This window comes from Dasypus novemcinctus, chromosome 7 (genome assembly GCF_030445035.2).
Source record: "Dasypus novemcinctus isolate mDasNov1 chromosome 7, mDasNov1.1.hap2, whole genome shotgun sequence".
NCBI classification, from domain to species: domain Eukaryota; kingdom Metazoa; phylum Chordata; class Mammalia; order Cingulata; family Dasypodidae; genus Dasypus; species Dasypus novemcinctus.
Window position 1 is genome coordinate 36,625,764 of NC_080679.1, and position 122,442 is coordinate 36,748,205.

Below are 122,442 nucleotides of genomic sequence, written 5' to 3' on the forward strand. Positions count from 1 at the left end.
GAGTGGACACCAATCCTGGCACCTCGCTACCCTGGGCCCAGGGCTTTCCCTTCTCTAGGCCATGCTGCCCCCTCTCTGACTTGCAGCATCCTCTCCTAATTGACTTTCCTGTGGGGAGCAATAGAACTCTTTCTACCCATTTCCTGTGGAATGCTCCTATTTTCTTTCCCCCTTTCATCTTATCCACATCTTACACATTCCTGAAAGACTCAGCGGATGTAGCAGGAAAAATGATCCAAAATAATCATATTGGCTTAATCTTGAATTCATTTATATCAGTGACATCCTTTTCCCTCTCTGCTTGTTATTGTTGAGCCAAATTAAATGAACCTTGAAGTCTATATGCTACAATTTTCAAAAAAATTCAGACATATTTTCCAGCCATCTTTAGAGTGGGGCTTTTAAGATCCATGCACAACTTCAAAAGAATAAAGGGTAATGTAATGAACATTCATGAGCCCATCGTCCAGAGGCAACAAATGCTAACACTTGTCTCATATGTGTTTTAGGTCTTTATTTTTTTTTAAGAAATAAAATATTACAGATATAGTTGATCTGCCATTTATCCATTTTATACCTCTCCCTGGCACTCCATTCAATAGTGATGATTTTATCAACTCCTTTTTGTGTTCTGACCTGAACCCCATTGTTTGGCTCATTGTCAAGGGGGTGAGGTATTGTAGAATATGGCCTCCATATGCCATGACTGACTGTTTTTTCAAGGACTTCCTGACAATAGGAGGTTATAGAAAAGTTCTATAGAAAGCTCCATTCTGAGGCAATGGATCAGAATGGACCCACTGGGAGTCGCTACATGGAATACACACAGAAGAATGCAATCAAGTTCAAATCATAGGCCATCCATGTTGGATGGTTCTGCCCTAATCTCACCAATTATTCCATGAGCTATTGCTGTCTTGCCCGCTAGTTTGTTGCATCAATAAGTAAATGAGAAGTGTTGGAACAACTTGAAAGGAATAATAGGTATCAGAAAATGTAGGGTACAGTGTATTAGCTTCCAGGCAGCTTTCTGACCTGGAACTTGCTAGATAAGAGGGCCTGAACTTTGTGTACTCTCGGATCCCTTCCAGAGCCTAAGACTCCATGACTGGTATTTGGAGTGATAACATCCTAACTGGAATTCTCTCTGATTTGCCGCTGTGGCTTCTAGGCTCAGAGAGGCTGGGTCTTCCTCAAGGATCTCAGGTGCAGTAAACTGCAGATACCTGTTCAGCTGAATAAGTCTTTAATCATGGAAAGAAGGCTCCTAAAGAAGGAAATGAAAAAGCTCCTGTAAGTATGCTTGAGAATAACTTTCATCTCTTACACTCACATTTGGTGGGTTTCATGTCACAGATAGTCTGGACATTGGCAATGGGGGGAAAATCTAAGGAAGAATTTAATCCTGCATTATAGGAGAAAGCCAGATGGTCTGGCTGCTTCTCCAGCCCGGGAGGCCTTGCATGTGTAAACCAGGATGCTGAATCTCTTGGATGTTTTTGCCAGCCTGTGCTTATCTGAAGCATCTCCCTTCTAGAGCCCACAGCCCACTAGGCCTGTGCTGGGCAGGATGCTCTAGATTTTTGGAAAATGTGCCTGAGGATTCAGCCTTTAGATTGTTCTCTTATTGTCTCTTATTGTCAGTCTTACTAACTAAACAATTCATCCCCTTTTTCTTGCCATTAGAACTTTGTTTTTTAAAACAAATACAGAAAGCATCAAGTTTGCCCATGGAAAAATTTTTTTCCCTCTTAACTTTTCTTTGGCTTGGTTCTTAATTCTTAGTCTGAAAATCATAGACCATATAAAAAAGGGGGAAAAAAAAACAATAAGAAAGGCTATCTTTCATTTCATGTATACAATATGCATAAGAACAATACAGGTTTCTTTAAAGAACTCATCACAGTCCCCATCAAATGTCCTTTCTCTGCCTGCCATGATAATTATCTTTTAATAAGTCCTATTAAAAGAAATAAAACAACATAGAGTTATTATGGCTAAGAGATTTAAAATGGAATTGGAGGTCATTCTGAAGGTTACTCTTATGCAGCTTTTTGGCAAATATGACAAACTGCCAAAGGATACAAAGCCCAAGCCACAGCGTTCCTTAAGTCCTTAAGGACATCTGGACAAACTGAGATAAAGAACTCTGTTAACTATCTACAGACAATTAGAGTATTGGGGTACTCTAATATCCATCAACCCACAAACACCTGTGCCATCTTTTTCTTTAAAAACCCTTGCCTGGAAATGCTAAGAAGGGACACAAATTTGGTGGCCACCGGAATCTGTGCTCCCAGGATTGCAATTCTAAGACCCTAAATAATTGCCTTTATTACCTGGCAGTTTAATTTGTTATTTTTAGGTTAGCAGTCCTTAAGAATTTCTGGAAAAATTCACATTTACTTGCATATGTTTGAAAACTAATATATAAAGGACACATCATAATCAGGAATGTCAACTCCTCTACATGTTTCATCCAAAGATTGGGATGTCAAAGCTGATATAAACTTATTTTTAATCTGAAGAATACATTTAGGCTACTTTAAAGAATCTTGGAACTTTAAAATAAAAATTCTGGAATTAAGAAAAAATCAATCTAGAAAAAGCTTAATGACAGAAGAAAAGCTAAAAAAAACTCACTCCTCTTCCCACCCCACCCTCACCCCCACAACCCAAGATGTCCTGGTATGGTTAATAGCCTTAAGCAAAATTGTGAGATTTGTTGAGACCAGCTGGAGATGTGAGTCCTTTTCTCCAGGAGCCAGTCCCTCTCCCCACTTTCCCAAGGTGGCTCCCATTTCCATTCTCCTCTTTGGGCCATTTCTACCCTCTCCTTAGTAAAAGTCACTGTTCAGAAAGGATCTGATAAGGACACAGTAGAGTGGAACTACTAACGTTCTTATCCATAATTCCTCCTAAGGGCACTGGCGTTCTAATGGGAGAAAAACCTTAGGGCTAAAACACATCTCTACTTATGGAATATTATGTGTACAGAATTTATCAACTTTGGACATACTACTTGAGTTTAACTTGGACACAAGGGACTCTTTAAAAAAGTGGGTCTTGATATTTTTGGTTTCCTAAAGCCTTATTTGCATGTGGGAATTTGTCATATTCCCTGCTTTCCTATAAATTTTGTTCCAACTATGTGAATTAAATTTTTAGATAAATGTGATTTAGATTATTTAGGCATTTTCAACCTGCAGTGTTACAGAATTATTATTCAAATCAAAATTAAGTATTAACTCAGATACCAGAGCAATTAGGGACTTCTGTCTTTAGGTAGAGGAGGGAGGGACGGGGACTGAAAGCTCTTTCTGCAGACTGAGCCCTATGTCATTCCCAATGGTTCAATGCTGCTCTCTTGCTTTTAAGGGTAGATTATATTGGCATCAGACTTCGGGAAAATGAATTTGACCCAAAAGGAAGAAGGCAACTCACCTTTCTAGATGATATGGTAAAGAAAGGCATGTTGATGCTAATCACATTTGTGTTATATGTGTATTAAGGGGTTAGAATGAGAAACTAATTACTCTATCTAATAAACAGGGTTGCTCTTGATCTCCCAAAAATGTCCTTTTCCTCATCTTCTCCTCCTCCTAGGATTGTCCATATGATCCTCTGAGTCTACTAAACAGAAAACAAAAAGAAAATGAGAAAGTAAAAGCCATGAGAGCTGTTTGCTATTAGAAAGAGAAAGGTTGAAAAGCAAAATAAGCACAAACTTTGATATTAATTCATGCTGTTAAATATTTTGGGAAAAAATCAGCTATCAAATATAATAACTTTTTACTATTTGCATTCGTGGGGAAAACCAAAGAACGACTAATTCTAAAATCCTTTCTGTTACTATTCATTTTGAAACTCAGATTCATGTTATAGAAGTTTACTTCACATAAATTAAGAAAAAATCATGTAAAGATCTGACTCAGAAGAAATTAGTAGACCTTAGTTTTTTTATGATGTCCCACTTATTTATCCTTGTGCTAATAAGGGAGAAAGGATCTGTCTTTCTCTCCCTCCCTCTTTCTCTCTCTCTTTTTCTCTCCTTTTCTCTCTGTCTAAAGTAAAGTAAGACTCAAGACTCACTTATTTACCAGACTATCCTGGAACTGAATAAACAGTTAAACAATGATTTTCTAAAGTACATCTGTGTGCCTATGTGTGTGTGTATTACATATATATCAGAATATTAAATAGAGTAGTGCTTCTCCAACTTTAATGAAGTCTGGTTTAGGTTGGAGAGGTCTGGGATGGGGCCTGGGAATTTGCATTTCTAATGAGCAAACTAGAGCTGCCAGTGCTGCTGGTCCATGCATTACTCTTTGGCTTAGGTTTCAAAAATTTATTACAGTCCTTTTTTTTTCATTTTCTTTTATTGGTTCACTTTTCAGTTTGGTTCATTCTATGGAAGAAATAGACTGTTTTTAGAGAATATTAGAGTTAGAACCTTAGAACACATATTTTTAAAAAATAACTTCCCTTTTTGGGGTGGGAAGGGGTAGTGAGAGGAGGAATATTTTGACTGATAAATGGTGAACATGTTTACCAAACAAGAGCCCTTAACACAACCTGGAAAAAGTGGTCACTCTGATGGGAATGAACATTCAAATTGGCCTGCTTTTTACTGTCGTTGAGAGTCTTAGCAAGTCACTTAAATAGGTCTACTGCCAGTCTTTGATGATACAGGTCCTCCACCTGGGCTGTCCTTTCCCACCTGTAGGAGCTCTCCTCATCCTTCAAGGTTCAGCTCCAATACTGTCTTCTCTCTGAAGCCTCCCTGGATTCTCCTGAATTTCCCAGATAAACTAATGGCCCATTCCTTAAGATCCCACGACCTTCCCCTGTATCCCGGGAAGAGTATTTCTTACATTCTACTCAGACGCTATTCTCCATGGCTCTCTTCTCCCATCCCTCCACTTTTTCTATTTTAAAAATTAAGGAAACAGCATCGATCACCCACCCAATGATATATGAATTGTTGGCAATATCCTGAGTCCCATTTTGGAATTCTTTCCACTAATATCTCCTTTCTTTTCCTGACCATGCAAATCAAATAATGGCTCTATTGGGAGATAAATTTAATTCCTGAGGATCTCAAACTGTTTCTGGTTGAGCATCAGTTATTGGATATCACCAATGAGCCTTACCATTTGGGGCATGACGGCATTGTAGAATAGAGGTAACAGTGTCACTGTCATGGGGTGCAGGGAGTCCCTTGGCCAATGTCTAAGCACCTTCCTTTGCTATCTGTGCTCCCTGCCCTCAGGCACACTATGACTTGGCCATCACTGTTGCTTTGCAATGGCTGGATCACTCAGAAGACTTAACTTGGCTGGAGGGGCAAGCACTGTAAGTTGAAATAGTTTATCATTTTTTGTGTGTGTCTTTTTAAAAAAATAGGTTACTAGGATTAGTAGTAGAGTTAAGACTCTCCTATCTAGCTTCTTCCACTGTGAGCCTCTATGATTTGAAAACACTGCAGAGTGAGTGTCCTTGTTTTTCCAACTATTAATAGAAACCTAAAGGAACCACACAGTTGCCAACATGGGGAAAGTCTTATGCATGTTTATGTATGTTATATCTCTACTAATTGATTTCTGTCAACTTAAAAAAATTTTTTTTAAGGAAGTACTAGGGATTGAACCTGGGACCTCATACATGCGAAGCAGGCTCTCAACCATTGAGTTATACCTGTTCTGCTCTGTCAACTTTTAATATTTAACTTTCTTGCCTAGAATGTCCTGCCTTAGAAATACGATTGTGCTTTATTGCATACATGCCATGATTTTTCAAATGGTCAGCTCAGTAAGTAATAGCTGCAATCTTTTCCTAAGGACTATCAAGCATAATGCCTTAACTATTTAAGCAGATATGTGCCTGAGCTGAGTTGGTTGAATCATAGAATAATTGCCGTTCCTGAACTATGGCATTTTTCCCCATGTGTGGTGTACAAGTAGACTTATTCAATTGGTAGTATTATGGAATAAATGAATCCAGGATCAAATAACTTATTCCAAAGGCCAGTTATTTTTTTCTCTTCCATGGCCTTGGGCCATACACCTCGTACTGGATGTCTATGTCAGTTAGGGATTAGTTGTAATGATCAGAAAGTCCAATTTAAATGAATTAAGCAAAACAAGCAAATAAAACAAACTGGGGGGAGTGTATTGCCTCCTTACTAGAAAAGTCGTAGGCAGGTCTGCGTTCAGCATGGCCTCATTAAAAACTCAGATGGTGTCATCAGGATCTACCTCTTGACTATTTCCTCTGGTTTGGTATTGATCTCAGCTTCAACTCACTTCATCATAAGGTTTGATCCAGGGGAGAATGGATTAAAATTCCCAGAATTGAGCATCAACGACTCTGTCCTGACTTGGCTGGGAGGAGGGGGTGGGGGATGTTTAGTCTAAAGTGTATTATCCATCCTTGGAACCTAGGGATGCTTCTGGCTTCTCAAGAAGCAAATAGACTTACAGTGCAGTAAGGCTGCCCTCCTTGCCCCAAACAAATTGCCACAAGAAGAGGAAAGGACACTGGTTGGCAAAACTGTAAATATCCTCCACAATGGTCAGTCTGCCAATGTTTGGTAGCTGCAGAAACATGGATAGATTAGGACAAATTTATCAATCCTATTGAGAGATTTAAAATTCAAAGTATGTATTTTACTGGTGGTGGGTCAGACACACCAACTTTGGAAATAAGAGGCTGGCATATAGTCATTGGAGATTACTTAAAGATTATTGTCACAGCCTCATCAGAAGTCAGAGAAAAGAACAAAAATAAATTCTCTACTCTTATTTATTCATATACCCCCTTAGGAAAATGCCATTTGGTGGCAGATCCAAATATCCAAACCGTAAAGAACGAGAAGCAATGATTTTATCATCTTATGCTGGAATCTTAATGGTAAGGAAAAGAACATTATTTGTATATACAGATATTTTATGTCTACTGTACACATTTTGATATTAATGCTTATTTATGCATTATCAACCAATGTTTCTGAATGCTTAGGATTTTCTAATATTAAATGTTTCATTTATAAAAATATAATAAAAGAACTTGACTCTATATTGTATTGTGAAAACATTAATATAGGAGATAAAAAGCAGAATGAAAGACATAAAAATAATTGGTATCTGGATACACTGATTTATCCAATTATTCATAACTTATTTATTTACTGTCCACACTATGTAGGCACTATAATAAGTTTATTGAAGGTAAAATAGCTTTGGTGTTTTTTTTTATATGCATTCTTCAATTTATTGAAACTGAAATAAATAGAATTTTAAAGTGACATTGCAAGTACTAGTTTTTACCTTTTTAATTTAAGCAATAAATTGTTAATAGTTTGTGACTTCCTAGCGTAGTGGGTAGTGTTACTAGAAAGGGCCTGAATTTTAGGGACACTTTAGTCCAGATTCAGTGTTGGTTCACAAGCCACACAATGTTTGATCCAGGGGAGAATGGAATTTTCCAGTAAATATTCTTCCACATGTTGTGGACTTTTCCTTTGGATTTTAGCATCTCCATATAACAACTTCAGTATACTATTGATAGAATTAGCTATTGTGGCTACAACCGAAGGAATAACTTTCAAATGCTGATTTAAAAGCTAAGCTATGTTTTTTAATAAAGTAAAACCATGATATACTTATACATTGTTGTTGTCGTTGTTTAACAGAACAGTATCCCAATTGAAGAGGTCTTTAAAATTTATGGAGCTGATTCTTCTGCCAATTCTGGTACTACCAAGGTAGGGTGATCTGAACTGTTAACTGAGGGGATTTTTACATATTTTAAAATTTTTTAAATAGATTTATAATGTAATTTCATGCATCCATTAGGAAATCAGAGAGTTTTATATCAAAATGTATAAAACAGATGTAGCCAGACCTTACTTGGAGATCTGTCATAAAAGGAGGACCATAATAGTAAATTAACGTATGTTAAGAACATCTGGTTAGGGGCAGCAAATAAAGCACAAGTCTTGGAGTCTAGAGTCTACTCTGTTTTTTACTTAGCATAATTACTCACTTATACTTTTTTGCAGTGTAGATCTGGTAAGTCCACCCTTTCCTCTTGTATTATATCCCATATCACCTAGAACTAGGACAAGGTTTAACAAGGTTTGTTCTCATGATCAATTATTAGTTTACTGCTGCCCATTTCTCTTTCCCATGAGAGTACTTCGAAATCACTAACAGTAGAAAAAACATTGATCTGGTTGCCCAGAGATCTGGGCTTGAGTTCTGACTCTACCACAGTGGAGCTCCAGACAGGTGATTTCCCTCTCTGGGCCTCCATATACTTATCTAAAAAAAAACTTCAGTGAGTGTTGTGAATGACCTTTAAGGTCAGTTCAGCAATTACTGTTTCTGAATGTATGGGCATTTAGCAAACATTTAAATATAGGCCCTTTTGGGGGGTGGGTGTGCAGGCAGAGGGAGGGAGGCAGAGAGGAAGGGAGGAAAGAGGAGACCCTCATACCCAGGCTTCTTGCTTTAGTGGCTTTTGGTGCCCCCATCAGAATTTGGAAAGCGGGACAGAGCAGGCAAGGGCTGTGGCCACAGGACAGCCTGTCTTGTTTCTCCTGTTAACCGCAGCCCATCCAAGCTGTGGGGTCAGGTAAAGTCAAGAGCCCAGCAGGTCCAATGTAGAAGCCTAGTATTTACTAAGAGGTTTTGTCACTCTGAAACTACTGTCTTGTCACCTTAATCTATCTGGGACCTGGCTGAAGTCCTGAGATTCAAGTCCCTTTGATCACTGAGGAAATCAACTTCTCTCTGCCTATTCTCGTGTTGATTCACTCCATTCTTTCTTTCATTCATTTGTTCTTTTAGGATAGTTGTAGGTGCAGGAAATACAATAGTGAAAAGTCGGGTGAGATTACTTTTCTCATGAATCTTGTATGCTGTATTGGAGCTGGCACCTGCTTTGATTGAGATACAAGCCACCCCAGGCCTGATGTTCCTTGGAGATGAACAGCTGATCATTGCTTTTATTTTTATTTTTTTTGAAAGATTTATTTATTTCTCTCCCCTTCCCCCCTCCTCGTCCTAGTTGTCTGTTCTCTGTGTCCATTCGCTGCGTGTTCTTGTTTTTGTCCGCTTCTGTTGTTATCAGCGGCACGGGAATCTGTGTTTCTTTTTGTTGCGTCATCTTGACGCATCATCTTGCTCCGTCAACTCTCCATGTGTGCAGCGCAATTCCTGGGCAGGCTGCACTTTCTTTCATGCTGGACAGCTCTCCTTATGGGGTGCACTCCTTGCGCGTGGGGCTCCCCTATGCCGGGGACACCCCTATGTGGCAGGGCACTCCTTGTGCGCATCAGCACTGCGCATGGGTCAGCTCCACACAGGTCAAGGAGGCTCGGGGTTTGAACTGCAGACCTCCCATGTGGTAGGCGGACACCCTAACCACTGGGCCAAGTCCGCTTCCCTGATCATTGCTTTTAAAGAAAGTTCATCTCTGTGGACTTCGTGGATAGCCAAGCAAGCCATGCCTCTTCATTCCTCCTCATTTTTCCTGCAGCTTTCCTCCAGGCCACCCTCTTCTCTCTCCCCAAGCCCCTGACACACCCCAGAGCCCCAAGCCCTTCTTGTCAGTCACTGTCTTTTCTCCCCCTCATTCTCTGTTATCTGGGGGAGGTTTTGAGCTGGTATCAAGCACATCAGACTAGTTGGTTTCAACTCATGTGGCCGGAGTAAAAGTACAGGAAATCATTTCCTTGTGGAGTTGGCACTGTGAACCCCTCCAGTCTTGTTTGGGCTATTAATCCAGGAGATTTGCAAACATGGGTGTCTCAGTCATCCGGGGCCTACATATTATTTAGAGGTGTGCTGGCCAATTTCTACCTCTCTCTGCAATTATTCATTTATTCATTAAAAACCTTCTTTGTTTAACACCTCCTCTGTTCAGTTAACACAGTCCCTCTCCCTCAATCTGCGACCAGTAATAAACTAATAAAAATGCCTAGATCTGTACATAGACTTCCTGCAAATGTTCTTCTTTAATTGCTGCACATACCTGAATGACCTTTGATTCCTTTGGATAAAATGTCTCCCGAGGAACAGCTAAAATCCTTCCCAAGGAAAGGCTTAAAACCCCATTGAATACTAATCAGATTAGGAGGAATTTCCCGCAACTGGGATTGTCCACGTAAAACAATGTGGGTTCTGAGCGTAGGTAGGCCTCAATGGCTTTCTCCGACACTATTTGCTGCCACCTAGTGACAGAAAGGCATCAGGGCACAGTATTGTTTGACAGTTCAGTTTCTACCTCACCCTTCTGTTACTGGTAGGTAGCCTTTCCTTCTTTTTTTTTAAGTTAACTGAGGACCTTGGACCCAAAGGGGAAAAAATATCAAGTAAGTGTCTCACACAAGTGAAGGGTTATTTACAACTAACTTCTGACAAATATAAAATGTCCTACTCAATTTTAAATGGAAGAAAAAGGAGCATAAATCTTCCTTCAAGTAAAGCAAGCAATAAAAATATCCTTCAGTTCCATTTGATGGAGAAAGTAAGAAAAAGGACAGGGAGACAGAAAGAATAAAAATGAGTGTTACCAGCGGATGGGGTGGGGATAGGGTCTGGGATGTTAAGGCTTAAAAGGCATAGGTTCCTATTTGGAACGACGGAAATGTTCCAAATGGATGGTAATGGATGGTGGAGATGGTAGCACAATATTGTGAACATAATTAACAGCACTGAAATACATATTTGCATATGTTGAAAAGGGGGAAATGTTAAGTTGTATATGTGGCACCAGAATAAAATTTTTTTAAAAATCCATGGAATTATACTACACAAATCATGAACCCTAAGTTAAACCATGGACTATGGTTAACAGTACAATTATAAAAATGTACCTCATCGATTGTAACAAATGTTCCATACCAATGCAAGGAGTTCATAATAGAGTGGTGTATGGGAATACTATATTCTATGCATGGTTGCTCTGTAAACCCACAACTTCTCTAATAAAGAAAAAAAAAAGAGAGGAAAAAGACAAGTGAAGGAAAAGAGAGAACACTAGAGCCTCTATTTCCTTCTCTGCCCTGGAGACCATATCCCAATGTCTGACCTGCCATCATGGCTTACTAAGTGACCGCCAAAGTTTAGAGCATGCACTACAGAGGCAAAGTTTAGAGCATGTGCTATAGAGGCATCATGTCCCAGCTTGCTCCCTCGCTAGCTGAGTGGCCTTGGATAAGTTATTTAACTTCTTAGTCCCGGTATCTTTATTGTAAATAGGCATAATAAAACTAAGCGGCAGCATTGGTTTGTTCTGAGGATTAAATGAGGCCAGGCACTTGAATGTGCTCAATGTGGGCACAGGAAGTGCCTCCAGTATTAGTCAATGTTTTTATTTCCATATCCACCACCACTCAGGCTGTTCCGGCTCTTTCCTTCCTATCAACAATCGACAATTCAATAGCGGTCTGGCAGTTCAGCAACAGGTCTATCCTCCACCCTCTTGCACCTCCACAGCTCTGGCCCACCAGGACTTACTCCAATAATCTGCTGCATGTCTTCTCTTCTTGGAGGATCCCTCAAACCCAATTGTGCAGAGATGAACAAGTATTTTAACAAATAATTTTAAACAAAAGTTCAATATTAACAGATTTTAATGACGTGTGACTTATGTCCAAATAATATTATGTGTTTAAAGAATAAAGACCAGGCAAACAAATAAATCCATCAAGTATATAGAATGGAAGACTATCAACAGTTTTGAAGCTTTTTGGGACCTCTCCAGGCCCATACCTCCCTTCCACCCCAGTTTACCACTATCTTAAATTATATGTTGATCAGTCTCTTTTATTTCTTTACGGTTTTACCAGTACTCATCTCTGATCAATATATTGTTTAGTTTTGAGTGTTTGGTATAATAGCAAATGTGTTATCTATGGCTTTCTTTTTTCACTCAACATTATGTTCCTGAAATTCAGCCACGCTATCACACGTAGAAATTCAGCCATGACATACTGGACCTCGAGAGTGAGAAAGGGCTGGCTTCCTTGCTGTGTCTGGAAAGCACAAGCTTATTCCAAGAAGGCTTGGCTTTTCTTGCAGTGCTCATTTTCTTTGCCCGCAGCACTTCTCCCAACTCTTCCTGTTGCTGGCGTCTGCTCATCCTGTAAAGTAGTGGCTGCCAGTAATTCCCTGGCACATCTCGTCTCCTTATTGGATTCCTTTATTACAGTGTGCAATTACCCTGGTTGTCTAATGGTTCGTTTTCATTCCTCGCTCCCATCACTAGAATATCTGCCCCAGTCGGGCGGGTATCTTGTCTCTCTTATCAACTCCAGCTCCTGAAGCAAGGTCTACCCCATGGTAAATGTCCAACAAACATGTGTGGAAGGAACAAATGCAGGGCAGTCTTAGCCTTGAAGGAGTTTCCTGTGTAGTGCAAGGGACAGACAGGTTATAACAAATTATAATACACTAGGATAGTATGCTTTGAGGCCACAGATAAGTGAGTAAATAACTCTGGTTTGGGGTAGGGAGGGCACCAGCATTGGAGATGGGGGCGTGGGGCACATGGAGACAAGTTTTTCAGAAAAGGTGATATCTGAGCTGCATCTGGAAGGCCTGCAGGTAGAAAAGGAAGAAATGGCTATTCCAGGAAAAGGGGAAGTATGTGAAGAGTGTCAGTGTGTGAAAGGGCAGTTCTAGGCAAAGGGAGAACTATGAGCCCCAGAGAGTGTGCGCAAGGCCATACCACACAAAATGTGAGCACTTGTACTGACGTCTGAGGACTGTAGGCTGATCTAACAGGCCAAGTACTATAGCTAGCAGGTGTTAACAATGTAAAGTGGGTGCAGCTTTTAAAAGGAGGACTGTTTTCCTTTCAGGTTTCCCAAGTTCCAGCTTTCCGCCTGTCCTTGCATCCTTTTGCCATGTTAACAGCACCCAAAGCAGCAGAATATGCCCGCAAACAAAGTAAGCCTGTTTACTTCCACCTGCTTAAAGGAATGTAAGATTAGGAGGTGGGCTCACAAGACAAGGATAAAAGTTTTATGGTAATAAGATGTCTCTGTCTAGCTGCATTAAAAAGAACCAGGGGCTTTTTTGACTTGACTTCCGCCACCCCTCCCCATTTACCGAAATCAGAGAAATCTTATTTCTCAGACACTTTGGTTATGGAAGCAAAGCACTCCAGAAGGGAAGGATTTAAAATTGTGGCTGGACACATTTTTAAAAAGTTTTATGTACAGATATGGTCACTACATGTGTCTTTAGGTTTCCAGTTAAGAAGGGGAGCAACGAATAAAAATACCACCAGCAGCTCTGCAGGGGAAGCAAATGCCAAGGAATGGAAATCATCAAAAAGTCTGCCTCTGGACACACATAGAGCAAAGTAGGTCTGAAAACACAAATTGGGCCAAATCGATCCCAGGCATTTTGGAAGTACTTATACTGTGGTTAAAAGTCTAGCCTTCAGAGTCAGATGCTCTGGATTTAAGTCTAGAGCACTTGCCAGCTGTGTGACTTCAGGCAAGCTATTTAATCCCTCTGTGCCATCATTTCCTCCTCCACAAAAAGGAAAGTATCAGGGCACTTACTTCTTAAGGGTGTTGGGATGATTAACTTGAAATTATGCATATTAAAAGGTTATAATAGTGCCTAGTTCTAAGTAAATATTAACCATTATTATCTTCTTAGCATTTGAGAAATACTTCACGAGTCAATTGACTGTTATTGTGTTCATTCAATTAAGTGTAGTGAGGAGAAGATTTATGTTAATATCTATGTCCCAAATGTTCTTATTCTTGGTTCCTCTCGCACTAATGAGAATGTTACCTTTGTCTGATTGGCTACCCCTGCTCCTTCCCTGTCGATGTGATTCCTGGGATTTTTATGTTGCAGAATTCAGTGACTGGTCAGAGATGGGTGGGGCTGGAGAGAAAGAAAGGGGAAAAGGATACTTGGGCTCTCTATTATAATAATAATGTGCAAAGTGAAAATGAAATTTAAAAAGAAGTTAGAGAGACCAAGTCGGTCAACAAAATAGAAAGCTGAAAGGGAGAGAATCAAAAAAGTAGTACAGGCCGGGTGTCTGGGTTATTTTAGGGGATTTGAGTGAAAGGCTTTGGGTCAGCTGGGGGATTGTAAGAGAAGAAGCAGTGAAGGCAATGTTGAAGACTAATGAAGAGCACTAGGAATTGGGCTTGTTTCAAGAAGTATAAGTAAAAGTTGAAATTTTTTAAAATACATTTTTATGTGAATTTTTAAAATCTCTGAATAGATCAGAGCACATGGGGTTCAGGATTTATTCAGATTTCAGAGGCCAAGTATTGACTGATGAGAAACATAACCTCATCATAGCAAATGCTTTTGGAACTGCCAAAATTCAATTACAAAAAAAAGAGATTTATTTATTTAATTTTTTCTCTCCCCTCCCTCCCCCCCCACCCCTGTTGTCTGTTCTCTGTGTCTATTTGCTGCATTTTCTTTGTCCGCTTCTGTTGTTGTCAGCGGCACGGGAATCTGTGTTTCTTTTTGTTGCGTCATCTTGCTGTGTCAGCTCTCCGTGTGTGCAGCACCATTCCTGGGCAGGCTGCACTTTGTTTCGCGCTGGGCGGCTCTCCTTCAGGGCGCACTCCTTGTACGGGGGGCTCCCCTACACGGGGGACACCCCTGCGTGGCAGGGCACTCCTTGCGCGCATCAGCACTGCTCATGGGCCAGCTCCACACGGGTCAAGGAGGCCCAGGGTTTGAACCGTGGACCTCCCATGTGGTAGACAGATGCCCTAACCACTGGGCCAAGTCCGACGCCCCAAAATTCAATTTTAATAAATATTATTCTAATAATAGAACAGTCACACTATATTCACCATGTTGTTTTCTTTTAAAGATATTTGCTAGGTATTTTCTAGAAGCCTTTGTTTCTGAAGAACTTCTTGAAGTAAGATGAGATTATGTTTTTAAATATAAGTTTGAGGACAGCAGACTTTGAAAAGCTAAACAACAAACAATCAAAACAACAGTAACAACAACTCCAGAACACACACACACACACATATACACTACACACACACACACACAGAGGTAATCTGGACCATAAACTTAGAAAAAATAAATCAGAGATTCCGAGGACTCCCCCCCCCCCAGGCACTTCTATGGCTCTATGTGCTGAAAACCTTGCTCTACAGCTCACTCGCTGGTATGTTATTTTGAAAAATACTTTCATTCCAAGTAAGTTTTCTGTTCCCACAACCGTTTAAGATTATTGTCTTCTTGATGGGGGCAGATCTTTTATTTCTTTATTATTTCTCACATCTATAAAAAGTGATTTGCAGGCCGCGGTTATTCAGTAACTATTGTTCACTAGTGAATTTTCAGTAAGTGAAGAGTCCTTAGGTGGCTGCTTTCAAACCTCTGGCTCTATTAAGATTGACCAATGTCAAGGAACCAGCCATTTCTATAGGCCCATTGATGCTCGGAAGCCCAGGAATGTCCGAAGAACAAATGCCCCCTTTGCTGTAGGGCAGAGTCCTGAGATGAGGCCCTTCCATAAAGGCCCTTTCTTGTTAATCAAATAGCAGAAAGCACATTTGTGTTTTTCCTTGCACACTTTGTTATTTGTATACTTTAGGCATCTTTCCCAACTCTTGGGTAATGTGTTTTTTTAATTAGACTTTTAAAATTCTAATAGTAATACATGTTCATAGTAAAAATTTCAATAATATAGAAGGTATAAAGTGAAAAGAGAAAGAATCCTCTTTTCTCTACTCCTCTTTTTCCATGCCTCAGAAGTAACCATTGTTACTATTTCCTGTGATATCTTTCAAATATTTGCTAGACTTATCTAAGTATCCACACACCCATATCTCAATTATTTGTTAGAATTCCTTTTCTAGTAACAAAACAAATATTTTCTTAAATGTGTGACAAATGTGCCTTCATGATTTGTTGTTTGAAGTTTTTCACTTTAGGTGTTAAGACTTCTTAGTCTTTTCCTTTTTGGATTTTTGATGTTGTCTCATGTCTTAAGTTTTTTAAGTTGAGAAACAATTTTTTTAAACCTCACGGGAAAATATGCTCTTTTCAGAATTTTCTAATTATTTCTAGCCACTGAATTTCTTCATAAAATAAGCAAAAGGGGGGAATTTGAGGGGGAAAAATCCAGGTAGTCCGGAAAACAGTTTTGAAGAGTTCCCCTTTATTGTGTTTGTTACAGTAGCTTACTTATTAGTCAGAATGGGTATGACAACATCATTTCCTAGAAAAGTGTCAGCATTGGACTCAGGACTAGGAAAGGAAGATGGATGGATGGATCCATAGCAAAGAGCTAGAAGACCAGCATACCACAGTGACTAACGTGTGGCCTCTGGGGCCAGACAGCCTGGATTTGGACTCAGATGAGTTACTTCATCTCTCTATGCTTCAGTTTCTCATCTATAAAAAGAGGATTATAATAGTACCTACTTCATAGGGTTGTTAGGAGGACTAAATGAGTTAATAAACACTTAAAACGGTGCCAGGACTACAGCAAGCACTAATACAAATGCTCCCATTATTGCCAATCCTGAGGAACTCACAATATCACAGAAGAGAACAAGACATGGAGAGAGGGCAAGTTAAGTTTAATTTTAAAGCAATATGTCAGAAATTCAAAAGAATATGCTACAAACAATACACAACTGCTAAGGGGCAAAGACACAATTCACTTTGGGTGGGGTTAGTCATAAGAAGTAAAATTTTTATTTAACTTTTTATTTAGAAATAATTTCAAGCTTAGGAAAAGTTGCAAGAATAGTACAAAGAACCTTCATAAATTCTTTATCTAGATTCACCAATTGTTAACATTTTGATTCATTATTTATCACTCCCCCTGCCCTGTACATACAATTTTTCCTGAGCCATCTGGAGTTGTATACATTGTTTTGTGTATTACATAAGAACAAAGTCATTCTCTTAAATAGCTACAGTACAGTTATCAACTTCAGAAACTCTAACAGTGATACTTTTATCTAATCTATTGCCCATATGCCAATCCTGTCAAGTGACCCAATAATGTTCATTTTTAGCATTTATTTTCCTTCTGTACAGGATCTATTGTGAAATCATGTACTGTATTTAGTTGAGACGTGTAACTCAATTTCCAAATTTATTAAAATAGTTCCATGGAAAGTCTCTTAAACCTACATTTATTTTAATCCATGTTTGTCGGTAAGTTAATATCTCATATTTATCTTTAACTCCCTATAGAAAGAAAGCTAATGTCTGTGTCCTGTGTTAAATTGATGTGCTTGATACCAAAATCATCTTTTCTTTTCTGCAGGTCACATAGAAACTTGGAATTGTACCATGGGACTTCATAATAAAGTCTCTGGGAGGAGAGAAGAAGCATCATCTTAAAATTGCAATTCTTGCCAGCACATATTCCTTTACGTTAGCTTTTGAGGCAAACCACATAAAGTGTTATGTTAGATGTTGAGACTTCTTCTCTTAGAGACATACCACATCACTACATTTTGGTAATAAATCTGTTTATCTTATGTTCTTTCTACGTTCTAAGACTGTTGTGGAATAGAGAGAGTACATAGTATTTTTATGTCAGAACAGCCTGGTTTTGTAGCATATTTTAAAAGGTTTAGCACTGAATATTACAGATTGGTGGAGCAAGAGGCAGTTTTCCCAATTTCAGTGCAAAAATAAAAGTTATTTAATGCATTTACTAATGTTTTCATGTAGAAATATTTAAAAATCATTTCAATAAAGCATTAAAAGAAAAGTGGATGCAGGCTTTCTTTCAGTAGTATATCATGACCACTAGGAAAAGAAAATGTTTTCATCTTGTAGTTCCTTTACAAAATGTTGATTAGGCACATGGCTAACCTTGTAAATATGTGCAGCAATAAACTGGTCAAATGAATGTGAGTATGGATTATAACCTTATTAATATTTTGGTGTGTCATCTCCTTTCTGCAGGACGGTATGGTGCAAAAAGATGTGTGGTTTGTTGGCTCATGCTGAAAACGGTGGTGTATTCCCACGTGTGGTTGTGGCTGTGGAGATCAATGCAGCTTTCTCCAAACTGTACTGAGAGTTACCAGTCAACAGGCAGCAATAGGATGGAGACAGAGGACAGTACTAGAGACCCCTGATCCCTGAAAACCCGGCCAGCTGTCTAGCTTCATAGGACTCTGCCCAGATTATTTAGGTCTGCTAATTAGGAGGGAGCAATTTTTTCTTTGTGGCTATTGCTGTCTATCCCCTTAGCAGCTGCACATTTGTTTTACACGCTGCCTGAGGATCTTCACAAATGGCATTGTGATAGTATTGATAACTGTGGCTGGATATCCTTTTAGAGCCCCTCCCTGGGTTGAAGCAGGAAGGTGTTTGATCCCACCTTTCTACAACTCCAGGGTCGTCCACCCTCTACCACTGCATTATCTGTGGAATGCTTCTAAATCGATAGGTCGGCAGCACTGGACAAGGTTCTTGGGGCAGTCATCTGGATCCTATGAAATGGACATTTCTAGGAGGGCAAACACAGACCAATTATGACACTAGTTTTAAAAACAAAAAGCAGTACTAGAAGACCGGGGAGGTGGGAAGGATCCTGTGTATTTTTCAGTTCGTTGAGTGCTGCACAGTGCTGCAGCTCAAGGAGAAGCATTTAATCTCAAAACAACCTATACCCATTTCCAAAATTTGCTGCACCTTACCAGTAATTCAAAGTTATACATTTAAAACTTACTTTTAGCTCACTTTGGCAGCACATGTACTAAAATTGGAACGATACAGAGAAGATTAGCATGGCTTCTGCGCAAGGGTGACACACAAATTAATGAAGCGCTCCATGTTTTTCAAAGCACAGCAAAACGACATAGAACAAAAGGTTGAAACATTATCTGGTGTGAATAAGAAGCTCACTGGCAAGAATGTTAACCTTGAATTTCCAGAGTTTCAGCTGTAAGCCAAAATGACTAAATAATCATTCTCAAAATAAATACATAAATATAAAAAGTACCTTTATTTTTTCCATCTCGTGAAAGCAAGCTACAATTATAATAAAAAGTTAATGAACTAGAAAGCAGCAAAAAGAAGAAATAACAATAAATATGGGCCTATAATTTTGCCATTGATTAATAATCACTCAACATTTTGGTATATACTCTTCAAAACCATTTTTTCCTAACTACACGTACAAAATATTTTTGAAAACCGTTATGTTGATGAAGTAATTGTGGAAATATAATTACCTTTCTCAATCAGAATTTTTTTGTTAGCCCCTTAGCATGTCAAGGCCTTCTGTAACTCATATAATTCTCATCAGTCCCCCCAGTTGGAACCGCCAACCTCCATCTCAGCAGTTTCGATAGGCAAGCATCACAAAATGCTGGCCATGTAATGTATTTCTAGAGAGCTGTATATGATGACGAGGTCATAATGGCTCCGCTGACTTTAGTACCTTTCATAGAGCTAGTGAGGACAACTAGAAAATGCCAGAGAGAATGGAAGTCCCCTGCCCCACGATCCCGCAATTGAAAAAAAAAAAAAGAGAGAGAGAGAGAGAACATAGAATCCCCCTGATGCACTACCGCCAGGCCCCTTTTGTGTTGTTCTTGCCAACACAGCAGCCATCCTGCTATATATACCGCTGCCTCTCTTGTCCCCATCACACCGGACACTGACCATCGCTGTCAAAAGCATGGGGAAGGTGAGCCGTCCAGGTGCCATACCATGTCTGCTGAGTAGCTCCTAAGTGTGGGGCTGTTTCTTCCCACTGACTGCCTGCCGTCACCTTGTTTTCTTGCAGATCACCTTCTACGAGGAGCGAGGCTTCCAGGGCCGCTGCTACGAGTGCAGCAGCGACAGCCCCAACCTGCAGCCCTACGTGAGCCGCTGCAACTCGGTGCGCGTGGACAGCGGCTGCTGGATGCTCTACGAGCGCGCCAACTACCAGGGCCACCAGGACTTCCTGCGCCGCGGCGAGTACCCCGACTACCAGCAGTGGATGGGCCTCAGCGACTCCATCCGCTCCTGCCGCACAATTCCTTACGTGAGTCTTGCTACAACACACCTGTCAAATCATCAGTGATCACTGTTCATAAATTCCTATTGGTAAAAGGCAATTTGGTGAGCAGATATCGTTCAAGCTGTTGAGCGCCTGTTTCCTGCATATAAAGTTCCGTGTTCAATCCCTGGCTCCAGTACCTAAAAAACTAAAAAGGGAACAATTTGGCAATTTGTTCCAACTCAGGACTAGTGTTCACAGTAAGGATAGCATTGCCAGACCCTCAAACATTACCTTAGGATTTATATGTTGTTTTAGGGCACCAGAAATCAAAACATAGCCTTTAAAATTAAATTTGCAAGCACCAAGAAGATCTCTAATTTCTTCTGTCTAGGTGACTTAAAAATTCACTCTATATGACATACTCATCTAGAACCTAAAGCAAAGTTTCGGCTTGTAAATGGCTTCTTATTTTCCAAAGTCACTGAAATAGTTCATTACAAGGGTCAGCCAGTTAGGATTTCCATGGGACCTAGTCCCTACCAAAGCGCCACTTAATGTTTAATAATGGGGAACATGTCCTTTTGCCTTCTGATGGTACCAGCTTAGGTAGTGTGGAAGGAGATTCAAGAATTGGTAGGACACAGTTATATATATTCATAATAGAAATGAGAGCTACATCCTTTCTGCAGACTCAATATTGTTGTGACAGATGGTTTCTTACAAAGGGAATCCTTTTATTCGTTGTATTTCAATGTTTGTTTCTTCTACAAGATCTCCAGTTCCTTGGTCAGGTCAGCTGTATTTTAACACTCTTCCTAATCTGTTAGCCCTAAAATGTAGAGGAGTGGGTACAGCAGGAAACACATAGTACAGGATGGTTCAAAACCCATGCTTCATGAAGATGCAGGCAGATTGCATCACTTTTGTTGACATCAGAGATGCACACAAATTATTTTTCTTCTTTTGTTCATTGTTACAAAGGACCAGCTCTCACAGGGTAAGGCTCTACGAGAGAGATGACTACCAAGGTCTTATATCTGAGCTCACTGAGGACTGCTCCTGCATCCATGACCACTTCCGCCTCAATGAGATTCACTCCCTCCACATGCTAGACGGCTACTGGATCCTCTACGAGATGCCCAACTACCATGGACGCCAGTACCTGCTGAGACCGGGGGACTACAGGCAGTACCACAACTGGGGGGCCACGGATGCCAAAGTTGGCTCTCTGAAACGGGTCATTGATTTGTACTAAGCTGTGGTTTTCTTGTTATGACCTACATAGATATGAAATAAATACACAAGTTATGTTCCTGGAACTTCCTCTTGCCTATCTTTTAAAAATAACTAAATTTTAATAAATAATCCCAGGCAACTCACCTGATCCCGAAAGGTATTTTGAATGTCTACTTACATCCTGTTGGCCAGGCAAGAGTATTTTGGGAGTAATTCACTCATGTCATGGGAAGGAGGGAGAAGCCTTGCCTATGATCTCCATGACCCACAGGCTGAAGGAGAGAGGAAAGGCAAACATAATGAAAAAAATCTATTAGGTCCCATATGTATTTGTCAGCCAAGGGTTGCTGATGCAAAATACCAGAAATCTGTTGGCTTTTATAAAAGGTATTTATTTGAAATAGGAGCTTAGCATTACCAGGCCATAAAGCATAAGTTACTTCCCTCACCAAAGTCTATTTCCATGTGTTGGAGCAAGATGACAGGCAACATCTGCCAAGAGTTCAGACTTCCTGGGTTGCTCTCTTCCTGGGGCTCTGTTTCTCTCCCGGCTCAGCTGCTATTTTCTCCACAAGGTCATCTGTAGACCATGAGGCACTCTAGGCTTTGCCTCTCTCCACAAGGCAGCTGTAGACTATCAGGCAATTGGCTCTGTCTCTCTCTCTAGGGCTTGATTCTCTCTGGGCTCAGCTGTTCTGCTCCTCTGTGTGCTTACTTACCTGGCTTCAGCTCAAAACTCCAACTAATTCCTCTGCTCTGCCACAGAGTTTTATCTGTGAGTCCCCGCCTACCCAACAGCTTTCTGATGTAATCCAATCAAAGCCCTAATTGTAATTTAATCACATCCAGTTATAGACCAGTTTACAAACATAATCTGATACTTATTTTGGAATTCATAAACCATATCAAACTGCTATACCATAAAAAGGAAAAACATATATGACTAATTGTAGCAGGGATATCAAAGACAAGGGAGTGCTGGAGGGATTTGGGTCTCTGAAGTCTCAGATAAGATTAGTCAAGAAAAGCTGCAGAAAGTGTTAAGCTGAATTTCAAAAGTGGAGAACTGTCTTTAAAGCCTGCTTGAAAAGAGATTAAGTCCTCTGGAAGGAAAAATGTTAAACTGAGAGCTCAAGGGCCTGAGTTGTTATCCAGTCTCTGCTACTTACAAGTAGAGTGACCAGCTCATCCCAGTTTGCCAGTTTGTGACCTTCTTAATTTTAGCACTGAAAGTCCTGTCTCCTGGAAAACCCCTCAGTCCTAGCAAACCAGGACAGTTGGTCACCTTACTTGTTAGCTTATCTCTTTGAGGAAATCATTTCTCATCCTCATCCTCTTCACTTCTAAATTACCTTATTAAAGACTACAAGTGATAAATTCCTACCTTACCCAGGATTAATTAAGGTGAAAAGATGGGAAAAGATTGTTAATATAGGTTGTTAACATAAATTACCACAAAAGTATAAATATAAGAAAGTACTGTAACCTCAGTGTCTCCTCAAATTTAACAGCATAATAGGGTCATCATAATTTTGGACACCAATATAAACTTTTATCCAGACTCCATATTGAAAACTCTTATGCAGAATGAAGTATTAATATTTGCAATCTGGCATACTTCTGTGCTCCCTTTCTATATAGCAGGGCTGCTAACCTGGGATTTTAATCCTTTTAAAAATCTATATAAGCCCTGCACATTCTTTTATGTAAAGAGTCTGTTAAAAGACCATATGGAATAAATCACAAATGTGAAGATACACATATAATTTAAAATATTGTGACTTTTTGATACCAAGTATGCAAAAGATTTGGGGATTTGGCCACTGGTTTAGCTAAGTCCACAGTGTGTTTGTCCTCTCATAAGGTGACTATGAAGTATGAGCACTATTTTAACAAAAAAGGAACAATCAGGTAACATGTCTCATGGAAAATAATTTTAACTTGAAGTTTTTTTTTATTTGGGTGATGTGAAAAGTTTGGAAAACAAAATTTTGACAAAGCTCAATACTCCACAAGTTTCCTTCTCTATAAAATGAGGGATATGGATTAGATGAGCTCCATGTTTCCTTCTAGTTCTGACACTTTAAGACACTATCAAGTTTAGAGGCAGATAGGCTTTGAGGTTCATGGACTTGTTTTCTGGCACGACTTTGGGCATGTTATTAATCCTCCCTAAACCTTAGTTTTCCCATGTTCTCATGAGGAATCAATAAGATACTTCCTGCAAAGAAGCTAGCATATAGAGGAGGCTCAATGAATTGTAGTCATTACTCCATGAATTTTATCTAGTTGTGCTGCATACATGGATGTGGTAAGGAAAAGGGGCCAGAATAAATTGGCTGTTGTCTAGAAAATTCCTCAAATCAAGCTAATGTGAATATCCTCAAGGTTCTTTTTTTTTTAAGATTTATTATTTACTTATTTATTCCTCCCCACACCTTGCAGCTTGCTTGCTGTCTGCTCTCTCTGTCCATTCTCTGCACATTCTTCTGTGTCTGCTTGTCTCCCTTTGTTGCATCATCTTGCTGCACCAGCTCTCCGTGGGCACAGGCCATCAGCTCTCCGCTGGCGCGGGTGAGCTTACCTTCACAAGGAGGCCCTGGATGCAAACGCAGGGCCTCCCATATAGTAGACGGGAGCCCAGTCAATTGAGCCACAGCCGCTTCCCTTCTCAAGGTCCTTTTGACAGTCACCTATTACTGCTGTCCTGGAAGTCTATACACATATAGACATGCTAGCCCTCACGGAAATGTTTTTTAAAGTGTGACATTGGGACTTGGCCCAGTGGTTAGGGCATCCATCTACCACATGGGAGGTCCGTGGTTCAAACCCCGGACCTCCTTGACCCGTGTGGAGCTGGCCCATGCGCAGTGCTGATGCGCGCAAGGAGTGCCCTGCCACGCAGGGGTGTCCCCCGCATAGGGGAGCCCCACGCGCAAGGAGTGCGCTCCACAAGGAGAGCCGCCCAGCGTGAAAGAAAGTGCAGCCTGCCCAGGAACGGCACCGCCCACACTTCCCGTGCCGCTGACGACAACAGAAGCGGACAAAGAAACAAGACGCAGCAAATAGACACCAAGAACAGACAACTGGGGGAGAAGGGTAATTAAATAAATAAATCTTTAAAAAAAAAAAAAGTGTGACATTGGACCTACTATGAGAAGTGTATAATTTAGGGAAGATACAAGATATGTACATTTGAAAAGATAACATCTAAAGCAAGTCATTAGTTTGTGGCAAGGCAGTTGGCTTAGGCCGTGGAACTAGATCGACTTGAGTTCATTTCCCAGTTCCTCCACTTTCTGACTTTATGGACCTTTCTGAATGTGTTTCTTCAGAGTGATCAGTACTGCCCTTAGACTTGGTCAAGCAAGGCCCCTGGCTTGGGCTGGGAGCTTTAGAGGGCCTTACTCTGGCTTACTCCAACTGCAGTCTTAGCCACAGGACAGAAGTCTATGGGGCCATGGGGACAACCCACACCTATCCCTCCAGATCCCACTCCTTATCACTAGGGCCACAGAATTCCTGCCATTTTGACCCAAACTTGCTTCCAAACACCCTGAAAATTTAGAAGGCAAAATGGGAAGAAGCTCTTCCTAATTAGCCCTCTGGGCTACCAAGATTTAAAACAAGTGTACCCACAGTTCTCAGTGGAATTGTGTTTACTCCTACTATTTCCCTACCTAACTATAAAAAGGCGTCAATAAAATAGTGACAGTGAGGATGGTTTTTCTGATTTGTTCTTGATTTATTGACTCCTTTTCCACAGTGCTTCAAAGACCTCCAAAGCATTTTAATAGAAAGCGTACACAGGTCTAATGTGATAAGAATAGAGGCAAGCATACAAAAACTTTCTTTGATGATATAGAAAAGGGGAAAGGGAGAAATCCTGCCAAATATATCTAAATTATTTATAAACGTTGGTATGTGCACACATGTGCACACACATGGAGCCTCTGTTAAGCTGCTGATGATCCTGGCTTCGGCACCTACAGTTCACCCACCACAGTGAGGTGGGTTTAGAACAGGAACTTGTCAATGAACTTACAGTAACATGTCCTTGAGAGAAGTTCCCTTATTGCTGTCATGTTCCATTGCAGATTACCTGTTGTAAGTGCATCAGCGACCAGTCCAATCTGCAGCCTACTTTAGCCATGGCAACTAAATGTATGCAGGAGGACAGCAAGAACCAGATGCTCAGCACTGGGGCAGGGGTCTTGACTATCAGCCGTGGATGGACTTTGATGATGCTATCCACTCTGACTGCACAATCTGCACATATCTTATTCCTCCTCTTTGCCTTTTGCTCAAGATCACACACAAACAGTAGTCATTATTTGATTGTGTAATCAAAATAACCAAACAAGTTCTATGTTAAATTAGATCAAGTGTTCCAAATATGAAATAATCCATTGGTCACATTTCATCTACAGACCATAAGCAAAAGTATAGAAACTATGACATCAAAGCCCAGAAACACAAACATACTTATTTGTGATAAATTTGTTTGCCTTTGCTGTACCATGGAATTCCATTAATATTGTCATCTTTATCATTTAATAAATACATACGATAAATTTTTACCATTGGTGTTACTTTAAATTTACCATGCATTTTCAAATCCTTTATCTCATTTGATTTTCATTATCATCCCTATTTTACAAATGGGGAAACTGAGGCTTGGTGAAGTCGAGTGACTTTCCAAAGATTACACAAGCAGTAATAGAAACTGGATATGTATAGCCATGTTCCTCTGAGTGTGTTTGCCACAAATAGTGCCTATTCAACAATTTTGTGGTGGCTTCTAGTACTACAAAGAAAAATCTTTAGAGGAAGAGTATGAAAGCAAGGCCACAGGCAGACAGATTAGGTGCTCAAGGGTGGCATCATTTGCAAGTGCTTGCTCCTTTATCAAGCAAGGGTGAAAGGACCCCTCATCCCTCCCTGATCCACTCCAGGCCTTGAGAAGGCTTGAGTGTAGGCCTCTGACTCAAGGTCCAGACTTTCCCATGATTTTGGAATCAAAAGGTGAGGCCAATTCTCTCACCAACCTCATGAACCAAACATATTTTATTTATAGGAATTTTATTTGCTTCCCACTGTGTCTTAATGTAATTGTCAGCTTTCTTCAGGGCTTCCCCTTGTTGTGCAAGGGGTTGGGACAAAATCTACAATGTGACATTGCATAGGTTAAGGAAAAGGCCAAGGTCAGCAAGTAGACCAGACCATACCTCATTGCATGGAGAATTGTGCCAGGGCCTGGATGTCTGCTGGCTATTATGTGAGTTCTGTTCCAATAGAGAAACCCCTACATACTATGGTTTCCCTTCTTATAGAGCAGCATGCATCAGTGGGAGGATACACGAGCTGCTCATATTGGAGGTATCAGCTATATACAAGAATTATCTGGGACTATCAGCAGTTCTGTACCTAGAAACTTTGGGACAGTTGGGATCCTTGGGGCTCATAGCATATTAGGACCCCTGCTGGGAAAGGAAGCCACCAGTGTTATGGGACCTGGAGAGAAAACAGCTATCTTATAGTATAAACAAACTGTGGTGAAATCTACAGCGATTACAGGCAATCCTGCTCTTTGAGTTACCATATGCATCAATGAGCCAGGTCAAAGGCAGGCTCTCTGATTTGTGTGATCTAAATGCTGGGCAAATTTTATCTTTAGTTAGAACTTTCTCAGTTAGAAAAGACCCTATAAAGCCACAAAAACTAGAGCAAGCATGACTAATTTCTTCTTCCTTCTTTTCTAGTTTCCATTAGATTCAGCCAGTTCCTATAGGAAAAGACTGTACCAGAAAGATCATGAGAGAGGCCTCATGTTGGCGATCGCTGGAGATGGATTCCACAACCAGAACAACCTCCCCTCAAGAACGTGCCCCATTCTGACCTGTAAAAGGCTTGGGATCTTCTATGAGATGCCCATCTGTAGGGGAGGCCATATCTCTCAGGGACCCCAAGAGAACAGACATTCCACCGTGGGGGGCGGGGGCGGTGTCAAATGCCAAAGTGGGCTCTGTAGTAAGAATCACAGAATGACGCTGGAATATGGTTAACCCTTAAATTTCTGCTATTTAGAAACAATAACATACTGACCTTATGTCCCTAACACAATCTAATTTATCTTTTATTTATATGATTAGTGGTCAGAACCAGAGATTGGGTGAAGTTTTGTATAACTTAAAGGATGTTTTTCTAGGGTCCTAAAAATATTTAAACATCATACCATGATAAAATATGCATAATTTTAATTCAGATTAATGCTCACAAGGTGATATTTCATCATTACTGGAGGTGAAATGGTATGGGATTCGGGTGGAAGGAAATGTAATTGCAGATGGAAGATCTCAGGAGTTTCAAGTTTGGAGGAAGTAGTAATTATAAGGACTGAATAATTGGAAGGCTGTTACTGGAGGCAATCAATGCATTTGAGAAAGTCAAATAAAGGGTAAAGGTGATTAATCATGAATACAAAGTAAACTATGAAAGCCAAACAGCTTTCTAGGCAGCATATAAAGAGCCTCTCGTCTCCTACAGCTGGAGGACAGAAAAAACCTGAGACTCACACCCAAAACTTCAACATATGGTAGCAGAGCTCCAAAGATTAAAAAATCAGCCCCAGTAAGTCTGTTACAGCACAGTCAGGCCTCTAATTGAGAAAGAGAGAGACTTTGAGACTCTGGATTGATACTTTCTAGAATCTTGAAATAGAACCACCACCACCACCCCCAAAAAAAACCACCAAAACCCCACAAACAAACAAATAAAACAAAACAAAAAAACAACAACAAAAGCCTGATGTCTGTCAAAGACAGCATTAGAACTAGAGCTAAGAAATGCCAGGTTATATGTGGGACCATGAGCTAAACAGAATATCAATTCTAAAGCCCTAAACACTTACAATAAGGGTTATGATGGATATGGGTTGATTGATAAGAGAGAGATGTAAAAATTATAGTAAATCTGAGTATCAGGCACATTTTTAGCCATGATTAAAATTGTGCCTCAGCTTCTTCATCTGTAAAACGAGGATAATTGTTCTTCCTACAACATCAGGTTGTTGTGAGGTTTCAGTGATTAAAGTAGGTAAAGAACGCAGAACAGTGCCTGGCACACACAGGACTGCCATTGGAGGTGGTGTAACCACAGTTTCAGTGGCAAATCTGTCCTGAAGCTTCTTTCCAACTCTTCTGCTGACGGCACATTTAGTGGCCATGATAATAGAAAACGTCTTTCACTTATTTAGTTCCCCCATTGTGCCTTAAATCCCATTTGTTAGAGACTCCTTTGGATTTTAAAATTATTCACATCTTAATGCCACTTAGTTTCCTCATCACCCTTGAGCAAGAATTTTAACCATGAAGAGGAAAAAGATATGTTAGGACTTTTGAAGGCAGGCAGGGATACCAAGGAGCAGGTAAGACTTTGGATGGCCATGAGCAGCTGGCAGCAGGAAGGATTTGGGTGTGCGGGGAGAGGTGGGAAAGTGAGGAGGGCCGCAAGGAGGCCTGCTTTCTTTCTGGTCAAAGACAAGTTCTGAAGGCCTACTGTATACTGACCCTCAGCTCCAGGGCTCAGAGACAGAAAAGAACAGAAGAGAAGCCCCAGCCTCCAGAAGCCTACAAGTTTCCGGTCAAGAAACCTTATCATTCAGCATAAGCCTCCAAATAACAAGACCATGGCCTGGGAATCTGGACTTTGTACTAAGCTTTATGCTTTTCAAAGCACTTTCACATTCTACTTCAACTCGATTACCTCTTCCTTCAGAATCAACATTATCTACATTCTGGTTTTTAAAAGTTGTATGTTGTTTTATTTTAAAGGACCAGTTCCTAAGCAGAAAACATGACTTAGTGTTACTACCTTTGAGGAGTCATTTAAACAGAATAGGCCATAAAATAAAGACATGGGAAGAGAATTCACTCATCTTTTTGCTCAACTAATAAAAACTTCATTTCAGCGGCAACAACAGCTTTATTGAGTTAGAACCCGAACCTACCAGAAAGAATGAGAGTCAACCACTTTCAGTTCGCCCCACTGACCAAAGTGGAGGTGGGGAGCTTGCAAATCCCCTTACTCACCAAAACGGGCCCCTTTTGTGTGATTTCCTGCGGAGTTAGCAGTTAGGGCTGGTATATATATATACGCGACACTCTCCTGTCCCACATAGAACGGAGAGAACACCTCCTGCTAACTCCCTCCAAAATGGGAAAGGTAAGTCCTAGGTAGCTGGTGCTCAACCTGTGCCCTGATGCAGCCCCTGGACGGAGCAATGCGCTCCAGCCTCTCACGTTTTCCATTTTGTAGATCACCTTCTACGAGGAGCGAGGCTTCCAGGGCCGCTGCTACGAGTGCAGCAGCGACTGCCCCAACCTGCAGCCCTACGTGAGCCGCTGCAACTCGGTGCGGGTGGACAGCGGCTGCTGGATGCTCTACGAGCGCGCCAACTACCAGGGCCACCAGTACTTCCTGCGCCGCGGCGAGTACCCCGACTACCAGCAGTGGATGGGCCTCAGCGACTCCATCCGCTCCTGCCGCCTCATCCCCCACGTGAGTGTGGCCTTGTCTTCGGGCCTCCTTGGGAATTAAAGCCATTTAAATATATCATTCGTAGACCACATAGTTCCAACTAAATAACAGAAAGATGCATTCCCAGGAGGATACCTCAGATGTGAAGCCGTTTTCCATTCTGTCCTGTAACCGTTAGTCCCATGTTCCCAGATTTTATGTCTTAAAGCTAACGCAAAAATTAAAAGACTAAAAGATTAACTAAGAAAATTCCGGACGTGGCAAACCTAAGTTACCATCTGCTGAAGTTGTAATTTCTTAAAAGTGGTCATACCAGGCCATTTCAACCCAGAAAGCAATATATCAAGATTTATAATTAGGGACTGCTAATATTTTTTGAATGTAACATTAAAAAAAAAAAAAAAGAAAGAGAGAAAAAGAAAAAAAGAAAAAAAAAGATTTCTAAATATAATCTGGGACTGTTTGATTTCTTAAAAAATGCTTTTGCTTGTTTTGTCTTATTTTCATGTTTGATTATTCTTCCTGGAGCATATAGTTTCTATGTATATGTATATGTATAGTTTCTAGTTCCAGTGTAGAGGTCAGAAGCAATTGGCTGGCTTAGAGGGCAGGAGAGGTCATAATCCAAAGCTGAAGTTTGAGATTCAGTATTTTCTGGGCAGTGATTGCAGAGTTCTTACAGGAGTGGAGTGTGGGAGGCATGAGACAGGTGTCATCAAAACAGAGCTTAATGAAGCTGATTCTTGCAGCTGAAGGAAAATCAATAAATTGAGGGCAGGAGACCAGAAAGGAAGCTCAAGAGTTGTATAGGTTGGAATCTGAAACTGAGGTTATGAAACCAAAAATAAAGAAAGCATATATTAATTTTACAAGGGCTTAATGCCCTGTCTCGTAGTGTACATGAAAATCTGGACATTAGTCTTATAGAAAACAGCTAAATGGTGATTCCTTTTAACAGAAGTAATGAATCCAATGGTACTTAGCTTTCTAATGATTGTCGCTTTTCTTCATTCAGAAGGAATTTCTCTAGTAAATCCTAAATTGACGCAATAAGTTTTATTTCAACCAAATATTAATAATTCACAGGGACCAGAAACTGGTGGATAAAATTTGATGGGCTGCTAGTCCTTGTTCTTAGCTATGCTGCTTAGATATGAGCTATTGGGGACAGAAATGTTTCTTAACTCTGCGACATGGCTGTTCTGGAAGCAAAACTGAACTCAGAGAACTTGTGGGTAGGAGTGGGTAGGGAGGTGCAGGGACTGGAACTTTACTTCTCTTTTTTTTCCAGTAACGTTTTCTTTTTATTAAACATTATTTAAATGTCCTTAATTTATTTAAATTAATTTATTACATTGATTTAAATTAATCCATTTAAATTTGGTGAAAATTAATCTTTAATTTCCGTTCTTTTTCTGTCAGCATTCTGGCCCCTATAGAATGAGGATCTATGAGAAAGACGACTTCAGAGGTCAAATATCGGAGACCACAGATGACTGCACCTCTCTTCAGGACCGCTTCCACCTCAATGAAATCCATTCCCTCAACGTCTTGGAGGGTTACTGGGTCCTCTACGAGATGCCCAGCTACAGGGGAAAGCAGTACCTGCTGAGGCCGGGCGAGTACAGGAGATACTTCGACTGGGGGGCCATGAACGCCAAAGTTGGTTCTTTTAGACGAGTCACGGATTTTTACTGAAGTAATTACATTCCCTATTTTTTTTTCCTGTAGAGTCCAATAAACTATCATCTTGAGTTTCTGGCAATAAGAGAGTCCTGCCTTTCTTTCACCTCAGTAAGCATAAATAGGCAATATGGCATTTGATCAAACATAATGACAGCATTTTTAACTTGAGAAGCAACTTATGAGGGGAATGAAGTTGAGGGTATTATTTCTAGCACTCTTTTAATGTCTAAGGCATGTAGGTGCAAAGAAAAGTTTGACTCAGTTGCACTAAAGCCATTTTTTGGTTAGTCCTATAAAGACATATTCAAAGCTACAATGATGAATTAGTACTTATTGAAACACCTCATATTTTTCCACCAGGTTATCACCACCATCTTCTCTATATAGTCCAAGTTTTAGTTCATGAGGAACATTGTTTGAGGCATCTATACTCTATCCTTAACTCCACAAACAAAACGACACTCTATTACTTGATGCATTCCTTATCCTTTTCCCCTTACTCCATTTCCAACACCATTTCTCCAGGAGATTTACAGTCCCAATATAATTTACTCTCTTTGCTATATGAGCTTTGAAGAAGAATTTCAGGATATTCACCAAAACTTTATGCACATTGTAGAAATTCAGCCTCATATAAGTTTAATAGGCAGTAAAGTATTATGACTATGCATAGAAAAAAATGCTAAATGAAAATATACTAAATGGAAAATAAAGAATTGAAGTCTTCCAGAGATATTCATTAGATTGTGTGTTTATTTTTAAAAAGGAATAAAGTAGCTAATAAAAATTGCATTATAATAAATTAAAGAAATTAAAAATAATACTGAGAAAACCGGCTTAGAGGTTAAAGAAGAGTTGTAGAAAGGCAAAGAATCCAGGAGTGAAGTCTGAACCCAAATTGTGTGCTGCAAAGCATTATGTTGGCTCTAGATAGATCCAGATTTGGCTGTATGCTATGTAGCAGTCAGTGCAAGAGGGAGACCACATCAGTTCCATGATTCACAGAGTCTACAAAAAAAATCATTTATTCAGGACAAGCCTAAGTATTCCTGATACTGAGGAATAGTACCATTAAGAGAAAATTTTCTTGTGCATTCTCATAAAAAGGATATTGAAGGAAGTGGATGTGGCTCAAGTGATTGGGCTCCTACCTACCACATGGGAGGGCTGTGGTTCAGTTCCCAATGCCTCCTAAAGAAGACAGTGAGCTGGCGCAATGGGCAGGCATGGCAAATTGATGTGACAAGATCATGCAACAAGAGACACAAAAGGAAAAACATAACAAGAGACACAACAAAGCAGGGAGTTGAAGTGGCTTAAGTGATTAGGTGCCTTCCTCCCACATTGGAGTTCCTAGATTCAGTTCCTGATGCCTAGTAAAGAAACAAGGAGGTTGAACAGACACAGCAAGTGCCAACAATGAGGGAGTGTAGAAGAGATAAATAAATAAAATAAATCTTAAAAAAATTTTTTTTAAAAAAAGGATATTACATAGACAACACCACCAATAACATCCTATAGTAATTAAATGGGATTCTTGGGGTTATTTCCTATTAACTTTCTCAGAGAAAGCTGGTTTCAAGTCAAAATTCATTTGATGTATCCCATTCTTTAAGATTCAAATGAAATTACTCAAATCTCATCTCACATAGGGTGGGACCCTTGTGTACCTGCTATAGATATATATATATATATATATATATGTGTGTGTGTGTGTATGTACATGTATATGTATATATATACCCAATGTCTCCTGTAATTCTGGAGAGGGGTTAAGTGGTATATGTGGTGCTGAATTGTACACTGCCTAGAAGGCATAAAATAACACAATTCAGTCATGGAAATTTTCCTGAAACTCCTGAACTGGAAATTGGAGTCTCCAATCGCTTTGATTAAGTCTTTGTTCTTGAAAATCAATTGCTTCCATCTCTGAGGTACAGACAAAGAGAATGGTATCCTCCCACTAATTCCAACAGAAAGAGAAAGTCAACAGGGTGGAACAGCTTGGGGGAAAGATTATGTCCAAATCAATCCTTACATCCATCGCTTACTCTTACCCTTCGTCCTCTCTCTAAAGTGAATACTGGGACTTCATAGAGGCAAAAGAGTCTGAGATGAAATCAGCCTCCAGAACTGGACTGGGAGGAAGGATGCTTCCACATCAAGATGAACCAACCACGCCAGACACCGCTGGTGTCAGCTACATGCCACACTACTCTACACATCCTACATACACCAGTAGTTCCTCTACACCCTGGTTTGTAAAACTAAGTCCACATTTAAAATCTTTTTCTTCCTTTCCCCTCCTCTGCTCTCTTTTAATCTAAAATGTTAAAAAAAAATTTTTTTTAAAAGGCCCACCAAGCAAAGGAACTGAAGTCGCAGTTATTGCATTAAAGAATGTCAAGAGCTGCTGTGTTGTTATGCCCTCAGAGAGTTCTCACTGTGGGTTCCCTCTCCAATTTCCCTGCCCTGCTATCAAGGATTAGGTCCTGATGTTAGTATTTGCTGTATTCACTCTGCTCCAGAACTTGGGAGTTCAAATCTTTTTCTCTGTAGATTCTTCAAAGCAAGAGTGACAACCACAACCACCTGTTGCTTAAACAAGAAGAGGTTTGCTTTTAACTCATGTCCTTCTACACATTGAAAATTGCAAATGCTAAACTTAGGTGTGAGTGTGTATACTTGAGTATGATGGGCATTTGAAATAGGCTTTGTGGACTGTTACAATGATGAGTTTCAGACTAGGTGATAACATCCATTCATTCATTCATTCATTCATTCATTCATTCATCATTCACCAGGCATTTTTTGAGTAACTTTTATGTACCAGTCCATTTTGCCAGTTAGTGTGATCACAAAATTGAAGATGGAATAGTTCCTGCCCTCATGGGGTGCCCCATCTATTTCCAGAGACTGACAAAACAAAGTAAATCTAAACAAAATAATTCTAGACAAAAATGTCTAGCCAAATTCTATGTAAACAAAATAATTAGATAAATGATAATTACCATTACAGTGGTAAGAACAAGATTTTGGGGAACCAAGGGACTAGTAATAAACTCAACCTGGAGGATTACGAAGGGTTCAAGAAAATCCTTACGAAAGGATTAGTACTTGAGCTGAGCCCTGAGGAAAGGATAAAATTTCACTGGGTGAAAAAACGTAGAGCTGATGTCTCAGTGAGAAGGATCCACATATCCAAAAACAAGAGAAGTGTGAAAATATCAACGTAATTTGGGAAACTACAAATTTCCCAGCAAATGTGATAGGACAGAAATCCTGGGAACTACTGGAAGATGTCAGGTCTGCTGTGTCATGCTAAGGAATCAGTACTTGATCCTGGAAGCAAATGAGTCAGCAAGGTGTTTCCAACAAGTGAGCAGCACAATTTAATGTGTTTTCATTCCAATCCCTCTGGCATCCCGGTGCCACACAGTTTAGAGAAAGGCAAGACTGGGCAGAGTCAGGAAGCTATGGAAAGTCTAGTGAGATACAATGAGACCCAAGTAAAGCAGTACCATGAGTGGTATGGAGAGTGACAGGAGACAGGAGACCTATCTGCAAAGACATATTAGGACTATACCATTCGGAGACTAAAGTTCGGTAATTGCATTTTCTGATCCCTTTATCTCTTTTCCTGTCTTACCAGCACTGTTATTTACGCGCTGGTATTTCTGCATCAATTCTTTCATTATGTGCATATGAAACTTTACAGAACAAAGAGAGCACTATAAACAGTGTTTCTGCCCTCACATTGAAGGAGAACATTAGTACATAGCTAATAAAGTGTTAGCCAGAGGAGTGATGTAACTCAGTGGTTTGAGTGCCTGCTTCCACGTATGAGGTCTTGGTGCCCCGCCACCCAGCAAAAAAAAAGTTACCTAGAGACAGCAGAAATGATGTTTTCCTTATCAAAAAGTGAAAGAATAAACCAAAGTAGTGTTTTTCAAAGTATGACCCAAGAACTATCTGCTGCTGGTTTAAAAACACAGATTGCTGAAGTCTTCTCCACATGGAATGCTGCAGAATCCTGCACAGGTGTTAGGCATTGTTATTTGCAAGTTTAACAAGCATTCTCCCAGGTAATTCTTATGTACCTACAGTTTGAGAACAACTGGACTAGAGGATTTCTAAAGTCCCTTCCAACTCTAGCATTTTGTGACCACAAAATAGTTTGATAGAGGAGAATTTTTTCAAGCAGTTTTGAGAGGATTGTTCTACATAGGCTAAAGTTATCCTTAATAATGCCACACTGTTACTAATAATGAACATTTACTGAGTGCTCATTTGTGCCAAGTATGTGCCAAGGACTTTATATACATAATTTCATTTATTCATGCCAAAGACCACCATCAAGAACACAGGTCAGGTCTGTCACTTGTTGTAATGAAGGAGAACACACACCACAGAAAAGCATGGAGTATCTCTGTAAGAGGGTGTTAGAAAGAACCTGTTATAGGATTTGGGCTTTGGTTGGGCAATTTAGTTGGGAAGGGGCTAAAAAAGTAGGGTTCTCTCTAGATTGGATGTTGTCAAAAAGTGGGATAATTTCATGACTGGGTGGGAGACTGGAATGAGGATAAATTATAATTAATTTTAAAAAGCAGCGCTAATTATTTTGAGAGATAGGGAATTTGGTATTTTGTGGGAGCGCCTTGTCTTTGTCTTTACACAAATTTATGAAGTGGCTCTTTTTTTTAAAGATTTATTTATCTCCCACCCGCTCCAGTTGTCTGTTCTCTGTGTCTATTTGCTGCGTGTTCTTTTGTCCACTTCTGTTGTTGTCAGTGGCACGGGAATCTGTGTTTCTTTTTGTTGCATCATCTTGCTTTGTCAGCTCTCCATGTGTGCGGCACCATTACTGGGCAGGCTAAACTTTCTTTCGCACTGGTGGCTCTCCCTACGGGCGCACTCATTGAGCGTGGGGCTCCCCTACATGGGGGACACCCCTGCGTGGCATGGAACTCCTTGACCGCATCAGCACTGCACGTGGGCCTGCTCCACAAGGGTCAAGGAGGCCTGGAGTTTGAACCACAGACCTCCCATGCGGTAGACGGACGCCCTAACCACTGGGCCAAGTCCACTTCCCTCCCTTGGTTCTTATGCAAGTTAATTAGCAGGTGATGATTCCATGCTTAAATGAAGTACATCCATCAAAGGGGATGTGAATAGCTATCTCTTGAGGCATCAGGTCAGGGCAGTCAAAATTAGCAAAGATCAGAATCTAGATTTGCATCCTGCACTGGCCTGGAAAATTGTGTAATGAAAGAAATTTTAAGATCGAGTAGCCTGTGTGGTCAAGGAAAATTAGTGCCTGTGACATTCTATGTCATCAGCAGCATCTCTGAAGCTGTGGGGGCACTTTTATAAAGACATGTGTTTTTCCCAGAAAATGCACAGAGCATGACTGAATCATATGTGTACAGACATGAATTTCAGGTCAAAAGTTCAGTCTGATGCGCTGGTAAATTCGGAAAACGCTAAGAATTCAAGTGAAAGCAACTCCAGGGACCCACCAGAACAGCACATTTCAAGAGAGCATTAGAATATACCAGAGAATGAGGGCAAAAGCTAGAGTTATTTCCACTGAATGCAGCATTTAAAGGGATCTGTAAAACCCCTTACTCACCATGGCAGGCCCCTTTTGTGTTGTTCTTGCCAACGCAGCAGCCGTCCTGCTATATTTATCCGTTGCCGCCACTGGCCGCATCACGCAGAACTCGCATCATCCTGTCAGCCAGGCATGGGAAAGGTGAGCAGAACACAAAGAAAAAGAAAAACCTGCCTCCATACAAGGTCTGTTGGGAGCAAATGATAGTAAGGAATTATTCTTTCTTTGCAGATCACCTTCTACGAGGAGCGGGGCTTCCAGGGCCGCAGCTACGAGTGCAGCAGCGACTGCCCCAACCTGCAGCCCTACGTGAGCCGCTGCAACTCGGTGCGTGTGGACAGCGGCTGCTGGATGCTCTACGAGCGCGCCAACTACCAGGGCCACCAGTACTTCCTGCGCCGCGGCGAGTACCCCGACTACCAGCAGTGGATGGGCCTCAGCGACTCCATCCGCTCCTGCTGTCTCATTCCGCAGGTGAGTTGGGCTTGATTTCAGCTATGGGGCCTGAGTGTCCCACCGTGTTTATGGTGGGGCTTAGAGCGAGGAGAAGTTTTCCTTTAAAAATCACCCAAGGCTCCTACCGAAGCACAGGTAGATAAATGCACAAAAACAGCAGAAAAGGTAAGAAAAAATTCACTTAGGGGAAGAGCCCTTTTTTATTTTTAATTTGTGCTACCCTTAATTAGATCAGTTAAACTTTGCCCATAATAAATGTAATATCCTAGTGGGATATAAAATAAAACTCGCAAATGGGGAATTGGTTAGGCATAAAAGGCAGTATCTCTAACTAGCTGATTTTTATCTGTAGTAAAAGAATTTATAATGAATGAATTAGGTTCCACTGTGCACTCATAAGAATTGACAACTATTGCTAATATAGGCTCTTCAAAGGTAGTGTCTAACTTTGGAAAAGATAATTTTTCTTAATTTGGAAAATCAGTTGGATTCTAATTCCACTGTTCAAACCAATTTTTCACTGAAGTATGAATTTTGAAATCCTACTTTAGGGGCAAATTCAATACTGATATATACATTTGTTATGTTTATTTTTAGGGAGATAATTACTCATAGTAAATACTAATCAAAATAAATTATTCAACTCTTTCTCAAACTATTGAGCAACTCAGGGAATTAGGGATCAAGATATTTGAGTTCTTGATGGATTCTAATTTGGAGTTCCAACGTCTTAAAAACCCCATCTTCTAGATAAGAAATAGGAAAATGAGTGTACAAGTATTTGTTAAAACCTACTAAAAGACAAATCCACACCAGCATTTACAGCAATCCCAGAATCTCCATTTTCACACTGAGAATCCCTTACCCCAACCAACCAAATTCGTCTGTTGTTTGGTTGCACAAATTCCGAAAGAGGCTCATTTTCTCTTCCCCCCTTTCTCTTTGTGGGCGGAGCAGGCAGCTTCCCACAGGTTGCGGCTGTACGAGAGAGACAACCACAAAGGCCTCATGATGGAGCTGAGCGAGGACTGCCCCAGCATCCAGGACCGCTTCCACCTCAGCGAGATCCACTCCTTCCACGTGCTGGAGGGCTGCTGGGTCCTCTACGAGATGCCCAGCTACTGCGGGCGCCAGTACCTGCTGAGGCCCCGTGAGTACAGGCGGTACCACGACTGGGGCGCCATGGATGCTAAGGCAGGCTCTTTGAGGAGAGTGGTGGATTTATACTAAAATAATTTAACACTACCATTTTCTCATTTTGGAACCTAATAAAGTATTTCGTCTGTATTGTTGGCAATTGCTGGCTTCTGTTTTCCTTTCCTTGTATGCAAATAAATTCACCTGTTAATTCTCTCCCTGAAAGGTTGAGGAGTGAATGAAGGGGCTGGGGACTCTGTTCAAAAAAAAAAAGAGCTTCCAGACAGAATGATTGAGTTTTGAATAAGGTTCAAGTGGGGGATGGAAGGAGCATACAGCCGATCCAGAGAGAAGAAGCAAAACAAATCTAGAGAGATGTGAGAGGGTGAGTGGTGAGAAGGGTGGCATTTAGCTGAGGGCTTTGAGGAACAACATTCCAGAGCTTCCTTTTGACCCAAGAGGTCTTTGGAAGCCGCAGGGCAGAGTCACAAATGAGTGGTCGAGGGGAAGCCCAAGCTGGCATATGTTCAAAGGATTGTAGCTTTGTTTACTTTCAAGCACAGTATTCTATCACTTAAGGCCACGGCTGCCATTGGCCCTTGGGACACCTCTGTACGAAGTTAGACTCTGCTCCTTCTTCTGACAGAGCTGCTGACAGGGTGCACTGCTTGGCCAGTACAACCTCTGGCCCGAAGGCTTCATGAGGTATAGAACTGCACAGCTGTAAACAGTGCCTAGTCGGTGCAAATAAATTAATGAGATGCACATTAATATTTAAACAGGCTTGTATAACATAATATACCACAAACATTAAAAGTCCTTTAACTGAAAAAAGAGGGCTCAAGTTTAAAGGCACAAGGAAGAAAACTATAATTTCTAGAGTCCTTTGACTGAACTAAAATCTGCTTGCCCAGAAGCAAAGCCCTGCAAATCAAATTTTTAAAAAGAAAAGCAATAGAAAAGCCTTTCATCAGTAGAGAATTAATTTATTTTTCACTTGCATATTCTCCTCTAAAGTGAAAGATACCCATGGTCTTACTACTTAACAAATTCTGTAAAGAAAGAACTGGAAGGGATCCTTCTGAGCCCACTCTTCAGAGGTAATCCCTGTGTACAGCTTGGTGGGCACCTTTTTGAAATTTTTTCTTCATTCTTGCAGAGATCTTGTGTAAGGCAAACTTTCATTTTTTGCTTTACAAAAATGGAATCATGTTATATGTATTAGTCTGCACCTTGCTTTTTAAATGTAAAATCATATGGGCATTTTTCTAGGTCAGTACCTTATTCTGTTTAATGGCTGCAATGCGTTCCATGGTGTTTGGAGGTCCTCTGGTTTAGTTCACCATTTTTCCATTGGTGGTTGGGTTTTTCCAATGGTGCTTTTACCAACAATGCTGCAAACAGTTTAATTGTCCATACATCTTTACCTAGACATGCCCTAATTTCTAGTGGATAGAGTCCTAGAAGTGAGACTGTCAACTTACAGTGTGAGCTTATTTTCTATTTTAGTAGATCCTGCCCAATTAATAGTCACTAGAGATACTAACTTTTTCAAGTTAGGACTTTGATTTTAATTGAGCACTTACCATGGGCCTGCCATAGGTAGCATTAGGGTATAAAAAAAGAGATTTAAAATGGAGTCGGGAGGTCATTCTGGAGATCACTCTTAAGTAAATAACAGCCAGATATCACAAACTGCCAAAGTATGCAAACCCTAAGCAGCAATGCTCCTCAAAACCCTAAGGAGATGTTCTGGGAAGATGTCTAAGATCTCAGAGCTTTATGATGTCACTTGGAAGAAATGCAAGATAAAATGAGAAAATGGATAGACAAAAACTCCCAAAATAGTGAGCAAATTGTGGAAGTTGGAGAGCAGTTAATTAATGAATATGCCTCTAAGCTTGGCTCCTATAAGAACAAGTGGTGAATCCTACCTTAGACTATGGTTGGGGTGACGTGGCATTGTTTGTCTGCAGGAATTGAAAAGGCAGTTCCCTGGCAGTCACAGAGTCAAGCAACTAACTGGAATGCGATTAGAACCCATGGAAAGATATGATAATGCCTAACAGCTTTATGACAGAATTTTACAAGAAGATCCAATTAATACTGTGGCAAGAGAGCTAAGAGCGCCATTTGAAAAAGTCCAGGGGAAAAATGTGGAGACCATTCGGGAGCTGAACGAGTATCTGGAATAATTGTTGGAGACCAATAAGCCTGGCATGAACTTGTAGAACTTTATATCAAGGAACATGACTATGCAAAGCAGCCTTTTGTCTAGAGGAGCTTATGGCCACTAATCCACACAATCACGTATACTGCCAGCAGTATGCTGAAGTTAAATTTACCCAGGCGTGGACTTGAAAACCTTGAACTTTCAAGAAAGTATTGAAGGCACAGGCATTGAAAACTGAACAACAGAAATATGAGAGCTTTGTCTGGGCTTCACATATCCACAAGTCATATTGCTTCTAACCCAAAAGCAAGTGCAAAATCAAAAAAGTACAACATGAAATATGCTTGTTGGGGAGCTAGTCATATAAACAGAGTTTATCAGTTTGCAGGTCAAAGTAAGGACATTAAATACTCTCTTAAAGCGGTTGAAGATATGTTGGAAACATTGCAGATCACCCAGTCTGAAGGATAAAAACTTGTTTTCATATTAGGTTTCACGGCTGCACAATTGAACTTATTGGCCTGTGTCTTTTTTTACTGCATGCCTAGTGCTGTTTATATACTCATTTTCTATTAATAAAGCAGTTGTAAAGAATATGTTTATATATACCTAAAAATGCCTTTTACTGCTAAGCAGGAAGATGGAGAAAATCAATGGAAGAGAGATTTTAAAAACTTATTGATTGTACATCAGTTTCTTCATATTACATATATATAGTAACAGTTTTTAAACCATAATCCGATGTAGAAATAACCTTGCTAAATAAAACATGATGATTTACTAAATTTGGGGAAAAAACACTAAGGACAACCAGATACCATAAACAAACCACAATATAAAGAACTCAATAAACTATTAACCTGGAGGGCATTTGGAGTACCCCAAATATTGACCAACTACAAAAACTTATCTAATCTTCTTTTCCTTTAAAAATCCTTGCCTGAAAATGCCACGATAGGACATGATTTGGGTTGCTGCCTGAATCTTTGATCACCAAATTGCAATTCTAAGACCGAAATAAATGTCTTTGCTACCTTGCAGTTTAGTTTGCTATTTCTCGCTTGACAGAGGTAAAAACAAAACAAAACTAAATAAAAACAAACAAAAAGCACTGTCTCTACCACTAAGGAACTCTGCATAGAAATAATAATAAATAATAATATGTAACCACTTTTTAAAATCAAGTACCTACCAAAGACCAAATAAAATATATGCAGTCACTTTTATTTATCAAATACGTTTACAAGTACTTGTACTTGTACAAGTACAAATACTTTTGCAGGTATCCCTATATATATTTGTAGGGGAAATAGAGAAGGCAATTTTTAAAAAACATATTTCCCATATTTTTTTTTTAAAGATTTCTTATTTATTTATTTATTTCCCCTCCCCCGTACCCCGGTTGTCTGTTCTCTGCACCTATTTGCTGCATCTTCTTTGTCCGCTTCTGTTGTTGTCAGCGGCATAGGAATCTGTTTCTTTTGGTTGCATCATCTTGTTGTGTCAGCTCTCCGTGTGGGCGGCACCATTCTTAGGCAGGCTGCACTTTCTTTCGCATTGGGTGGCTGTCCTTACTGGTTGCATTCCTTGCACGTGGGTCTCCCCTATGCAGGGGACACCCCTGCATGGCAGGGCACTCCTTGTGCGCATCTGGGCCAACTCCACTGCTTCTCATATATATTTTGGTCCCTTAACATTTTGGGGGGAAATCTCTTTTACACACATGTTTAATACTTGTGTGAAACATGTGTGAAAGTATTAAACACACATGTTTAATACTTTCTTACATGTCTGACCTTTCTGCAACACCTTTTATTTTCTACTTTGGAACAATTACTCCAATGAATACAGAGGTTTCTATGAATAGAATGCTCTGCCCTTGCCTTGAGAAGGTGGTGTATCCCAGAAGCAGCCAGTTCTGCTTTTGGCTGTGCTATAGGAGGCTACAGAAGACCTGGTCTCTGGGTTCCTTATCATTTCCACCTCCAGCTGACCTTCTTTCCCTTCTCTCCCGTCCTTTGCTATACCTCCATTCCTACTTCTTTATCCCTTTATCTCTTTCTTAAACCCATGGATCTTAGAGTATAGGCCAACTTAACCCTCCTATGTCCCTCCCACTTCTGAAATGATTCTAGGAAAGAGTTTTGAAGCATTATAACAAACAGAACCATCAAAAAAATACTCACCACATTTATTTCACATTCTTTTAATCAAGTGGTTCCCAATATTTTGGATATCCTGGTCCAGTTTTATTTAAATGGGGGCTGTCAAAGGATTGCCAATTTTTTATCTTACAAAGGACATTTAAAATTAAAAATAAATGTTTTCATTTGCTGGGCTCCTCAAACAACAAATACCATGAAATGGTTCAGCTTAAATAACAGGAATTTATTCACTCATGGTTTTGAGACTGGGAAAATGTCTAAATCAAGGCATCATCGAGATAATGCTTTCTCCCTCAAAGACTGTGAAGTTCTGGGACTGGCTGCTGGTGATCCTTGGTTCCTCTGTCACATGGCAAAGCACATGGTAGCATCTTCTGGTCTGTTACTGCTTTTCCAGTTTCCACTTCAGCTTCTTGCTTCCCGATGACTTTCTTTCTCCATCTGAATTTCATTCTGTTTATAAAGGACTACAGTAATAGTTTTAAGACCTATCAAGATTAAGTTGGACTACACCTTACCTGAAGCAGCCTCATTAAAAGGTCCTACTTACAATGGGTTCACACCTGCAGGAATGGATCAAATTTAAGAACATGTTTTCCTGGGGTACATATACCTTCAAACCACCACACATCATTTTATAAAAGAAAAGTGTTTACAAAAGGACATTTTAGAAGAATTGTGGGAACATGGCATCAGATTAGCAGATATGGCTCAGCTCTCTTACAAAAACAAAGGAGAAAGAGCCTAAAGCTGCCAGAGGGACCTGCTTTGGGGGCCATTAGACCAGGACAGTGTTTCACAATTCCTGGGAGGGTGAGGGACAGAGAGAGGAAGAAGCAGAAACAACAAACTGAGTTACTAAACTTCCCAGCCTCTAGGAAGGACTCCTCTCTCCCACCCCAAGATACTCAGTGGTGGGTTTCCGTTTCACATTAAAGCTGACTGAGATGGTAGCAGACGTCTTCCTCCCTGCCAGCTGTTACAAGGGAGAAGGGAGGGGGGAGTTTAGGGGCTTTTCTTCAGTGACTCTGGTCAGTGGAGCCCACTTTGAATCTCAGCTCTGGCCAGACTACAACAAAGGAATACCTAGAGAGAGAGAGACCTCTGTGGAAATGTGTGCCAACAAGCACCATCTGCTGGCCGGTCTGGACAGAAACTGCTTTTAGAGCTATCAGTACCCACCCCTGGGAGAAAGTCTGCACCCCATTTGTGAGTCCCTGGCAAGGTTTTTGGTAACTTCAGATGGGAAATTTTAAAGACTTAGGATATTTGATTTGTTCGTTAGCTGGGCCACCTCTTCCTATTTCCTAGTACGGCTTGTAATTTTTTGCTGATGTCTAAAAATCTGATATGTTGGTGAATTTACTCTAATGGGCAATTTCTCTCTTTTGCCTATTGTTATTATTATTTTTTTCATAGCTCTTTGATATAGGCAAGAGAGAGAACAAATCAAATATCATGAAGAAATTCAGAATTTAAGACAATTAATCCATGATAATCACAGAACTCTCCTAAATCACTTTAAAGAATTTTTTTAAAAAATGACTAAAGAGATTAAGGCTATTAAAAAGACCCTAGGTAAATATAAAGAACAATTTGAAAATCTGCAAAGAAAGGTAACAGATCTTGTGGGAATGAAAGACACAATGAATGAGATTAAAAATACAGGCTATTAAGAGCAGATTTGAACTGCTTGAAGACAGATTTAGTGATTTTGAAGACAGAACTTCTGTATGGAAAAGACAGGAGAACAGAAAGAGAAGAAAATGGAGAAAATGAAACAGGGTGTCAGGGAATTGAATGACAACACAAAATGCAGAAACATATACATTATCAGCATTCTGGAAGGAAAAGAAAATGGAAAAAGGGCAGAAAGAATATTTGAGAAAATAATGACTGAAAACTTCCCTACTTTTATGAAAGACATAGATATCAAAGTCCGAGAAGGACAGCACACCCCAATCAGAATAAACACGAATAGACCTACCCTGAGACATCTACTACTCAGAATGACAAACATCAGAGATACAGAGAAGATTTTGAAAGCAGCAGGAGAAAAGCAAAACATCACACACAAGGGAAAGTCAATAAGATTAAGTGCTGACCTCTCATCAGAAACCATGCAGGAGAGAAGAAAATGGTATGGTGTATTGAAGGTACTGAAAGAGAAAAACTGCCAGCCAAGAATTCTGTATCTGGCAAAGTTGTCCTTCAAAAACAAAGTGGAGTTCAAAGTCTTCACAGATAATCAAAAACTGAAAGAATATGTTATCAAAAGATGAGAATTACAAGGAATACTAAAGGGAGTGCTGCAGCCTGAAAGGAAAAAACAAGGGTGAGACACTTGGAGAAGAGTATAGAAATGAAGAATATAAGAAAGGGTAAAAAAATTGACTATAGTATGATACAATAACTGAAAGCCAAAGGTCAAGATGGATGAATTAAATAATGCCTTTACAGTTATAACACTGAATGTTAATGGCTTGAACTCCCTAATCAAAAGATATAGAATGATAGAATGGATTAAAAAATATGACTCATCTATATGTTGTCTATAAGAGACTCACCTCAGATGTAAAGGCACAATTAGGTTAAAAGTGTAAGGTTAAAAAAGATATTCCATGTAAAGAGTAACCAAGAAGGAGCTAGAGTAGCAATACTAATATGGACAAAATAGATTTTAAATACAAAACTGTTTAAGGGATGATGAAGGTCATTATATGTTAATAAAAGAAGTATTCAACAAGAAGAAATAACTATACTTAATATTTATGCACCTAACCTCAGTGCCTCAAGATACATGAGACACACACTGGCAAAGTTGAAGGGAGAAATAGATGTCTCTACAATAATAGTTGGAGACTTCAATACAACACTCTCAGTATTGGATAGAACAGCTGGACAGAGGATAAATAAAGAAATAGAGAGCTTATATAATATGTTAAATGAACTAGACCTAAAAGACATCTACAGAGCACTGCACTCCAAAACAGCAGGATATACATTGTTTTTGAGTGTTCATTGATCCTTCTCCAAGATAGACCATATGTTGGGTCACAAGACAAGTCTCAGTAAATTTTAAAATATTGAAATTATGCAAAACACCTCCTCTGATCATAACAGATTGAAGCTGGAAATCAATAATGGACAGAAAAAGGGAAAATTCATAAATACTTGGAGATTAAATAACACACTCTTAAACAACCAGTTGGTCAAAGGAAAAACTGCAAGAGAATTCAGCAAATACCTTGAGATGAATGAAAATGAGAACACAACATATCAAAACCTATGAGACACTGCAAAGGTGCAAAGAGGGAAATTTATAGCCCTCAATGCTTATGTTAAAAAAGAAGAAAGAGCTAAAATAGATTATCTAAATGCACACCTGGAAGAACTAGAAAAAAGAACACCAAACTAATCCCAAACCAAGCTGAAAGAAAGAAATGGTAAAGATCAGAGCAGAAATCAATGAAATTGAGAACAAAAAAACAACAAAGAGAATCAACAAAACCAAAAGTTGCTTCTTTGAGAAGATAAACAAAATCAACAAACCCTTAACTAGACTGACAAAGGACAAAACAGAGAAGAAACAAATAGATAGTATCAGAAATGAGAGAGAGGATATTACCACTGACCCCATAGAAATAAGGGAGATCATAAGAGGACACCATGAACAACTTACGTGAAGAACCAGACAATGTAGAAGAGATGGACAAATTCCTGGAAACACATGAACCACCTACACTGACTTTAGAAGAAACACAAGATCTCAACAAACCAGTCACATGTGAAGAGATTAAAACAGTCATGAAAAATCTCCCAAACCACTCTCTAAATCAAACTCAGCATATAAATGTATTACCTTCCCCCCAGTGTGGGACATGACTCCTGGGGTAAGCCTCCCTGGTGCTGAGGGATTACTACCAAACATCTGCTGGTGATGCAACTAGAAAAAGACCTTGAATAAAAGGGGGAAATGATAAAGACAAATGAGTTAACATGGCTAAGAGACTTAAAATAAGTTAAGAAGTCATCAGAAGGGTCATGCTTATGCATGTCTCAGCAGGATCTCAGAGATGGCCAAGAGAGATACAACCCCAGGTAGTGGCACTCCTGAGAGCTATGGAGACACTGAGGTCCTACAGTCATGGCAGATGGTTCTGGAGTTTGGTGCCTTGCCAGTGGGCCCTACTTTGGAATTGGTGCTCCTGAGTGTGATGGAGTTGGACTCAGGTGTGACTTCTCTACACATACCTCTTCTGTCCCTTTTATTGAACCTGTGGTTGGTGTATGTGCAGGAGACTTGAATCTCTGGGCTGTCCATGTGCCAGCTGGGCCCTGAGCCTTAGCAGTGTTGCAGCACCTACTCTCCAGTTCATTGGACTTACCCAGGTCAGCTGATAGGGAGGTGAGGATGGACAACCACCACACAAAGGAACCAAGAGAGTCCATAGCTGTGGGAAGGAGAGTCCCATCCACCAGCCATGTGGGATTGAAGCCTCCTCTCAATTGAGAGGTGGAGTGGGCATCACCATCCCAGGCCCTCGGGATGGAGGAATAAAATATGGTTTAAGTGGATTTACTGGTATTCTACTATAGAATTATTGTGACTCTAGCAATGGAAGGAATTTTATCATTGATGTTGAGACAGTGGCCATGGGAGTTACTGAAGGCAGAGAGAGGGAAAAGGAGGTGTGATATGGGAGCATTTTCGGGACTTGGAGTTGTCCTGAATGATATTGCAGGGACAGATGCAGGACATTACAGACTAGGAGAGAGTGTAAACTATAACCCATGCTGTGTAGCAGTGCTCCAAAATATATTCATTAAATGCAATGAATATACCACACTAATGAAAGAAGTTGTTGATGTGGGAAAAGTGGAGGGTATGCGGAGTGGGGCATATGGGAGTTTCTTATATTTTTTAATGTAACATTTTGTGTGATCTATGTATCTTTTAAAAATAAAAAATACATATATTTAAAAACAAACAAACCAACAAAAAACCCCCCAAATATGAAAAGCCTGGGACCAGATGGCCTCACAGGTGAATTCTACAAATCATTCAAGGATGAACTAATACTGATCTTGCTCAAGCTCTTCCAAAAACTCGAACAGAAAAGAATACTACCGAACTCATTCTATGACGTCAACATCACCTCAATACCAAAACCAGATAAAGATACTATGAAAAAAAGAAAATTACAGACCAACTCTAACAACTATAGACATAAAAATCCTCAACAAAATACTTGCAAACAGAATTCAAAGTATATTAAAAGAATTATACACGATGGTCAAGTGGGTTTTACCCCAGATATGCAAGAGTGGTTCAACACGAGAAAATCAATTAGTGTAATAAACCACATTGATAAACTGAAGAAGAAAAATCACATGATCCTCTCGACTGATGCAGAAAAGGCATTTGACAAAATACAGCACCCTTTCTTGATAAAAAACACTCCAAAAGATAGGAATAGAAAGAAGCTTTCTCAATCTGGTAAACTGCATATATGAAAAATCTTCAGCTAGCATTGTACTCAATGGTAAAAGACTGAAAGCTTTCCCGCTGAGATCAGGAACAAGACAAGGATGCCCACTGTTACCATTATTAATCAATAATGTGACAGAAGTTCCTAGGTAGAGCAATTAGGCTAGACAATTAGGCTAGTCAAAGAAATAAAAGGCATCCAGTCAGGAAAGGAAGAACTATCACTGTTCAGTGCGGACATGATTCTATAGTTGAAAAATTGACAACAAAGCTACTAGAATTAATAGATGTTTTCAGCAAAATAATGGGATACAAGGTTAACACAAAAGTCAACAGTGTTTCTATACACTACTGATGTGCAATCTGAGGAGGAATTCAGAAAAAAAATTCCATTTGTAATAATGACTAAAACAATCAAATATTTAGGAATAAACTTAACCAAGGACATAAAGGACCTGTATTCAGAAAACTACAAAACATTGCTAAAAGAAGTGTGGACTACAATGTGGACCACTGTCCATGTGGTGCAGCGGTGCTCCAGAATGTATTCACCAGGTGCAGTGGATGTGCCATGATGATGGAAGAGGTTGTTGCTGTGAGAGAGGTGGGGTGAGTGGGGTGGGGGGTATATGGGGACCTCATATTTTTTTAATGTAACTTTTAAAAGAAAATAAAGAAGGAAAAAAAAGCATTGCTAAAAGAAATCAAAGAAGACTTAAATAAATGGAAGGATACTCTGTGTTCATAGATTAGAATACTAAATATCATTAAGATGTCAGTTCTACCAAAACTGATTTACCAATTCAATGCAATCCAAACAGCCTTTTTTGCAGAAATCGAAAAGCCAATAATCGAATTTATTTGGAAGGTAAGGAACCCCAAATAGCAAAACAAAGTCTTAAAAAAGAAGAATGGAGTTAGAGGACTCTCACTTCCCGAATTTAAAGCATATTACTTTAATGCAAAAACAGCATGGTACTGACATAAGGGTCAACAGATTGACCAATGGAACTGAACTGAGAACTCAGAAATTGACTCACATCTACAATTAAGTGATTTTTGACAAAGCTGTTAAAAGCTGTACCAGAACAGTCTATTCAACAAATGGTGCTGGGATAATGAACTGGATAACCATATCCAAAAGAAAGAAAAAATAACTCAAAATGGACCAAGGACTTAAATACAAAAACAACAATCATAAAACTCCTAGGAGAATATGTAGGAAAACAGCTTCAAGATATTGTGGTGGGCATTAGTTCCTTAAACCTTACGCCCAAAGCACAAGCAACAAAAGGAAAAATAGGTAAATGGGACCTCCTCAAAATTCAACACTTTTGCACTTCAAAGGACTTTGTCAAAAGGATGAAAAGGCAGCCATGTCCATGGGAGAAAATATCTTACATTTGCATATCTGATAAGGGTTTAATAGCCATGATATACAAGGAGATCATACAACTCAACAATAAAAATACAAAGTATCCAATTAAAAAGTGGGCAAAAGACTTGAAAAGACAACTGTCCAAAAAAGAAACACAAATGGTGAAAAAATACATGAAAAAATGTTCAACATCACTAGCAATTAGGGAAATGCAAATCAAAGCTACAATGAGATATCATTTCACACCTATTAGACTGGCCACTATTAAAAAGTGGGAAAACCGTAAATGTTGGAGAGGATTTGGAGAGATGGGAACGCTTATTCACTGTTGGTGAGAATAACGAGTGGTACAGCCATTGTGGAGAACTGTTTGGCAGTTCCTATGGAAGTTGAATATAGATTTGCCACGTGACCTGGCAATACCATGCTAGGTATATACCCAGAAGAACTGAGAGCGGTGACACGAATAGATATCTGCACACTAATGTTCACAGCAGCATTATTCATAATAGCCAAAAGTTGGAAACAACTCAAGCGTCCATCAACTGATGAATGGATAAACGAATTGTGGAGTACATACATGATGAAATATTACGCAGCAGTACGAAATGAAGTCGTGAAACATACGACAACATGGATGAACCTGGAGGACATCGAGTGAAGCAAGCCAGACACGAAAGGAAAAATACTGTAAGATTGCCCTATTTTGAACAGAATATATTATGTGAAATAAAAATATATTTTTTGAAATATGAATATGGGTAGAACTGCAAAAATAAGACCATTTTTTCTTGAAGCTGAATAAACGTAAGTTAAAACTACACAATGTTAATATCAGACAAAAAAATCCCCATATTATACTAAGTGAAGAAGGCTTGATACAGAGCACTACATATTGTATGATTCCGTTTACATAAAAAGTAAATATAAATTCATTCATAAAGATGAAAGGAGATTAGTTGTTATGTAGATCTGAGGAAGGTATGCTGAGGGGTTTGGAGTCTTCGTTTTTGGAGTAATGAAGTTATTCTAAAATTTTTAAGATGATGAATGTACAATATTGTGATTACACTAAAAGCCATTGATTATACATTTTGGATAGAATAGCCAGAAACAGCAGTTATGTACAGTGGGGAAAATATAGAGAAATTGTGAGGTAAGGAATTTTCTCATTTTTTTTGTTTATTATTATTATTGAAATATCGAAAATGCTCTAATAATGATTGAAGTGATGATTACACAACTATGTGGTTATAGCAAATACCATTGATTGTTCACCTTGGATGAATTGTATGCTTTATTAATATGTATCAATAAAATTGATTTTTTTAAAAAAGGACATTTTAATCCTCTCAAATAAAAAGTTCCTAATAAAGTTTGCAGAATAGTTGAAAACTTTGCTAGGATGGATAGTTTTTTTGTCTTTTTTTTTCATTTGGCAAAAAACAATAGTAACTGAGCAGAGTCTGAAAACCCTTGGTTAGCATTTGCAGCTCATTGTCTTCAGGGTCTAGGGAGGTAGTGAGTAAGTGGGCAAACAATCCCCTTCAAGACAACAGGGAGTGATGGGTTTTACAGTGATTGTGGCAACTGTATGTGCCTCATCCTAAAGCATTACAAAAGCATTGCGCCCTGGCTTAAGCAGGATTCTCACATTCCTAGCAGGAAAGCTGGGGAGAGCCACCAGCAATTGACCTCAATGTAATTACTTACAAATTCTCTCCCCCCATGAAATGCCTTGGCACCATGTAAATCCAAGAGCCCTACCATGAACCTGGAGAAGAGCAGAAACCCCAACAATGACAAAAGTTAAACTTTCCTTCCATCCCAGGGCAAAGAGGGCTTAGATTAAAAAAATATTTAGGAAATGAAGGGGTATTTCTTAGACACTTCATTTTATAGACAGACACTACATGAGCTACACAAATTATTTACCCTGCCTGTGGCAAAATTATTAAACTGACGTAGTCTCTTGTGTCAGTTTGTAATTATTTATGAATTCCAAAAGGAGAAATTATGTTTGTAAACTGATCTGTTCCTCTGGGTGTGATCCCCTTTGATTGTATTGGATTCAACTGAGATGTCTTTGCCTAAATTATATTAAGATTAGGGCTTTGATTCAACCATGTCAATAGGGTGTAACTTAGTGTAAGTCCCTGCCCCCTTGGTGGGCTCTATAAACCTTCACTCACTCAAGAAAACACACAGAAGACGATGCACAAGAAAAGAGAAAGAACTCCATAGATGCCAGAGGAGAGAACTTTGCCATGACTCAGAGGAGGAGGGAACTTTGATCCTGTGGCCCTGGGAAGAGCGATAAGCCCTATTCCAGTCTATAGCTGAGATCAGAAGAAGCTGGGCCCATGGAACCTTAAAAAGAAGGAAGGAGAGACCAGACAGAGACCATCTGCCATCTTACTTCAACACGTGGCAACTGACTTTGGTGAGAAACCAACCTTGAGCTGGACTCTTTAGAACCTTGAAACTCTAAGCTTTTATCCCAAATAAATAGCCTTTATAAAAACCAACAGATTTCTGGTATTTGCATCAGCCCCTTAGGCTGACCAATAAATCTCTTCTGCTATCACTTCTCTTTGAAACTACCTGAATATTTAGGTAGTAAGAAAGCGTTATCTCCTGGACTAGAGCTCAGGACAAGAGAGCCTCTTCTTTATATCTTAGTGGCCCCTGTAAAGGTCAGTACCCATCAGTTATATGTGGCAACTTGTATAGAGTACTGCTTCTGTGCTGCAGGTGTAAAGATTCTCAGTTCAATGTCATAGCCAGGCCCTGAGCCTCAACAGACTTGCAACTCCTACACTCTGGTTTACTGGACTTATCCCACTCAGCTAACATGGGGGTAAAGAAGGTCAACCACCACACCAGGGAACCTAGAGTGCCTACAACTGAAAGCAGGAGAATTGCATCCAGCATCCTTGTGGAATCTAAGCCCCCTCTTGATATAGACATGGAGTGGACACAACCATTCTAAGGTCCACAGGATGGAGGAATAGAGTATGGATTAGAGTGGACTCACTGATATTCTATTCATGAACTATCGCGATTAGTAATTGAAGAAAATGCGGCATTGGTGTGGAGAAAGTGGCCATGGTGGCTGCTGGGGGTAGGGAGTGGGAGGAAGAGATGTGATGTGGGGGCATTTTCAGGGGTGGGAGTTGTCCTGGGTGGTGCTGCAGGGACAGTTACCAGACATTGTATGTCCTCCCATGGCCCACTGGGTGGACTGTGGGAGAGTGTGGGCTATGGTGTGGACCATTGACCATGAGGTGAAGTGGTGCTCAGAGATGTATTCACCAAGTGCAATGAATGTCTCATGATGATGGAGGAGGTTGTTGTTATGGGGGAAGGAGTGGAGTGAGGGGGGTGAGGGGTATATGGGAACCTCATATATTTTGAATGTAACATTAAAAAATAAAGACAAAAAAAAGATTCTCAGGTCATAACTTAGGTTCACTTAGCACACTAATTACAACTTAGAGCATTAATCTTATACATTTTCGTCACTCCTGGAACTTTCTGGAGAACATGGAAATTAAGTCCCATTTCTACCCAAGCCCTTCACTTTTCAGCTTTATGAGAAGTCTGGATTTTTTCACTGTTTCTTCCCACAGACTGAAATAAAGCCTTCTCTCTTCCTGGTCAATGAAAAAACAAAAACAAAATAAAAACAAAAACAAAAACAAAAACAAGCCCAGAGTTCCCTGGTTTTGGTTCTTTGGATATATCCTAAATTGCAGTTATAACTGCATGAAATTGTCTCACCATGCTCTTCTAGGGGTTCCCTGGCTCTATACAGCCTGAACTGTTCTGTCCTTGCTCTCTGGGGCTCTGCAATTCTGCTCTTTTTCATATTTTCCTGTTTTCATCCATCAACATTCTCCCTCACAGGCTTCTGGCTTATAAACAACTCTGAGCAAAATGATGATTTCAATTCTTTAGTTTCTGGCTGCTTGTTTTCCACTATGTAAAGGTATGTAACTTTAGAAACACAATCCTTTATATAGTGCATAACAAGCTGCCAGAAACTAAAGAGTCGAAATCATCATATAGCATAAAGTTTGTATGTAGTTAATAAACATTGACTAATAAAGTGTTATGACCCAAAACAAGAAAACTATTTCCATGGATCAACACTGGACTGTGAATAATTCTTTGAGTGTGAAAGAGGCTCCACATATAAATGATCTTCCACGCCTGTGCTCCTTCCAGTCCATCAAACTGTTCTCTTCCAGGCTGATAAATACATTCTAAAGTCTTCTTGGGTTCCTAGCTTCTAGATACTTCTTTCTTCTTTTTTCCTACACCATTCTAGCCTTTACCTCCTTTAGGTTCATGCAATTACTTTCCTCCACATTCCCCAGAAAACTTCTTTGGAATTTATAGTAAGTGAAGAGGTAATCTGCTTATATTTTAAATTTATTACTTTTCCTGATTTCCTCAAATTTAGAAATTTCCCTTTTAGTTCTTTCTGAGATTAAGCATCTTGAAGCTATTCTCCCTTTGATTCACAGAACCACAATTAGCTAAGAGAAATGGTCTAAGCTTCAGTCTACTTTCAGGCATAATTGCCACAAAGTCAGACCAAGTGCCAAAGAGCAGTGTTTGCCATATATTTTAAGATACTTAAAGTTTTGAATTCTATGAACTCTCTTGGTAAAGCATTCCAACATCTTCCACCCTTTAATAAGGAAATTCTCTTAAAGGACTAATTTGAAGTTTTCAAGGGTCAATTAAGCCCATTTCTTCTTTTTGGAAATCATATTCTATATTGGAGTACATAAGAAATATAGTAGTTTTTACAGATGATTTAATATCTATCACATTAAGACTCTTGCTTTTTGCCACTCCCACTTTCATTTTTTTAATTTGCCCAACCTATACCAATAAAAGTGTGGACTATATAGGAAATAGATGAAGCTCTACTTCTATTATTAAACAGACAATGTCCCACATTACTTTTTTCAAATGGTCTCAATAGCATCAGCTAGTGATAGCAATCCGAATACTCCAGAGAAAACGGGACCAAAACCCACAATGAGCTCACGCTGTGGACCATGACAGCAAAGAAGTAAAAAGAGAATGAAAATCCCCGTTCTCACCCCGGTGGACCCCCTTTTGTGTTTTTCCTGCCAACGCAGCAGCTGTCCTGCTATATAGACGCGCGCGCCGCCCGGCCTGTCACACTGAACTCCATCGTCCGCTCCACCAGCCATGGGAAAGGTGAGCCCAGCGTGGGGGTCCCGGGCACGGCCCCCAGCAAAGGCCTGGGAGCCAGCCTTTGAGCCCTTTCCTTCCCTTGCCTTCGCAGATCATCTTCTACGAGGACCGGGGCTTCCAGGGCCGCTCCTACGAGTGCAGCAGCGACCACTCCAACCTGCAGCCCTACGTGAGCCGCTGCAACTCGGTGCGGGTGGACAGCGGCTGCTGGATGCTCTACGAGCAGCCCGACTTCTCCGGCGGCCAGTACTTCCTGCGCCGCGGCGAGTACCCCGACTACCAGCAGTGGATGGGCCTCAGCGATTCCGTCCGCTCCTGCCGCCTCATTCCCCACGTGAGTCCAGGTCCACCCGGGTCTTTCTGTGCCATCGAGTCACGTCAGTCCTCTAGATGTATTGCTCATTCCAGAGGCAACAGGATGGTAGTCCTACTTTTTCTGGCTCAACTATGTTCTCTTTTCCTTTATTAACATCTCTGGAATTTCTCCTCACTGAAAAAAATACATGTTGCAGGTTTAGTTTCTTTCACTTTGCTAAAATTAAATTCACCTCTACTGGGAATAAGTAGTGTGGGATCTTAGTCCAGACGGGTGATGAAGCAGCAGATGAACTCCTTACTATCAGGTGGCCTTAGGCTGACTGTGTAGGCTTTTTTCACTGTCCTTATCTGTAAAATGGGCTAATAGGAGCAACTAATGTGTAGTGGTCAGGAGTAACTTTATTATAAGTATCAAGGACCTCCCAAGGTCTGCCTTTTGATGAGGCAAAAAAAGGAACTAACAATGTGATTCCAATAACTCTTGCAAAGCGCGCCCAACACAAATAAAGCCCCATCAACCTGGAATTCCAAGGCTAAGAGATTCTCTGTCTCTGACAGCATCTTTTGAAACTGCACCACTATTGTAAAGTTTGAAACCCCTCTCAAAGGGTTTAACAGCTTAATGGGACCCAAACTGGCCAAAGGAGCTTGCAAAGCTGAATAATTACAGACCGTAACTCTAAATAATGAGTTTTCCCATAAAAGAAGGAAAGACTTATAATGGTTCTTTTACATATGTTGGACTGCTGTAAAGATCAAATTCGTTGATGTACTACCTTTAGAACACTACGCAAATGTGAGATACTTTATTATCAGTTTTTTTAATACCTCAGAATGAATCACTTATGAGAAACTTTCCTAAAGAAGGACTTAATAGTATAAGAGGAAGATATTGAGGCCATGGGTACCTGCTGGGAAGGAAGAAGCCAATGAAGGAAGAGCAAGTGCTCAAGAAACAAGAGACAAGATTTGCTCATGACAAATAACTTCCCATTTTTCTAAAAGTTTTATGCTCCCTTCATCCTGTACAGGCCTCCTTCAGGACCTTGAACTCCCATTTCTGCTTATTACCTACAACAGATTTGTAGGAGCATAACTTTGAGCTGAGAAGCAAAACATAATCTTTACGATCACTTTGCTTTTCAGGATTTTAGAGTAACAGGGCTTAAAGCAGAAGAGAAGGGATTAAGGGATTCCCTGGGCCAGACTCTCTTTCTGAATTGTCTCCAATCTGTGGCCTCACTTTGGGAAAAGCAATTCAACTTCCTTTCCCCCTGGCTTCCTCTAATCCTATTGAGATTCAAAATAATACCTTTTGCCAGGGATCCATATGTCTTTTTATTTTTATATCTATTTAATTTCATATTATCCAAGGAGACCCCAGATCACCAATCTATGGAGAGCACAAAACAAATTTATAAAATTTGTTGCTTAAAAATTGTACTGAATAGGGTCAGCATGTGTGGTTGATGCAGATTGTGACATCAGAAAACTCTAGGGAGCACCACTGATATCACAGTCTGTGTGAATGATGCCCTCTTGAATTGTATAGTATGCAACCTACACAACTATACCCAGCAGCCTTGGTGTTGATAGTCTCCTTTAACTTGGTCACCTTTGCTATAGAAAAGACACAGAAACGCCAGTTCCCCAGGGAGAGTGACCTGTTGTTAAAATAAGATACAGCTTTCTGACTTTTCCTCATTTGCTCTTTGCTAAATCCTCAGACCAGCTGCCACAGGATCCGCATCTATGAGAGAGAGGACTACAGAGGCCAGATGGTAGAGATCACGGACGACTGTGCCTCTCTCCAGGACCGCTTCCACTTCAATGAGATCCGCTCCTTTCATGTGCTGGAAGGCTCCTGGGTCCTCTATGAGATGCCCAATTACCGGGGGCGGCAGTACCTGCTGAGCCCCGGGGACTACAGGCGGTACCGCGACTGGGGGGCCATGGGTGTCAGAGTGGGCTCTCTGAGGAGAGTCCTGGATTTCTATTGAAATATTTTCACTCTAATCCTTTCTCCATCTGGAAGCTAATAAAATATTTCCGGTGTGTTTCATGCAGAACCGTCATCCTCTTTTCCTTTCAGAAAGCTCCTTAGGAGGCATCAGCAAAAATAAACCTAGAAATAATGTGTTTCTTCATACAAATCCCTAGAAAGGGCATTCTGGGGAAGCAGTTAAGAGCACAAATTCTAGAGTCAGAATGTCTGGGCCCAAATCCATTCATCAGCTTTAGGTGGCTGGGCAAGTAACTTTGCCTTTCTGTGCCTTAGTTTCCTAATTTGTAAAAATGGGGTGAATGATACTTTTCACTTCATAGGGCTGTGATATGAATTATATAAGTTAATATTTGTAAACTCCTACAACAGTGCCAAGCATGAAATAAATACTATATGGTAAGTTGTTGTTACATAGGTTTGATTATTGTTGAGTGTTTTGGACCTTATAAATCAGTGTTTCTCAATGTATCAGTAATGGGTTGTGTATCACCTGCATGAGAATCACCTGAGATACTTGTTAAAATGCAGATTCCCAGACCCTCTCCCAGGTCATTCTTATGCAAATTAAATTTAAGAATCAGTTCTAAATTATTTTCTTATAGTACAGAATTACATCCCCCCAATTTTTTAGGGACCTCTGTTTTAGACCCTGTTTTCTGCACTGGGAAACAAGGAGTAGCACAATAGACTTTCCCCTAAGAGCTCACAGTTTACTGGGGGAGCAGAATATACAACAGAATTTTAAAAATAATTCTTCAAGTGGAGTAATAGAGGGGACAAGACACTAGCTGGAGTACTCTGAAATGTTCCTAATGCAACTTAAACTGCCACATCACAGGACTTTGAGTGTTCCCAGAACAATACTGAGAAGGGTGAGCAAGTACCAAAGACTTGGGTTGAATATCAGCAGATTGCTACAGAGACTACAAAATAAGAGGTATCGTATACTTCCATCACCCAAAAAATGAATGAGAACACAAGTCAATGAAAATAGCAAGAATTTGGGGTGAGGGAATTTAAGCTTTGTAGAGAGTTTATTGCAATAATGAACATCAAGACGATCAATCCTCTCTATTGATAAGGGTTAGGGAATGGAGATGTTCACTTTCAAGTCATAAATTGCTGGTACTCTGTGATGCATGACACTCCCAAAATCTCTGAAATGTTTAAACTAAGCTATATTGTAAGATTAATTTATTTAATATTTATTTTTATACATATGTATGGTATACATTGAGCACTTACTATGTGCTAGATGTAAGCACACTTAAGTCTTAATATCTCCATTATTTATTATTTAATATTTAATATACCTACTATTTAATACTCTATTTATTATTACCTCATTTTATAAACTTAGGCGAAGAAACCTCCCAAGTTCATACACCTGTATATAATACATGTTTACCATAGAAAATTTGAGTAATACAAAAGATCTCAAAGAAAAAACTATTATCACCCAGAATCCCACCACTTAGAACCGTTATTAATATTTTAGTATATATCCTTCTAGTCTTTTTTCCCCTTTTTTTAATAAAATAAATTTTTTTTCTAAAAGCAAAATTGGAATATTAAGGGTGATATTTTACAATATGGATTGTTTTTATTATTAACTGCTAAGGTCATTTAAGGAAACTTTAAAATAAAAAGGGATTTTCTTTTTATGATAAGAACTTTTCAGCCAGTTCTTCAGACTACAAAAGTCTGGAAAAATTGAAGACAGCAGGACAATGCTAACGTAATTAGGAAAATGGAAGCAAATTGTTGTTTTATATCACTTTCCATTTTTTTGCCCATTATAATAGAAAGTACAACAAACCAATCGTCAAGAACACTTAGAAAACTGTAATTAATCCTGAAAAACGCCAAGATGCTTAAGCACCTGTATTTAGATTTATTAGCAGAGACATTTTTTAAAATTGATTTTGTAAAAATATTACATTAAAAAAACAATATGAGGTCCCATTCAACCCCACCACCCCCACCCCACCACTCCCCCCCCCCAGTAACACTCACTCCCATCATCATGATACATCCATTGCATTTGGTAAGTACATCTCTGGGCATCTCTGCACCTCATGGTCAATGGTCCACATCATGGCCCATACTCTCCCACATTCCATCCAGTGGGCCCTGGGAGGATTTACAATGTCCAGTGATTGCCCCTACAGCACCATCCAGGGCAACTCTAAGTCCCAAAGGCACCTCCACATCTCATCTCTTCCTGCCATTCCCCATACCCATATCAGCCACCATGTCCACTTTTCCCACTCCACTCCAATGCCACCTTTTCTCTGTGGACCTTGGATTGGTTATGTCCATGGCATCTCTATGTCAAGAGGAGGCTCAGATTCCACATGGATACTGGATGCAATCCTCCTGCTTTCAGTTGTAGGCACTCTAGGCTCCATGGTGTGGTGGTTGTCCTTCTTCAACTCCATCTTAGCTGAGTGAGGTGAGTCCAATAAATCAGATTGTAGGAGCTGAAGTCTGTTGAGGCTCAGGGCCTGGCTATCATATTGTCAGTCCAGAGCTTCAAATCCCCTAAATATATCTTAAACCCCAACACCAACTACAATTCCAGTAAAGTAGCATGAAAGTCTAATGAAAAGAGATTCCATCTGAATCCAGTTTCATCATGCAGAAACACCAGCTCCAAAGAAGGGCCATCTGACATGGCAGTGAACCCCATCTGCCATGACCATAAAGCCCGTGGGTCTCTTTAGCCCTCAAAGGAACCAATACCTGGGGTTGTATCTACTTCATCTGTCTCTTAGATTCTGCTCAGTTGTGCATAAGGGCAATCCTTCTGACAGCCTCCAGACTCTTTTTTAGAGACTCATAGCCATATAAACTCATTTCTCCTTTCCATTTCCCCCTTACATTAGGTCAAACAGCATTTTAAAGTCATGTTATTATATGTAAACAGGGATATTCTGCTAGATCCGCATTGAACCTTCAATTCAAGGTAATTTTCCAGTTGCATCATCAGTTGGTACTTGATAGTGATCCCTCGGTGCCAGGGAGGCTCATCCCCAGGTGTCATGTCCCACGCTGGGGGGAAGGCATTATTAGCAGAGACATTAAGGACTTTGAATCTTTTAGTAAGTAGAGCAACAGAGGCCTGCTGAATAATCAGTGAACTAGGTTGAGTTAGGGCAGGCTTTGCGGATGGTGGGAATCAGCTGGGCACTTTTAGCACACAGATTCACAGGCCTACCAATCAGAAATCTCCAGGGGGCACCCTGTGCCTCTGCACGGTTAACAAGCTCGCTGAGTTCAGTGTTAAGATGTGGGACATTGACACCAAGCAAAAGCAGGTTCTTCTCTCCTGACGTGTCTTTAAAGCCAATTCTTGAGACACTGGGGTTTCAAAGAGAGAAAAAGTTGATTTGGTTGTGCAAGCAAAGGAGCACATTAGGCCTCATGGCCCAAAACTTGCCTCTCCAATTTGCAGAAATTCTAGTCTTTTATAACATCGGGAGGCTAATGAGTAATTGGGGTGGAGTTTGCACAGGTTCTTTCATTAATAAACATTAAGGGACTGAACCAGGATGGGGGTGCGTACTGACAGGGGTGGGGAGTGGGGGTGAGTTACAAAGTTACATCCATTATTAGAGATCAAGGCATCCGGTAGAGGGGGATACCCAAAACAAAGATCAGCTATGAGGCTTTCTATACAGCTACCAAACAGAGGAAGATGGAGTGGTCACCCTTCCAATAGAAATGTTCATATACAAAAGTAAGACCCCTCTGGAGTTATCACTACAACGGCAGGTCTTTAGTTGGAAATGCCACATACCAAGGGTGAAGTCAGTCTAGCCAGTTTCAGTAATTTCAAATGTTAACCCTTTTGGTTAATTTAAAAAGCATTCATATAATGTTTCTTAACCTTTGGTTACAACATTTGGAAAATACTGTGAGAAAACCTTTTCTTCCAAACCCTGAGTGAGGCTTTGCAGTGCACCTGCTCCCTCTCACTCTGACTTTGTATCTACCTGCTCACCCCCTCAGGGTCCTGGCTTGAAAAAATAAGATAAACCCTATCTTACCCTATCATCTCCTCTTTCTGTGAAAGCAAATTAGTCCATTCCTAGCGAAGTCTTCCTAGCAGATTCTCTATAGAGTACCCCTCCCTCCCCTGTTTCAAATTCTTCTCCATGGTTTCCATGGCCCACAGCTCATTTTTTCCCCACCCACTTTGTGATATGCTTCTGTTCTTCACAACTCTTCTTCTTAATATTTCTTTAAACTGGCTTTCTTTAAAATATTTGTATTCATCCACACAGTACACATTCTGTGCTTTAAAAGCAGCAGCAACAACCACAAACTCCCATGAACAATCAATACAGCTTTTTAAGTACCATAGTTGTTCTAGTTACAGTTTGCATTGTAGTTGAGGGTTATGTTATAGTAACTGTCATCTCTAATTGATTTTCTGCTGGAGGCATTGCTCCTGAATTTACAAAAGTTTAGTGAATAAGACACAGTTTGGGGATGCAAACTTGGACCCTAACTTTACCATGAACTAGTTGTTAGACATTGGAAAGGTTACTTATCCTCTCTTAAGTTGCAGGCTTTCATCTGCACAATGGGAGTAATAAAAGCCACCATATGGGGCTTTGTGAGATATAAACAATAATATATAATGATGTTAATTGCTTGGTATATAGTAAGTCAATAAATGGTAACTCATTACTATCATTTTGTTTATCTTTTTTTATTGTCATGAGTAACTATTTTGTATGTGTAGTTTTGCTTTTTTTTTTTTCGGTTATCAAGAGGTCAAAGTATGAGGCAGTTTGGCTAAAAGTAATGTGATCGTAATCGTATTTGTAGAGCTCCAGTACCCAAAACAGAAAAAAATAAGTTTATTGTTCTCCAAACTAGTCAGACAAGCTGTTCAACTCCAGCTATTACATTGTAAAGGGATTATTACTAAAATGACTGTGAAGGACAAGGATTGTGAAGGGCCTAAAAACCATCTTTGTGAAGAGGTGAAGAAATCTGGCAATGGCTTCTCAGATATGACACCAAAAACATGAGCAACAAAAGAAATGAGACAAATTTGATCTCATCAAAATTAAAATCTTTTGTGCATCAAAGGAAATGTTCAAGAAAGTGAAAATAGCAACCTACAGAATAGAGAAAATTGTTCCAAATCATATATCAGATAAAGGCTTAATGCCCAGAAAATAAAAAGAAATTTCACAATGCAACAACAACAAAAGACACCCCAATTAAAAAATGGGTCAAAAACTTAGATAGGCATTTCTCCAAAGATATACAAATGGCCAAAAAACACATGAAAAGATGTTCAACATCATTAGGCATTAGGGAAATGCAAATCAAAACCACAAATAAGATACTACTTCACATGCACAAGATGGCTATTATTTAAAACATGAGAAAAAAGTGTTGGAGAGGATGCAGAGAAATTGAAACTCTACTTCATTGTTGGTAGGAATATAAAATGGTGAAGGTGCTGTGGTCTATACTTTCCTTCTACAAAGAGGTTTATAAGGATAGATGATTATAATGACCAAAGTAAGCAAGAGATAATTTCCCAAAAGGAAAAAGAAAAAGAGAAGTTCCTTCTAAGAATAATAACCATAAGAAAGTAGAGGCTGGTTGGGTTCAATTTGGTGCAAATGAACTGAAAAGTTAATTTACAGGGGATTAATTTGTAGAGTACCTAGAAATCTGCCATAGCTTCTCTATAGAAGAAATCTGGGAATAATTTTCCAAGATTTTAAAAAATGCCTTTTAAATAGGAAAGTTTTGTGTACAAAGAGTAATTCTTCATAGTAACATCTGCTTAAAATATCAGTAAGCACCTAATTTCAACACATTTGTGCATATGCCTCCAAATCTAAATAAATTTCTGCTCTGCCTGCTATCTCTGTGGCATTGATTACCGTTTATTAATTACACACAGTGTCAGTGATGCTGATGTTACTGATATCAGCAGATTAATGAAAGGATTTGAGGCTTGATGACTTCAGGAAAACTGTCACATTTTTAAATTTCTCACAGTAGTCATTGTCTAATACATATGTGCCAACAGGCTATTGATGATGTAGGTTTATATTTATTTATATGGAAATTTGTTCATGATACTTTAAGTGAAATAGTTGCAAAAAGAGTGTGTAAAATATGATCCCATATTTGTCTGTGCGTGTGTTTGTGTGAAAAGTCTAGAAGAACTGACACGACGATTTTAATGGTGTTTTTCCCCAAGTTATGGGATAAAAACCAATTTTCATTAATTTTATTTAATAAGTAAATACAACAACACTTTACAATTTTGTTTCCAAACCAAACTGTCTTGCTCATGAGTACCTTGAGGTCAAAGGATCAGTCTGACTCAATATTCAACGAACAGTTAAGGCCTTCTATACGCCAAACATTGTTCTAACACCTCAGCATATAAATATCATGTAGACATAGTCATTGATACCAAGACAGACAGGCAGTCACATAACTGATATGTAATAGGAAAAAACTACGTGCTATGAGAGAAGTTCTACACGTCTGTGGGAGGGCAGCAAGGGGAGATGCCCAGGGTGGTATTTAAAGTATCTGAGGAGCAGTAAGGCAGCGGCACAGTCCAGTCCGAATGGATGCCCTTTGCGGTGCCAGTGCAGGGCCCTGCAGGCCAAATCGTGACCCCAAGGGAGTGGCTTGGGTGGGCCTCATGGCTCTTGGGGCGAAGGTGATTTTCCAACCAGAATGGAAGTATTTCAGGATTTTCACAACCATTTCAGCAAGGAGGCGGCCAGGAACTGCACCTTGGAATTTTCGCCCATGGAATGGCTGTGAGGGGAGAATATCCAGGCAGAGGAAAGGTAGGTCTAAAGGTGGGGAGGGGGGGCGGGGACATGTCCTGCATACTTTCCCAAGGTGCCCAGCACAGAGTTCAGAATGACATAGTGCCTTGTTGACTGCTGTTGGCTGGAAGGACTAAATACCCTAAGAACCACTGCCTGTCCCTGCCCCCTCCCTGCCGTCCCCGTGTGCTCTGGTAAGAGATCCCTGTGGGGCACTGCAGTAGGTCATGGGAGAGAAAGAAGTAGCCCCCCGACAGCTCACACCTGGGAGCCCGCCTGGCCCTTCTGCTAGGCTGTGGTGTTTTCCTGTTGCATGTAAACAATTTTAGAGAACACTAAGATCAGAGGAAGTCACTCTGCGGCAGTGATGGTGAAGACAAAAGCAAGACCACTCTGTAACCAGGCCTGAGTACCGAAAACAAGAGCAAGAACACTGTGCAAGTGGCAAAAATGTTCAGAACACCCCGCTTTCCCAGCTAACAAATGAGTAACTGCTATTTCTTTCCCAATATAGCTTTAGCCCCATTCCATTCCCCCTACCTCCCAGAAAAAAATTATTTCAACATGCAAACATAGAATTGACCTCTCTTTCTGACAGCACCCAACCCTGATCAAAATTCTGCTTCCAGAAAGCCTCCCCCAAATCACTTAACACAAGCCCAAATCCTCTAACAGCCCTACTTGCGCCTTCTTACTTAGATGCCCACGGTGTGCATCTTACAACAAATATCAATAAACTCAACTTGGCTCAGCCACAGGGTGTTCCTCGTGATCTTTGGCTGGAAGGCATCAGCAGTCACTACATTCTCTCGTGGTAACTGTGAGAACTTTGGGAATCTACCTATTTAAAGTTAATATTTATTGAGCAGGGGCAGATGGGAAAGGGGTGGATGAGAACAGGGTAGCAGGAATGAGGAAGGATCAACACTTCTCTTTTTGTATAACTCTGATTCTTAGAACCATAAGAATGTTTCACATACCCTTCACATGCCCCAAAGTTAGACCAACTATTAAAACCAATCAGAATATGAGGGAAACCCAAATGGAACACAAACCCTAACACATGAACCTACCTGACTTACAAATAGATAACATAACCACACTGAAGGGGCTGAGAAGAAAATAAGCTAAGTAGCTGTGGTAATTAGTGTCTTGACTGTACACTGTGAGGCTAAAACCTAAAAGAACTGTACATAAATGCTGTATCTAGATAGTAAAATTATTTCCACAAGGGTACAGGTTACTGATTCTGAAATGACTGTATATGTACGTTAAAGTTGAACAAATAAATAAATGGATTATAGATAATGAGAAAGAAGCTACAACTAAGGAAAGGGGGAAAGGTAACACGAACCCTGTGGTTTTAGATAAATAATATAAACTCGTGGTTTTTAATAGGTAGATGATACATGATAGATACATATACATAGATATAGATAGATGACACAAAAATACAGAAATGTTTATCTGTGAATAAGACATACCTATATTTTCAGCTCTGTCTCCTAAGAGGGCCTAGAAGCAATGACATCCAGGGAAGTATCAGTATATCCAGTGCCCAGACATTGGTCTTTGTGATGGTGTGAAGCAGTATGGATGCTGGAAAAGTATGTTCTTAAAGTTAATCCATTCCTGTGGGTATGGTCCATTGTAAGGACCTTTTGGTGAGTAGGATCTTAACATGTGACCCACCTCATTCAGGGTGGGTCTTTTTAAAAAAAAAAAAGATTTATTTTTTATTTATTTCTTGCCCCCACCCTGTTTCCCCTGTTGTCTGCTCTCTGTGTCCCTTCGCTATGTGTTCTGTGTCTGCTTGTATCCTCATTAGGCAGCTCTGGAAACCGATGCTGAGACCTTCTGGAGTGGGAGGGAGGCGATTACTCTCTTGCGCCACCTCAGCTCCTCTGTTCAGCTATTGTCTTCTTATTTTCTCTCCTCTGTGTCTCTTGTTGCATCAGTTTGCTGTGCCAGCCCTCCGTCTTGGCCGGCACTCCTGTGCGGGGCAGCTTTCCAGCGCTGGGCGGCATTCCCACGCAGGGCAGCACTACTGTGCAAAGCCGCACTCCTGCATGGGCCAGGACTCCATGTGGGCCAACTCACTGCGTGGGCCAGCTTGCCCTCACCAGGAGGCCCTGGGCATCAAACCCTGGACCTCCTACACGGTAGATGGGAGCCCAATTTGCTGAGCACATCCCTTTCCCCAGGGTAGGTCTTAATCCTCTTATTGGAGTCCTTTATAAAGTAAATGCAATGAATATGGGGCATGGGGAGTGGGGAGAGACACTGAAGCAAGAAGCTGGAAGCCACAAAACCCAGACGAGAAGGGAGAGACCAGTACATGCCACCATGTGCCTAGCCACGTGACAGAGGAGTCCAGGATTGCAGGCAACCGGTCTTCAGGAAGAAAGCATCACCTGACAATGCGTTGATTTGATCTGTAAGCTTGTAAGTTAAAAAATCCCACTGTAAAGGCCCACCCATTTCTGATATATTGCTTTCAGTAGCCTAGCAAACTAGAACAATCTCTAAATATCATTCTTCAATAAAAAGAACCAGGGCTTTTAGGAGAAGCAGATAATTCTAGGACTGTGCCAGGGAAAATACCACATGATTCTGGAGCATCTTGTGGTACCAGAAAGTAAGACAACAATAAAAATGAAAAAAAAAAAAAAAAGAAAGAAAGAAAGAAAGAAAGAAAGAAAAGATAAAAGGAGGAGGAAGAGGGAAAGAGAAGAGACTCAGGAGGCAACCTGACACACAGTGTTCCCAAGAACCAAAGCTGGAACAATTTAAACTACTATTTCTGAGTCTCCCTGTGCAGGGCTGGTGAGGATTCATTATAACTCCCACCCTACAGGGAGCTAGATATATACATGTATATTTTAATAGTGGAAAGGGGACTCATCCCTAACCTCTTCCTCATTGGAGCTATCGATTTTAATCTCTCTATTAACTCAGAAACAAACAAATCACTCTGCAAGAGGTATGTAATACACATCATTATAATTTTGGAGATAAAAACCAAATGGAAATACTGTTCAGATAATTCTCTGCTAAGGTTTTATTTCATAGGAAAATATTGAAATTCTTTAAGTATCTGGAATGTATTTCCAGATATAAAAAGCTGGCTTGTTAGCACTGTGTTTCATAACCCACACATCAGTGAGCAAGGACTGAGCAGCTGCTGAAAGGACAGCAGCTTTGGGAGGCCATCCTGCTGCTTTTACAATGTTTCTTTCTACTGTGCAGCCAATAATAATAATTGACAACATTTATAGACTGTTTCCAGAGTGTCGGGCACTGTGCCAATCACTTCATGTCCATTCAGTGGTTCCATTCAGTTGTTAAATCCTTTCATAACAACCGTAGGAGTGAGGTACTCATGGTCTCCACATTTAACAAGGATGTAAGTTCAGAAGAGTTAAGTGATTAGCCCAGTGCCACACACAAACAGAAGGAGAAGAGCCAGGATTAGAAGCCAGATTTCTCAGATTCCAGAGTACATGCATTTCACCATTAAGTTCTGCTGCCTCTGAGTAAGGAGATAATTGGACATAGGAAACGGGTAGTGGGGGTGGATCACAGAGACACATGTCTACTATTTCCTGGACATAGCATCTCCAGCAGAGATTTACTCCAACGTTGTAATCACCTCATGCAAAACAAGAAGGAAAGGGGAAGAGGGAGAAGCAAGAAAAGTTCCCCCACCTAGCAGACTGGAAGAAAAGAGAAGGATCTTTGAAACTTAAAAGTAAGCACTAGTTGGGAGATTTGGGGCTTGCAACAGCCATGATATCTGACTGTATATTGTTGTTTCTGTCATTTTAGACAAGACAATTGGCAAGCACATGAAAGAAGGTGTGAACTAGTGGGGTCCCTGCTTTCCAAGGAACATTCTTGACAAATCACAAACTGCAGACCTAGGCTTGTGGTAATTTGATGCCCCCAGCAATCCTGTCTTTATCTGGGGGAGGAGTGGACTTGATAAACCCTCATTCATGTTTCTGGAATACAGCACTGTAAGACCTTAGCAGGGTCTTTTGAAAAAAGTAATTTGTACAAGTTCAACAAGGGAAGAGGAAAAATGCCTAAAATGTGCTGTGGTATCTTTGCAAGTTGCTCTCAGTTGAAAGCCAGTAGGATGCTGATAGAAAATAGAAGCAGCCTGTCTCTCTGTGCTCCAGGTAGGAAGAAGAAAGCTAGTATAGAATGCCACCGCCAGTAGCCATCTCAGTAATATAGAGAGCATCAGGTCAGTTTGCCCCTTTAGAAGTAGCTCGTGTCTGGCCACAGTCCATGTTCCTCTCCTGCAAAATGGGAGGTTGTGTGAGGGGGGTAGTCTCCGTTGTTGAACTTCCGAAACAACAACCAAAAAGGAATTTCATCAGCTCTGACAGTTTGAAGCTGGGTGGACCCCAGAAGATCATGTCCGTAGAGTTCATCCATCCCTGTGCACGTAAACCTATTACAGGTGGGACCTTTGGGTTAAATTAACCTCAGTTAAGGGCCTTTGATTAGATCGAGTGACCCAATGTGGGTCTTAAGCCTCTTTTATAAATGGTCCTTTATAAATGGAGGAATAAAAAGCCACAGAAACAGAGAGAAAAGTGGCAGAGACAGAGAGAAGCCTCCAGAAGTTGAGATCAATGAATCTGGGAGAGATAAAAGTCACAGATAGAGCAGCCTGAAGTTGAAGGCAGTGAGGAGGAGAAAGCAGAGGCCAAGACTGGCAGACACTGCCATTGTGCCCTGCCATGTGAGAGGAAACCAGAACCATCAGCCAGTCCTTGGCCGGGTGGGGGGGGGGGGGTGGAAAGCCTTGAAGAGGACATTTTTCACAGCCTCCGAACTGCAAGCTTTTAACCTAAGAAATGCCCATTTTGGTATCTTGCTCCCAGCAGCTTTTAGGAAACTTAAAATACCAGCCCAGCACTGGAAACACCCATGGGTTATATATGATTATTACTAATTACCTTGAGTTGAAAATAAGAGGGAATTTTTTAAAATAAAAGGGAACATTTACCTAGAATAGTTACAGGAAAGTCTAGGAGACCCAACACCTATTTTTTTTTTTTTAATTTTTTTTTATTAATTTTTTTTTTATTGACTTTGTAATAATATTACATTAAAAATATATATGTGAGGTCCCATTCAACCCCACCCCCCCACCCCCCCTCTCCCCCCCCCCAACAACACTCGTTCCCATCATCATGACACATCCATTGGATTTGGTAAGTACATCTTTGGGCACCTCTGCACCTCATATACATTGGTTCACATCATGGCCCATACTCTCCTCTATTCCATCATGTAGGCCCTGTGAGGATTTACAATGTCCGGTGATTACCTCTGAAGCACCATCCAGGGCAGCTCCATGTCCCGAAGACGCCTCCACCTCTCATCTCTTCCTGCCTTTCCCCATACCCTTTGTCCATTATGTCCACTTTTCCCAATCCAATGCCACCTCTTCTATGCCAACACCTATTTTTAAAAGACCTAACACAAAAGAAAAAGCAAAATTTGGAAGTAGAGGCTGAGAAGAACCCAGGGAAAGAACTGACACAGCTCTGGATGGCATGTCAGGAATGGGTGGTATGGTACTGGCAGTCGTAGAGCAGGGAGCAGAGAAGGCCTTCCCACTCTGAGGTTTACAGTATAAATTGCCAAGTTCCAGAGAGGCACAAATGCTAGTGAGTTCTGAGCTCTCATTGGTGTTCAAGAAGAGATAGGTAAGACGAGAAGACAAGACAAGAAAATCCTCGATAAGGTAGAGCTGTAGAGCTGTAACCTGTAGAGCTGAGAAGGCTAATGGCTGCAGACTCACAGAAGAAGAAATAGTTTGCCTTGGGCAAACAGATTTCTAGAGGAGGGTTTTCTGTCTCCCTATCTTCATTTGAATTATGAGTAAGAACGTGACAACCGAGAAAGAGTAGAGAATGTCTTTGGCACCAGCACAGCTTGAGAAAGACCGAATGCATAGAGGTGGGACAGGGCATGGTGAATTAGGCACACAGTGAGGAGGCCAGCAGGAGCACAGGCTATGAGGAGTAGGTGGAACGGAAGGACCAGAGAAGACACTAGAAGGATGGGGTGGAGCTGGATATGAAGGTCCTGCAGGCAGTGGAGGACCTTGGAAAGCTTTCAGCAGTCTTGTTGCAATCACAACTGTGTCTCCTTAAAACCAAAGGATTGGCAGATGGGAAGACAGACTGAAGCAGAAAACCCAATGAGTCTCAAGAACATTTACAGAAAATTGGGCCAACTATGAGTGGATCATTCCCATCAAAAGGGAGCAGTCCGTACATAAACGCTTCCTCCCTTCCTGGGGAAGTGAGAGCTCAGGGTGGCCAGAACTTACCACTTTTCATGAAAATCTAGAACTATATATTCTGATGTCAACCTTCCACACCCACCCCGACACACACAGGGCAAGCAAAATGCATCTTCAATTAAATTTCTGCACTAGGAACAAAGGAGGAATTGGAAGTCCAGACAGTATAGTTTTGTAATTGAGCCCTGGAGTCTGACAGATCTGGGTTCGAATCCTGACTTTCCCACTAATCAGCCAGGAGGTCCTTTATCAACTGTAACTTTATGATGTAGAACATGAGTTCTTCTTTCTTGGAATTTTGCTTGCTTCCCTCCCTCCCTCTCTCCTTCCTTCCACCCCTTTTACCTTCCTTTCATTCTTTTTTGGTTGCTTTTTGTTTTTAACTTTTCCTGGAAGGACGAGAACTACCTGTTGATAAATGTGAGCAACAGAATGGAATGGAATGGAATTCCTGCATAAAGTTGTAAGATTTTTCTACCATAAACTGTCTAAAAAATAGGGCCAATGAACTCGCTGATCTCTTAAAGGCAATTTACATTCCTTTATGCCCAACTCTGAGCTTCAGTTTTCTTTTCTCTTAAATACAGATAGGAATTCCTGACCTAACTATCTCATCAGACTTTAGTAAGAAGCAAATTTGAGATTATTCAGGAGGCCACTAAACTAGAGAGAGCTCTACTTTATTATAAGGTAGACATATGGAGTTATTCTATTTTAAAAAAACACCTGATGCTTAGAGAGCCCCTCCCTATTACAAGCATTCTTGGGCCTCTTCCGAATGGGTAGCTAAACATATCTAAATATTTTAATAAAGGCTGATAGAATTTCATTTAAGAGTTAACATGGAGAAGCGGACTTGGTCCAAAGGATAAGGCATCCGCCTACAGCATGGGAGGTCTGCGGTTCAAACTCCGGGCCTCCTTGACCCGTGTGGGGCTGGCCCATGCGCAGTGCTGATGTGCACAATGAGTGTCGTGCCATGCAGGGGTGTCTCCCATGTAGGGGAGCCCCATGCGCAAGGAGTGCACCCCATAAGGAGAGCCGCCCAGTGTAAAAGAAAGTGCAGCCTGCCCAGGAATGGTGCTGCACACACAGAGAGCTGACACAACAAGATGACACAACAAAAAGAAACACAGATTCCCGGTGCCGTTGATAAGTATAGAAGCAGTCACAGAAGAACACACAGTGAATGGACAGAGAGCAGACAACTGGGGGGGGGGGGGGGGAGGGAGTAAGGGGAGAGAAATTAAAAAAAAAAAAAAGAGCTAAACTGCCTTCCTTTTAGGGAAACAAAATCTTACTTTTCTTCTTTGAAAAAGATAATTATGAATTATTTATTGGATTTTTATTCCTTTCTTTGCAGTTAATCTATAATTACCTTCAGACTATGGGCAAGATTCTTGAAGCAATTTTTTAAAAATCTATGATATTTTGGGCCATAATTTTTCCATTGAGTTTTTAAATCTCTTTAATCAATAACACATTACTCTTTGGTGTCTGGTAAATTTTCTACAACCTCATTAGCACATTCTTCGTCTTACCCCATTTCTATTTGTTCTTTCTCTGCAGAGCATCAGTGCTGCCCCTGCTGGTCGTCGAGGCCATAACTCTGGGACTTTCCACCAGAGCAGCAGTTCTCGGCCCTGCTGCACATCCGTGTCACCTGGGGAGCTTATCAAAAAATACGGAAGCTGGGCCGCACCCCAGAGAATCAGACTTAATTAGTCTGAGGCTGAGCCCAGGCATCCCAAAGTTTTTAAAGTTCCCCAGTGATTCCAATTGCAATCAGGGCTGGGAACCGCAGGGGTAATTTGGCTTCCGGACGAACTTTTTAAATAGCTGCCACCACTGCAAACAAGGCTAACAGTATTCTTTGTTAATTCATTTTCAGTCTTTAAACTTTCCCTTTCTCTCTCTGTCTTGGCTATTGCATTCTATTTGCAATGCTCCTGTGTTCTCAAGGTTAACAAAAATATTATAGACAAGAACAATATTCCCTCGTAGGAACAACAAAAATATGTCTCCCTGTTTTTATTGCTTATTCTGTTTTTGTTAATACATTGAGTTCCTTAAATATTTGAACTCTTCCTTACTTTTTAAAATAGCCTGAAACATAATGGTTTTAAATATTAATTACAGTATCATTACAGATTTATGCTGGCAGAAAAAGAGGTCTCCTCAAAGCACCCTGCTCCCTTCTGCCCAGAGCCTGTGCATGTGCTTTCCCTACACCTAGTTAACTCCTCTTTCTTTGGCTCTCAGCTCATTTGGACCAGGCCAATTTCCCCTATTTTATGCTCTCATGGCACCACATATTTCATCTTCATAGAACTTATCACAACTGAAATTTGACCTCTTTTTCTGTGACACTTTCTACTATCTATCTTCACCTCAGGAGCAGGGACAGGCCATGATTTTAACTTACAGTGTATCTCCTATCCTGAGAACAGAGCAGGCCCAAGCAGGTGCTCAACAACAAAGCTTTAATGAATGACTGACGTGATGGGGAAATGGAGGAGGCCTCACAGAGGAAAACGTGCGTATCATCTGGGTGTGCCCAGGAAACAGAAAGAAGTATATATATAGTGTTGCTGGAACTGGGGAGTAAAGCAGGGATTCAGCGAAAGCAAGTCCAGACAGATAAACTGGTGCCAGCTCATGAAAAGCGTCAGGTGCCAGGCTAAGGCCTCTGCCCCACAGGCAATAAGGAATTTCCACATCAGGTTTTAAGCAGAGGAATCATACTAGCACAGGTAAGGTTTAGGAATATAACTGTGGCAGTTTGAGATTACTTATGAATCCCCCAAAAAAGAGATTGTGAACTGGTCTGTCCTCTGGGTATGAAACCCTTTGATTGTATTAAATTAAAGGTTTAAAGTTTACTTGACTGATTCAGTTTAGGGCTTTTGGTTTGACCATGTCAGTAGGGCGTGACTCAGGTTTCGGTCCTGTCCCCTTGGTGGCTGAAAAATGGACACTCACTCAAGAAGACACATGGGAGAGGAGAGAACATTTGTCATTTTGGTCCTGCCATGTGACAACAGGACAAAGCTTAAACAACTAAAGCCACAGGAAGAGAGATGGGCCAATTGCCTGATAGTTTGCAGCCTTAAGAGAACAGAGCACCTGAGCAGCTGAGAAGGCCTGAGAGACCAGAGATCGCCTACCATCTTGCTTTAACATGTGGCAACAGACTTTGGTGAGAAAGCAACCTTGAGCTGGACTCTTCAGGACCTTGTAACTGAAAGCATCTACCCCAAATAAATACCCTTTGTGAAAGCCAACAGATTTCTGGTATTTGGCATCAGCACCCCTTTGGCTAATACAATAACTCTGGCAACTTGGTAGAAGCCATGTTGGTGAGAGGAAACACTGAAAGCAGAGAACTTCAGTTAGGTGATAGTTATGTTTTGGTGAAAATTAGCCGAAAATTCTAATGGGGAGGTGGAGGAGGGGATGAACTGAGGACATAGTAAAGAGGTAAATTTTAGAGAATGTCATGACCTCACAGTTATGGAAGGTTGTGTTATTTCATATGGGTTCTCTTTCCACAGCACTAGTGGATCTCTAACGGTAAAGTCACATTTCTAAAGTGGTGGGGGTTTTCTACCATGATCTTCCATAACCAAATATTAAATTATTTTTTGGTGTGTGATGAATAGGACAACCTCATGTCCTATTCATAGTGATAAACTCACTTTTCACCATTCCACTTTGGAGAAGTCAGCACCCCAAAAAGAAGAAGATGATACATTCAATCAGATAAATTGAGGTTGTTTTCAAGAAGAGCCAATTTGTAATAGTGGGGGCAGCATAGTACCCTAGGGCTAGCAACATGGGCAGCTATTATCACCCCCAAGCCTGAATGGTCAAGGGGAAAAAGAGCAGTTATTTCAATCCAGAGAGGTTGGCCATATGGAGAGACTTTGGGCAAGAGCACTGGTCCTCAAAAGAGGGATACAGCCAATCTGTGGGGACACAGTGAAAAGGGAGGCAGGTGAATAAATATATCCTGATCTCACTCTTCTCCTGCCTTCGGATCCCATGCAGGCAATCCCCATTGGGCAAACTCAACCTAAAAGCCAAACATAGAAATGTAGTCCAAAAAGATCAGACTGCACTTTGCTTTGTCGGAGCTTAGAAAGAATGGCATGACCATTTTATTCCTTGCTGACCAATTTTCATGTCTTTTTCCCTCAGTGACATGAAGATAAACTGACACCCTAGGGTGCAGTGTTTAGTTGGATAAGCATTCTTGTTGCAAGTCTCTAAGAGCAGTGAGTGCACAGGACCTAGATTCTCACGTCCCTCAAATGAACTTTGGACCAAACCATCTCCCTTCCCTACTTTAGGAGCCATGGATTAGTGATCTAAATCAAGGTTACAAATAAAAATTGATTCAATTGATTTCAACATTGAAATTGGTTCTGTAATTCTTTGGAGTGATTTAAAGATTTGATGAATGATTCAGCAAATATTTATTCAAAACCTACTGTGGCTCAGGTAGTCTGTGAGCTAATGATTAAGGACACAGAGGTGTGTGAGACATTACTACCAAACAGCTTATTTATTTCTTCAATAAATGTTGTTGAGGGTTTTCTATGTGCTGAGAACTATGTTAGGTTCGCAGTCTAGTTGCGGGAACAAATAATGACAGTAACAGGGTGATTGTACTAAATGTAATAGCATGATAGCAGTGTAGGTCTACAATGTTATCAAAAGCAAAAGAGAACAGCTCTCGTGGTTTATTATGCTGTGAAACTGATGTTTAAATAAGAACTCTGTGACATTCCTGAAGAACAAATATTTTGTACACACCATTAAAAGCAACATAAGAAAAAAAAATGGGTCCTTTTAGAACAGCTACATAATGCTAATGTTTTGCATTTATATAACTCTTAACATTTTTCATTTTCACATTGCTTTGTGATGATTTAATTAGATCATTCAGTCATTCAAAGTTTCTTGAGCACTTACTATAAGCTGGCAACTTAACCTGTGTACCACAGTCCTTAAATACTAGAACCCAAATTTGAACCCAACCTGACTCCACAATCCCCAGTGATTCCTCTATAATCAAAGGTGAAATAGGGAAATGTGTCAGGGAGCAGACTGCCCAGAACATGAAGGATTGGGCAATTTTGTAGAAGAGGGATAAACCAGAATTATCAGTCAGGAGAACAGAAACCAGGCTAGATCTTTCAATCTAAAGGAACGGAATACAGGAAATAGGTTAGAAATTTGATTGAGCAGCTAAGAGGGTAAATAGAGAGTGTAAAGTAGCCCAGAGATTAGCAATAGCAAGAATCAGTTAACACTCTAAGGAATGGAGGGAAGAGTTGGTGTTACCATAGTTCAGAAGCTAGGGTTGTCTGGCTAGAAAAAGAAGAACTATGAGGGCTGCATTGAATGGGTCTGGATCATGCAGGGAGGGGCTTCTGGAAGGAGTTGGAACCAAGAAGGAGAATCAGTGGATGCAGGAGACACCACAGGAAGCAGAGAGAGGCAGAGAAAATACCCTGCCCCACCTCTGCCCTTCCACTTTTGTCTCCCACTGGAAGAACATAGATAGCCAAAGAGCAGGGAAGTTTGGGAGATGAAGTTTCCCTTAATGCAGAACAAGGGAAGGGAGAGAATCAATGTACAGCAGTTGATAGGCCCAGAGAGCTTTTAGGAAATACTATGTAAATTCTTTACCTAGTCAAGCTATTTACCTATCAGTATTATTCTTTCCTTCAACATTCTGGGTCTCACTTCTGGGCCTTAAAGAAGACAGGACTATCTACAGAATTGTTCCGTAATAATAAAACTCTATATTTGATTAGGGTTTCACAATTTACAAAGGGCTTTCTCAAACAGTCTTGCTTAATCCCCGTCCATACCCTATGAGATAGACCCCCACATCCCCATTCTAACAGCTGAGACTCAGAGAGTGAATGACTTGCCCAAAGCTCCAGAAAAGGTAAATGGCCAAGTAAAAACTCAATCCTAGTTCTTCTGACCATGAGTTTGTTGCTCCCTTCACCTCAACACGACCTCTCCCCCAACCCCAACAAGAAAAGGGAAATTCTGGGAAACAGACTTGGCCCAGTGGTTAGGGCGTCCGTCTACCACATGGGAGGTCCGTGGTTCAAACTCCGAGCCTCCTTGACCCATGTGGAGCTGGCCCATGCGCAGTGCTGATGTGCGCAAGGAGTGCTGTGCCACACAGGGGTGTCCCCCGTGTAGGGGAGCCCCACTCGCAAGGAGTGCGCCCTGTAAGAAGAGCCGCCCAGCACCAAAGAAAGTGCAGCCTGCCCAGGAATGGTGCCGCCCGCACGGAGAGCTGACACAGCAAGATGATGCAACAAAAAGAAACATAGATTCCCATGCTGCTGACAACAACGGAAGTGGACAAAGAAGATGCAGCAAATAGACACAGAGAACAGACAACTGGGGTGGGGGGGGGAGGGGAGAGAAATAAATAAATAAATCTTAAAAAAAAAAGGGAAATTCTGTATTCCTTTCTATATTTGGAATGCAGTGATACAGTAGAGTGAATTTTATCTTGCGTTATTCTAACCATCCGTTTTATTATGTTTTATTATTGCGATTTTTATATAACTTTAAGGCTATACTAAGAAGCATCATTATTAATAACTCTGCTCATCTTTGCCAAAACTAATAGTTTGAAAGTGTTTCAATGTCTGTACACTGCACATTTGCTAAAGGGAAAAAAAACAACGTGTTGCAAAAATAATTTTATGGCTTCTCTTTTATCACTTGTTTAAATCACTTTCATCTCCTTCTATCATACCATAACACACCCAACTTTATACTCATCACCCAAATCTACCTTCACTGAGGAAATGGAAGACACCAAAAATTTATGAGGAAGAAGAAGCACTGAGGTTAGGAAAAAAAAAAAGGAGGGGGGGCGGAAGGCAAGGAAAATTAGGAAGAAGGCTAAATTCAGAGGGTCCAAAGATGGGTGTGGATGTTAGGATAGAACACCAAGTATTTGGAATAGGAGAGAAATTGCCAAGCAAGTTGGAATAGAATGAGCTGAGGAGAGGAGCTGAAAGGTTCTGAGCCATTGCCTAAGCTGAGATCTATTTGTATAGCTTACTTCTTTTGCTGCCCAAGTGCTAATGAAGGAGTGATTGAGCCCAGCTTAAGAGACACTGCTTGTGTTATCACTTAGGATGATTTGGGCAGGCTTTTGTAGTACATATGCAAATGTCATTTTTGCTGTTGGAATCAATTTTCAAAAAATAACATCATTCACAAGTAGATGAAACTTACAAATGTAATAAGGTGCAAAAGAACCCAGACACATAAATCTGAAAGATGATTTCCATTTATGTAAAACATAAAAACAGGCAAAACAAATATATGCAGTTAAAAGTCAGGATAGTAGGGTGGGGGAATGACTGGAAAGAGGCATCAGGAGGGTTTCTTGGGTTTCTGGGAATGTTCTCTTTATTGACATGGGTATGAGTTACATGAGTGTGATCGGTTTGTGAAAATTAATTGAACTGTACACTTAGGCACTTTGTGTACTTTTCTGCATGTGGTACACTTTAATAAAGTTTTCAAAGTAGCTGAGTTGCTTTCAGAAACTTTTGAGCACAGATGTCTTGAACTTACATTTTCTCCTACTTCTAGCAGTCAACTGGAGTGAAGAAGTACCTAAGGCTCTTGACCTCTAAGCTCTTCATTCCTCATCTACTCATTCATTTAGCACATATGTATTGGGGAATGGTGTCAGGCACGCTGATGCAATTGGTTCCCTGCCCTCATGGAGAGGGCAATCAAATACTTGTCAGTCTATAAAAGATAGTGGGGGGAAGCAGATGTGGCTCAAGTGATTGGGCTTCCACCTACCATATAGGAGGTCCATGGTTCAGTTCCTGGTGCTTCCTAAATAAGACAGTGAGCTGGCACAACAGGCCAGTGCTGCAAGCTGACATAAGAGACACAAGAAGAGAAACATAATGAGAGACACAACAAAGCAGGGAGCAGAGGTGGCTCAAGTGATTATCCCTCCCACATCGGAGGTACTGAGTTCAGTTTCCAGGGCCTCCTAAAAAAGAAACAAAAAAGATGAACAGATATCAAATGCAGACAACAAGGGAGTGGGGAGAGATAAATAAATAAAATAAATCTTAAAAAAAAAAAAAGATGGTGGGGAGGGAGGAGGAAGCACCAGGGAAGGCCTCTCTGGGACCTGAGGAGTGAGTTTGGCACCTGGTAGAAGACGGTGTTAGGAAAGAACAGCTGTCAAGTGTTTTCTTGTAAATTTTAGGCTTAAGCAATCCGCTAGATGGCGTTCACAGAAAGGCATTTGTGGCAAGTCCTAATCTGGTCAAGAAACAGGCAGCTGAAGTTTGCTTGGCTTTTGTTTAACTTGTCTCCTTGATCGCATTCAAGGAGCACATTTTACTCGAAAGAAATTAAGAATTCAAGTTTGCATATGTAAATGTTGCTATACTGTCTTGCCCAATAATATAATGCAAACGCCTACCATATGCCTAATGACCTGAAAAAGAAGAGATTAAAGGTTGAAAAGGCATTATGAAAGGAATTCTTCCTTAACTAAAAACTCCGTTCTTGACCTTTACACACAGCCTGCAAGAGCTGATGGCAAATCACACTTAGACTGTTACTACTTGTATTTCTTAGTTGACCCCCACCCAAAGGTCCTCATGTCTGCTGCACCCCTAGCCCCTACAGAAAGCTTTTTACTGGGAATCCTGTACCTGATGATACCTGTTTTCTTAACGAGGATGGTAATGAGAAAACATCATTTTATTTGTTGCTGCTAGACAAATAAAAGGCAGAACAATAAAAAATTGTTTGCCTTGTCATATTAAATGATCAGAAATGAAGTTGAATGTCTACATTTCCCCAAAGCAGGGCAAGCATCTACCCATAATCAAACAATTTAAGCAATTTAACATATCTCTCACAATTTTTTAATATTCGTCTTGCATAATTATCCTATTGTCAGCAATAAGAAAACAATTTTTGTAACATTTAGAATCTTAAAAATATTTTGATCATTCCTTCTAGTGTGTTTCAGTGTATTTTGCAGTCCAAAATGACTTGATGTGGGGATTTCCCCCTCACTCTTGTTTTAACAGAGAATTTCTCACCTAAGAATATTTAAACAGTTTTATAACTTTTCTTATTCTAAAAATTGCCAGATTGTACCGATCAGCCCCAGCTACATCATGGTGCAAATCTTCTAAGGAAAAATAGTATTCTGCTTTGAGGACTATGTTTTAAAGAAATTAGAATCCAGTTGCAGAAATGCAGAAACAAAGATCTAGTATTTCTCATTAAGTATTTAAGCATTGTTAGTTGTTTATATGAGGTGGACAACTTTTTTGTTTTGACAAACAAGAATGAAATAGCTCAATTAGCAAAATCATTAATGGAAAGATTTTGAGGGAAAATTTGCTTTAACAGAAGAAATGCAGAGAAGTGAATGCTACGGACTTTTGTGACATGACATCAGAAACTGATCTAAAATATCAATTAGCAAAAGTAATATCAACTTCAAGGGCAAAATCAAATAAGGGAAAGCAGACAGATATTTTCAACATTTGAAAAAGGGAATGAGTTTATAACAGGCAACATGTACCCTGACACCCCACTTGAACATGCTTCTAGACGAACTCCTAATTCAAGTAACACAAAATTGGAGAGATTTCTGCTAGCAGAATGCTTGGGTTCTGGGTTTCTAGGTCCTTGGTTTAGGTAACATAAAAGAATTTAAGGACATGCCATAAGGTAGGGAAGGCAGTAATGATTTTTTTAAGAAACAAGAAAATGCACAGTGGGCATGCTGCAGAGTGAATCACGCCCCTTTACTCCTCCCCCTTCATAAGGTTGGGCAGGGGGCAGCTGTTTGCTGCTCTGATTGGTTGCCTTACCATCTCTGCCTGTTAGCTCTCAGGGGCCCAATGAGGAGACTTTTTGTTTGAAGGTATCTGGGGTTTCCCCTTGACCCGGGAAAGAGTTCCAAATGGGAGCTCAGTGGCCAGGGTCTCATGGGATCTTTCTCACAGACTTCCCCTCAGGAGGATTCTGGGTGGAGTCTCATGGCCACGTGGTCTGCCGGGTCTGAGCGCCTTCCTCTTTTGCTACACTAACCTGCCTCACTTCCACATCTGAAATATTCATCATGAAACAAAGATCCAGGTTATCAAATAGGGCAACTAACGTTTCGTGGGTTTTTTTATTTCATTTTAAGAATAACTTTTAACAATTAAATGTTGTATTTTCTTTCGATTATCCAAATTATTTTTTTGGAATTTATTTTGTGTTAATGTTCCCTCTTAATATTTTCTATTACTGAATGCCTATATCATAGATCATTTTTACATGCCATTTAAATATATAATCATGCCCCACTATATAAGACCATAATAATAAACAATGCATTTGTTATTTTTATTTTATTTTTTTTAAGATTTATTTATTTACTCCCCCCTTCCCCCCGGTTCCCCCATTGTCTACTCTCTGTGTCCATTCACTGTATTCTTCTGTCTGCTTGTTTTCTCATTAGGTGGCTCTGGGAACTGATCTTGGGAATTTCTGGAGTGGGAGAGAGGCAATTACTTTCTTGTGCCACCTCAACACCTTGTTCTGCTATGTCTTCTTGTTTTCTCTCCTCTGTGTCTCTTGTTGCACCATCTTGCTGTGCCAGCTCTCTGCATCAGCCGGCACTCCTGCACGGGGCGGCTTCCCTGTGCTGGGTGGTATTCCCACACAGGGGGGCATGCCTGCATGGGGCGGCATGCCAGCATGGGCCGGCACAACGCATGGGCCAGCTCACTGCGTGGGCCAGCTTGCCCTCACCAGGAGGGCATCGAACCCTGGACCTCCTATATGGTAGTTAGGAGCCCAATTGATTGAGCCACATCTGTTTCCCATGTTATTTTTAAATTAAATTAAATTTAACCTAATTTTATTCTATTTTATTTTGGCTGTAAAGCTTTGAAATTTTTAGTGTAACCATATGACAGAAAAATGGTTCACTGTTTACTATTATTGTTAGTCATGGTTATTTAAGTGCCTGTAAATAAGATGTTATGGGAAAATAAAGAATAACTTGTAATATCATGAATTCCCAAGAATTTCTGGGAATTCTAATTTTTTATTCAGAAATCTGGAAGATTAATATCTATGGGGAATTTGGGTACACTAGGACAGTGCCTCACACAGAGTAGATAGCAAACATTTAGAATGAACAAATATTGTTTTGCTCAATCATCACAACTGTCCTGTGAAGTGGGTGTGAATATGCCCATTATACAAGTTAGAAATACCTGAGCTTCCTTTGAGGCTGATGTGGGACAACATCCTTAAGAGTCTTACAAGCTCTGTTGCTTACTGAGATGATCTGTGAGGCATACCAATAAGATTCTTTGAAATCCTATTAGCAGCAGGGTAATTCATAAAATAGCCAAAAGGTAGAAGTAACTCAAATGTCCATCTACATATAAATGGATAAACAAATCGTGTATGTATTTATACAGTGGAATGCTATTCAGCCTTTAAAGGGCTTGGTGTATTGATGCATGCTACAGCTTGGATGAACCTTGAAAATACTATGCTTAGTGAAAGAAGCTCAGACACAAAAGGTCACATACTGTACGATTCCTGTATATGTTGTCTCCAGGCAAGACAAATCCTTAAAGACAGAAAGCAGATAAGTGGTTACCAGGGAATGGGAGGAGGGAGAAACGGGGATAATTACTCAGTGGGTACAGGATAGTGAGGCTTAATTTCAGGTGTCAACATAGCCAAGTTATAGCGCTCAGTTGCTTGGTCCAGCAAGCACTGGTTTGATTGTTACTATGAAGGTATTTTGTAGATGGATTTGCATCTATAATTAGTCGATTGCATCTACATCTGATTGCATCTGTAATCAAGAAAAGAGATTGCTCTCAGCAGTGTGGGGCATCTCCTCATCCAATCAATTGGAGATTTCCAAAGTCAGAATTGATTCCGAATCAGAAAGAAGAGTTTCTGCCACTACTTCAACCAACTTCCCCTAGGGAATCCAACTTCGCTTTTATCAGTTTCCACCTTACAGCTTGCCCTACAGAAATCAGACTCGCCAGCCCCACAATCACATGGGTCAATTCCTATAGTAAATATCTGTATTAGTCAGCCAAAGGGGTGCTGATGCAAAATACCAGAAATCTGTTGGCTTTTATAAAGGGGTAGACGCGTACAGTTATCAGGCCATAAAGCGTAAGTTAGTTCCCTCACCAAAGTCTGTTGCCACATGTTGGAGCAAGATGGTTGCTGATGTCTGCAAAGATTCAGGCTTCCTCTTCCTCTTAAGGTTCCGTGGTCCCAGCTTCTTCCAATATCTTCCAATATGAGATAAGTCTCATCTCCCTCTTGGAGCTTGTTTCTCTCCAGCCTCAGCTGCTCCGCTCTCTCCCCAAGGCCAGCTGTAAACTATCAGGGGAATAGCTCATCTCTCTTCCCGGGACCTCTCCTGTTCCTAAGGGAGCTTTCTCTTTCTTCACTATCTGCTTCTCTGTGCATTTGCTTCCTGGGGCTCCAGCATTAAAACTCCAAACTCTCTCCTCTGCCGTGTCATTTTCTCTGAGAGTCCCTGTCCCTTTGGTGGTGGCACGTCCTACTGACGTGGCCCAATCAAAGCCTTAATCATTATTTAATCAAGTAAAAGTGAAACCTCTGAATCCAATCCAATCTAATATGCCCAGAGGAAGAGACCGGTTCACAAACATAATACAATATCTATTTTTGGAATTCATAAACAATATCAAAACTGCTACAATATCTTAATATAGTTGTATCTCCTATCAGTTCTGTTTTTCTGGAAAACACAAATACAAGTGTGTTTTTATAGGTGGTGAAAATTTTTGAAACTGGAAAAAACTGGTGATTGCATAATATTGTGAATATACTAAATATTGGCGGCGGACTTGGCCCAATGGTTAGGGCATCTGTCTACCACATGGGAGGTCCGTGGTTCAAACCCTGGGCCTCCTTGACCCGTGTGTAGCTGGCCCATGCACAGTGCTGATGTGCACAAGGAGTGCCTTGCCATGCAGGGGTGTCCCCCACGTAGGGGAGCCCCACGTGCAAGGAGTGCGCCCGGTAAGGAGAGCCACCCAATGCGAAAGAAAGTGCAGCCTGCCCAGGAATGGTGCCGCACACATGGAGAGCTGACACAACAAGATGACGCAACAAAGAGAAACACAGATTCCCGTGCCTCTGACAACAACAGAAGCAGACAAAGAAGAAGACGTAGCAAATAGACACAGAGAAAAGACAACTGGGGTGGGGCAGGGGGAAGGGGAGAGAAATAAATAAATCTTTTTAAAAAATATATACTAAATATCACTGAACTGTATGCCTTTAAACAGTTAATTGCATATTACGTGAATTTCACCTCATTTTTAAAAAGATGATGGAGTCCAACCAGGCTTGCTTTTAAGATTATCTGACCAAACACCTGGATTATCCAGCCACACCCTGGATTTTATTTTAGCTGTAAAACCATTTCTGGTTTTGGAGACCTCTTAAAGGAAGGGACTTATTTTAGAACCTGATAAGGCCTGGCTTCTTTGTATTTCCTTGGAATTTTGCTAAGTATTTGGACAATTACTTCTTTAGGGCATCTCTCTGATCTTGTATTTTATCATAGGCAGCTAGAAGAAGTCAGCTGGCACTTTGAACATTCAGTTTGGACATCTTCCAAGCCAAACCCATGAATTATTAAGCACCCTTTCAATTTTCCACATTACTGCAACAGTGTTGCCACACTTTCTGACACTACATAAAAAGGGTCCTCTCCTTTCTAGCCTTCAATAACATTTTCCTCACAATCGTTCATGTCCTCACCAACAATCTCCTCGTAAGTCTTTTCAGTTTCCACCTACCACCCTGTCCCAAAGTTAAGGCCAAATGTTTACACAGTTGTTATGGCAGCACCCCACTGCCAGGTACCAAATTCTGTTGAAGTTATCTATCACTGCATAACAAACTTAGTGGCTTAAAACAACAATTTATTATTACTACATTCAAATGGGGCACAGCAAGAACAGCTCATTTCCCTACCAGAATGTCTGTAACCTCAGTTGTTATGAGCTGGAACAGCTAGGGGCTTGCCAGGTCTCTCTCTCTGTCTCTCTCTCTCTGTCTCTCTCTCTCTGTCTCTCTCTCTCTGTCTCTCTCTCTCTGTCTCTCTGTCTCTCTGTCTCTCTCTCTCTGTCTCTCTGTCTCTCTGTCTCTCTCTCTCTCTCTCTCTCTCTCTCTCTCACACACACACGGTTTCTTCCTGTGGCTGGCTTAGGCTTCCTCAATCCATGGCAACCTCAGGCTACTCAGGATTCTAACATGGCACCTCAGGGCTCTAGCATCAATGGCTCAAGAGATTGGAAAAAGAAGTTGCCAGTCTCCTAAGGCTGAACCTACAAACTGGCTTATTGTTACTTCCATGATATTCTACTGGCTAAACCAATCAGAGCCCACCCAGAAGTACTACTTCTCAATGGAAGTAATGTCAGAGAATGCATGGTGATTTCTCATCTGCCACACTTTTATTACTAGGGTTATAATAATATAGTAAAGCCTCATAATGGAAGTAGAGATATAACTCACCTCCTGCTCAGTCCCTATTCTTCAAAGAGTTCTTATTTATCTTCTACACTGGAGGATCTTGAGGTCATTTGGAGACCCTCAGTAAAGTACATGGTGCACACTGTGTTTGAAATAATTAGTATGCTGAAGATTTTCCATGTGTCTCTGCAGATAGTGTCTTTAACACTCTTCACTTCTGTGCCCCTGGCTTCTGGTTGAGTTCTGCTACCGACAATGCCAGGAGGAAGTCAATGGTTAGTGAGGTCAGCTCCCTCCCAGCTGAGTCACAGGGGTTTTTCTGCAGTGGCTGCTCAGGCAGCCTTCTCTATTCAGCTGTACCGTATTCTTTAGGAATCCTTTCAGGCCAATAGGGGGTAATGGCTTCCAGGCTCTTGCTAGCCCCAGGGTACTGCACCGTTTTTTGCTAGTTTTCCTCGATTCTGACTCTTTATTAAACTACCCTGAATTATCCAGTTTTGGTCTTCTGCTGCCTAATGGAGACTGATAAAAATGCTCTATTTTTTTAAGATAGCTAATAAATAAAAACTCTTTCCCCCTTTTTCTTACCAGAATTGTCTTTCAATATATTTTTCCCATTTTTCATGCTTTTTTTGTCCTTTGTCCCTCCATTTTTTAGTCTTTACATATTAAAGGGTTCTTTATCTGTGATATATCTTGCAAATATTATCTCCCAGTTTGTTGTGTTTTGTTTTTATTTATAGTGGCATTTTAGCCATGCCAAAAAAAAATGGTTTTTTTACTTTTTTATGTAGTCAAGTCTTTTATTGTCTCTAGATTTTGACCTTCCCTATGCCAAGGTAAAGAGAAATTCACATGTTTTCTTCTAATGCATGTATGATTTGACTTCTTATATTTCAATCCTTGACCACTTGGAATTTATTCTTTTTTTTTTAAATGCCATTATTTGTCATTTAACCTTGAAAAGAGAGACTAAATTAAACTTAGAAGAATCCTATGTCTATAGTGACCTGGAGGGCAGTTAGGCTGAGTTCCAGCTTAAATATACTCAAGATAAACACAGAGTAGTAATAACTACTAAAACAGAATTTCAGGGAAACGGACTTGGCCCAGTGGTTAGGGCATTTGCCTACCACATGGGAGGTCCGCGGTTCAAACCCCGGGCCTCCTTGACCCTTGTGGAGCTGGCCCATGCGCAGTGCTGATGCGCGCAAGGAGTGCCCTGCCACGCAGGGGTGTCCCCCGCACAGGGGAGCCCCACGCTCCAGGAGTGTGCCCCGTAAGGAGCGCCACCCAGCGCTAAAGAAAGTGCAGCCTGCCCAGGAATGGCGCCGCCCACACTTCCCGTGCCGCTGACTACAACAGAAGCGGACAAAGAAACAAGACGCAGCAAAAAGACACAGAGAACGGACAACGGGGGGAGGGGGGGAATTAAATAAATAAATAAATCTTTAAAAAAAAAAAAACAAAAACAGAATATCAGACACACTTGACAATCTTTACCGGGAGCAAGACACCCTATGGGAAAAACAGATAATTTTTGCTAGAGTAGATATTGAATGAATTAAATATTAAAAAATGCTTATTTAAAAAAACTTTTTAAAAGAAGTTTTAGATTACATAAATGTTACATTAAAAATATAGGAGATTCCCATATGCCCCACCTCTTCCTCACCCTCCCCACTTTCCCACATCAACAACTTCTTTCATTAGTGTGCTGCATTTGTCGCAATTCATGAACACATATTGAAGCACTGCTACTAATCATGGACTATAGTTTACATTATAGTTTACACTCTGCCCCTCACAATTTTATAGGTTATGGCAAAATGTACAATGGCCTACATCCATCACTGCAATGTCATGGAGGACAATTCCAATGTCCTGAAAATGCCATATTACACCTATTCTTCCCTCTCCCTCCCTCCAGAATCTCTAGGGGCCACTGCCTTTATATTAATGATAAAAGTCTCCCATTGCTAGAATAATAATAAGTCTATAGTAGAATAATAATAGTCTACTTTAGTCTGGAATTTATTCTTGTATATGGTATGAAATATTGATTTGATTTTATCTTTTTCCAAATGTACCATTTGTCCCTGAATCATTTATTAAAGAGTCTGTCTTTGCCCCAGTGATTTGAGATGACACTTTTTCAGGAACTAAGTTTCTAAAGGCATTTGGTTCTATTTCTGGGCTTTTCATTCTATTTCATTAGTGTAGTTGTCCAGTCATGGATCTGTACCATTCTGTTCTAATTATAGAGATTTTATAGTATGTTTTAACTTTTCTGGCTAAATAAAAAAAGTTTATTGCTATTTTTATTGGGATTGTGGTAATTTAAAAATTGACTTATGGAAAACTGACATTTTTGTTTTGTTGAGTCATACTCTAAAAATAGGGATGTTTGTTTGTTTTTTTAAAATATTTATTTTATATTTATTTCTCTTCCCTTCTCCCCCCTGCCAGTTGTCTGCTCTCTGTGTTCATTCGCTGTGTGTTCTTCTGTGACCACTTCTATCCTCATCAGTGGCACCGGGAATCTGTGTTTCTTTTTGTTGCCTCATCTTGCTGTTTCAGCTCTCCATGTGTGCAGTGCCATTCCTGGGCAGGCTGCACTTTCTTTCGTGCTGGGCGGCTCTCCTTATGGGACGCACTCCTTGCGCGTGGGGCTCCCCTACCCAGAGGACACCCCTGCGTGGCAGGGCACTCCTTGTGCACATCAGCACTGCACATGGGCCAGCTCCACATGGGTCAAAGGAGGCCCAGGGTTTGAACTGCGGACCTCCCATGTAGTAGGTGGACGCCCTATCCAATGGACCAAATCCGCTTCCCACGGGATGTTTTAATTATAGGAGCTTTACAAAATATTTTAGTATCTAGTAGAACCACTCCCTCCTCAAAGTTTTTCTCTTTTTAATATTTTCCAGACTATTCTTGAAGTTTATTTTTCCATATAAGCTTTAGTATCTACTTGTTTGGCTCCATAAAAAACTTTGTTGCTATATTTATTGTGATTGTGATAATTAATAAATTGATTTATGGAGAACTGAAATGCCTCTCAAGTCTGACCACTTCAAAACAGATATTTTTTATTTGAATGCGCACACACACATATATACAACATACACACACACACATGCTGGATTCTAAGAATTCATACCAAATGTGGAGAGGACTAATATTCTATTCAGTCAGTATTTCTCTATTACCTACAATTTGCAAATCACTGCCATAAAATACATAAAGATGAATAACCCATGGTCTCTGTCCACCCGATAGGGTTGTTAGGCACATAATGTTATTGTTGATATTAAAAGCTCTTTGGATCTAGTTTATTTCTACTATAGTCAAGCAGGAAAAAATAATGGAGGTTAAATATATGATCCTTTGTAATTTGTTTATCATGTTTCACATGATCATAAATGATTTCAGTGAAACTTACATAGCATTGAACACAGTAAATCTGTTGGGGTAGCATTTCTCTGACTCCAGAAATTTATAGCCCAAATACCATGTGAAACACTTACGTATATCTACAATGATCCATGGTGGAAATATCATTTGCTCTAGTACATGCTATGGACTATTATTCTCCAGGTATTCTGAACACCTCTAACATTGACCATCATCTCCAAAATGTTCTTCTTCATTAAAGAAAAAAAGTGAGATCATTCACCTATTCTACAAATATTTATTGTATGCCTTCTATATGTGAGGAACTGCTCTGGGAACCGAGTTCTTGGTTGATAACAGGACAGATCACATCCCTCCTCATGAATGGTTGTGAGGAAAATGTTACTGAAGCCTGGAAAGGAGAGGACCCTTTTTATTTTGTGACAGAAATTGTGGCTTTCTCTTCATAAAATGTACAGTGATATGATTAAGACCCATCCTGATTCTGTTGGTCACACCTTAACTAAAAATAATATCTTCAAAAGGTCCTAATTACAATAGGTTCACACCCACAGTTACATGGGTTAAGAGTAAGAACATATTTTGAAGGGGATTATATTTCAATCTGCTCCAAAGAGTGAGACAGGATAAAGAGATGAAGGATGAGACACCATTAGGATAGGATGATGAGAGAGAGTCTTTCTGGTGAGAAAGCATTTGGGAAGAGATGCCAATGATATGAATGGGTAAACTATGTAAAGGTCATCAGAGTAGATACTTCCATGTGCCAGGGTGCATCTGCAGACCAAGGGACAGAATGGAGACCATTTCAGCTGGGAAGAAAGTGAGGGAGGGACTGGGAAAAAAGACCTGAGATAGGCAGTACCTAAATCAAGTAAGTCCTCCAGGCAAACTGGTGCTTGGATTTTGTTCTGTGAGAAGGATGCTTTTCGGCAGGAGCATGATCTGCACAATCTGATCTATGTTTTAAATCTGACTGCATGGGAAGAATGGGTTGCAGTAATGGTTGAAAGTCAGGGTCATTGCATTGTTCAGGTGAAAGATGACAGGAGTTTGGACTTGAGAACAGCTGTGGAAAGGAAAGAAAGTGGAGAGACGTGGGGATTTTTTGGAAGTGAAGCTACGAGGACTTGCTGACAGACTAAATTTGGGAATGAAGGAGAGAGAAGAACTAAGAATAGCTCTGTGGCTTTTGACTTGAGCAACTGGGTGAATACCTGGACCATATATTGAGAAGGGGTGAGCAGTGGAGGAATAGGTTGGGGGCAAAAATCTGGTGATTTATTTTGGAACGTTTTTAAAGATCCCTGGTTACTTCTCACTAATTTTCAATATCCCAGCATAAGTTATATTTTCCTTTTCTATTCTCTCCTCTTCTAAGCAGTTATAATTGTTCCCAGAAAGACATTTAAGCCAGGTGTAAGAGAAGATATGGTAAATAATGGTTTGATCATTTCTCAAGGCCTCAAGCATTATCCTTCAATTAATGGATTAAATTAATAATACTGTTGATATAAGTAACTATGTCCAGCAGGGGAAGCATAAAGAGATTGAGAGGTGATGAGTTTCTTCATTTGTCTTAAAAAAATTTTTTTGTTTGAATAATGAAAATGCTCTAATAATGATTGAAGTGATGAATGCACAACTATGTGATTATACCGAATACCATTGATTGTACACTTTGGATGGATTTATGCTTCATTAGAATGTATCAATAAAATTGATTTGCTAAAAAAAAACACTTTGGATCTAGTTGATTTCAACAATAATCAAGTAGGAAAAAAAATGGAGGTTAAACTTAGGTTAATTTAAAACTTGTCTGCAGTGTTCCACATTGTCAGGAGCAGAGAAGAATTTATAGCTTAACAGTTGTCTCTGGTCAAGCTCATGGTGCACCATCACAATGCATTGGTTACCCGGCGGTTCGAGGCCTCAAGATATAATGAAGTCCTGGTGTAATCTCTGAACTGTAATCAAAGAGTCCCAGAACAACTTCTCAGCGTCTGCCCCACACAGGGCACTGCACTGGGGACTATCACTGTGTACTGTACTTGGCTCTGCTGTTGTGATTCTTGGGCACATCTTTGTTCCAAGAGAGTTTTCAATGTTTCTTAGGCGCAATAGATGATTTGAGGTTTGTTTGTAGAACAGTCAAGAGTCTTTGAGACCAAACATCTACTTAATGAGGTCATCAGTGAGTTAAGGCTCCTGAAGTGCTTTGAGGTCTTCAGGTGAAAGGCTCTAAGAAGTACCAACCAATTCATACGCTCTTTACCATAAAAGAATCTCTTAAACAAAACAATAAGGAAAACAGAAGGGGGGGAAAAAGAGCCATGAAGAGGATATTCTTTATAAAGGCCTTGGGTTCTACAGTCTCTTCTGTCCTGGATGAAAATCTCTGATATCTTGCTAATGATGACGGAACATAACCATTCCAGGTTCCCACACTTAGTCTTAGCAGGTAGGTATAGTGTTTGTGAACTATAAATTACTATTTTGCATTTTGTGGGAAAAGAATATTGGACTGAAGCTGAGTATGAATGATTTTCTTTTTAATTATCAAGTGAGCAAAAAATTTTTCCAACAGGAAATGCTTTGTTTTCTGACAAGAAAAGTAATACAGGCTTCAGATACAGAATTAAAACTACAGAAAATTATTTTAAAAATTTTAATTACCTATAACTACTACTCAGTGATTACCACTGTTAATATTTAATTTATATACTCCAAAAAATATATATATGTCGGTGTGTATACATATGTTATCTTTTTTATCTTTTAGAGATATTGACTTTTATGAATGTATTCTTTAAGAGAAACCTTTCTAAAAGGTTTTAAGTTATGGTGAAAAGTTTCCTAGCATAGATACAACAACAAAATTTTATAACACATCTTATATGCATTTTCTTTTATTATTGATAATAGCTATTGTTGTTAACATAATAATAACAATTATTGAAATATTGATAATGGAAGAAAGAATTACCTTGCTGGGAGGCCTAAGACCCCATCTCCAGCTTTGATTAGATGCAAGACTGTTAACTGCTTTGGGCCTTGATTCTCTCAAGTGTAAAATGAGAATCTTGAACTAGATGATGTCTGAGGCCTCTTCCAGTTTTAAATTCCTGTCCTAGTCTTGTTTGGGATATGTGTACTTATACCAAGATGCATCTCCCAGGATGCAAATTTTTGCTTTCAAATATTTTATCTAAAGTACACCTGTTTTCAAGCAAAGAAAAATGGGTCGCATTTTGAAGAAAATTCGAATGCTTTGAAGATGAGGCCTATTTACAGAGACCAATTTATTTCTCTGCATTATTTTAGCATGCAACTCTCCTCCAGTCCTGCAGCCTCCTAAGTATCTGAGGCTTCAAAAAAGTGGGGGTGGAGGAAGCTTATTACCATGGAGATAGATGGGAGCAAATGGTCACATCATCAAAAGCAAACTAGAAACCTACAAAGCTTTTGTGATGCTGATCCTTTTTTTTTTTTTAAGTAAGAAGAAGAAGAAAAAAAGGCACAAATAAAAGGACAGATCTTTCTCATTAAATCCAACACTAATTTAGTAATCAGTGAAATAAAGGTACCCTTGAAAGCCTGCTGCCAGAAAATACAGAACAACAAAGAAGCACAAAAGGTTGCTGGCTGCCAGGTGTAATTTCCAGGTACTCCAAGTGCATTTGGGCTCCCCATCTCTTAGCTTTTCTTTATAGATTGGCCCTGCTCATGGTGGATTCTAACTATCCATTTAGTCACCCCAGTGTGCTATCCAAATATTTAGGAGGAGAAAAATTGTGGAAAATAGTCTTTAATTTTATGATTCTCTAAAGGAAACTTCAAAATTAAGAGGTATGAAAGGCCAAGAATGAATGCTAATTAATTTTTTTGGCTTAGCACCTATCACTTTAGAGTAATCTACAAATAATATTGACAGGGAGATAAGAGTCAAAGTTGGAATGGCAGTCAAAATTTACGTAAAGCAACTTATAGCAGAATAAATTACCATCAGTTAGATGCTTGACTATATACACAGCCTTTCTGTTAACCCCATCAATTAATTTGTTTTACTCTGGCAGAAGCTGTCAAAAAAATCTGAAGGGAGGAAAGAATTTATACTCAGTTCCTCAGAAATACCCTCAAGAAAAGCTATCGTTTGAGAATGATTATATAAAAGTTAATGAACTTGGCCAAGATTCTGCCTTGTACTTTCAGTCTATAAAATAGGAGTAGTAATTGCATGCTGCAATGATGGTTTTAGAGAGTGAGGTGATGTTTTAAAAGTGTTTTGTGTCATTCAGAGGGAAGCTGCAATTTTTATATTTTACTTTAAGGTGTGAAAGATAAGGAAATGACCTCTTCTTCTTTTGCCTCTTCCTCTTCCTATTCAGATTTTCCTTTTTGCCTACTGCATTAAGAAATAAGACTCTTCACAATTAAAATGACATTTATTTCCTTACTTGATCTATAAACTCAATGCAAAGTCAAATAAAATACGAAGGTGATTTCTTTTTCCCAGAACCTGATAAAATAATACTAAAGTTCATCAGGAAATGTAAGGGAGGAATTAGAAAATTTCTAAAAAATAAGAGTAGTCAGTAGACAATTTGTACAACAGACATTAAAATGTATTATAAAATTATAATAATCAAAATATTTGTATCTAGAGGAGAAATAGAAAGCTAAATAGAATAAACTAGAATGATCAGAAGTAAACCTAAATACTTGTAGAAAATTAGTGTGTGAAAAAGGTGGAATATTAAGTCCATGGTAAAGAGGTAAGAGATGCCTTAGTCAATAAATATTATAATTAGAGAAACTGGCTAGGAATGAAAAAATAGAATGGGTTCTTTACCATACTGTTTATATCCCCCAAATTTCCAGAAGGTTCAAAAATTTAAGTATAAAAAAGAAAATCATAAATTATAGGACAAAACTTTTGTAAATTTATTTATATATATATCATGAAGTATAAAAAGACCCTTTAAGCAAGCTGCAAAATGTCAAAATCTTAAAGGAGGGAAGCGGACTTGGCCCAGTGGTTAGGGTATCCGTCTACCACATGGGAGGTCCGCAGTTCAAACCCCAGGCCTCCTTGACCCATGTAGAGCTGACCCACGCACAGCGCTGATGCGGGCAAGGAGTGCTGTGCCACGCAGGGGTGTCCACCACATAGGGGAGCCCCACGTGCAACGAGTGCGCCCCGTAAGGAGAGCTGCCCAGCGTGAAAGAAAGTGCAGCCTGCCTAAGAATGGCACCGCCCACACGGAGAGCTGACACAACAAGATGATGCAACAAAAAGAAACACAGATTCCCGTGCTGCTGACAACAACAGAAGCGGACAAAGAACATGCAGCAAATAGACACAGAGAACAGACAACCAGGGCAGGGTGAGAAGGGGAGAGAAATAAATAAATAATAAATCTTTAGGAAAAAAAAGAATTACACAGAGGCAGCGTGCAGGTTCAGAGTAGCTGCAGGCATTGTGGGCTGGGGGGCTGCTGTGCCTACTGTGAGGTGGATATCCTGGGTGCGGAAGGGTGAGGGCACCTGGCAGCCGGGAACAGACTGCTTTGCATGGGGTTTGTCTCCTCAGAAGACTATGTGCTCCCTGAAAGAAGGAAACATGTCTTACTCATCTTTGTATCCCCAGTGTGTAACACAGTTCTCGGTATATAGGTTAAGCTGAATTTTGGGACATGGTCACTGCTTCACCAAGGTCTGAAACTAGTAATAACCTCAATGGAAGTTTACTGTAACAGGTAACTGATTCTAGTGCCAAACTGAAAAGAAAAAAAGAATTGACTTGGAACAGATATATATATATAGAAATAGTTGTAAATGGAGAAATGAAGAAAACAACAAAATCCAATAGTTCTTCTCATCCAAAATGGGATGAACAGCTAGCTGTAAATGTGACCCCTGGACTACATTGGAATTTTGGGTTTGGAGTCATCACACTTTAAAAGCAGGTGCTTTATTATGAAGAGCAGCAAGAAATCTGAAACAGGCTCTGTTAATCCATTGTAGTAAATTAGAAATACAGCAAAATGGTGATGTCTTATGTGAAAATAGAGATCCTTCAACAAGGACAACTACCAAGCTGGCTGTTGAAGGAACTAATGGGATAGATAATCAGTAATCATGTACTTCGAAACACTGTAGTCCAAAACTTATGCTGTTCATATGTAGTTAGTGGATACAGCACACCTTCATCTCCATCTAGGGTTACTGCTTGACCCCAAAATATATCAGCTTCCAAACCACTGTCATCTGAACTTGCCAATGACTCTGTTAATGACAAGTCGGCCTCATCTGCACTGTTGGATGCATCGGCCAAACAACCTTGATGTTAAACTGCTCTAGTACTACTGTGGAAGATGCTCCAGTTCTAAAAATATTGACTTCCTCTGAAAACAATGAATGTATTCCTTCTACCAGTAGAGCAATGGAATCTGAAGCTACAAGTATGTTAGATCCTGCCCCCTCCAATTCTGGAAATAGTTCTGCTGTTGATGTAGCCAAATTAAGACAGCCAGATGGGTGTGTGGAACCTGTAGAACCAAAGTCTGGAAAAGCCAACACAGAAACTTTGCCATCAGGGTGGAAACACAGAAAAGATCTGCATGGTAGAACCTATTATGTAGATCATAACACCCAAATGACCACATGGGAGAGAACACAGCCTTTACATCCAGGTTGGGAAAGAAGAATAGATGAGTGTGGAAGAGTTTATTATGTGGACCCTAACACCAGACCACCACGGCAGAGGCCTAACATGGAATCCATCCAAAACTTTAACAGTGGCAGTCTCAGCAAAACCAAATACAGGGAGCTTTGCAGCAGTTCAACCAAGGATACCTCTATTCAATTTCAATGTTAGCTACAGAAAATGATCCATATGGGCCTTTGCCTCCTAGCTGCAAAAGAAAGAGTGGGTTCCTCAGACAGGGTTTACTTTGTGAATCATAACACAAAAACAACTCTATGGGAAGATCCAAGAACTGAAGCTCTACAGAAAGAAGAACCCCTGCCAGAAGGCTGGGAAATTAGGTATAGCCAAGAAGGTGTTAGACAGTTTGTTGATCATAACACAAGAACAACAATACTCAAAGATCCTCACAATGGGATGTCATCTGTAATGAAAGGTGAACCACAACTTGCTTAATAATGCAATGTTTGGGGAAAACTTGCTCATTTCCATTATTTGCGCCTGTCTACTGCACTACCAATCATGTGAAGCTCCTGGGAGATATCATTTGAAGATCCTTCCCACAGACGATGGCATTAAAACCATATGACTTGAAGAGGCAATTATATGTAATATTTAAAGGAGAAGAAGGACTTATTATGGTGGTCTAATGTAGAGAATGTTGTTTCTTACTTTCACATGAAGTTTTGAACCCAATATATTGTTTATGTGAGTATGCTGGCAAGAACAACAACTGCCTACAGATAAATCCAGCAACAACCATTAATCCAGATCATCTTTCATACTTCTGCTTCATTGGTCACTGTAGCATCTTGATATTATTGATGAATTCCAAAAAGAAATATTGGATTATGTTTGTAAACTGATCTTTTCTCTGGGCATATTAGATTATATTGGATTCATAGGTTTACTTGATTAAGTAATTATGTAAACCTCTTATGCCAGTAGGGTGTTATCTGTGGGGACTCATAGATAAAAGGCATGGCAAAGGACAGAGTTAAGGGTTTTTGATGTTGGAGTTTGATGCTGAAGCCTTAGCTGGAGCCCTGGGAAGAGAGGAACCCTAAGCCTGGAAAGAAGAAAGCCCTGTGAAGAGAGGAACCCAGGAAGCCCAAACCCTCACAGATATCGGCAGCCATCTTGCTCTAACACGTGAAAATAGACTTTGGTGAGGGAAGTAACTTACACTTTATGGCCTGGTATCTGTAAACTCCTACCCCAAATAAATACCCTTTATAAAAACCAACCAATTTCTGGTATTTTGCATCAGCACCCCTTTGGCTGACTGATACAGTCACTTTATCACTACGGCACTTTTCATGGAAAGTTTTTTGATACTGTTTTCAGTTTACCATTCTACAAGTGTATGCTAAGTAAAAAACCTACTATTAAGGATTTAGAATCCATTGATACTGAATTTTATAGCTCCTTTATCAGGATAAGAGACAGTTATATGAAGAATGTGACTTATAAATGTACTTTTCTGTTAACATGGAGATATTGGGAAAAATTACTTCTCAAGATCTGAAATTGGGAGGTTCTGATATCCTGGTGACTAAAGAGAATAAAGACAAATATATTGGTTTAATGACAGAATGGCATTTTTCTTGAGGAGTACAAGAACATGCCAAAGCTTTCCTTGATGGTTTTAACAAAGTTGTTCCCATTCAATAGCTGCAGTACTTTGATGAAAACGAATTAGAGGTGATGTTGTGTGGCTTGCAAGAGGCTGACTTGGCAGATTGGTGGAGAAATACTGTTTATCAGCATTGTAACTTTATAAAAGAAATAGCAAGCAAATAATTTGCTTTTGGCAGTTCGTGAAAGAGACAGACAACAAAGTAAGAATGTGACTATTGCAGTTTGTTACTGGAATCCACCGTTTACCTCTAGGAGGATTTGTTGAGCTCAGGGGAAGTATTGGGCCTCAAAAATTTTGCATTGAAAAAGTTGGCAAAAGCACCTGGTTTCCAGGAAGCCACATGTGTTTTAACTACTCGGGTCGACCATCATTAAGAGTTGTGGACAACTAAAGGAAACGCTTTTTTTTTGCAATAGAAGGGACAGAAAGATTTGGCAAGAATGAATTTGGCTTCTTGTCTTGGAGGAGTTCTTGCATTTAAATATCCCAGCCAAGAAAAACTGCACAGATGTATATTTAAGCTGTTCATTCTGTTTAGTGAATTTTCTGGACCTCTCATTCTTCCACAGAAATATGCAAAACAATTCATCCTTTTCTTCATTTATTGTTCCCTTGAAGTGACTGACCAGGAAAAAAGTTCATCTTTAAATTTTGAAGCAAGCAAGAGGCTTTATTAAAAATAATAACTATGTATCTATATAAGCATATTTCATCATGGCTCTCATTTTATAGAGCTCTGATTATATTAAACATGACAGCTGCTCATTCAAAAATATCTGGATTAGTGTTACCTTGTTCCTATTATCCAGGGAGAAAAGTGCAAATTACTCCATGTTCTTCTCCCTTATGCAACATCTGAGGGTGTTTAGTTTCATGACTGTTCAGAAGGTATTAAGGGCTTAGGCCAAATCTTACTTTGAGTATGTAAAGAAATGCTGCTGGCTTTTCTGAAGACAGGTGCCTGAACCTCTCAGTTTGTTTTAAATAAACTCAAGAGTTGAAAATTTTTCCTCTTTGCTACATCAGTAATGAATGTAAAAATCATATACCAGAACTGACACAATTTAGTATGCTATAAAAATTGGAAAGCATCACTAATCAAGCACCTAGAGATTTGTTTACATGTTACTTTGAAATGCTGGCATTTGTGGAATTAAGAGTTCTTTTTGTTTTTAAGTCTTTAATGTTCTTTAAATTTAATTCATAATAAATTGATGTAATTTGGTATTCAGGAATGCATAACATAATGTGAACTTTGCTGCTTTTGTTTGTGTTCAGCATTTTGCTTTTATTAAGCCAGATAGATTAAAGAGTTACATAAACATTTGAACACTCAAATATGAGACTAAAAGAAAGATGCATTCAGAATGATATTGTTTGTAATAGAAAAATCTTGTAGTAGTCATTTAAGTCATTAAAAATATCATAAAGTTATGTGGGCTGATATGGAAAGATCTCCACTAAAACAATAAAAATAGCTAGTATTTACTGAGCACTTACCATGTACCAAGCACTATTCTAAGTGTTCTACACGCAATAATCCTTTTTCAATGTTATATTTTAAATATTATTATGTCCTCCATTTTACAGAAGATGACACTGATAAGCATGGCAGGTTTAAGTAACTTGTCCAAAGTTACACAGTTACTCAGTGGTAGAGATACAATTTTTAAAAAGTAGATATCCATGTAATTACATAAATATGGGTTTATGTTTAATTTTTCTGTCTAGAAGCATAAACAAGTAACTGTAACAGAGAATGGGACTGAGTAGTGAAGAAGAGAAAGTCCTTGCTTTGTATTTTGTATCTTTTTGTGCTCATATAATTTACCATGTGCATATGTCTATTTCAAGAAACACATTTTAAAACTTTCAGCCCAAAAGAATGTGTATTCTAATACCTAAAGGTTCTGAAAAACAATCAAGAAATAAAAGACTATTTCTACCTTCAAAAACTAATATGGGAGGGAAGCAAATGTGGCTCAACTGATAGGGCTTCTGCCCACCATATGGAAGGACCTGGGTTCAATCCCTGGGGCCTCCTGGTGAAAGCGTGCCCATGTGGTGAGCCAGTGCCCACACAGTGAGTCACGCAGCAAGATGCTGATGCAACAAAAGAGGACAAAGGTGAGAGTCAAGGCGAGATGCAACAGAAACTAGGTGGCGCAAGTGGCAGGGAACCTCTTTCCACATTGGAGGTCCCCAGGATGGAATCCCTATGAATCCTAGAAGGAGAAAATGAGAAGAGAAGATAAAAAGAGAAACAGACACAGACGATCACACAGCAGATGGACACAGATGGCAAAAACAGCAGGGCTGGGGAGAGGAGCCAATATGGAAGAAAACAAAAGAAGAAAAAACAAAACAAAAAACCAATATGGGGGAAGCGGATGTGGCTCAAGCAATTGAGCTCCTGCCTACCTCATAGGAGGTCCTGGGTTCAGTTTTCAGTGCCTCCTAGAGAAGACAAGCAAGACAGAGAGCTGGTGCGACAAGATGATGCAACAAGGAGACACAAAGAGGAAGGACAGAGAGAAACACAACAAAGCAGGGAGCTGAGGTGGCTCAAGTGCTTGAATACTTCTCTTGCATGTGGGAGGTCTCAGGTTCAGGTTCCTGGTGCCTCCTAAAGAGGAGATGAGCAGACACAGAGAATAGATAGCAAGTGCAAAAAAACGAGGTGGGGAGATAAATAAATAAAATAATCTTTTAAAAAATCAATATGGTTTGCCCAATATAAGTAATAGGCTCTTTTATTTCCATTTTTTTGGATGATGTAAAACAGACTAAGTGTTTAAGTGAATTGCCTAATATCACACAATCACACAGCTACTAAATACACCAAAGGGATTTGAACCAAAATCTGAGTCTAAAGCCAATACTTTTAAAAATGTGTATATCTTAGCAAGAAATTGGTTACAATGTAAATGCCCATTAATAGATGAAATATTACACAAGTTAAAAAAACTAGTTTTAAAAATTAAGTTTATGACCTTGAGATGAGCAAAACTTTCTTAAATAGGACACAAAAATTACTAGCCATAAAGTAAAAAAAAAAAAAAAACTCTGAAATATTGGGCTACATTAAAATTAAAAACTCATTCATTAAAAAGTCAACCCTAGTGAAGCAGATGTAGTTCAACTGATTGGACTCCCGTCTACCATGTGGATTCGCTTTCCAGGGCCTCCTTGTGAAGGCAAAATGACCCGTGCCAGTGAATAGCTGATGGCCTGCGCCCATGGAGAGCTGATGGCTCATGCCTGCAGAGAGCTGATGCAGCAAGATGATGCAACAAAGGGAGACAAACAGACACAGAAGAACATGCAGCAAATGGACACAGAGAGCAGACAGCAAGCAAGCGGCAAGGGGGGGGCAGTAAATAAATAAAATAAATCTTTAAAAAAAAAGTCACCCCTGAAAGAGTGAAAAAGTAAACAACTGATTGGAGAAAGATGTGAAATGCATTCACCCCACAAATTATTAAAAAAGAAAGAAAAGAAGGGGGGAGGGGGGAGAAGAGAAAGAAGATGAAAGAAAGAAAAGGAAGGAAGGAAGAAAAGAGAGAGACAACCCAATAGAAAAGTAGACAAAGACTTGGAAAGGAACTTTGCAAAAGAGCAATTCAAATGGCCAATAAACTTTGGAAAGTATGTTGACCCTCATCAGACATCAAGTGAACAAAAATTAGAATAAGTCATCCCCACTAACACCAGAACAGCTGAAATGAAAAGCACTGACAATACCACATATTGGTGAAAACATGGATCAACTGGAACTCTTGTATATTGCTGGTAGGATTGTAGTAGTTGTAAATTAATACAACTTTAGACAACTGTTTAGCAATGACTGTCAAAGCTGACATATGTATTCTCAGCAATTCCACTCCTAGGTACATACCCAACAGAAGTGCCTATATCTAAAAAGACACGTACAAGAGTGTTCATAGCAGCACTGTTTGTAATGGCCAAAGTCTTGAGCCACTTAAATGTCCATCAACAGTAGAATAGATAAACAAAATGTGATATATTCAAACAATGGATACAGCAATCAAAGTTTATTCATAAAGCAATGAACAGATATAAACTAAAACAATGAACATCATATGGATTAATCTCACAAATATAAAGTTGAGTGAAAGAAGGTAGGTGCAGAAAAAATACATATTGTTATGATTCTTCTTCTAAAAAGTTTAAAAACAGATAAAATAAATCTATGTATATGGGTGGTTACTTTAGAGAAGAGACAGTAGCAAACAGAAGAGGAACAAAGGAGTCTTTTGGGTTCTAATGTTCTATTTCTGATCTAAGTTCTAGTTATACAGTTAAGTTAATTTGTATTCTTTTCTGTATATATTATACTTCAATAAAAATTTACATAATAAAAAACAAAAATGAATCAAATTTCTATGAAACAACATATATAAATGCAGGAAATTAAAACATAAAGGAAAAAATTATAATTTTTTTTGTAATAACTATAATATACATAATGTTACACGACTTACATTTATGCAAATTTTAAAGGATACAAAATAATATTATCTATTGATTAGGGACCCAGATATATGGTAACAGTATAAAAACAAAGACAGGGAAAGATAAACATCAAACTATGATTATAGTTGCCTCTAAGAATAGGAAGAGGGATATGGAACTAGGTGGAATCTATAACATTTTCTTAATAAATTATCTAAAACAAATCTCACAAAATATTAAAATTTTTTACTTCTCATAGTGTGTATAAATGTATTATTTTTGTTATATTGTTTCTTGGCTTTTTCTTTATGTTTGAAAATTTTTATTAAAAACAATTTCTTTCCATTACATTCAGCTGCCTCCTGATTGGTTACTAGAAGGCAAATTGATAAAACAAAAACAAAACTTCTACAGAATGAGGTGTGTTTTTGTTGTTGTTTAGTTAGTTCGTTTTATGGTGTAATGTCTCCATTATTGGGTTTTTTTCTGTCTTTCCCTCTAGACTGTGACCTCCACCAAGGCAGCTGACATGTTTTGAAGCAGACTGCTGAAGCCATTACCCAGAAAAACAAGAACAGAGTTTGTGTGATATTTTTGGATGTGAAAAATCAAAAGTCAACCCAGCATTTCTAAAACTGAGTTACTAATCTTCCTTCTTTTGACTCTTTCTTAAATGAAATAGCCAGTTTCCAGATTTTTTAAAAAGATTTATTTATTTTATTTTTCTTTTTGTCTGCCCCCTCCGCCCCCCGCCCAATGGTTCTCTCATCTGTCTGCCCATTGTTTGCTTGCCTTCTCTCCCATGTAAGAGTGAGATGCCTAATTACCTGAGCCACTTCTGTTCCCTACTTGTTGTATCTCTCATTGTGTTTTTCTCTTTGTGTCTCTTACTGTGTCATCTTGTTGCATCAGCTTGCCATTCCAGCCCATCACGTCAACTGGCTATCTTGCTTTTCTTCTCTGGAGGCACCGGGAACTGAACCCAGAACCTCCCATGTCTAGGTGGGAGCTCATTCGCTTGAGCCACAGCTGCTTCCCCCTTCTCTTTCATTCTAATTCATTCTTCTCTTTCATTATGCCAGGACTAATAATACTCCTAAAAGTCTCGACCCAGAACCCATTCCAACCTAGCCTGAAACACCACTGACAGTCAACATTCATTAAACATTGATTTCATCATATCACTCTTAAACAAACCTTGCAACCCTCCCCAGGACAAAAGGCTTCATCCTTCACTCAGGTTTCAAACCTTTCTTTGTCTGGTTCAAATCTCCCTTCCCAGCATTATCTCCACAACTTAACCCTCAATACCAGCACTATTGTTTGCTGCACAAGATTGTTGCCTTATCCTTAGAGCTTCTTTGTCCATCTCTATAGCAGTCTCACTGCAAGTTTCAATGTCAATCCAACGTTTTCCCTACAGTCTTCCATGACCACCACAACCCATTGTAATTACTTCCTCATAAGTTCATCCAGTAATTCACATCTTTATAGTTAATTTGGTGTATTAGTCAGCCAAAGGGGTGCTGATGCCAAATACCAGAAATTGGTTGGTTTTTATAAAGGGTATTTATTTGGGGCAAGAGGTTACAGATACCATAAAGCATAAGTTATTTCCCTCACCAAGATCTATTTGGAGCAAGATGGCTGCCAACATCTGTGAGGGTTCAGGCTTCCTGGATTCCTACATTCCTGGGGCTTGCTTTTCTCTGGGTTGAAGGTTCCTTTCTTCCTAGGGCTAGCTTCTCTTTTCTCTATGAGCTTACTTCCCAGGGCTCCAGCTTAAGTCTTCAGCATCAAACTTCAATATCAGAAAAACCCGCAACTCTGTCCTTTGCCATGCCTTTTATTTGTGAATCCCCACCCACCAAGGGGTGGGGACTCAATGCCCTAAAGACATGGCCCAATTAAAGACCTAATCATAACTCAATCAGGCCCAGGTACAGATCAGATTAAAAACACAATCCAATATCTGTTTTTGGAATTCATAACCATTTCAAACTGCTACACTTGGCAATGGGAGAGACCCCAGTCTCCACATAGTTCTGGATTCCATCTCCTCTCACCTTGTCCAGAGACCTCACTCTATATATTATTCTCTCTTTTGTACCTTTAATCTTTCACTCTTTACTGGCTCCTTCCTATCTCATTTTAACTTTTCAAGGGTCACCAATTATAAATAAATTAGAAAATACATGGTATGGTGAAATTTCTGATCCCCGTAAGGAAGTGCTGAGTCAGAGGTAAAGAGGAAAAACACTGTGGTGGTGGATGCCGGGAATTGCAATTTTCCAGGTATTGAATAAGCTTAAAGTATCAGAATATCAAGCAGTGGGCAGACAGGGCTATAAATTGTAACAATCATTTTGGAAAACAGTTTGATATTAAAAGTTGAAGATTAACATATTCTAGGATTCAGAAATTCCACTCTTAAGTGTATGCCCTATCGAATTTCTTGAATATGTACAACAGGAGACATGGGCAAGAATGTTCATAGTCACATGTTTATCATAGCCCCGGACTCCAAACAACCCAATGTCCATCAAGAGTAGAGGGAATAGAGATGTATTCACCAAATGCAATGACTGTCTCATGATGATTGAGGAGGTTGTTGTTATGGGGGGGAGGAGTGGGGTGGGGGGGCTGGAGGGTATATGGGGACCTCATATTTTTTTAATGTAACATAAAACAAATAAATAGAGACAAAAATAAATAAATAAATTCAAAATATTTCTTGACTAAAAAAAAAAAAAGAGTACAGGGAATAAAAAATCCATACAACAAGATACTACTGAGTGATGAAAATAAACTACAGCTGCATGTAATGACATAGATGAATCATATCAGCATTTGAGTAAGAGAAAAGCAGTCCCTGATGTCCAGGAGCAGGTCTACTCAAAAGTAGGCCTTGGTCAGTGGTGCTCTGTCGTGGTCCCTAGGGGAGCAGCGACAGTCTCCCAGGTACAGTGGTGGGGACCGGGAGGGAGTGAGGGTTCAACAGTGAGCCCCTGATACTAATGACTATGCTTGTGAGCTGATAAACCCAAAATAATAACAAGGCCTAGAGCAACTTTGTGCCTGGGAATTCCCTTCTGTCAGCCTTCATGTTACTCAAATGTGGCCAGTCTCGAAGCCAAACTCAGCATGTAAATGCAATGCCTTCCCCCCAGCGTGGGACATGACACCCGGGGATGAGCCTCCCTGGCAACGAGGGACCACTATCAACTACCAACTGATGATGCAACTGGAAAATGACCTTATATGGAAGGTTCAATGCGGATCAGCAGAATATCCATGTCTACATAAAATACCATGACTTTAAAATGCTGTTTGACCTAAAGTAAGGGGGAAATGGAAAGGAGAAATGAGTTTATATGGCTACGAGTTTCTAAAAAAGAGTCTGGAGGCTGGCAGAAGGTTTGCCCTCATGCACAACTGAGCAGAGTCAGAGAGACAGATAAAGCAGATACAACCCCCAGATATTGGTTCCTTTGAGGGCTAAAGAGACCCATGGGAGTTATGGTCATGGCCGATGGGGTTAACTACCAGGGCAGATGGCCCCTCTTTGGAAATGGTGTTTATGTGTGATGAATCTGGACTCAGATGGGATCTCCCTTCATAAGACTTTCATGCTAATGTGCTGGAGGTGCAGTTAATGTTGGGGTTTAAGATATATTTAGGGGATTTGAATCTCTGGACTGACAATGTGATAGCCAGATCCTGAGCCTCAACAGACTCCAGCACCTACAATCTGATTTATTGGACTTACCACACTCAGCTAAGATGGAGGTGAAGAAGGACAACCACCACACCATGGAGCCTAGAGTGATTACAACTGAAAATGGGAGGATTGCATCCAGCATCCAGGTGGAATCTGAGCCTCCTCTTGACATAAAGGCGCAATGGACACAACCAATCCAGTGTCCACATAGAAGAGGTGGCATTGGATTGGGAAAAGTGGACATAATGGACAAAGGGTATGGGGAAAGGCAGGAAGAGATGAGAGGTGGAGGCGTCTTAGGGACATGGAGCTGCCCTGGATGGTGCTTCAGAGGTAATCACCGGACATTGTAAATCCTCACAGGGCCTACATGATGGAATAGAGGAGAGTATGGGCCATGATGTGAACCAATGTATATGAGGTGCAGAGGTGCCCAAAGATGTACTTACCAAATCCAATGGATGTGTCATGATGATGGGAACGAGTGTTGTTGGGGGGGGGGGGAGAGGGGGGGGTGGGGGGGTGGGGTTGAATGGGACCTCACATATATATTTTTAATGTAATATTATTACAAATTCAATAAAAAATAAAAAAATTAAAAAAAAAAAAAAAAAAAAAAAAAAAGTAGGCCTTGGTATCTTCCTGTTGATTACGGATGATTTGACAGAATTTAGACTATATCACTTATTTTAGTTTGCAAAAGGCTTCCAAAGCAAGGAAGATAATTTGGCCCAACGGATAGGGCATCTACCTACCACATGGGAGGTCCACGGTTCAAACCCAGGGCCGCCTGACCATGTGATGAGCTGGCCCACTCACAGTGCTGATGTGTGCAAGGGGTGCCATGCCATGTAGGAGTGTTCCCCACATAGGGGAGCCCCACACACAAGGAGTACAACTTGTAAGGAGAGCCACCCAGTGCAAAAAAAGCCTGCCCAGGAATGGCACCACACACACAGAGGGCTGACGCAGCAAGATGACACAACAAAACAAGACACAGTTTTCAGGTACCACTGACAAGAATACAAGTGGGCACAGGAGAACACACAACGAATGGAACAGAGAGCAGACAACTGGGGGGGGGGGGGGGGCGGAGAAAAATAAATTAAAAAAATAAATCTTTAAAAAAAATTTTTAAAAGGTTGCCAAAGCAATAAACCAGAAATGGGTTGGCTTTTACAATGGGGATTTATTAACTTATAAGCTTACAGCTCTGGGCCAGTGAAAGTGTCCCAATCAAGGCACCATTAGAAGATGCTTTCTCCCCAAGCTGCAGGCACATGGCAGCTTCTGCTCATCTCTCCCCTCTCCTCTGGGTCCTCATTGCGTTCAGCTTCTGGTCAAGTGGCTTCCTCTCAGCTTTTGTGTTCATTGATTTCAGCATCTGGTTCCTGGAGTCTTTTCTCTCAGCTTCTGGGTGTTTCTCACTGAGCTCCTATGTGTCTCTGCAGACTCCTCTCTTTGTAATGCTCCAGTTTAGAAAGGACTGAAGTAAAGGATTAAGACCCACCTTGGGTCATGCCCTACCAAAGTGATCTAATCAGAAGGAAGTTTTCTTAACTGAATCTAATCAAAAGGCCCCATCTACAACAGGTTTACACCCACAAGAATGGATTAGCTTAAGAACATAATTTTCTGGGGTCCACAAAGGACTCAAATCACCGAAACATCAGATAGGGCCATGATGGAGCAAAACAAAAACAAAAATACTCTGCAATTGTGTTAGAACCCAGACAGAACATGGGCATTGTCTTAAGTATATAGATGACCAACTTTCCCAAAGCCTTGCTAATATCCTTGCCCACATCCTGCATGATCATGTATGCAGCTAATGAGTGGCTGCTGCATTGTTTCCAATCACAGCTTTTGCCTCAGTCTAGTCTTCTCTCCTTCTAGATCAAATTTAGTGAGATTCCCAGCCACAGAATTATTCTGGCTTCCTGATGGCTTCTATTCCATAACCCTTAAACCCTCCCCATAATTGCCTAACATAACCTCAGATCATATGAGAGGTATAGAAAGGATTTCCTTCTAACACCCTCTTACCAAGAAGCCCTCTGACTCCTCACGGTGTGTATTTTTCCTCATTGTAATGAATAAATCAACCCAAATTGTTGAACTAGAGATGTGTTCTTGGTGGTCTTTGACCAGAGGGTATTGACACATTATGTTGAGTGAAAAAAGCAAGTTATACAATAAATATAAACATTCATTTTAAGGAAGCTTATAAAGACAAAACTATTTAAATTATTTAGGGATGCATTATCACATAGGTGATAAAACAATAAAAATAAAAATAAGAAAATGATTTTGACAAATGTCAAGATGTTGCTAGCTCCTGGGAGAAGGAAGGGATGGAATAAGGAATGGGCACTGGTGAAAGGTGCTACTGCAAGGGAGCATAGGTGCAAGCTTTCTAAAACCTGGAAATTGGTTTGACAACTATGTTTGGGACCTCCCTCCAGATGTGTGTCTGAGAAGAGGATTCAAACTTTATTCCACTTTACAGAATGAATTCAAGATGATAACCTTCAGTCTGGACATAGCTTGCCTAATACAAGAATGACAAAAAACAAAGCACTGCTGCCCAGGGAAGAATTTTTGCAGAATGGAAGAAAAGGAGTCAACTTCCACAAGACTCCAAGGGAGAGCATACACCAGGAATTGATCTACTTTAAGAACATAGAGAAAAATTTTGGGAACTAGTAACATTTAAAAGTACAAGATGGACTTTTTTTATTTTTTAAGATTTATTTATTTATTTATTTCTCTCCCCTACTCCCACCCAAGTTGTCTGTTCTCTGTGTCTATTTGCTGCGTGTTCTTCTTCTTCCGCTTCTGTTGTTGTCAGCGGCACAGGAATCTATGTTTCTTTTTGTTGCGTCATCTTCTTGTGTCAGTTCTCCATGTGTGTGGTGCCATTCCTGGGCAGGCTGAACTTTCTTTCGCACTGGGCGGCTCTCCTTATGGGGCGCACTCCTTGCGCGTAGGGCTCCCCTATGCGGGGGACACCCCTGCGAGGCATGGCACTCCTTGCGCGCATCAGCACTGTGCGTGGGCCAGCTCCACATGGGTCAAGGAGGCCTGGGGTTTGAACCACGGATACCTCCCATGTGGTAGACAGATGCCCTAACCACTGGGCCAAGTCCACTTCCCAAGATGGACTTTTTAAAAAGGAAGTGTTATGAGTTATTTTAAGAGAGGAGAATAAAATGAGAAGACATAAGGATGAGATGAAAATGCAGCAAAATTTTTTTAAAGTAAGGAGAATGTGACAAAAAAGATGGAAAGGAATTAAAACTGCTTTCTAGAATAAAATAACTACATTGGAGGTATAGCAAAATTGAGGCTACAGAAAGGTGAATTAGTGATATAGGGGACAAGTTAAATAACTTTCCCAAAACAGAAAAAGGACAAAGATATAAAAAAGAGATAAGAGAAAATGATAAAAATGAAGGCTAGAGAGTCTACATTTGTAAAACTGGTGTTCCTTAAGAAGAACTCAGAATAAGGGAGAAACAATCAGCCAAGCTGTAACAAAAGAGTGATTCTCCACTGGTGTGTAGGATGAGGCTATGTGTCACAGCCCTGGATTGGCCCAAGATGGGAATATCTTTGGAAGGAGCTGTATGCTTTTAAATTGCAGTAATGAGTAGCTGCTGATCACATTGTGTTGTGTCCCTCAGTTTTGTTAAGAAAAAAAAAATTCAGAACCACTGTAATATAGAAGTTTGAGATAAGAGAATGAATGAATGAATGAAAAAAATGAATGAATTTGTTTAACTGGGGCAAAAGTGCCAACCATGACCCATTTGAAATCAATGAGAAGAAACCCACACCTAGACATATTTGGGCAAAATTTTTGAACCACAGGATTATGGGGAAAAAAATAATCATATTTGATTTCTCTTCTTTGAAAAAAAAACCACCCACCAAAAACAAACAAAAAATTTAAGCTTATCCCCAGCTTCTTTCTCCCTGCCACACAAAATGCCTGACCACAAGGGAGCAATTTTTATAGAGTGCTAAGAAATGAGGTTGAAACCCAATAGGACTCAGTGATGTTTTCATTTAGGAAAAGGCAAAAATAGACTTGTCCTATTTGCAAGAATTCAGAAAGGATCCCCCCATGTCCCTTCCTAAAAAATTACTTATGATGGACTCTAATAGATTCACAGATATAGAATGCCGTAGAATGAAATGGTTGGTGGAGAGTACAAAAATCAGTTGAAATTGAAATCGTTTTAATGAATGACAGAGTAGATTATTTTTTAACATCCCCATCCTCCATATGACAAAATTAATTTCAGTAATAGTTAAATAAAACAAATAATGATGGACAAAAAATAAATGTGGTGAAAATATTTTATTAAACTCTATATAACTATATCCCATTAAAAGTTATTTCATGACAACAAAGGAAAAAAAGCATTAAAACTGTTTAATTACATTAATGTAAGTTTTTTTGGCAAAGAAACATGTACCTACATATTAGTCATTGTAATGAATATAGTTTAAAAATAATCACAAAAAAACTAATTTGAAAATAAGAAGAAAATTCAATTTTTACTATATTCAAATTCAATAAAAATTTCATGTGTAAACTAAATTTTGAACTTAAATTTCTGAAAAATATGCACCTGGTAGTCTGCACTGTTTCACGGTTTTATATTTTAAATACCGAAAGTGCATATGGCCACGGTGACTGACAAAATTGAAGTTAGTTCATGTTCTCTTTCTTTTTCTTTATTAGTACTATACTATAATTTATTTCAAATCTACTGTTTAAACAGGCATTTGTGATGCTGTTGGAAACACAAACTGAACCCAGAAACAAACTGCAACAACTCTGAACCATTATAAAATTTCCTTTGAAATGACCCTGTGTGGCTGAGTCTCTGAATATTGGGAGGAAACTATATAACTGGGAATGCTTGTAATTAAAATTTCCATGTAGAAAACAACGTTTACTAAAGGATAAGTAATAAAATGTGCTAAGTTGATGTTTACAAGTATATTAAAACTCAGTAACCGCAGCAATTGCTTAGAATTAGGCCAATGAATTTTTTCAGGGAAAAGTATTTTATCATGGACTTTGTTTAGATTTGCTGGCTCATGGTGATAATAAAGAGCAGATCAATTCTCAGTTGGTTTTATTATTGTTCCAACTGCCCTGCCCTTGGACTATCACTGGTTTTAAGTATTCTGGTAAATGTCGTTTAAAATTGAATGCCTGGGGAAGAGGATTTGGCCCAATGGATAGGTCATCCGCCTACCACATGGGAGGTCCAAGGTTCAAACCCAGGGCCTCCTGACCCATGTGATGAGCTGGCCCACGCACAGCGCTGATGCGCGCAAAGAGTGCCATGTCACGCAGGGGTGTCCATGTAGGGGAGGCCCACGCACAAGGAGTGTGTCCCATAAGGAGAGCTGCCCAGTGCAAAAAATGTGCAGCCTGCCCAGGAATGGTGCCACACGCACGGAGAGCAGACGAAGCAAGATGATGCAACCGAAAGAGACACAGATTCTGGGTGCGGCTGACAAGAATACAGGCAGGCACAGAAGAACACGCAGCGAATGGACGCAGAGAGCAGACAACTGGGGGGGGAGGAAGGGGAGAGAAATTTTTAAAAAGTTTAAAAATCTTAAAAAAAAAAAATCAAAGCCAGATTCTAGGTCACTCTTTTTCTAATTATCCTTCAAAGAAAGGATTTTACTTTAATCTGTTCAGATTACATTCCCACCACCTATATTGGAAAGGCATACAAAAGTTTAAGCAAGTGAGGGAAAAAATATTTTTCATGTAATAGACAGCCCAGGGTGGTTACAGCAGTTCCACATTGTCATCAGGGCTCAAGGTTTCCTCTGGCTTTTTGCTCCACCATCCTTTGCTTCTGTCTTTCTTCCTCAAACTCACAGAATAGGTTCTAAGCTTCAAGGTGCTGAGCTATAGTCCATGCAGGAAATAGAAAAGCAATGGCAAAATGCTCACACAAGCCAGGTTTCTTGCTTTTTATGAGGAAAACAATAGCTTTCCTAGAAGCCTCATTTGCTCGGTTTATGCTTCCATCTCATTGCCCAGCACTTGTCACCTGGCCACCCCTAGCTCAAGGAAGTATTTTTATTTTAGCTGGGTGTGATGCCACCCCAAATAAAACTGGGTTACTTTTGGTAAGAAGATGGGAAAAATGGATATTGTTTAGGTAAACTGCCTAGAGATCAAATACTAGCAATTAAATTATTTTAGTTGCTGAAGTTACTGAAATAAACTTGGGGTCTACCTGAAGGTCCCATAAGAAGAAACTTGTGGCTTAGAATGATTATTCATTGTTTAATAGTTCCAGGGCTATACCATGAGAAACAATCATAATAAATATGCTTTGAAGCGGATGTGGCTCAAGTGACAGGGCTTCCACCTACCATATCGGAGGACCTGGATTTGATCCCTGAGACTTCCTGGTAAAAAAAAAAAGAAAAAATGTCCAGGTGGCTAGCCAAGGGCCCGTGCAGCAAGCTGAGTGCCTGCGTGGTGAGCCAAGTGCCCACATGGTGAGCTGAATGCCCACACAAGTGCCCACATGGCAAGCTGAGTGCCCATGTGGAAAGCTGAATGCCTGCTCAGTGAGCCAGCCCACTCAAGTGAGTCATGCAGCAAGATGATGACGCAACAAAAGAGAGACGAAGGGGAGAGTCAAGGTGAACTGCAGCAGAAACCAGGAACTGAGGTGGCGCAATTGACAGGAAACCTCTGTTCACATCAGACGTCCCCAGGATCGAATCCTGGGGAATCCTAGAGGAAAAAAAATGAGAAGACAAAAAAAGAAATGGATACAGATAGCAATAACAGCAGATCAGGGGGAGTAGGGGGGAGGAAAAAAAATATGCTTTAGGGAAATGGATGTGGCTCAAGTGATTGGACTTTCTACCATATAGGAGGTCCAGGGTTCGATTTCCAGGGCCTCCTGGCAAAGATAAGGTGGCCCACATGGTGAGCTAGCCTGTGCGGCATGCTGGCCCATGCAGAAAGCTAACACAGCAAGATCACGCAACAGAAAGAAACACAGAGGAGAGAAAATAAGAGACGCAGTAGACCAGGGAGCTGAGGTGGCACAAGAGATTGAGCACCTCTCTCCCACTCTGGAAGGTCCCAGGATCGCTTCCCATTGCCACCTAAAGAGAAGACAAGCAAACACAGAAGAACACACAGAAAATGGACACAGAAAGCTGACAGCAAGTGCAAAAACAATGAGGGGGGGGGCAAAGTAATAAAAAATAAAATAAAATAAATATGCTTTAGAAGCAGATGTGGCTCAAGCAGTTGAGTGCTCACCTCCCACATGGGAGGTCCCAGGTTCGATTCCCCGTGCCTCCTAAAGAAAAACAAGCAGGCAATGAGCAAATGAGCAAAAATGAGCAGACAACAAGCAAAACAACGAGCAGACAACAAGCAAACAATGAGCAAAATAATAAAACAAGCAGACAACGAGCAAAACAATGAGCAAAAAAAAAACAAAACAAGCAAACAATGAGCAAACAGATGAGGGAACCAACAGCAATAAGAAACATCCTTTAATTCTGATGTGGTGGAGGCTGTAATTGCTCTGGGCCAAAGTTATTTCATGTTTCTACTTCTTGCCTGTTCTTCATTATCACCATAAACATAATATAGCTCTCTTTATCCCCCCAATGTCCAATCAGCCTATGCCCTCTCGTTTTCTTCTTTTTTTAAAATAAACTTTTAATTTGGGAATAATTTTAGATTTACAGAAAAGTTATGGGGAAGAGGACTTGGCCCAGTGGTTAGGGCGTCCGTCTACCACATGGGAGGTCTGCGGTTCAAACCCCGGGCCTCCTTGACCCGTGTGGAGCTGGCCCATGCCCAGTGCTGATGCACGCAAGGAGTGCCCTGCCACGCAGGGGTCACCCTGCATAGAAGAGCCCCCCACACAAGGGGTGCGCCCCATTAGGAGAGCCGTTCAGCTCAAAAGAGAGTGCAGCCTGCCCAGGAATGGTGCCGCACACATGGAAAGATGACACAACAAGATGACACAACAAAAAGAAACACAGATTCCCGTGCGGTTGATAACAACAGAAGCAGACAAAGAAGATGCAGCAAATAGACACAGAGAACAGACAACTGGTGGGGTGGGGAGGGGGAAGGGGAGAGGAAAAAAAAAAGTTATGAAGATAATTTAGAGAGTTCCTGTATATTCCTCAACCAGTTTGTTTCTCCTAATGTTAGCATCTTACATTACCATGGTACAGATGTTTGCCAAAACAAGGAAAACCAACATTGGTACATTGCTATTAATTAAACTCCAGACTTGATCTGATTTCACCAGTTTTTCCACTAATGCCCTCCTTCTCTTCTAGGAGCCAATCCAGGGTACCATGCTGCACTTTATTGTCATGTCTCTCTGATCTCCTCTGGTTTGTGACAGTTTCTCAGGTTTTCCTTGTTTTTCAGGATTTGGGTAATTTCAGTCAGATATTTTGTAGGATATCCCTCGAATTGGATTTATCTGGTGTTTCTCTTGTGATTCCCATGGGATTAGGGGTTTGGGCAAAGACTACTTAGGAGTGCAGTGGCCGTCTTGCCTCACCATATCGGGAATCCTGATGGCAACATGCCATCCTGGGGAAACGGACTTTGGCCCAGTGGTTAGGGCGTCCGTCTACCATATGGGAGGTCCGCGGTTCAAACCCCGGGCCTCCTTGACCCGTGTGGAGCTGGCCATGCACAGTGCTGATGCGCGCAAGGAGTGCCGTGCCACGCAAGGGTGTCCCCCCGCGTGGGGAAGCCCCTCGCGCAAGGAGTGCGCCCGTGAGGAAAGCCGCCCAGCGTGAAAAGAAAGAGCAGCCTGCCCAGGAATGGCGCCGCCCACACTTCCCGTGCCGCTGACGACAACAGAAGCCGACAAAGAAACAAGACAACAAGACGCAGCGAACAGACAACCAGGGGAGGGGGGGAATTAAATTAAAAAAAAAAAAAAAAAACATGCCATCCTGATTGCTTGGTTAAGGCAGCGTCTGCCAGGTTTCTCCACTGTAAAGTTCTGTATTCGTTTTTTAGGGCTGCCATAAATTGCTACAAACTGGATCCGTTTCAAACAACTGAAATTTATTATCTCACTGTTCTGAAGGTTAGAAGTCCTAAATCAAGGTGTCAGCAGGGCCATGCTCCCTCTGAAACCTGAAGAATCATTGCTTGTCTCTTCCTAGCTTCTGCTGTTCGTTGGCTATCCTTGATATTTCCTTGTCTTAAAGATGCATCACTCCAATCTCTGCCTCCATCTTCACATGACCTTCTCCTTCATGTGTCTTCTCCCCTCTTCTTTTATTTTATTTTATTTTTTTGAGGTACTGGGCAAGAAATTGAACCTGGGACCTCATATATGGGGAACCGATGCTCAACCCCTGAGCCACATCAGCTACCCTGGCCCCTCTGCCTGTTTGCCTATTGTTTGTTTCCTTGCCCCTAGAAGGCACAGGGAAAGGAACCTGGGACCTCCCATGTGGGAATTAGTCACCCAAGCATTTGAGCCACATCCATGCCCCTTCTCTCCCCTTCTTATAAGAACATCTGTCATATTGGATCAAGTGCCCCCACTCTCCTCTAGTATGGCCTCATCTTAACTAACTACACCTATAATGACCCTATTTCCAAATAAGTTCAGAGAGTTTCAACATAGCCTTTTGGGGAGACATAACTCAACCCATAATATCTTTTTACAGTTGTTTGTTTCTCCATTTTAAAAAAATCCATTTTCAGGGTCTTGTCAGAGATGGAAAAGGTAACTATTTTTTCCTTTGTCCCCAGTAGTGCTGTGCATTTGGTACATGTTTAAAATAGCCGTGCTGAATTAGTGAGCAAAGTTGTAAAAGGAAGGAAGAAAATTTGATGAGGAATTCACCCATGATAAATATTCTACAAGAAGGAAGAATTTGAAATTTTCCATTTTCATATTTTTCTGCTTATGTCACTTTTTCTTTTTGTGAAAAGAAGGAAAGAAGTTTATTACCCTATTCAATTACTGTGACTAAATATCATAAGTTCTAAAGAGTGTTGAAACCAGAAGCAGGTTAGTACAAAGGCAAATGTTGACCCTTCCTGCTCACTTCACACAGCTTTCAAGTTCCCCAATTTGCCTAGAGCTGAGAGCAGCAGTAGCCCCAGTAGCACTATTAAGTGACCCAGTCACTTATGGGTCATTGGCCCCACCTGCAAAGCAACTCACAGAAAAAGGGGAAGTATAAAAGCAATAGTCATTCTTTGGATGGTGCTTTAAAAAGAAACACACACACACACACACAAACAGCTTCTTATTTTGAAATAATTCAAATGTACGGGAAAGTTGCAAAAACAATATAAACCCCACACAGAGGACTTCACATACCCCACCCAGATACACAGATTCACCAACTTTTAACATTTGCCCCATTTATCATATCATTCTGTCATCCATCTACCTGTCTATCTTCTATCTGTCCACCTTTCTATTTATCTATTTTATGAACATTTGAGAATAGGTTATATACATAATGCTCCTTGAATAGTCAATACTTTCATGCAATCTCTTAAGAACAAGGATTTTCACTTATATAACCATCTTAAGCACAGTATCAAGTTCAAGAAAGTTAACATTGACATAAAGCTTACAGTCCATACTCCAATTCTTTCATGTGTTCCAATAACTTCTTTTGGGCATTTTCTCCTCCATTATAAGATCTAATTCAGAACCATGTGTTGCCCTTAGTTGCTACTTTCTTTTTTAACCCCCACCCTCTTTTTTAAATTGTGGAAACATATATACAACATGAACGTTCCCATCTCAACTACTCCCAGGCATATGATCCTGTGGAATTAATCACACAATGCTGTACTACTCTCACCACCATCTGTGACCAGAACTTTTCCATGCCCCAAATGGAGCCCCACACTCATTATGCATTAAGTCTCCCTTTTTCCTCCTTCCCCACCACAGCAACCTGTACACTTTCTGTCTTTACGAATTTTCGTATTCTAGCCATTTCATATAAGTGGATTCATACAATATCTATCACTTTTTGTGTGACCTACTTCACCCAACAGGTAGTAGCATACATCAGAACTTCATTTCTCCTAGGGTTGAACAATATTCCACTTATGTATGGAGTATTTTGCCCATCCATTTATCTACCAAAAGACCTGTGGGTTTCTTTTAGCTTCCAGCCGTTGTGAATAATGCTGCCAGGAACATTGGCACGCAAATATCTGTCCAAGTCCCTGCTCTCACCTCTCTTGGGTGTACAGGTAGCAGTGAGATTGCCAGTTATATGGTTGTTTTATGTTTAACTTTTGGAGGAGTCACTGAACTGTTTTCCTTAGCAGTTGCACCATGTTACATTCTCACCTACAATTTGCTAAGGTTCCTTTTTCTCCATATCTTTGTCAGCACTTGCTACTTTCCATTAAAAAATAATAGCCATTCTTGGGGAGTGGGTGTAGCTCACTGATTTGAGCACCTGCTTCCCATGTACAAGGTCCCAGGTTCAATCCCTGGTAGCTCCCCCCCCCCCCAAAAAAAAATTAGTAATAGCCATTCTAGTGGGTTTGAGGTGGCATCTCATTGTAGTTTTGGTTTGTTATTTCCCTAATAGGTAATGATCATGAGCATCTTTTCATGTACTTAATGGCCATTTTCATATCTTTGGAGAAATGTCTATTCAAGGTTTTGCTCATTTTTGTAGTAAATGCTTTAGAGTCCCTTCTCATCTATTTCTGCGTATAGTTTTCCAATATTTTCTTTGTAGCTATCATGTGGCTTAAATTTAATATCCTAAATTTGTAACATTCTCATTTGGTTTGATACTTACCTTCAATAGCATATACACACTACATTCCTGTATTTTTCCATCTCCCACTTTTATGTTGTTCTCTTCACAAATTATAAATCACATATTTATACATTATAAATCTCACAATTTTCTCAAGTGATGCTGCTATTGCAGGTCAGTGGACCACATTTTTAGAGGCATTTGAAACTCACAGATTAGAACACATTATATTCTATTGCTTCATTTATTTTATGGAAGGCATAGCTCCTTTATTAGATTGTCATCTCCTTGAAGGTAGGAACCTTGTTTTACACCCTTCTGCATTCTCCTCAGTGAGAGAGACCAAAGATGTTCATAGTATACAAGTTAATTTAGTTTGGAAGTGTGCAGGTTTTCTCAGTAATTCAGACAGGAGTAAAGATTATGTAAGAGTTTTCAGCGCCTCTTCCACGCATACCAGCCCCAGAAAACTTTTTGGCCCTGACTCTGAACTTGAATCCATCTGGAATCTACAAGTATGATCACATGACTTTTTAAATTTCATTTCATTTCTTTATTTTATTTTATTAAGGTACCAGAGCTGCAGATTGAACCTCAGACCTCGTATGTGAGAAGCCAGCACTCTACCACTTGAAGTACCTCCGAATCCCCATATGATTTTATGTTGGTTAAGAGCCAACAAATAGGGAAACGGACTTGGCCAGTGGTTAGGGCGTCCGTCTACCACATGGGAGGTCCGCGGTTCAAACCCCGGGCCTCCTTGACCCATATGGAGCTGGCCCATGCGCTGTGCTGATGTGTGCAAGGAGTGCCCTGCCACGCAGGGGTGTCCCCCGCGTAGGGGAGCCCCACGCGCAAGGAGTGCACCCATAAGGAGAGCTGCCCAGCGCGAAAGAAAGTGCAGTCTGCCCAGGAATGGCACCACCCATACTTCCCGTGCCACTGACGACAACAGAAGCGGACAAAGATACAAGATGCAGCAAATAGACACAGAACAGACAACGGCGGTGGGGGGGGGGGGTTAAATAAATAAATAAATCTTTAAAAAAAAAAGAGCCAACAAACAGACGTGCATTAGTAGGATATTTCTTTACAGGGTCTAAGATTTTCTGAAAATGGAACTTTACAATAAGACTCTTTGTTTGTTTTTGTTCTGTTTTTTTGGTTTTCAGACTGTCCCCTAAATTAGTAGAAGTCTGAGGCCTTTGATATAAAGCTGGATAATAAGATGATTATAACAGAGCAGTCTGTATCTAGGTGGCCATACTAAGTGTGAAATCTAAATATTCTATTGATTCTAGCTTTATTTATTTTTTTAAAGATTTATTTATTCCCCACCCCATTGTTTGCAGTTGCTGCTTGCTCTCTGTGTCCATTTGCTGTGTGTTCTGTATCTGCTCATCTTCTCTTTAGGAGACACTAGGAACTGAACCTGGGACCTCCCATGTGGGAGAGAGGTGCTCAATAGCTCGAGCCACCTCAGCTCCCTGGTTTGTTGTGTCTCTCATTGTCTTTCCTCTGTGTGTCTCTTTGTTGCTTCATTTTGTTGCATCAGCTCTCTGTGCCTGCCCATCGCACCAGTTCCCCTTCTCCAGGAAGCACCGGGAACTGAACCTGAGACCTCCCATGTGGTAGGCGGGAGTCCAGTCACTTGAGCCACATCTGCTTCCCTGACTTCCAGCATTAAATGCTAGAAAGAATGATAGGATACTTGGGCTTGGTCAGTCCACTGTATGAATGCCTGGTCCCATGGAGGCCAGGCCTGGAAACCATCTCTCCATTTCAGCCAAAGCAACTGAACAGGCACCCAGTCCATGCTGTTACTCTGCACCTGTCAAAGCCCACCCCTTTTCCTTCATAGAGAAAGGTCCCAGTTTTCTTAGAGACTACTGACAATTGGAACAATCTCACCTACCCATCTCTATGCCAGCATGCCTGGAGGGCTGAGAAACTCTATTCCTAAATTCCTCTTTGGCTGAAGACCTTCCATTTTCTTTCCTGCTAGGTTTTGAGATGATAGGAATACATCATTAAAGCCGGTGTGTGTGTTTATTTGTGTTTGTGATTCTATGTTACTGTGTCAAGGTCCATCCATTCAGGGAATAAGATTGTGTTTCTAGCTCTACCCCTGAAACTAAAAAATCAGTCTTTAATGCCTTAGGAAAAGAGACCTGTCCTTCTACACCGATATGGGAAGGTATGACATAAATTATTCCCAAATATAGTAGACATGGGAAACTCTCAGAGAAAGGGCCAGATCATGTGTGGGACTCACGGACCACTTAGGAATTCTTGTAGACAACAGGAAACCAATGAAATGCTCCATAAAATTTCTGTTTTGAAAAGATTACCTCGACTGCTGTGGGGAGAGTGGATTGGAGGGGCCAGCAGTGCTGCTGGGAGACAAGCTAGGGGACTAACACAGTCAGTCATCCGGGGCGAGGATGGAAGCTGAATCTAGGGTCTAGGCACGGAAATGAAGAGGAGTAGACAGCACGGGCCACTTCCTAGCCCAAACTAGTAATAATAACTAATAGTGAATGATGAGAGTCCCCTTTGTGTGACACAAGCCCCCAGGAGCTTTGACTGTTTGAGCCTTATTTATAAAGCTGGTTGATTATCATACAGCAGTTAGTGTTTAAAGTGGCCATACTAAATTTTAAATGCAAGTGTGTGATTACCTTCTAGCTTTATATTTTTAAAGGAGTACTGGGACAGGCAATTTTGTCTAGAGAGGTAGTATATATTGAAACATGAGTAGAGGCAGCAAGCAAGAGAAATTCCCCACCTGTGTCATTCCTCTTTCTTGCCACTAAGTGCTGCTGTTTCCAATGAGATGCTCCCAAGAAACCAAAGACCGAAGAAGGATAAGAGGAACTGGAGGAAAATCACCTTGGATAAAAGAGAATGAGAGCGAGAGGGAGACAAAGAGACAGAGAGACAGAGAGAGAGCTGTTTCCTAATTTTGAAAACCTGAGTCCTAAGCAGCAGAGAACTAAACCAAGTTTTTGTGAAGGTCATTTTACAGCATGGCAACTTCTGGCTTTACTGTCAGCCTCTCTAAAGAGAGTCCCTAGTAATAAGGGGCCAGGAAGGGGCTTTTTCAGAACCATTAGCGTGCTCCCTCCCCCACAGTCCCATTAGTGGGCCTTATTAAACCAACCCAGACAAAGAGCAAGGATGCCCCAGTTAATGGAGAGTCTCCGATAATTACTCTGCTCAGCTGCTTCTTTTAGGGTCTGAATGGCCTTTAAATAATGTTTCTCTTGCTGTGGTCACAGACAATGACCTAGCAGTCTGCTTTAAGCGGTGCCAATCCCATTAGCTGAAGAATAGCAAAGCTCTGTGTATGTCTGTGTGCCAATGAGTGAGTGTATGTGTGAGTGTGTATATGTACATGGTGAGTGTGTGTGTGATGAGACGCTCAGCCTATGGCAGAGCCTTGGTTTGAACGTAGATTTATTCCTATTTTCCTCCCTTCCTTTATAAAGCATCCTGCCCAGGAATCAAACACACCACTGTATCTATTGGGTCATCTACTGGGTGCAACTTCCCTTCTGGAACATGGCAAGGGACCTCCTCAAAGGCCTGAGGAAGATGCCCCTCATTCTTATTTACTAAGCACCTTATGATTTTAGGCAAGTTCTTGCTCTCTAAGAACTTCAAGTTCAAACCAACAATAATGCAAAGAATATAAAGTCACCCCCCAAAATATATACTGTTTAGAGTTAAAGAATGTAAAAAGCTTCACAATTGCAGAAGGGAAAAGTTGGGAACAAACTAATATGAAACAACACTGAGGTCATTTTAATAGTCTCCTCTGTGGCCCTCTCTCTTGATGCTTGTAATTCTTTTTTCTGATGATTATAATAAATAGTGATATTAACCTGGATGGAGAATATGGGGAAAAGAGAATCCTTACTTATTTATAAAGGGCCAAATTCTTGAATATTAAAGTGTGGACAAGTGCAACCATGAGCTACTTTTGTAATAAAAAGCTGCAAAACAACATTCAGAAACTCTGCAGTAAATTGAACATGGCTGGAACCCATTCTTGCCCACCTTTGTCTGGAGGACTGTTTTAGTTTGCTGTAGGCTGCCAATGCAAAATGCCAGAAATGAGTTGGCTTTTATAATGGGGATTTTTTAGGTTAACTCTTACAGTTCTGAGGCTGTGAAAATGTCCAAATCAAGGCATCATCAGAGACGCTGTCTCACTAAAGTTCAGCTGCTGGTGATCCTGGACGCCTGCCACATGGCAAGGCAAGATGGTCTCTGCCTTCACCTCCAGGCTCACTTTGTCCCTAAGCTCAGCTGTGGGTGAGCAGGCTTATGGCTCGTCTCTCCCCTTTCCTCTGGGCCTCATCTTTTTGCTTCTCAGAGTCCACTTTCCATGCCTCTGTGCTCTACTGATTCCAGCCTCCAGCCTCTCACTCAGCCTTTTGAGGTTTCTCTGTGTTTCTGTGGCTGTAGGCAATCCTAGAATCCTCTCTCATACGGCAGGGTAAAAAGGCGCTCTCTTTCTCTGACTTCTCCTCCATTTATAAAGAACTCCAGTAAAAGGATTAAGACCTACCCTGGGTCCTGTCTTACGGAAGAACTCTAGCCAAAGGCCCCCAACTGAAAGCAATCCAATCAAAAGTCCCACACCCACAGAAACGGACCAATTTAGGAACATAATTTTCTGAGGTCCATATAATGTACTGAAACCAACACAAGGGCTTTTTTGGAGGTTCTGGAATAATTTGATTTGGCAATTTTTTTTTAACAAACTGAGTGTGAAAACAGGCCATCATAAGGAAGTAGGGTGTCCCCTGTTATACATACATATGGGAATGAGTTACATGTAGCTCATGAGTATCAGAAAACTGTTCCCTCACATACACATACACACATGCCCCTTCACACATACACATACACATTATTTGACTACTCTTGGGAGAAATCTATACAAAGAATGATTACTCTGCAGCTAACAGGCTAAAAGAGCCATTTTCTTTTTATAAAATATTTATTTATTTATTTATTTCTCTCCCCTTTCCCCCCACCCCGGTTGTCTGTTTTCTGTCTATTTGCTGCATCTTCTTTGTCCGCTTCTGTTGTTGTCAGCGGCACGGGAATCTGTGTTTTTTTTTGTTGTGTCATCTTGTTGTGTCAGTTCTCTGTGTATGCGGCGCCATTGCTGGACAGGCTGCACTTTCTTTCACGCTGGGTGGCTCTCCTTACAGGGCGCACTCCTTGCGCATAGGGCTCCCCTACATGGGGGACACCCTTGCATGGCCCGGCACTCCTTGAGCGCATCAGCACTGAGCATGGGCCAGCTCCACACGGGTCAAGGAGACCCGGGGTTTGAACTGCAGACCTCCCATGTGGTAGACGGACGCCCTAACCACTGGGCCAAGTCCGCTACCAAGAGCCATGTTCTGATTCTGGGTTCTATAAAGATATAATAGGCAAATATATATATATATATAATATAT

General features: G+C 40.3%; 5 protein-coding genes, 1 non-coding gene and 2 pseudogenes across 7 annotated transcripts; all 8 read left to right on the forward strand.

The window, feature by feature from the left end:
- Positions 1-1,176: 1,176 nt before the first annotated feature.
- C7H2orf80 (chromosome 7 C2orf80 homolog) lies at positions 1,177-17,521 on the forward strand. 2 transcript variants are annotated; one of them, XM_004458155.3, is made up of 8 exons: positions 1,177-1,293; positions 3,379-3,460; positions 5,273-5,355; positions 6,825-6,912; positions 7,694-7,765; positions 12,872-12,959; positions 13,260-13,377; positions 17,305-17,521. In XM_004458155.3, the coding sequence occupies exons 1-8, from the start codon at positions 1,253-1,255 to the stop codon at positions 17,342-17,344; spliced, it is 612 nt and encodes a 203-aa protein (XP_004458212.1). In that variant the 5' UTR covers positions 1,177-1,252; the 3' UTR covers positions 17,345-17,521. The 2 variants fall into 2 exon arrangements, with proteins under 2 accessions (XP_004458212.1, XP_023444430.1); XM_023588662.2 differs by lacking the exon at positions 13,260-13,377.
- A 1,210-nt stretch (positions 17,522-18,731) lies between these two features.
- LOC111764067 (U6 spliceosomal RNA) lies at positions 18,732-18,836 on the forward strand. Its single transcript, XR_002796769.1, has one exon. It is a non-coding gene; the product is annotated as a U6 spliceosomal RNA (small nuclear RNA).
- LOC101439260 (gamma-crystallin A) lies at positions 18,829-21,308 on the forward strand. The gene is made up of 4 exons (XM_058299663.1): positions 18,829-18,941; positions 19,607-19,689; positions 19,736-20,054; positions 20,971-21,308. The coding sequence occupies exons 1-4, from the start codon at positions 18,829-18,831 to the stop codon at positions 21,242-21,244; spliced, it is 789 nt and encodes a 262-aa protein (XP_058155646.1). The 3' UTR covers positions 21,245-21,308.
- Positions 21,309-29,439: 8,131 nt separating this feature from the next.
- LOC101438832 (gamma-crystallin B) lies at positions 29,440-31,461 on the forward strand. The gene is made up of 3 exons (XM_004458148.2): positions 29,440-29,448; positions 29,542-29,784; positions 31,186-31,461. The coding sequence occupies exons 1-3, from the start codon at positions 29,440-29,442 to the stop codon at positions 31,459-31,461; spliced, it is 528 nt and encodes a 175-aa protein (XP_004458205.2).
- Positions 31,462-37,195: 5,734 nt separating this feature from the next.
- Positions 37,196-38,749, forward strand: LOC101438125 (gamma-crystallin C). Its single transcript, XM_004458146.2, has 3 exons — positions 37,196-37,204; positions 37,295-37,537; positions 38,477-38,749. Exons 1-3 carry the CDS (start codon positions 37,196-37,198, stop codon positions 38,747-38,749), a joined length of 525 nt encoding a protein of 174 aa, XP_004458203.1.
- Positions 38,750-40,416: 1,667 nt separating this feature from the next.
- Positions 40,417-41,300, forward strand: LOC101410875 (ER membrane protein complex subunit 2 pseudogene; annotated as a pseudogene).
- Positions 41,301-55,095: 13,795 nt separating this feature from the next.
- On the forward strand, positions 55,096-57,419 carry LOC101437693 (gamma-crystallin E). The gene is made up of 3 exons (XM_004458145.1): positions 55,096-55,104; positions 55,193-55,435; positions 57,147-57,419. The coding sequence occupies exons 1-3, from the start codon at positions 55,096-55,098 to the stop codon at positions 57,417-57,419; spliced, it is 525 nt and encodes a 174-aa protein (XP_004458202.1).
- A 37,623-nt stretch (positions 57,420-95,042) lies between these two features.
- LOC101447831 (NEDD4-like E3 ubiquitin-protein ligase WWP1) lies at positions 95,043-97,339 on the forward strand (annotated as a pseudogene).
- Positions 97,340-122,442: the final 25,103 nt, after the last annotated feature.

Excerpts from the sequence above, each read along its gene's own strand:
- C7H2orf80 (XM_004458155.3), top strand. The coding sequence starts at position 1,253 with ATGGAAAGAAGGCTCCTAAAGAAGGAAATGAAAAAGCTCCT. Across the intron at positions 3,461-5,272 it reads TCACCTTTCTAGATGATATG|GCACACTATGACTTGGCCAT; the intron begins GTAAAGAAAGGC and ends CCCTGCCCTCAG. Across the intron at positions 12,960-13,259 it reads AGAATATGCCCGCAAACAAA|GTTTCCAGTTAAGAAGGGGA; the intron begins GTAAGCCTGTTT and ends ATGTGTCTTTAG.
- LOC101439260 (XM_058299663.1), top strand. The coding sequence starts at position 18,829 with ATGTTTTTCAAAGCACAGCAAAACGACATAGAACAAAAGGTTGAAACA. Across the intron at positions 18,942-19,606 it reads GAATTTCCAGAGTTTCAGCT|CAGCCATCCTGCTATATATA; the intron begins GTAAGCCAAAAT and ends TTGCCAACACAG. Across the intron at positions 19,690-19,735 it reads CTGTCAAAAGCATGGGGAAG|TGTGGGGCTGTTTCTTCCCA; the intron begins GTGAGCCGTCCA and ends GTAGCTCCTAAG.
- LOC101438832 (XM_004458148.2), top strand. Across the intron at positions 29,785-31,185 it reads CCTGCCGCCTCATCCCCCAC|CATTCTGGCCCCTATAGAAT; the intron begins GTGAGTGTGGCC and ends TTTTTCTGTCAG.
- LOC101438125 (XM_004458146.2), top strand. Across the intron at positions 37,538-38,476 it reads CCTGCTGTCTCATTCCGCAG|GCAGCTTCCCACAGGTTGCG; the intron begins GTGAGTTGGGCT and ends TGGGCGGAGCAG.
- LOC101437693 (XM_004458145.1), top strand. Across the intron at positions 55,436-57,146 it reads CCTGCCGCCTCATTCCCCAC|ACCAGCTGCCACAGGATCCG; the intron begins GTGAGTCCAGGT and ends CTAAATCCTCAG.